The sequence below is a fragment of the Nothoprocta perdicaria genome, unplaced genomic scaffold (assembly GCF_003342845.1).
Source record: "Nothoprocta perdicaria isolate Ctin4 unplaced genomic scaffold, notPer1 scaffold_203, whole genome shotgun sequence".
NCBI lineage: Eukaryota > Metazoa > Chordata > Aves > Tinamiformes > Tinamidae > Nothoprocta > Nothoprocta perdicaria.
Window position 1 is genome coordinate 1,100 of NW_020455239.1, and position 144,179 is coordinate 145,278.

General features: G+C 43.9%; 3 protein-coding genes and 1 long non-coding RNA gene across 6 annotated transcripts in view; 1 reads left to right on the top strand and 3 right to left on the bottom strand.

Moving 5' to 3' along the window:
* Positions 1 to 32,070: 32,070 nt before the first annotated feature.
* Positions 32,071 to 46,269, bottom strand: ARL5A (ADP ribosylation factor like GTPase 5A). Its single transcript, XM_026038147.1, has 6 exons — positions 46,189 to 46,269; positions 44,576 to 44,636; positions 41,505 to 41,652; positions 40,595 to 40,678; positions 36,552 to 36,703; positions 32,071 to 36,240 (listed from the first exon to the last, which is right to left on the bottom strand). The coding sequence occupies exons 1-6, from the start codon at positions 46,232 to 46,234 to the stop codon at positions 36,192 to 36,194; spliced, it is 540 nt and encodes a 179-aa protein (XP_025893932.1). The 5' UTR covers positions 46,235 to 46,269; the 3' UTR covers positions 32,071 to 36,191.
* A 736-nt stretch (positions 46,270 to 47,005) lies between these two features.
* Positions 47,006 to 50,419, top strand: LOC112946375. Its single transcript, XR_003249232.1, has 3 exons — positions 47,006 to 47,350; positions 48,321 to 48,453; positions 50,254 to 50,419. It is a non-coding gene; the product is annotated as an uncharacterized LOC112946375 (long non-coding RNA).
* A 4,828-nt stretch (positions 50,420 to 55,247) lies between these two features.
* Positions 55,248 to 111,205, bottom strand: CACNB4 (calcium voltage-gated channel auxiliary subunit beta 4). 3 transcript variants are annotated; one of them, XM_026038149.1, is made up of 14 exons: positions 111,003 to 111,205; positions 80,284 to 80,403; positions 79,397 to 79,519; positions 76,869 to 76,999; positions 74,722 to 74,798; positions 74,331 to 74,350; positions 74,129 to 74,209; positions 72,036 to 72,094; positions 68,810 to 68,919; positions 66,806 to 66,957; positions 64,114 to 64,209; positions 59,694 to 59,879; positions 58,449 to 58,501; positions 56,098 to 56,141 (listed from the first exon to the last, which is right to left on the bottom strand). In XM_026038149.1, exons 1-13 carry the CDS (start codon positions 111,045 to 111,047, stop codon positions 58,451 to 58,453), a joined length of 1,251 nt encoding a protein of 416 aa, XP_025893934.1. In that variant the 5' UTR covers positions 111,048 to 111,205; the 3' UTR covers positions 56,098 to 56,141; positions 58,449 to 58,450. The 3 variants fall into 3 exon arrangements, with proteins under 3 accessions (XP_025893933.1, XP_025893934.1, XP_025893935.1); XM_026038148.1 differs by lacking the exon at positions 58,449 to 58,501 and having other exon boundaries at positions 55,248 to 56,141; XM_026038150.1 differs by lacking the exons at positions 56,098 to 56,141; positions 58,449 to 58,501 and adding an exon at positions 59,076 to 59,194.
* A 30,034-nt stretch (positions 111,206 to 141,239) lies between these two features.
* Positions 141,240 to 144,179, bottom strand: part of STAM2 (signal transducing adaptor molecule 2) — a 22,624-nt gene continuing 19,684 nt past the window's right edge. The window contains exons 11-14 of the mRNA XM_026038159.1: positions 143,955 to 144,009; positions 143,364 to 143,517; positions 141,618 to 141,787; positions 141,240 to 141,447 (exon numbers count right to left, since the gene is read on the bottom strand). Coding sequence (XP_025893944.1) covers positions 141,240 to 141,447; positions 141,618 to 141,787; positions 143,364 to 143,517; positions 143,955 to 144,009 — 587 coding nt within the window. The remainder of the gene's footprint in view (positions 141,448 to 141,617; positions 141,788 to 143,363; positions 143,518 to 143,954; positions 144,010 to 144,179) is intronic.

Below are 144,179 nucleotides of genomic sequence, written 5' to 3' on the forward strand. Positions count from 1 at the left end.
AAAAGGGCAGTCCTAGATTACTTGCTCAAAGGTATTCATCAATTTATATTTTAATATATAAAAAAAAAATTAGGAATTGGGCCTAATCCCAAGAAAAACTCCAGGAAAGAGACAGGGTAGATATCCAGAACAAGCTACAAGTCCTGTAAATTACCTCACAACAGGACCTAGCATAGGAATTAAAGTCTTTAAGAAGCAATTGTTCACTCATATTTTTGTGTTTGACATGAAAAATTAGTCCCCAAAATGAAAAAAAAAAAAAAGATCATTTAGCTTTATGCATTAATTGCATGCACGTATAAACCACTAGCAACTTCACAGATACCTTTACCTCATATGGTTCACCTTCCTCAATAACTGTCTCCTCAATGTAGTACTTAAGAAAAAAAAAAAAGAAAAAAAAGAAAAACAGGAAAAAAAGGAAAAAAAACATTGTTAGGGAAGATCATACAAGGACAGCAGAATGTAATGTCTCCTCTTAGAAGTGTAAGATTTTTAAAAACACATTTCTGAAGAAAGAGGATCGTAGATCATAGGTGCTTATATTGTCTCATTTGCTTCTTCAATAATTTGAAGATCTGTTCATTTCTAAGATAATAATTTTGTAATCTTCCTCACAAGCAATTAATAAAGCGTCATCATCTATTTCTCCCCCTAGAACAAAGACAAGTGATGACTAATTTAGAAGAAAGATTCAGCCTCAAAAAAAAAAAAAAAAAAAAAAAAAAACAGGATTTCCAGCTTCTTGTAATATGCTGGGGCAGGTTTCTCTCTCTAAGGCTGCCAAGCCCCACACATCATCTAAACTCCTAAATTAGGTCAGTCATAGCCAGGAGGTGATAATAATTTGTTTCAATTATGTTTTTATTAAGTATACAATAATTTGGCATTTGTTTACATTTCCTTTTGGTGGAAACACTTCAGTATTTCTCATTTTTTCAGGATATATTATTTGATGTTACTGCAGATCTTCAAATGTTCAATAGGTAAATATGTAATCATGAGGATCAAAGTTTAACTTTTTTTTCTACATACAAATCTGTCTCTTATGTGAAGATCCAGGCTCATGCTTTTGTCTCTTAGCTAGAAATAACAAAAATGCAGCACTAAAATGATTTTCATGAGATCATCTAATTTAAATTTCTGCTCTGACACGATAAAATTTATCTAGTTTATTCACCCTGAGTTTAAATGGTCCTACTGTCTTAAAACCTTCCAGTCATTTGAAATTTTTACTCTTTAGGAACCAGCTGAAGCACTGAACCATTTTTATAAATGAAGATTTTCTTAATGCCAAAGTGACATTTGAAAATTATCAATATGATCTGATACAATATTTTTTTTCCAATCTAAACCCAAATCTTATAATCTTTCCTTACACCTTTCACTTCCTAGTTTTATCATGTCCTACACTTTCTTCCAAATTCTTCAAGTAACTAATCTATGGTCCCCCAAACTGGACTTGATACACCTAATGAGGACTCAATAGAAGAAAATATTCTTCCTGTGCCTTAACTGTAGTACTCCTGCATCTCAAAACAACATTAACCCTTTTGCGTTTTTATCAAAACATTCAATCATATTTCATTTTAGCCCATTATACTCTTCCTACATTTGAGCACACTCATGGTAGAAAAAAAAAAAAAAAAAAAAAAAAGTGCTTTTCTAACATCTAATTGTAGGAGCTAACCAGATTTGTAGTATCTGATTGACTCCATCTTCTCTCTTATACTCTGAGGAGGTAGTTGCAGACAGCAATAAAATCTCTCCTTAGCCTTCCTTTCTTCAGGATGGGCAATGCCAGTCCTCTAATCCTCTCTTCATATATCTTATTCCTTTCCATGCATTCATTTTTCTGCTGTCTGAGCTCAATCAGGAGCTCCATCCGTGCTGGCCTTCTGCTGTGCTTGCTTGGGCTCGCTTGCAAGCTCGTGCATTGCCCACACATGAGGCTGGACCAACCGCTCTGAGACTCTCGGATGTTTTCCTTGAAGATCACCTAGTTTTTCGGGGCAATCTCCCAGAGGATCTTGCTAAGCATGTCTTGAAGAGACCAAAATCTGCTCTTCTGAAGCCCAAGGTTGCAATTCTGGCGTTTTATCTTGCTTACTCTTCTCAGGACCTTCCACTCCATGGTCTTCTGGTCATTGCAGCCAAAGAAGCCTTATGCCTTCCACCAGCTCTTCCTTGCTTGTAAGCAGCAGGTCCAACAGAGCATCATCTGCTCATCGACCACTGCATGAAATGGTCTTCAACAAATTCTAGAATGTTTTCTTCCACTGCCTTAAAAAGTGCCCCTGCGGGCACCACAACTTCTCTGAAGCCGCAGATCTGCAAGTGGGGCAGGAACCTCCATCGACATCCTCAGAGACCCTGCTCCACCCCTCCCTCCATTGCCCTTGTATGGCTCAGACTTCCCACTTTCCCCCAGAGAGGAAATGTGACCATCTCTTCGTTTTCTCTGACGGGAAAAACGCTCAGACCTTCCCCCCAGACGCCCACCGACCGCCCCAACGCCTTGCCCAGAGCGCAACAAATGGCGGCCGCGCGGGGGCGCCGGCGCCCGCCATCTCGCGAGAGGCGCCACAGAGCCGCGCATCACGCGGAACGAATGGCGGTCATGAGGAGGCGCCCGCGGCGTGATGATCGCCCCAGCCGCCCCGCAACAAGCCTGGTCTGGCCGCGCGTGGAGGCGCCGTTCAAGGTGTCGAGACATTCGCCATACTCATACGCAGCTAGGGGAACCCCACGGCACCGTGAACGGCCGCGCTGGGTCTCAGGTGTCCCGCTGATCCCTCCCAGCCATGTGGCCTCCCCTCACGGCGACCGCGTTTCCCGCCCGCGCTGAGGTAACGGGTGGCATCTCAGCCTCGAGGCTTCCAGCCCTCCGCAGGCTGAGGAACCCTGGAAAGTTAAATTAGGAACGCAAGGTGGCTGCTGGAAAGCTTAAATTATCTGCACCAAAGTGGTTGGAACCTCTCCCTCCCGGCTCTGTGAAAGAAAAAGGAAGGAAAACAGAAAGAAAAAAAGTATGGGAAGCAGAAAGAAAAAAAGGATGGAAAGCCATGCATTTGGCCTCTCCAGAGTTTGTCTAGTGTGCTGGTGCACTGTCTTGTCCCTCCTGAGGCCAGAGAAGAAAAGAAAGAAAAAAAAAAAAAAAAAAAAAAAAAGGATGTTTTTAAAAGGTACTTATCTTCTATTGGCTTCCAGAAAGAAGAAAAAATAAAACAGTTGTCTTTGACATTCTCCTCTGCAATGATTTGCCGCAGGTCATACATGAAAACTGTGTAAAACAAAAGCCCTCCAAATCAAGCCTTAATAGAATTAAAACTCAGACTTCTCCCATCTCCCACCAGAAGCATTCTTCAGAGGTAGGTTCACATGAGGAGACTGCACTTTTTGAAGAACCTGATTTTAACTTTGTTCTCGGGCAGTTTTTGCTACCTGGCCCCATGGCCCATCCAGCCCCTCTCTCCCAAAATCTCAGGTTAGTTGGAAGGAAAGCATTCGTGTGAGTCATTCTACTACTTGCACATCAAACTGCTGCAATTTCAGTGCTGTCTTAATATCTCCAAAGAAAAAAAAGCATCTTCAACAAAACGGCATTTTCTCAGCCATTCAGTAATAGTTTTCTGTCCTTTCTGAAAATGATTTTCTGGCAAGTTAATTTATATATAATTATTCAAAATGTACAACTCAAAACTGGAATTTTAGTTAAAACAAGCCTGGAAAAGGGTAAGCTGCTTTAAAATTGCACCATAAGCTTTTGATCTTCTTTTAAAGTTTCACTATGAGTATCTAAGGAAAACCCGCTATAGCAGAAGCTTCTCAGTCAATCCTAGGAATTGGGTTGCAGAAAAGTATGCAATCAAAATTAAAAAAAAGAAAAAAAAACCAAGAATTAAAAAATGTAGCCAAAAAAATCCCAACATTATTCAAGCATCAATAAATATATATTGACAGCAAGTATAATAAATTATAAAATTAGATAAAACTTAATAATGGAAGTTGGTTTGAATGTAATAATGCATTTTGTTACACCATTAAGGCAAAAAATGTTCAGGAAGTATAATGACAATCACAAATGATATGATAATATAAAACTTAATGAAGAACTAGTGCTCTTATAGTTTTGTTGCATAATACCAATTAAAGTAGACTTTATATTTCCCCAAACACATTTAACTAACTCAGTATCAAGCCATTTGATTTTACTTCCTTGGTTAGTGAAATTCAGAGTCAATATTCATGGCCCAATGTTGTAATACTGCCTAAAATCCATAACCCATTTAATTTAGTATGGAGATAAGAGTTAGAAGATAATGTCAACATTTGCGCACTCTTTTTTCCTCGAACAAGCACCAAGCAATTCATTATAATCACTTATGTGTTTCATAATGTGTTATTTCATTTCAAAATAATCATAAGGTAACAAGGCTATACTGTCTATAAACCCAGTATACTCGTTTAATAGCAAAGTCATGCCAATGGCACTTGCTCATAACAATAAGTTCTATTTTCCCTGGTTCTTGGGGATTCATTTAATCAAATTGCAGAGACTACATAATTAGGCATAGAACTGTGAGCTTAAATGACCTGCACCCAAATTAATCCCTAATGAAACACTATTGACATCTACAGGTTTAAATCCAGCCCCATTTCAGCAATTTGTAAGGCTAAATACAATATTGCTTGACTGTCCATTGGTGGCACAAAACTGCTCTATTTCTGCATTGCAGTGGTCACAGAGGCTAGCCTGAAAAATGACATCCAAATTCCTGCTCTAGCATGGATTTGATGACAGAGGTCAAGCCAGAAGGGAAAAGAGATGGCCACTGCATAGCTATAATTAAGCAGAGACGTAACCACAAAACCTTGCACTGGGTTATGGAGCAGTCACCATCCTTATTTAAACAGAGAGACTGTGACAGACAGCAGAGGTTTTGCTCCTCTGATAGCAGCACTCTCTTTCTCTCTCTCTATATATATATATTATATATATATATTTTTAGTATATTTTTTAACTAATTAGACCAAATAATGAATACCTAAACATATCCTGAATTTCAGAAACCAAAGAGCAAGAAACCCTTTCTGTTCATTCACAACATCTCTTTAAAGTAATTAATTTATTCACAAGGCAGTAAGCAAATATTTCTACTCTCTGTTTTTCTTCTTACCTCCACAACTTCCTCATATTCTTCTTCCTCCATTTTCGGAGTATTCTGTCTCTCACCCACTCACTGGTCATGTAACAGAGAAAAGTGAATACATAGTATTAGCCCAAGACTGAAGGTATAACCAAAAGCAAGTAGTCAAGTTCACAGGTCACAGTTTGGGTCACAGTTAGTAATAGCAAAATTGATACATTATTTTATTAGCTAATAAGTAGCAGAGCTTGAACACCTGAGAGAACTACATTTGCAATCCAGCATTACTTTGTTTCTGATCATTACTAGAAACTGTTGGATTAAGTTTCCAGTTTTGGGCAAATATTTTCCTCTGCTAATTATAGTACCAAAACTGGAATTCAATGGTAACTAAAAAAAAAAAAAAAAAAAAGGAAATATGATTTGATTTCTTATCATTATAACAAAATTATTTGAAGAATTTTCCTTTTCTCTGGGACTATTCTATGCTACTTTTTTACATTTTAAAACTTCTGTTAGAGTGGAAACTTTGGCTGTATCTTCTACTCCATCTACTTGCATGTGAAAAACATAAGGTAGGGGGGAAATGTATTTTATTTTTCTTTTAAGTGACTTTAGGTTAATGAGGCAGTTCTTCTCTTTCCAGCATTAGCCTGTACAGGTGCTCTAGAGCTTTATTTTAGCTCATGTTGCTTTTTTATGTGTATTTCTTCAGACCTGGAAAATATGAAAAGCCATACGCTCTGGCTGAACTACAAAGGCCAGATTACTGTCAAAACCTTTAAACAAATTAATTATTTCAGCAATTTTGCTCTGAGGCAGAGTCATAATTTTCCACCAGAGAATACAGCCTGTTTCTAATGTTGGTAGGGGATGAGGTTTTGGAACAGCTGTTCCTGAGTCCAAAGATATTTGCCATGTAAGTTAATACTACCAAATGACTGGGTGGTTTTGTTTAGCTGGCTAAACTGCAATTCCATCTGAGGCAAGTGAAGTCTAGTAATGCAGGTTAAATATAGGAACATAAAATACTGTCCCTTTTTAGTGCCAACGTGCTGAGAAAAAATACAAGAAACTGGATTTGTTAAACCAGAATTACTTGTTTACAGAAAATATCTTAATAGTTTTATATATAATAAAAGAATAAATAAATAGTAACTCAAAAAACAGTGAAATTGGTGAAAAAGGAGGTCAGCATTTATGCACAAATCCCAGAAGTAGGGACTTGCACATAAGGAACTTTTCTATAGACTCTGTCATTATTAGAACCTGCAGCTGTACTTCTGAAATATACTTCCAGATCCCTTCCTTTTACTTACAACTAGTCAACTGTACAGTCAGAAGAACATCTGACCTCCAAGGACAAGGAGCAACTCATCCTTTCAAAAAACTACAGAATTAGGAAATAGCTGCAGATCCTATTCTGAAGAGAAAAAATAAAATAAAATAAAATAAAATAAAATAAAATAAAATAAAATAAAATAAAATAAAATAAAATAAAATAAAATAAAATAAAATAAAATAAAATAAAATAAAGCCAAATACAATTAAATAATCTTACCAGCAACATCTAGTAAATATCCTGAGGAGCAAAGCCTCTCCAGTCTGCCCTCCTGAGCAGTGCTGGGTGCGAGCGAGCCTGAAGCATCAGCTCCTAATTACGCATGAGGCCAGCGCAGCCAATCTGGCTCCAGTGTGCTCGGGTTTCAGCCCTAAATATACTTGGTGACCCTGGGGGATGCCACCTGTTCTCAGCACTATGAAGGAAAAAGGGAGCAGGGTACTTCTGTACTCCTGAGGAAATCCAAAATATATCATAGCCTGACTAAATTTCATCAGATCTCTACTGGAATGGATCCCTAAGCAAATAAAAGAGAAGGTTCAATGACATTGAATAGATAGAGTCTATTTCATTCCTAAATTGGAATTGGAATTCAAGAATTTCAGAGAAAGAGAAGTATCTGAACTTTGTACTGAACTTTTGGTCTAAATCTATCTTGAATCAGTGTAAGTGAATAGAAATCATGTGTCAATAGTTTTGTGATTTCTTTATGATTTCTTTATTCACCTCAGAATTTGAAATGTTACATTATTGAACATATTGACACACAAATATGTGAAAAAGGACTACTTGCAAAGAAAAACTAGAAACATACGCGTGAATGCATAAATATAATGTAAATCACCACCACAAAGTCCTCCTGTGGAGAAAGACTAAGGATACATGATAAGGAACATTAAGTAACAGTGGAGCAATTCTAATATATGCAGCATTTTGAAATGTCAAGAAAGAAATTATATGATGTATGCAGCTGAATCACAGAGATGATAACAGAAGAGACCTCTTAGGTCATCTGTCTACTCTCAGTAGAAGATTGCTTTAGTTCTTCAAGGAAACACATTTAAAAGTCAACACCAACAATGATCTGTCTATATTACTGTATCACACAATTCAATGGATGATTGTCAGGAGCCCTGGAGAGACACTTAACTTTTTTTCAGAGGTTAATATTTATATTCAGTTGAAATATCATGCATCATTCACTACTGTCAATGTTTTTATCCTCTTCACAGAGCTGTAGATGCTTCCTTTTCCCTTTAACCAAGCTGTATGCATTCAATTATTCAAGATTTTGCTTTACTAAGCAAGCCTTCCTTTTAATCTTATTTCTGCTTATTTGAGCTCCCTCACTTTCTTGATGTTTTTTGAAGATGTCCAGAAATGAATGGAGCATGTTGATGGAGAGCAATGTCAGCTTAATCTTCTGCTCTCCAATCCGATTCCTCTGTGTGTGCAACCTAAAAATAACTCATGGGGTCATTTTTCTCTCAAGTACTGCTTTTCAGTGGATTGGATGCATAATGTGAAATCTAGGTAAGCGATGACAAATATTTTTGTGGAGTGAAGGGGCAATTTTTTACTAAATATGTAATTCATTGTATTTATTTCCAGATCTCCCTCAATGCCAAAATTAGCGCCATGGCCAGTGACTCACCATTCCTCTGTTTGATTCCTTTCAGCAAGCTTGAGTTCATGGCCTCATTTTCAGACTTAACAGTCATATTTACTTTGCTGTTACAGTGAATGTTATTGCCCCATAGTCAGTGCTACAAGATTAGACATTATTGCCTCATTCCAATCACCTGATCTAAACAAAGTTTACCGGATCATCAGGAACTGGTATCCCTCTATCTGGCTTGTTATTTTGATGGTATTAGCAGGCATTTTTAAACAGGATGTCATTTTCTGCACCATTCTTTCTCAAGTTCCTTCAAATTATCTCTTAGTGATATAGTCTGCTATTCCTAGGCTGCTAGTACATTCACCTTCAGATGCTATTACTGTGCTATTTAACATAGCTTATTTAGGCAGATTACAGGGCCAAAATTGCATGCAAGCTGCAAGTAACGTCTATTCTGCCATTGAAACACAGCTGTCAGTGTTTAGGAGCAGAAAATTCAGGACATGAAAGGAAGCACAAAATAGTTGATCAAAATTACAGAAATAATTTAAGGAGGAAAAGTTATTACTAAAACTGAAAAGGACAGAACATAACATTGATTTTCTGACAGGCCTCTGAATGGCAAAAGAGCGCTCTCAATTTACCTAGAGCTGTGAGCAAATCCCTTATTTTGATTTTGTCCCTTTATGCACTCAGTTCCAAATCTCAAGGAACAACTGACAAAACTATCACTGTTGGCTTTGTTTCTAACTGAAAAAAACTTGTATTTTTTAATGATTTCAACCCAGGTCCGCAAATGTTTTGCTCTAAGGTTTTTTGGTTACGTGTTTTTTTTTTTTATCTACATGCAATAGACAAATAAGTGGATATTTACTCACACACACAGGCCTACATAGAGATAAATTATTTATATGTGTGTACATAAAACATGCAAAGAGGGACATATTTCTTTACATTAGTTTTCACTGTATAAATTAGCTATTTTGCTATCTGTACATCAAATGTCATTCACCACCTCTCAGGTCCATCAACCGTCAGTGATCTATATTCAAGCCAAAATATCAGCAAGCAGTGCATGCTAACGCAGAACATGCACAACGTAAATGGGGAATATTAACAGTATTCTGGATTTTTTATTGCTTCCAGTCATTGTGAAAATTTGTGTCTGTGACTAAGAGTAGTATTTTTTTTCAAATCTCTCTTAGCTGAGAATGCCAGTCTGATTTTGCAGGAGACAAATGTTTCAAATGGCACTGGGAAAATTTTGCTGCTAGACCTGCCTGGCAGTTCTGATACAGTTTAGCACACCAGACCAGAATGTTTTACCTACAGTACATAAATATGCATATGCTCAGCAATTTTGAAGCAAAAGATAGAATGGTACAAGATGACTATGTCAGAGAAAGATGTTTTGTATGTAAGTGTATGTAAGGTTTTGAAAGAGTTATATTAACTATATATGATATATAATTATATATATATAATATTACATATATTATATATAATTATATATTTTCTTTTACTCAACTTATTTAAATTATTCTTACATAGATTCTTAAAAATTAAGTTCAGTCAAGCTAACATATCAAATACTAACCTTCATGACAGGGTAAGAAAGAACGAACCGTGGCACCAGCTGGATTTTCCATAGGCTCATGTAATCATTTATCTGATGGGAAGACATCATAAAATATTTTCTGACTATGGTATTTTACTGTGACATCAAATAAGGAAAAGTGAGAGATTTATGATGGGATTCCGTTTCTTGATTTATTTAGTGGGTGTACAATGCAAGAACTATAAAACAAATCCCTGAATGCACTCACTCCTTGCTCCCTTTACTCACATACAAACCCCCTTTTTTTCAGAACCTCTTTTAGAGCTTTTGCAAATTCCTTTTGGGGAGGCAGTCTTCTACCTATAAAAAAATTGTAATCTAATCCCAGTTACTGGCCAATATAGAGGACAAAATACAGAGTATTAATGTAGAAGGACAGAAAGGTAATTGAACTGTAAGCTGCACCTTCTCCCTCTTTTAACCCTCAGATGGAACTCTAACAGAAATTCTGATTTTCTATATCCCTCCTCCACAGTCAGTGACCTTTGCATATTCTCTTGATTACTCATTTCTTTTTATTTCTTTTATAGCACATAACTCTTTGGATTCTAAGATGGGGTTTGGCATACTTTCAGGTAGCTAAGGTTAGATCCCAGATCCCACATCATGAAATACAGGCGGTACATGTAATTGACATGCAAGCCTGCAATTTCTCTTGAAGAGACAACTAGACTCAAGAGATGCTCTCTCTATCCTCCCATCTGTTTGATGGAAAACTACACAGGAAATCTCTAGTGCCAGAGATTACGCTGTGTTCTCTGACTCTTGCCTTTTGTCTGGATAGACTTACTGACTACTATTTTTAATTTTAACCTCCAGAGGAAGTCAGTGGACAACCCAGACCTAACAAATACCGTATCACTGTAAAAGCACATAGCTTAGTATATTTTTTTATTCCTTTACCCTTTTTTTTGTTATTATTATCATTATCATTATCATTATTTTAATTTTCTTTCTTTTCTTCCAACTAGATTTTGCACAGGATAGTTCAAAAAAAATCTTATACTTGGACAGTGAACTAGGAGCATCTCTAGTACCATTCAGGAGTCTGTCAATTAAGCTAATTATTATATGTCCAACATTTCCTTTAGAATTCAGTCTCTAATACAAAAAAGCACTAAAAAATACAAGATCATTAAAAGGTATCTTGCTTATGATATATACTCTGTATATTCAGAGTATATTGTAATATTCAAGCTTTTAAATCCTGTAACAGTCAGAAAGTCTTAAAAGTGAAAGCTAGGTAGTCTGGGAAGAAAACTTTTGCCAGAAAACACAACATAAGCACAGAGCCCTAAAAATAAAGTCATTCTTGTTAGATATTCTGACACCAGTCTCTAGAGGGAAGCCCAAATGTTATATTTGTATCTGCATTCCCAGGATACAAACAATAGAGGAAACCGGTGGAGAAAATGTGAGTCATAGAAACTCCACTAATGAAAAGGGGAGTGATCAAGCCTAGATTGAAAAATAAGGAAAAAATAGAAAGTAAAACTTTAAACACAAAGTACATAGAGAACCTGAAAGGAGTATCCAGAGTAATATATTCTCAAATGAGGCAAGAGGTCTAATTTGTCATCACACAAACAGAATTTCAGGCTGAGAAGTCATCTGAGAGCTAGATGATACTGTATTCATTGATTCCTCTGCTTTTGCCATTTTGGAAGACTACCCAGAAAAATATACAAGTTGGGAATACTGAAGTAGTTACGAAGGTATCTTCCTAAGTACATACACATTTTACTTTCTGGGTTTTTTGTTTGTTTGTTTGTCCATTTTGTTTTGTTTGTTTTTCCAACCTCCTCATTTCTAGAAGACTGACCTTAAGCCTTCTTAAATAAACATCCGTTGGGTTTTACTGTTAAGCTCATCTTGTTTGTCCTGGTGAAGGTAACAAATACAAAATACTGTCAAAGTTCAGAGGTTGTGAATTCAAAGCAAATACGCAGGCATCCCATATGGACGAGAGCCTAGGAGCTGCAGTACTTCCTGCCAAGGCACTATAAGTCAGTGTAGTAGAGGATATCACCTGGTCCCAATAACAGAAGAGGCAGCTACATTACCTGGGCATTAAATAGCAGGCAGCTGAGAGTCATGGTAAGGCTCCAGGTAAACCCTGATGTGAAACAGAGTATTCTAAGGAACAAAGACTAAAACATAACCCATTTGAAACACTTTTACAACTGTCACTGACTGCGAGCAGAAATCTCTGCTCTGAAGCCATAATAACATCAGTAATCAATAGACTAATAAGTCAAAGTTCTAATTTTATTTACAAATCATATCCCTAAACAAAAATACAATGCTCCAGACTTCAGTGCTCTTTGTACTTCTCCACTGGTTACAGGCACTTTTAGGCTCTAACTTAACATTTATAACTGGTGCTATAATTGCCTTGAAATGCACTACACTCATGTTTTATTGCTTAGATATAAGCCACAACAAAATGCATTGCAAGTAAGCCGTTATGACTCAGAGGTTGTTGTTCGTAAGCCAAAAATTTTAGACTAAAGCAACAGGAAAAAAAAACAGTTTTTAATTTAAAAATATCTTGGAAGATTTCTTCTTGACTTGCATAATTTATTTATGTATTCTATCAGTAAATAGTCTCTTATTTTCCACAAAAAGCACATGGGCAAACAAACAAGCAAAGCCTATGAGTCAAGCTCCAAAAGCATCCTGGAGCTGGTTAATATAGCAGCCCTGGGTCACAAAGCTTTTCTCCTTCAGTTCTTTGATACTGGCTCAGGCACATCTAAACTGCATGTAGATGCCAACACTCTGAGCAACCACGAAACCCACAAGTGCTGTTAAAATGAATCACTGAATCATAGAAGAATTTAGGTTCAAATAGATCTATAGAGGTCATTCAGTCCAACTGAGCCGTGTCAAAGCAAGGCCACATTCAAACTTAGGTAAGGAAAATAAGTGGCTATTTCCACGTACAATTCAGAATTTAAAATGTATAACTCAGTACCTTTACTTCTGAACCAACCACTAGAAAGGAAAACCTTGTTCTCCACCATCATTCAAAATGTTACCTGCTATCAATGAGTTATTCCATCTGTTCTATCCCGAAATGCATTTTATAAAAGAACACATGTATCTTTGAAAATCTATTGGATACAAAGCTTGAAAGTGCTGATTTGAGTTAGTTTAGGTAGCAAAGGAAGGGAGAAGAAGAATCATCAATAAATCATTCTGGGTTGATACCTCATTTAAATGACCAGCGCTGCTCAGCTATAAAAATCTGACTGAAAATCCTGTGCAATTTAATGTTTGTTTGTTGTTATTTATTCTTGATCTATGTGTGTCTGTTCTATTTCCAGTAGGATCACCCTCCTAAATTGTACATCTTTCTTCATCGTACTGGCTGTGTGTGTCCTCATCTTGCTTCTGTTTCTACATCAGCGAGTCCTAAGCTTCATTAGGGTTTTGTGTGTGTATGGAGTTCCCCAGATGCTACACCTTCAAAGAACAGAGCCTTAGCGTATAAACTTCACATAAGGTTTTTATACTCATCTGCTGGAAAAGCAACTAGCGCTGGAAATTATGAATACTGAAAAAGTATGAATACATGTGTGAAAACTGTTCTTAGTGCTAATTTGTTCCTTTTGAGAAAACCAGCAGATTTTTGGGGCCTTGAATCTATCTATCTAAAGCTATGACCTATTTCTACAATAGCTGGCAGATCTGTTTTCTTGGAAGACAGAATTGCTTTCATTAAAATATATGTGCATTGCATCCTGTAACCCTTCTGTAATGCATCAGTAAGTCTGGAGAGCCACAACTGTTTCTGCAAAAGCTCACAAAAATCTAGCTTCTATTCACTTAACTAGAATACCAGTTTAGATCTGGCAGAGTGCGGGGCTGTGATGTAAAACAATTTTTTCCTAGGACTTATTCTCTGGATCGACCACTACAATTTTCCTGACTCTGACTCATTTTGCACTTGGGCTGAATGGACAGTCTTAAAATTCAGCTGTCTTGACTGAGCCATCCAAAGGATATTGTGCCCACCAAAACACTGCTCAGTGACAGAATTCAGTTTGTATCACTCTTTAGGAGAGTGCATCCACAGGATTCGGTTTGTTGGCTTCTGCATGACAATTAATCTCTGTACTTTATAGCACAGAACTCACAAAAGTGCATATAAATCTATTTGTTTAAAATTATTTAAGTCTTTGTTTTAAATTATTAATAATCCTGATAGGACTATAAGCATAGAAAATCTCAGTTTATATATCACAGTCTAAATGCCTGTATTTAATCATAAATCTGTCTCCTTTAAACAAGGTCTTAAAATTTACTCAAATCAGGGGAAACATCACTAGAAAGTCATAGGTGTTACTAACTTTGAGCAAATGTAAGAATATGTAGCAAATCTAAATACCAAATAAGAAGCACATCTGCAAAGAGTACAAATCTCCATTACTATAAATGCAATGTTTGTTTTATTTCATTTTGCAAGCTGTTTCATTTTGCAAGCTGTTTCATTTTGCAAACTCTCTGCAGAATTAATGCAATTGCTCAGCTGAACATGCAACACAGACTTATATACTAAAACACAAGACGATGAGGTAGATCTATCTACACAGTAGAACTGCTAAGAAATTTAGTTGATATCTACAAAGGAGGTGGGTAGAAGCAGGGAAATTGCAAGAATTACTGTAAATCATCTCTATCTGATAACTTTAAGCAAACAAAATAATATAATAGGTGGCAAGGTTCACCATGGTTTGACTGGAGACAGAGCTGGGAGAACGGAGACGAGGCAGAAGAATCTACTCTTCTGCTCCCAGATAAGCACCGTGTTGTCTCTCTTTCATTTTCTCCTTTCACAGTACAAACCTTGCAATCAGTATTAAAAATGACACTGCACCTTTTCTATGTCTCTCTTCCCTTGCCATGCTTGCCTTTTTAACGAAGAGTGTATGATTCACTGGATGAAAGAGAAAAGCCGTAAGAGAAAGGAGGGCTAGAAGGGACTAAAATCTAAAAAAAATTATTTCCCAATGAATATTCTTGCAAGGGCTTATTGGTATGCAGTATTTACTGCAGCTTTGTAGGAGGTGGGAAAGAGTCCTCCTAGATAGATGTGGAATGAATATGAGCTGTTACAACCTCAGCAAGTGCCCTGCTCATGTGCACTACTGTACATGTGCTACCAGGCTAGCACAGTTTAAAAATAGACTAATGCCTGCATCAGCATTGTGGTAGACCATTATCTTTTATGTGTTCTCAGAGAACATTTAGGAGATTCAGACTATACACAGACTGTACATAATTTCTAGATCCCAAGTGGACTTAATGAAGAAATCAGGTGTTGATCAATACCAGGGCCGAAAAAGCTAAGGGAGCATTCTCTGTAATTAGGGAACCTCAGTGGATTTGGGTTGTCTCCAGTATTAGAAGCATCTGAGCAAGGGCTTTTAGGGTCTCAGTACTGAATCTAAATGTCACTTAAGTTGGCAGCATAGTGTTGGTTGAGCAAAGAAATAGCTGCACTTCAAATATATGCCATATATATCCGCAGTTTCAGTAACTCTAACATTCTCTCATAGCCTAATAACTAAGACTTAGATTTAAGTATAAATTCAAACAAATGACATGGTCCTCTAGGACTACACATCATTATTTCCTCAGCATTTGCATTATTTTTCATCCTACTGTTTGTGAAGTGCCAAAAGTAATATGTATCATTTTATTTTGCAAAAGCCATATCACAGGAATTTAAGCTATATTCAAGGAATTAAGAGCTTACAAAGGTAAATTGAACTTGTGACTCTTTCATGGCTGTCTCTGTTAACTGCAGATGCAAAATTAATATGGTGATGTGAAATCAATGAGTTTCCCTTTAAAAAAAAAAAAAAAAAAAGATGCAATCTACTGCAGAGAAACATCTCTGTTTTGTAATTGTTCTGAAACTGCTGGGAAAATTTATGAGCATATGAAGCATCAAGGCATGTGAGGAATGAGTGGAAGGCTTTAACTTTTACCACATGATAAATGCCTCCAAAAACAATAGCAATGCTCACATTTTTATGTGTTTTTGACAAAGGTGGTTATGAAAAGAAAGGCTGTCCTAGCAGGACTTTATTTAGTACAGAGCTGGCATCCACAATAGCAATCAGTCAGGTTGACCTTTTAGAACAGTTTATCCATGGGATTGCCTAGCTGCAAGGATCCACCCTCCAGAAACTCTGCAGCAGAGCTAGAAAGATTTTAGTCTGAAGTTTCGAAAAATTGTGGCAAGTGGGGGAAAAAATTTTACCAAAAAAAGAGAGATGAACACGTTGGCAAGAAAACCGAAGTGCTTGTCTGAGAATGAGATACGTTTCTGTGTGTTTCTCAGGAAGTTCCTTTGCACTGTGACAGCTGGCAGCAGATTAAGTCAACATTTTTTACTTATGTATTAAAATGGGCCAGGTGCACATGCATTGTTACTGCCTCTTGGCTAAGAATGAGAATTTGCATCTGACAGGGAATTTTTTAACTGTTTAAACTACAGCTAGTTCTAGGAACTGACAAGATATAAAGCACAACCTTTGCAGGATAGATGTCTAGCCACCAGATAATGAACTGTTAGCACTGAGTCACTGCCCACAGGCTGTAAATCCATCTACAGCCACAATGGCCAGACAGGCTTGAACTGCAATGTCCATGTCCCACTGTCTCAGACTTCGAGGCATTTGAGAATCCGAACACGAAAACGTCATGGAATCACTATTTTGTGGTGATTCCTGAATACAGGAATCAGCTAATATCTAATAATTTAATGATTAATGCTTTCCTAACTCATTAACTGCTGATTAGTTAAGTCCTTGGAAAGTTCAAAAAAAGTAGCAGATTGGGGAGAAAAAAAAAAAAAAAACACCTTTTCTTGCTCCTGTTCACTGCAATCAGAATTTTTCATTGCCTATAAATTTGTAAAAATAATGTCATTAAAAAAAAAAATCGTGTTAGTTTATCCAACCAAACATAGCATATATTTGCAAACACTTTTTTTAAAATAGAAGTCCTCTACAAGGTTACAGGTCTTTTTGTTGATTTTTTTTTTTTCAGGAAAGAGATGACAGAATGAAAAACAAGATGAACTACACTTCTACTCCTGTGCTGCTGATCATTTTTCTTAAGGTAATAATAGAAATATTAGATCATAACACAATATATACTTAGAAGCAATGCAATCAAAATGTAATGATTAAAGCATCTACAGTGCCTTATTTTCCTGTTTATTTTTGATACTGACAGGTTTATACATGACAAATAGCACCGCAGCTACTAGCTTTATGATACATAAACTAACCACTTAGCATATTGCCACGAGTCAGAAAGACTGCCAGAAGACATAGGAGGAAAGGAATATTGGTATGAAACCAAAATGCATTATATGCTTCCTATGTTTTTGACAGAAAAGGAATTGTCATCTTACTGATGAAATTGCTTGGTTAGGAAATCTATCTACATGTCAAGCTTCTGTTTAGCCTCCAAAATAACATATTAGTGAAATTGCAATCTTTCTTTCTTTTTTTTTTTTTTTTTTCCCCTGGACATGTCCAAGCCACAAATTGAAATCCAAATAAGAGTTACCTAAGGGCTTGATGGTCTTTCAGTATAGAACTTGAGTTTTTAGTAAAACAATATTAGAGAAAAAATCACCAAAGTGGTTCACATCCTTCATCTTACATCTAGGTAACATATAGTTGAGTAGTATTCAAAATCAGCACCCTATACTTCTTGAGCTAAAATCAGTTTATTCGAAGTCACAGGGAAAGTCGCATATATATATCAATGTATCATTTGTTTGCAGATATATATGCTAAAAAATTATTCTTACTTACATAGAGTATTTGCTTTCCTTGCACATCCACGTTAACCACTATTTCTGGGAGTCTCCAATTGGGATATTTCAAACATGGAATCAAGAGCTGATTCAAAACACAGAAGAATATGACCTGGTTGCCAAATATTTGTGAACATTTTTCCAGACGGGATTTCTGGACAGAAAGAGAAATCATATGAATAACTTCATCTCCACCTTGCTCAGTAACTTGTAGAAACTTCAAAAATTAGGATAAAAGACAAATTAAGAAAACACAGAAGATACCAAAGCACAATGCAACAGATACCATATATTGCTGTGAGCCATTTACTCATAATTAACAGGAGCAACCTGGTTTTGGTTTGGTCTTTTTTCTAACTGAATCTGGTCGTTTGCACTAAGGGCAGTTTTCCTCACTCAGCACCATCTATTGTAGTCTCCACTGTTCTTTACTTAAATTGAGAGTCTTAAAATAAAAGATTAATCAAAGAGATAATGTCAAACAGCCTGATTTATCCTTTCTGCTAATGTTCAGAAGACAGCAACAGGCATGGAGCAGAAAAACTGCACTGAGGAAAGACTTCCTCAAGAATACGAAGCCAACTCTGATTATATTGATTAGATTTCCCACCATGAGCTTTATAGGGTAAACTTTTATATTTTTAGAATAGAGACACAAGTGTCAACTGTAAATGCCAGGTAAAGCCATATGGCAAATGGCATTCAGAATTTCAGGTGGCCTCATCCTGTCTCCAACATGTGTAGCTTCAGGCAAGCCTCTGTCTTTTTATTCCTGTTTATACAGTAAAGGTAACAGAGATCTTTTATCCTTCAGCAAACCTTTTAGTCATTACCATTGTTGCAAATTCTTAGCTTACAGCAATGGCTGTAAGAGCTGTAGATGATATCGTATAAGCATATTAATATATATTTTAGTGCCACAGATACCCAGAAAACAATTACAGAGGGAAAGTTTTGCTTTTGCAAACAACAGGTATGCTCCGAGTCCAAGGGTAAAACCTCTGGCATAACATTCGGAGTTTTATCAGTAGATCATTGCTATTCCCATTTAAGCACTCGTTATGAAAATAGTGGGATGAGTACTACACAAAATCACATGTCCTTTTTGGTGCATACTGCTTCTTGGAATGGATCGTATGTCCTTCTTTTCTTCCACTCTCTACAGTTGCTGATGCTTTCACTCATGCTGCAGAAAGAAACATAATTTCTTCTTGTTACGCCACCTCGGACACAGGCAAAATTGCACCACCTGATCAGTCAAAAGCTGTTGGCCACAAACAACATGGTCCAGTTCACTCACAATCTGTCAATTTTGCCTGGGTTTTTTAAACCAGCTACTTTCCATATACATGTATTCTTCTCAGAATCACAGAATCACAGAATATTTAAGGTTGAAAGGGACCTCTAGAGATCATCTAGTCCAACCTTCCTGCTCAAGCAGGCACACCCAGAGCATGTGGCACAGGGTGGCATCCAGGTGGGTTTTGAAGACCTCCAGAATTCTTCTGCCTCCTTCTCTCCTCCTCTCCTCCTTCTCCTACCAGCTTCTTGCTGAACTGAGCAAAGTCTTGCAGTGAATTTAAACATGTGACTGTTGCAATTGAAACCATTTCTTGAGAAAATGCAAGATAATCTAGATTGATTTATAATTCAGTCCACATTTAGTTCATTTATTAAGCTTCAGATTAAGTCTACTGTTTGTAACAAAGCTTGGCAGCAGAATAGCTGCCAAGTAGGTTTGGATAGCTTTGGATCCAGTAGCTTTGGATAGCTTTGTCAACTTTTCATATCACCTGGGCAGCAACAGGTAAATGCACGGATAAACACAGCAATATTTAAAAAAAAAAGTCTTTTTTTTTTGCCATTAATCAGATGGGAGGAAGAAGCAGAGCTGAGCACATATTTTGCCCCCTGAAAAAGAAAAATCCCTTATGATTCTGAAGTCTTCCCTGCTGCCTTTTTAAGATCAAAAACAATTGCATCAATATTATGGGAAGATACCCATGCCCTCTATAAGAAAAAGAGGAAATAACCAATTGTATAGTTCTTAAGCTACAGTATCTTTTTTCACCAAGAACAAGTTTTCTTCCAAAATGAGAACAAACCATGAAAAGAGAGGTATGATTTAGAGAACAGTCCTTCTAGCATTTTTTTCTTCTTATGAAAAGAACTTCTGTCAATCAGTCTTCCTTATGACAACTAGCTATTCCAAGGAATTTTGCAAGTCATGCAGGGTTCATTAATAAGGCTTCTAATAGGTCATACACTGCTACTTGATCATTTGTCGTCTTAACTCCTCTTTCCTGTACTGCAAACTAGTTCCCAGAGTAGTTAGAAACTGGCAAACACACATTTTAGAAGCTTCAGTGTTACAGACTTTTGTCAACTACTCTGAGTAAAGTAATTGAGAGCAGTTTTGAGAAGTTTCTTGCTTTAATCCTGCTCTTTAAAATGAAAGACACATTTATAAAGTGATACTGACATCTCCAACTATAAAATGAAGAGGGAAGATTGCTACATACTTCATATTCCTAAATTACTTTGTTGAAATGATATCTCATATCCTGAAATGCAATCTGCAGTAGTAAATAAAATTTTAGGACTACTAGTCAGTTGTGGTCAGTAGTATTTTGCAGAAGCAGTTCCCAGTAGCAGAACGCTCCTTGAAAGGTTATTAACACAGCACCCATCATGAGAAATTGTTCTCTGCACTGTTAATAACAGCACTAATCAACCATAAACAAAATTCCGTTCCTCTTACTGCTTCTTTCCATAATGGCACTAGATAATAAGATAATCATTTAATTGCTAAAAATCAGTAAATCCACATTTCATTGCAATAATAAACTATATTGTCATAAATACTCTAACTCTTATGCTATTATGTCATTTGGAATTAAGATCATTATCCTCAATGATATAATTTGCAGTAGTTCATAACCTAACATTAACTTCTGCAAACTTAAGCAGAAGTTACCTGCAAACTTAACTTTCATTGATGCCCTCGCCATGATGTCAACAGGAATTTTATCTGAAAAACTCGCAGTAAAGAATATAAATGCATAAAAAATATAAAGGCGAAACAAAAAAAAACCCCACACAGACATCTATTCTAATCTCATTTGTTCAAAGCCACTTATATTGATCTTTTTGTGTTGTCGCATTTATCTGTCAAAAATGGCTCAGATTTGCTGACATTTTTCCTCTGTAATAAGGGAGCAAGGGGGAGGGAAACTCTTTGTTGCATAGTTCTCATTTCAATGAGTCTGGCAACCTCTCAGCTCATTTCCTTGAAAAACACTACATGGAAGCCTAAACTACCGATTACTTCATGGATCTTTTTATAAAAGAACATTATGATAGCGGATGGACAGAAGCAGCTGCAGAATTACCCTGTCTATGGAAAAGATACCCTGGGTGCTGCGGCCTTCAGTAAAGCAGCCTCCACCGTGTCTGGCTGCCTGCTGCCTTGTAAACAACAGCAGGGATATGTGTGGTTGCTTATTGTTGCAGGATACAGAAAAGTTTGTGCCCACACGCCATAGCAAATGCCGATTTTCAATAAAGCAGCCCACTGAAGATCTGAAGTTCTCCTGTGGTAGCTCTTCTTACACTTCATCAGATTTTCAATTTATAATCATTAAAGATGAGAATATACTGAGAGATCATATAACAAAGTCATTCACTTTGCAATTTGAAAATTAAGTGCAATGGAACCTCAGGAATGAGGTGACATGAAATACAAACAGATTTCTCTGCAGTGCATTATCTTTGGTTTTATTTGTGCACATTAAAGCACTCATCTTTCTTCTGATTACAAAGTGAATAGAAGCCTGAATTTCAAGTCACTGGAAGATCAAGTAGCTATATGATAATAAATGCTATTAAATTAATTACAGAGCAGATATGCCATAATCTGAAATCAAAACTAAGAGTAAGTCTAGCAGGTGAGTTTTCCAAGGGCAAATCTGAAAGCTTTGGTTTACCCTGGGCCGGGGTAAAAGCATCCTGAAACAAACGGTGGGGGCTGCTGTCTCCGGGGCGCTGCTGCACGGTGCCAGGAGCTCATCCCGTGCCGAGCAGAGCGGCAGCCCTCCTCTGCACACTGCCCACCTTGCCTCAGCCTTGCAGCAAGTCTGCACCGCCATCTGCGCCAGATTAGGCCCGTGTGAGCTGAGAAGCGTTAGAAATACACAGTAAATAGTATCTTGCTAACACGTACAGGAACTATTCAAAACCTGCCAGGGTTTACTCAGCAGAACTAGATATTTTTTTCTTCTGCTTATTTTGTTCCATTCTTGTTCCATTTCTTAGCTTTGACACTAAAAATTGAGCACAGCATTTTCAAGTTTGAATGGAGTTGTTCATACAATGGAAATACTTAAAACTGTCAAAGAACTATGTGTTTAGAAACAGTTTATTTCCTTCACCATTTAAGAATACAGGCAAATATATTGATTTCATATTTGCTAAGGAACCAAAAAGAGAGTTAAAGCATAAAATTTTCACAGACTAAGTGTTTACATCTCACTCTCAAAAGCCACATACATTTGTCAGTGGCACTTACATTATTAATCCTAGGTTCAAAAGGTAGCTAAGTATCCAATCATCAGTGAAATCCATTGGAGTTAAGCAGCTACTTGTCTTTAGGGAACTGGGACCTAAATTCCTGGCTCACACGTTGACAACTTTTTTTAGAGTTATAATCTTTACCTCTCTGCTGTGACACTGGTTTGAGATGTTTCTATCTCTGGCTGCTTATTCTGGATACCGAACCACAGTTTGCTGCTTCCTCAGTGTGCTAATGAATACGCAACCACGTGTGAGACTTGGTCACTGAAATGGCACAGATGTAAAAATAATACAGATTTTGAGGTTTAGTCACAAACAATTGGGTCCACACGGGAGAGAACAACAGAGAGAGACAACTGCTGCACAGAGGAAAAACAACAGCTTGGCAGCAGAATTTTCTTAAACAGGCCCCAGTAACAAATCCCATGCGTGGGGCGAGCACCGAGGCCAAAGCTCAGATCCAAACCAGAGTGTCTGTTGAGGTTGCAGCTGCCACCTTTTCTTGCTGCGTAAATTCACTAATTAATGCTCAAGTAAACAGCAAGAGGCAAAGGAGTTTCTAGCTGATAGGTGAGGAGCAGCCTCACAGGCATGGGAGGAGCAGGCAACTAGCAATATTGCCCAGACAGAGCTGTATGACTGTTTTTCAAAAATTTACCCTTAGATACAGAAACCAAACTGAGAAAGGAGTTACTTACTTCCTTCTTCAAAACAGATCACCTTCCTGGCTTCAACAGATCACATTTATTTAGGCTAAGAGGAGACTAAGCTTTCAGCAGCGTATTCAGCTGAGGGAGGGAATGTGATAGTCAACAAAAACACAGCACATGAGAGACCAGATAGGGCTGTTTTTTAATATAGAGCTATAAAGGCTAGGGAGTGAAGAGGGAGAACAAAAGGAAACCATCGGGAACTCACCACAGAGCAAACATGCTCCTAGCACAGCACAGAACAGACTGGCTATTCAAGGACACTGTGCATGGTAGGGTTGTATGGCATTTCAAAATTAATCCTGGCTAAGCACACAGATGAGAGATTTTCGGAAGAACCATAAAGCAGAAAGGGATATGATCTGCAACTTGGAGCCGTGGGCACAAAGGAAATGGATTACCTGGATCGTTAGGGAAGTTGCTGAAGATGAACACGGTCTCTCCTAATGCTCCCATGAACCCCAACAGCAAAGGACAGGAGGCACACAGGGCTGAGAGGAAGCAGCAGGACCAGCTCAGAGGGTCCACTTCAGCCATGCACTTGAAACCCACTTCAGAATTACCCGGTAAACTGGGTAAGATGACTGTGGAGATGTCAAATAATTGCAAGAGGTGGAAGAAAGTTACAAGAATAGTGTCATGGATAATATGTGCTTGTATGAACTGGCTGAGTACAGCAGACTTGCACAGAAGTACAAGTTGGCTTTCCTGAGGAAAATAAGTGACATTTTTCTCAACACTGCCTGAAGTCTATTAAGACCTAAGTTGTAGAGTGAAACCCAGAGTCTTACAAAATCAATGGCAAAAAAATCCAACATGATGAGGATTTCCACTACAAATACACATCCAAGCACCACCTCCAGTGCTGGGCTCTCCAGTAAAAGATGTTGAGAAACAGGAGCGAGTCCACAGCAGGCCACCAAGCCGAGCCACATTGCAGGACACACCACCGGGGCTGGAAGAGCTGGGTTTGCTCAAGGCTATGGAGCAAAGGCCAAGAGGTGAGGAAGGATCTTATTGCTCCCTGCACTTATCTGCTGGGAGAGTGCAGAAGAGGGAGACACTCTCCACAGAGGTGCACAGGCAGCAGCCACAAGTTGCAACAAGGAAAAATGTCTAACTAGGCAATAGAAAATTATTTTGACCATGACAGGGGATTAAATACTGAACTAAGTGGCCCGGCGTATTGTTAATTTGATTCAAGAATGAGAACCAACCTGATAGCAGTTGCTACAGCAAAGATCTAGATATATAAAATTATTACATGGTGTATAGTTAGCCCGACTTTTCAAATGCAGATTCTAAGCATGTCTAGCTAGTAACTTTTTAAAATTTAAACATTTTAAAAAATCTTAAATCTTTGCTTCTTATTTGTTTCTTCCCCTGCGTTGCCTAGTGGGAGTATTCGAGGCAAGTGCCCGGCAGCCCATGCCGCGCTGTCTGTCACCACGGGCTTCCCCGCTGCTGCCAGCGCCGCGGCAGCAGCTGCACTCGCCGTGACACAGCGCAGTTTTTACCTCGTGAGCTCATTTCACGTTTAATGGGGAACATGACCTCTGACTCCCGCTCCTGAGCTGTCAGCTCCTGCTTGTGCTTTGCGTAAAAAAAAGATCCAGCACTATGCAATAAAACCAGAAGTGACACTCATTTCATTCACTTTTTAGCCTCTACCTAATTGCAGTTTGTGACAAACAAGAGGAGTTTGCCAAAGCCTGCACTGGGTTTGCAGTCCTGCAAAGCAGGGGAACAGACCAGGCAGTCCAGGAGAACATGACCCTCATGAACCTCGTGCAAGAGAAACCTCAGGAGATTTCTCCTCCAAGCATCACTGGCTTCCACCTGGAGGGAGCAGATGTTACTGACTTACTGCCAGTAAAACCGCGTTTGGCAAAACATGGTGATATTGCTCACAACACACCACTGTCACTTGAGACATGTTCTGCTTTTCTCTTTGAAGTGCCTCGTTACTAAGGAAACGGACAGCGTTTGCCCAGGCAAGGCTTAGTAACAGTTAAGTGCAGAGGAAAGTAACTTTATGTATGCCACAGTTTGGGAAATGAGGCAGTTTATGTGACACATCCTACCCACACAGACGGGATGACTCAAAATTGCATCTCTGTTAATGTGATCCTATTATTTTCCATTCACTTCTGCTCAAGAGGGAATCTGTTCAGACAGGTTTACCTGTGAGGACAGCAGAGACAAAGCTCAGCGCTTTGGGCATTCATGGCTCACTGAGACATTGGGGTACCGCTTGCTGCAGACATGCTGGAATGCTGGAGCATCCTTCCCCAAACGCAGCACCACTGCAGGACCTGCTCTTCCTGTGCTTGGGAGACCATCCCTGCCCAAGTGTTCGGGGCTGTTCCCCACCACAGCACACCGTGGCTCTACACAAGATTGGAAATACTACAGCAATACATAATTCTGCTTCATTTCCATGGTTTCATCTTTCCCTCATGCCCACCCTCAAAGCCATCACATAAAAGCTCACCCAACACTGAGGGCTTTGTCCCAAGATTCTACCCTTAATTCTACCAAATTTACATTAATAGATTAATAGTTTATTACAACCAGAAGTCTGAAATGGTTGCAGCTATTTTGGTAGACAAAGGTAAACCTACCTCAACCCTTCAATTAACCAGCCAGATTTGAAATTTCTCAGACTTAAACAGGATTTCCTTCCCCTGCGAACCTGCTATGCAGCTGCAGACCTTAGGTTCCCAACTAGCAGTTCTGCATTAACACACAGATACCATCTCTGTTGCAGTTGGGGACAATCTAATATGCCAACAGTTTTGGCCTGTTTTAAGCAGGGGCCTCCCTACCTCCGTGAAAGCCTCTGTGCCTTCTGAAGTTGTACTGCATACAAAAGCTGGGATCCACTTTTCTGAAGGAAGACTCAAGTGCTGCCAGCCCTTCTGCAACGAAGGTAACACGTGGCCCTCCCAACATCTTGTAGCCTCCTTCTGCTCGTGCCCATCTCTCTCTGACTACTGCTGTTCTCTGCCCTCTGCCTTCGCTTCAGTACTGGAAAAGCTGCTGGTGTCAACACAGCAAGAACCATACTAAGAAGTTGAGCAAGTGCAAAGGTATTGAAAAAGTGACAAACAAAAGCAGTTTCAGCACATTTCAGGTGCATAGTCCAGACTGAGGCATCATCACAGAAGCATCTTTGGCACCGCAGGGACAGAGCAGCATGGAGAAAGGAGGAGGAGGAAGGAAGGCACCAGCTTCTGGGACCAGTAGAGACTTAAGGAGTTCAGTCGGTTAGCATGTAGTTCAATTGCTTTAGGAAAAATGTTCTTATCTTACAGTTGAAATATTTGCCATTAAAAAGGAAGATTCTGCCCTCAGCTGGCCTCCCCAGAAGGAAGCTGCCCAAGTCAGCGTACCCACAATTGCAAAATTCCTTCACCAGGGATTAGGTACTGGACTGCCAAGCGGGATACGAACACCCTCTTCCCAGCTGCTGTGGGCACCCACAGACATACTGTAACGCAGGTTTTGGTTCAAGGTTGGACTGACAGAAAAATTGAGGTAATTATAATTGCTCTGGAGCAGGTCCATTCAGGCCTTCATTTGTTTGTGGGGTGCAAATGGATCCAACCATGCCATGTGGATGGGACATGGAAAACCTTACCAGATGGTGCTGCTGTGGGACAGGAACCAGAGTCTCTTTGCTACTGCAGTAAATCTGTGCCCATCACCGAAAAAAAAAAAAAAAAAGAAAAGAAAAAACAATTAGTTTTTGGAGTTATTTTGAAACATTATCTCTGAAAGAACTATAGGCCTTATGTACTATGGACAAGAAAATCTACTTTTAGGCTGCTAAATATCATAACTGCTGCTAAAAAAGAAACAAATCTCATGTAAGAAGCAAGTACAACACCTTATCTCAGTTAAGAGCTAACTTACCAACGTGTATTTTTTTTTACATTAGCTCAACAGTGTCCTAAAGGCTCTAGGGCAGGTAAGAATCAATAGGGCAAACACATGGAGGGGAAAAAAAATCCATCAGGCCTCTCTTACTCAGAATGACAACAAGAAAAGAGCAGGGGGTGGATAAGGTGAGGGCTGTTTCTGTCTTCAGTAGCTCAGAGGAGTGGTAGACATGACTTACAAACCATGTTTGCCTGCAGCAGTTTATCAGTGCCCGGGTTATTGCAGGGAGGGTTGTTTGCACAAGCACTTGCTAAGAGCCACTTTTTGCCAGCACAGCTCTATTCACCACCCATGAGGGGCTTGGTTTGCTGCTACCAAAACCTAAAAACCCCAACCCGGCCTCTCACATGCACATACCTGAACACACTTGGAAGCCACTTACTTAGGAACAAAAAAGAAATAACTTCAAAATCACACTTATTCAAAAGCTTTGCATTTATAATGTAAGCTTTAAGGCTGCAGCAGGTGAAATGCGTCACAATTATTGTATAAGGAACTTGTGTAAAACCCACTGGTCTAAGCAGCCACTCTGTCTAATCGAGCGGATTCCTTCCTGCCTCCCGCTCTGGTTTGGAAGCGAGCAGAGAGCTCAAGAGCCCAAATGGGAGGAAGGCAGCACACAGACCCTGCAACCCTGAAGCAGCGGCCGGCGGCTGCAGAGGCAGCAGCCACCCTGTACAGACTCAACAGCACGAGCCTTGCAGCCCTGCTCAAACACCACAGAAACTTCATTTTATGTCACATCGGTAAAAAAGAACAATTCAGCTCATAAATCCGAATTTTCATGAGCTAAATTATTACAGTACTTGTGATTAACTTAAACACACACACACACCAGGAATGAGTTACCAAAAGGAAAACTCAAGATAAAAACTTACTGCGTGTAGAATTTTGAGACATGGATTAAACCAGAGTGAACAGATTCTGCTCTAAACCGAGCTAGAAATCGCCCTTGTTCTGGTGAGTAAATATTGCCTCAAGAGCTTCACTGCAATAAGAAGATTTCATGAGTTTTTATGAAGGACTAAATCTAAAAGCATACATCTTAAAAAAGCAAAATAGGGCATCTGGGAAATTCAGAAGACAAATGTATATGTTTTCTTCTATTATTCTGAAAAACTATTGAAGACAGAACAGAAAAACCATTCTGCCTTGTCTTCCCTAAGCCAGAAAATTACCAATGAAACTAAAAGGAATGTGATGGAAACCTGCAACAGGAAAAGAGCTTTTTTTGAGCAAAAACTCATCCCAATCACATGTGGATGACCCTGCAGCACACAGCTGCTCCTGCCTCCTAAACCTGCTGGGTCAAGGAGAACTGGCCAAAAAAAAAAAAAAAAAAAAAAAAAGAGAGAGAGAGAGACTCAGGCAAGTTCTTTTTCTCCAAGTATAATTATCATTGAGAAGGCTCTCCTCGTGCAATTTCATGACATATACTGCTTAGTCCACTAGCAGTGCCTTGTTTGGACCTTTTGAACAAGTGAGAAAGGATTCCGGTGAGGACGCAATACCCTCCAACTCCAGCGAGAGAGTTTCTCCCAAATTACATATGTAATCTCTGTGCTATTTTGTGCGGATCCACTTTAAGCAGAGCAGGATGATGCTCTGCAGGGGAGAAGCGTGCAAAAATCCAGCATCATAGATATCGTGGAAGGGTCCTGCAAACCACTCACAGGAGCAGGCACAGGCATGACCAGGGGATCAGGGACAGCTTATTTCTTTCACTATTTCCTCACCTCAGCTTTGATCTCTCTCCAGGGTGAGTGCATACAGAAGGGGCTCTGCAGAGAGACAAAACTGAAAGTCCAGCTGTGGAAAGTAGCCTCCTCCTACTTCTGTAAAACTAAACACGCTCCTCATGCTCCTGAGGCTTGTGTTAAGGAAAAGGGGAGGAGGCAGGGAGATACGGATAATGTTCGTGTATCAAGTAAAGTTCAAGGCTTCCCTTCATTTTTCAGCCAGCTTATTCACTACACCATACATTTTACAAAATTTTCAGCATCTTGGAATAGAAAGCCTCTGCAGGGATCCCATTACCGACTGATATATATACACTGCTGACAATAGCACCCCGCAAGCAAAACCATGCGTACTCACATGTTGTCCAATATATTATTTAAAGCCCTTCAAGAAAACAAATACTCAGTTGACAGAGCATTGAGACAATGAGCCAGTTAGTGCCTGTTACATTGGGATTTTCCAAGAGCCCATGGAAATCCACATCACGAGGGCTCAGGAAGACTCGCTGTCCAAGGTGGGCCTGCCCCCATGGAGCAGCCGACAGTTTGGTGGGATAAAACCCACCAGGTGCCCAAAACGTACATGGTGGGATAAAACCCTACCACGTAACCAAAACAGTATGGGCGGTTTAAAAAAAATCAAGAGGTAAAGCATTGTGCCAACTTAGTACAAATAATGTTTATTAGTTGCTCACACAGCTCAAATACGCAGCCGTTATCTCCGGTTTTAAAGGTATACATAGAGGTAATATAGGATGCAACAGTACAAGGACCTCAGAAGCAAGTCTTCAACAGTACCAGTATTTATACGGTATCTTTATGTACAAAGTATTTAGACAATTTTCTGGAGGAAAATGGAAGGGGGAGAACCTTTCCAGTTGTGAAGGATCATGGCAAAAATCAAGACAGGCCAAAAGAGTTAAAAACAGCTCTTAATCTTCCTGTTGTTAATGACTGTCTGGTATCTGAATCTGCAACCTACTCAAGAGCTCTGTGTCACATATGGAAAGAAAGTTAGAGACCGTAGAAAGTAGAGACCAACAAAACAATGGTGTGACCTGTACTTTTCAAAAACTTATGTAAAAGGTGTTATATTTAATTAAAAAAAAGCAGAACAATTAAATAGAATACAACAGTCTTTAGTTTTCAAATGGTCAAGTGGAAAAAAAGGCAAAAAGCAACACAGTATTTTCATTTTAAAAAGTCTATTTACAGTTTCACATAATGGATACTAATGACTAGCCCAAGGATCACTTCAGCAAATCCAGTCCCCACAGAACATTCAGCTGTGGGATGCAGGAGGAAAGTGGTTGGGGTTTAGCAGCAGCAAACAATTTCTTGTGCACAGATGGAAAGAATGAAGGTATTTAGCTCTAAAATCATGCTGGAATAAAAGCTTTCAGAAATATTTCACATATATATATGTCTGTATTTTTCATGTCCTCAAACACAGAGGGGCTCTACACACTAAGATCAGACAGCACCATGCAAGGCAACCACCTGATACAGGGCCTGAGAAATATTTCAGAGAAATCTTGTATTAAACAGACAAAAAGCATCTGACAAGGATTTTTTTTTTAAATAAAATCAGCTGATGTGGAATTGGATTCCAATACAGTGCCAGAATAAAGGGGCCCAGCCGCACTTACTGCGTTCCTCAAACCTCGACAACAGCAGCGTCTGCCCAGGGGCTGCTTGGTTTCCTCCGAGTTGCTGCTGCAGCAGGGTCACCGTGCAGAGCTGCTGCAGCTGGAAATAAAGCAAGGTGCAGGACACACGTGGACCAGGCGACAGCCCTCCGTGCCCGCACACGCTGCTGGGTTTCGAAACAGCTTCGGTTCCCTTTTTTTTCCTTTGCGGGACTCACCTGCAGTCCCTCAGCTGAGAGGCTCACTTCACACAGTACAATAGCAAGTGCTTTCATCTTTCAACAATAAATGTGTTTTTCAGGAATTAGCACTTCTGAAGTTTCATAGAACTGTGCACACAACTGGATACAGTTCCTCCAGTTCTCCCTGGCAACTCTTGATAAACTGGTGTTTGCTTCACCTCTTTGAACGGGAATTAGAAAAACTAGACTGAGTAAAATTCTAAGTTCAGCTTTCTTTGAAGAGAACTTTTACTAAATGAACAATATTTTCTTAATATAATCATAGTTTAACTTTATTATAATAGATAGCTTTATAAAGATTTAGCTACATTAATAAACATAATTAAAATTTAATTCTCAGAAGTGCCCAAGCCAGGACAAGTTAGCCTTCACAAGTCTTAGTATTGATTTTAAGCAAAATTTTGGAAGTTATGGAAAGAAATTTTATTGCAGCAACAGTGTTAGCCATATTTTTTCTTTTTCTTTCAAGACGATGACAAGCTTTATAGAAAGTGGCATATAAAATACAAAAGATCAAAATAAATATCACCTTGGTCATATGTTTAACATACACAAAAGGACATGACTTTGCATTTATAAAAAAAGCAGCTGGATAATATACAATAATGCAGCTAACTTACTGTACTGATCTGGAGATCTTTACTTTATGCTCCCAAAATCCCAGGGCGAGTGCTGTGGATTAGTATCGTAATCCAGAATTGGGTAGAGCCTAAGGACAGAGCTCCCCCAGACCCGCTCACTTCTCCCCCTTGGAGAAGGGGATCTGCAAACTCCCAGTGGAGCAGTGAACACCCCTTAGGAATGGACTGGAGACTGGCACGTTCACAGCTTTGAAAAGGCTGTGGTAGGAACAGCTGAGGACATGCTGAAGACATTCAAAACAAGCACTATCCAAACGGACAGCTTTAACAGGCTCAGTTGCTATTCCTCCATCACACAGTACCAATCTTGGATTTATCAGCCATAAAAAGGCTTCTGCTTTTGCATTTTGGGTTCTGTTTTTTATTCCTTGAATCTATCTGCAGGAGAACAAAGCCTTTCCTTGGCCTCCTCCCTTCTCCCCTTCACAGTGTTGGATACAAGAAGCATTCATATGAAAGTAACATTGAGCTCATATTTTACAGAGGATGATTTATAACCTTCTAGGTAAAGCAACATTTTAGGTTAATTCAGCATCAGCCAAGTCCTCCAAATTTACAGATTGGAAAAGCTTAAGAAAAGATATGCCTACTCGTAAGAAAGAGGACCCAAAGGGCCCAGCTGGCACACATGAACAGTCCTGCTGCCAGGAACGGCCAGTCCCTGATGAGAAGAAAGTTTCCAAAAATTGCTTCTGTATAACAGCATTTATAAAACTTAACTGATAAACCCTAGTAAGGCAAGAACACTATTTCTGCTTGTGATTCTACAGAACACTGTAAAAAAGTTACAATGGCAACCACCGGTAATTTCTTACGTATTTATGTTTAATATAGTCACTGCAACAATTATATTCAAGTCACATTTGTATTTATAACACATATCACAATATGCAAAGACGTTTTTTCTTCCTTAGTGCCATTCTTTGTAACATCACACCACTCTCATCCTATCATGCTCAATAACACATCATTTAAAGGCTTAATATTACATTCATTTCAATGAGCTGAAATAAAAATATTTTGCAGACAGAATTTGCCTGCGAGTAGCAAAGTTCATGTTTTGTTAGCCAATTGGAAAGGAACTGCTTATATGAGGCAGCTTACAAGGCCAAGTATTCTTGGACTGAGTTATTCAAATATAGCTTCCTGAAAAGATTTCTGGTTAACCCATCTGTTATAAGGATAAATTTAGCATTTCCTTTCACAAAGGAAGCTAGCTATATAATGCTGGATAAATGGTAAAGTGCTTGGAATGTAGACAGTAGAAAGCTTAAAGAACTGTAAAAAATAAATTTATCATAAATCAGGTAAAACTGGTAGTAGTGAAGGGAAAGAATACTCATTTAAACACAGCTAGATGCTTCTATACAAATATATCTATTTTTAAACAAAATGGAAACTGTACTATACAAAGGGCATAGTGATGACTGGGTCACTGTTAGGCACTTGGGCTGCATAGACTGTACCGGGTGCCTGCCAGGCACTCACATGCGCCCTCGGGTGCGAGTTGAAATACATGATTTGCTGCTCTATTTCTGCCTGTAAAACGGCACCCTGCAGCATCAACTTCAGTTTTTAGGAAGCTATCTCTTTGCCATGTAATACCCTAAAGGTGAATTATCTGAAGAGCAAGGCAGTAAGAGATCTTCAGTTTTAGCTGAAAGCTGAGACATCACGACACACAGAGGATGAAAACACCAAAGCAACACAAATTAACAACTCATGGGTTATTGTTAAGACAGTGGCATTTAAACTGTTAGTGAATGAGTTGAAAATAGCACTGATATAACATTAAATTTCCTTTACTATTCACAGTGTTAAGCAAAAGAGAGTGACTTGTCCTAAGGGGAAAAGAAAGGGCTGTAAAGGAGAACAACATAAACCAAGGGCTTGTCTGTTCACAAGTTTCTCTACTCTTCCCCAGGTCTCCCAAGTGCCTCAGTTAAAAAAAATAAAAACAAAAATTCAGCTAACCAAAGGCAAGGTGTATAGAAAATGACCTCTCAGCTACAATACCACCTGTGGCGACATATTTATAAATTCTGCTAATGATCATCTCTTTAGCATTTGGAGTAAATACCTTTGTTTTCATGAATATCTTCAGGCAGAGTTTTTGTAGAAATTTCTCTGGGCAAAATAAGGAAGCAAATACTTTGCTTTTACTCTCTTTTGAGAGAATCCCTGCACATACCTTCAAGCAGAGTCAGTCCTGCAAGGTGAGAATTTGGATTGTCACCCGTTTACCAAGAGGGAGGACAAAGCATCACCACCCAGATACCACAGACAAAATCCATCATTCTCTGGAACAGCAGAATAGCACTTAACAGAAAAATAATGATAATAATAATAATAATAAAACTAAGAGATTTCTTCCATCGATTACTGCAGCCCAAACAGGAATACCACAGGCATGTGATGCTGCGGTCGGAATTGGTGCTACAGAACTCTAGCTACAAAACAGGACATCTTCCCTCCAACCTCCTTGGTGCTGCCAAGGAGAGAGGCAGCCCCAGCATCACCTGCGATAGGACATGTGCCCATCCAGGCAGCTCATCGGGGCTCTAACATTTTCTGCTCAGATCTCCTATCTTCTAACTGCTTTTTGGATTATAAGCACTACAAGGCATAAAAAGCACGGCTTTAGCAGCAGCCTTCCACGCACACTGCTGCTCCCATCTCCCATTAGGGTCTTGCCACTTGTGAAACAAAAATTAAATGGACTGTGCAGTATTGCAGAGGTCATAGAAAGCAGAATAGCCAGAATACTGAGAGGGAAAAGCAGGTGAGAGTAAGCAGTGAATACCTTATTGCAACATAGCCATACCTGGAAAAAAAAAACATGAATTTTTCATGATATGAACAAACCAACTCCTAAAAATTTAATCAAGGGAGCAAGCAACAAATTCCAGCAGAAAGCAGGTTTCAGAACACTGCTCCATGATTTTTGTTCCATTAACAACTCGTTGCTTAACACACAGGCACAAAACCTGCACACACTCCGGCAAAATACAGATTTTAAAAATACTACAGAAGTATTTTAAAGGGACGGAAGACATAAGACTCAAAACTCAACACTTAGGTTAATAAGCCAATCTCATTTAAGACTATAAAACGTACAATGTGGTCTTATATGCAGGTGTGCACAGAACTTGTTTCTTGAAGATACCATCAGGTAAAGTGAAAAAGTCTTTGCATTAATTACTTCTTCAAACATACATTTTGCAACACATGAGTTAAACACCAACATCTATGTGCATGCTCTATAAATATATGCATGTACACATTAAAATGTTTTAGCAAAGAGACCAGATCCCCTAACCCGTTAACATAATAGATACCAAAAATATATTAAAAAGTTGAATTCTTTACCTGCCTTTATTAAATATAGACTTTTTAAATTGTCTTCCCTGTTGCCCCTCCACAAATTCACAACATGATCCCCAGAAAAGCAAGTAGACCAATGACATTAGCACGTAACCAACAACAAGCTGTCAGTAAGCACTTTAAAGTTCAAACTAAGCTTTTTCTTTAAAATGTCTTTTCCATCCTTATCAAATTCACGAGTTAAGAAAGGGAAGGACATTTTAAACAAAGTTTTATTTCATTTTACGATACTCCTCAAACACATCTCAAGCGTAGAAGTCTGCAATTAAGGCTTTATACACTTTCACAACACTGATAATTCAAATCATCCAACTTTCATCCTACCAAAAAACCATTATCCTTTAAAATGATCATTTCAAACTTATTCCATATGGTCACCCATCCCACTAAATAAGATGGTGAGAAAAGATAATCACATAGTGTTGTGACACTTTAATAACTCACCTGGGGATCATGCAAGGAGTTATTTCAAGAAGTACCACCAGGACCTTCTGTGGAACCATCACTTTTCCAGTAGTGTAAACTATGTGTGCTCCCTGCCCATCCCAGCTCAAGCCACTGCACACAGATATATATACACACACATTTTGGAATATCAGAGAGAGAAGAGTGCTTCTTCCTCTGAAAAATACTTAATACAGAGCAAGACTAGTTTGGTAAGATTTCAGTGGGCCTTTTACATATATTTTCATGTCTCTTCTTTGGTTGAGAGAGAAAAAAACAAAAACAAAAAAAAACATTTTTCCCTTACTGAAAGCTGAAATCTAAAAGAAATTCTACCAGGCTTCAATCATAAGCAAGCACCTACTGCAGAAAATAAAAAGCAGTAGCACAGAATAGGATGACAAGCACTTTTTGAAGTCATCCCATCCAATGACAATTATAATAAAATGTTTTTGCTTTAAACTGGCAAATTTTCCACTGTTGCTTGCCGATACTATAGTTTAAAATTCAATCCATATTTCCCAATCCTTTATGGCATCTTTCCTAATGAGAAAAAAAATCATGGGAGAAACAAGCAATTGTCTTAAGACAGAGTTTGCTTTATAAAGTTGTAGTGAGTCAACTGTCTGATGGACATTACAGCTATACAGATAACAAAGGAAAAGAAGCTGTGACATGTTGGAAATGTCAAATATTAGTACTATTGTCAACATACTGATTCAGTTTTACATACTGGTCTGAACAGATTGCAATTAACCTAAAACTGAGGTATAAATATACACAAATATGTACAGTACACATACAGGAAAATATTTTTGCGTTTGTAACATCAGTAACTTTAAAAATACTGAAAAGTTGATATCTATGCCATTGATTTGCTTACTAATTTACTGGAATAATGAAGCCAACATCTTCAACTAGAGAGGACTACAATGGAATAATAAAACTCAAAATTAAAAGCTCCTTCCTCTCACTTCGTCTTCACCACGCTCAGCATCAGACTGTTCCCAGTGGTTGTATCTTGAATGAAGGTTGATCACAGCTCTTACATGCACACCAGAGAAGGAAAAAAAAGGGGAAACGAAACCGGAGCCATCAACTGCGTTCGTCTTTTTGCAAAATGGTCTTAATTTATATAACTGTTTGTATCTATGTAGAAAATGAAGTTGAAATCAGTTCATTATAAATACATCTAACCCATTAATTCTGCCATCGTCAAGGTAATCATGGGTACAGCTTTTTTTCTTTTTCTTTTAAAGCAGCGTCCGTGCAAACAAGTCATTAAAAATCATCTGATCTTAAGTCTTGACATCATCCACTCGAGTCCTTGGCACAGTCTGTCAACAAACAAAGATAAGTATAATTACAATTTTTAAGGAATACATACACTCCTCAGGATAATTTTAAAGGGTCTTATATGAACAACTTATATGAACAAGAACAATAACTAAACTTTTCCTAAGATCTCCGTAATTCTGACTTTTGGAAATGATTCCTTCATCAACTAACTCCTACCACTGCTAGATCTCATTATGCGATCTATAGGCAGAGTTTCAGGTGCCGGTGTTTAACAAAAGTGAAGTTATCTCCAGTTATGATCAGGTAATCTACCAGACCAGTGAATCTCCCTCCAGCAGTAAATCCTTACCCCTCTCCAGTTAGAGCACAGCATGCCTGAATGTGCCACTGGTGATCTTTAATTGAAGTTAGTTTCAGGAACTGAGAGATTTCAGCTACTGTCATACACTCTTTAACATCTTGCTTGTTAGCAAAGATCAGCAAACCTGCTTTCTTCAAGTCCTAGTGAAAGAGGAGAGGAAAAAAAAAAAAGATAAGATCTCAAGGCTCAAGTTAAGCATATTTTTCAGTAGAACTCTAACTAGGCCAAAACTCTGGCTTAGGAGCGTTGGGGAACACTGCCATTCTCATGCTTAGAGGTGCCAGTAACTTGAATATGAAGTTCATATTCTGACTTTGCAACCTGGAGGCCTCAAGGCCCAAACCTATTTCATTTCCAAAATAAAACTACTCGCCTCCAACAGCATCTGTTTGCCCCAGTGCCTTGGACATTTAATCCTGAATGCTCCCCACAGGCAGTTGTGACTCCTTAAGCATTTTTAACAGTATATTCACCATAAGCACCCTGTCCGTTGTGGAAGGACCAAAGAGGGCAAGACAGAGCCCAGGTCAGTGACAACTACAGCGGCACGAGGTAACCGAATCAAAGGGACAAGCAGGAGGGCTTCTGGACCCTAGCTCACCTAGCCCATTTAGCTTCTAGAACTGGACCAATTCCAAAACATCCATCTACCTCTGATAAGGTCTCAGTGCAAGGTGATCATCATGCAAAAAATCAGCATCTTGCAAATAGCTGCAGGAGCCAAGACGATACTTCCCCTGCCCTGGTCAACGTCGTCTCTCCAATCAAGTCTGCTGCCTTTCTCACGCTTCGAAAGGCAACTGGCAGAGAGCTGCTTCAGGCCTGCCGATGGTCCCGAGAACCAAGGTCCACTGCAGCTGGGTGGCTGTGAACCAGCCCTTGGAGACAAAGGACATTAAAGTGAACTAGGCAATGCCCAGCCTTAGCACTATAAAAAAGGCAGCATGTAGGACATGTCTAATCTCAGAAAATCTTCTGATCCAGCAGACCAAAACATCCACCACGTGCATTATTCTGTTGCCTTCAGGAGGAGCAGAGGTACCCTACAGCTCTGCAGGGACCAGCGACCGGGAACGCAACTACAGTAACTCCATACATTGCATAACAGCTGAGGTCTTCTGGCTAGCCCTGACCTGGCACGACATTCCCACCTTTGGATCCCAAAGAGCCAAGCTGCGGCGTTTTGCCGTGTCTGGCTTTTATCAAGAACACCACATTACAAGACACAAAGACGTCTTCACCAGACTGACCGTAGGACCAGGGCACTTCGTTGTGGGGCAGTTCTCACCGCGCAGGGCACTGCAAACGCCGGGAACGCCTGGCCAAGCCCTCCCGCACTTCCTACACAGCAGCTGCGGCGAGGGAGATTCCACCAGGTAGGACGCACCACGGCTCCCCAGGGCACAGCGCAAGGCCAGCCATAGCAGCGGCTTATGTACTGGATGCACCAATTTTTAAAAAAATCATCATAGTGATTTTGGAATCAAAACATGGAGTTTTGGAATCAAAACATGAACAATCCCATGACAGAGAAATGCCTCTTTATGGACTAAGCAATACTTCAAACAGCAGTACTAGCAGAATTCAGAGAATGGCAGTTCTAGGGGAAATTTATTTCATCTCAAGCTGCTTTGAACTACACTAGAACAGACACTCATTGCTGGCAATCAGTCCCTCTTAAAAAAAAAAGTCTTCCCCTTCAGTTAAATACACCTATACTGAATTTTTAATTTTTAGCAACACTAAAACTAATTCCCAGCGATCCACAGAATAGTTGAAACTGACCCGAGGAACTCGCCATAAAAAGCACTGTAATTCAGTTGGTTCGTAGAAATCAAAGATTTCATGGAAAAGCTGTTCTAAAAACATATTGAACTTTCACTTTCATTTTAGACGTACCAAAGTTCTTTTCAAATGCCACCACAGCCCCTAAGTTAGCAGAACATTCAACACATCCTGACTGTGGAGAACAGGCACAGTTACTGTTAGAGTGCTGCTTTTTGGGCACTGAAATAACTTCCCACAACAAAGCAAGGACAATCAACCTGTCTGCAGTTCCGAACCCACCTCATTTAAAGGTAAGCCCAAGAACCATCCACATTTCATTTTTATATGGTGAAAAAGAACATGCAGATTTTGTTTAACACTTTTAATAGGTCAAGTAGAACAGCTCAGAAATTTGAGGAATGACAGCAACAGGCTCTATGACAGTAACCCCCTGATGCCACTTGTAATTCTCCATCACAACCAAGGAAGCCCTTATAGGTCTAGGGCTTCTTCTCCCCTGTGCTTTCACGGCTGCTTTTACACCAGCTCTCCTGCTCAGAGGGCTGCAGAGCAGTAGCACTAACACAAGGAAGGGTTCTAAACAAAGAAAAACAAGAACAAGACAACACAATAAGGAGCCCTCAGCAGCCCTGCTAATGCAAGGCAGTGCAAGTTAACCACAAGAACACAGCACAAGATAGGCTGCCTGCCCTCCTCATTTCCACATTTCCTGTGAACAGCCTGTCTTAAAATTGTGTTTACTTTATTGAAATTTATCCACTTATGAGCACCATGTGAAAATGCAAAGTAAAAAGGCTACAGGCTACCAAATTTCAGCAAAGTTTTAATAAGATAAAGCTCAAAGGAAATGCATGCAGAGCTTATGCCCTTCCTATAGACTTCTACTAAAGAATGACTACAGTTTAAATATAGATGTAGTATTCTGGGATATAACACCATGCATTTCATGCACACCTGTGTATTCTGACACTTCTAAGTTTGGAGGCTTAATGCCCTTAGTACCATTTCGTAAAAATGGATCCAGTTCACATTAAACTTGTTTGCCTTGCAAGTCCCAACAGTAGTCAAGCTTATATAAACTTGTACTTGCAAGTTTATATAACATTGCTCCTTGTAAAAAAATAAAATAAATAAAATCAAGACTCTAGTCCTGCTGCACTTCACGAGTAGATTACTAACAATAAGGTCTCATGAAGGAGTCCAATGTCATGCAATAGCTGCTCCTTGACTTACACACTGAAGAAGTGCAGTAGTTATGAATCAGGATCAGAGCTAGCTCAATTTTAGATCTGACACAGAGCTCAAATTTAAAGGCAGTGTTTACAAGCTTGCAGGTTATACTTTCATTTTGTAATTCCAAAAATATTTATGGCTACTACAACTGAACTGTCTCATTCAGTTTTAAGAATTTCTCTTTTGCCTTTTTCTTTTCTGCAATTAATGCATTTATTACCTGGCCATTACTGCATAAGTTTATTTAGCTTTCCAGGAAAATCTGCTCAGTTCACTCCTGCTGCTGCTACCAGTAAATAGCTATGCATACAAGGAAAGGGCAGAGGGGGAACTGAAGCATATTTGGTGCTATCTTTCAAAAACCCAAATGCCAACTCTTGTCAGTTGCTCTATGACTTCAGTAGAACAGTTTTTTTTAATTCTCTAATATGTTGTTTAGAATTCAAAAGCATGACTGCTTTCGAGTACACTACATCCCCTGATACAGTGCATTGCACTAGGGCTTGAACAGTTCACTCTCGCCATGAGAGCCTCTGTTCCGCAGACACAGGACAACCTAAGCTCTCAGGCACATCAGGACCAAAGGTGAAGCCCCGTAACCTGTCTTTAACAACACAAGCTGAAGGACCAAAGGCACAGAAGTCATTTCTAGCTCCTAATTCCTACTTCTTTGAAGCACTCAGAAGGTAAAAAGCTACTTTTGTAGGAACTCACTTCAGTAGCTCCATATTAATTTACGAGTTTACTGGGAGCTTTATAAAAGACAGAGCCTCTGGCAGGAAAAGGATGGCTCTGATGCAACCTGCACCTGGGAATGCAACCGGTTACATTTGCCTTGGACTTCACTAGGGAGGCATTCCCTCCATCCTGCTCTGTCTTTACTTTCAGCTGGCAGGCCTAAGTCTGAACTTTTGCAAATAATGGGTAAATGCTTCCTTCAATATGTACTAATAACCAAATCTTATCCACAATAAATATATATCTATAATAAAAATAATGTATCTACTCACCTCATGTGCTAACATTTTATATAGTTCTTCTTTAGTTACCGAAATTCTCTCTCTGTCTGTGCTGTCCACAACAACTATCACAAACTATAAAAAGTCAGAAGTTATTAGTGAGCATTTCAGATAATTACATATTCCTTATCACACATCCTTACAGAAAGGAAAATATTAACCCCAACATGATATCTGAAGATTCAACCACAAAAACATAAGCTACATACTTTAAGTGCAGATACATATATGCAGATATAGGCATAGCATCTCATAGTGAAGCACAGAAAAACAAGATTTCGTACGATAAAAATTAACCTTTTTAAAACCACAGTTCATATTAACTGAGAAACTCTGACTTAAATTATTATTTTAAGCAAGTTCTGTACTTGTGCTACAAAGTTCTTGCTAACATCGGTTCTCAAAACTCTTAGAGTGTTTACGTAAATCGATGGTGGGATTCTGCAGGACAGAGCTCCCAGAATTCTGAAGAACTTCTGGGGCTTGCTGTCTGTCCTGTGATGGGTTACTCAGGTTTTCAGAGTCTTTGTGCAGAGATACTGCACTCATGGTCCACAAGAGGGAACCTGTAAACACAGGGATCTGCAACACCAGGAGACACTGAGCACCTGCCCTAAGGCAACAGATCCCGAGACATAGATCCCCTACAAACAAGGTGTTTTTAACTGCAATCCATATTATGCATCTTACATGCATAACACACAGTGGTTTTGCACAACATCTTGTTATGTTATGACTCAGAAATCAAAATACAAGTATCTGGTATATCTGCAGAAGTTACAGCAATAATCAAGACATAGTTAACACAATCTTCTGGAACTGTGCCTGGGGCAAATCTCAGATATAATAAATTTCCTTTGACAGAAGAAAATAAATCTTACAAGAAGGTATTTGTTCTTACCTCAGTGTTTGTATAGTAGGTGTTCCATGAAGATCGGAGAGACTCCTGCCCTCCGATATCCCACATGAGGAAACGGGTGTTATTAACCACGATCTCTTCCACGTTGCTGCCTATCGTAGGTGAGGTATGTACCACTTCATTCATAGAGCTGCGAGAGGAAGAGACCCACTCCATGAGAAACCAGCCGAGTTAGCTGCACCACCAGCCACATTAGAACTCCACATTGACCTGTTTCTCTAAGAACGCAGGCAGACAGCTATTTGGAGGTAGAAAGCTCACACAGGGAATCCCACAAACTTTATGCAGCAAATAGATACGAGGGGTGTGTGTGTGTGTGTGTGTGTGTGTGTTTAGGGGAAAAAACAGTAAGAAAGGACTTGGTGAACAAAACTATTTTAAACAATCAAATTATAAATCAAAATTAAATTTTAAATTTTTGAACAAAACTATATTAAAATTAAATTGCAAAGCTGAGAGAGCACGTGCTTCAGAAACTATTTAAGCAGTCACTTATTTTTCCAAGCTGATATTGGCATGCAGTGCAGGATGGGAGAGTGCAGTTGTTTTTCTTTAAGAATGCAGTTTAAGTCACAGGATTTCCAAGGTTTCAGAAAAACAACTCATCATCCAACTCCTCCAAACACACTACATATTTCTCCCTTAGCGTACTTTCTTCACCACTCAGAAGCCCTTCAGTTGCGCCATTTCCAAACTTTCTTCTCTTTTCTGTTCTATATAGTCCAATTACACTGCTTTTCAGCAATGAACACAGACAATGCACTGTTTTAGAGAGGCTTGGTGTAACTTTTTCATCGAGACAACCAGTTTCACATCAACAACAACCACCAAATGCGTCTTTTCCCTAAGGATACTCCGTAAGTTAAAGTTATTAAAATCTACTAGACATACAAAAACATTAAAAGCAGCTTCAAGAAAAAAATCAACCATTTTCAAGTAACTTTTTTTTTCTTTTTTTTTTTTTTCTTTTTTTCTTTCCCTCAATAACCTTGATACAGTCATCTTTTTATATGGAAAGCTTCTGGAGTTTTAGCAGAGCTTTTGGTTACAGTGACAGCAACTTGAGACTTGGAATCCTGCCAGAAAATTACCTGAAGAAGATGCAAAGAACTGAAGCCATGAAGAGATACAAGGACAGTCTAGTATTCTGAAAAGCAATCCTAGCTGCCCAGTGCCTCAACAGCATGCAGGATACCTTCTCACAGCATGCATTTTAAGGAAGCCCTTGGTGGACTTCAGATTTTTAAAAAACAAAAACAATCAAAAAACAGTTTTCAGCAGAGTTCTCTTGATATCAGAAAAGGCAAATCGTGAATCCCCTTTCCTTGGCTGAACTTGCAGTCTTTCACACTCAAAGTGTTGGCATCTCTCAGCTTGCAATATGACAGGGTTTTTTTTCCCTTCACTGAAACAAGATAAATGCGAAGCACGATGGCATTTCTAGTCACCGGAGAGCAAAATCACACGGCTACCAGGGAGGGACAAGATGTGAATGTGAGAAGTTCAGGAAATGAAGCATCTGCAGAGCTGCCAGTATCTGTTAGAAGAATTACCACGCCAGTGTCTGCTCTAGCTGTCCACATCACTAAAGTGGTGGCCAGGACATTAACCAAATTATTCCTGCTCATTATCTCTGCCCATCTCATACAGAAACAGTTAAACGCACTCCTGCTCACAACATATATCTTCCATGAAGAAACAGTAGAAAAGCCGAAAATAAAAAAGGGATTTATGAGATGCAAGTAAGGCTTTAGGAAGGGCCTGTAGGAAGAACTGAGGAACAGAGCTAGGGAAGGGCAACATAAGAAGACAGAATGGGCAAGTCCCGCAGGACTAAAAAGCAAGCAAGGAAGACAAGACACACAGGCATGAGCTGCATGAAAGCGAAAAGAGAACGCTGAGACCGCAGAAATTGAAGAGGAGGAGGAGGATCATGAGACTTTCACAGAGGAAGTGGAAAGCCAGGCGGCATTAAAATACAGTAATGACAACGCTCAGCAGCAGCACTTACTAGTTTGAAAATGTGTACTTTTCCTATTTATTTTTTAGTCTCTCCCTCCCAATCCGAATAGCCACCTTCACTTCTTCAACTCTTTTTGCACTGTGTGCTAGAATGTAAGTGTCTGGAAAATACCACACGAAGTTCGCTTTGCTTGAGAAAAGCAAAGGCAGACCATAATTTGACTAAAAGAACCTATAATTTAAGTTTAGGATTGGACAAGAATGAGTTCTCTCTCCTACTGAACCAAAATACTTTATACTACCAGACTACTTAATGTGAGAAACTGGAAACCTGTTTCTTTTTGAACAGACCTTGAGCTGCCTGTCCCAACCAGATGTTTCTGAGTGTGTAGACAAATGTCTGCTCCTTTATCGCAGTGCAGTAGAGGACTCAGAGATATGAACTTCATTCAAGTTCTACATAAACGAGAAGCAAGGTTCACATAGAATAAAATGAGTCAATGCCACTATAAGGCCAGAAGCTGCACAACAAGGTGACAGCTACCAGGGACCTGGAGTCCACTGGTGGTGCAAAACACAGCCCGGACCAGGCAGCACAGGCTGCTCTGCACCATCCTGTGCCCAGCTGCAGATCTCCATCCTGCACCACTAGTTGCATCAAGTAAGTCTTGTATGTAGGACACAAATCACAGGCAGAGGAGGGTCAGGCCTCATGGAACAATTTGTTAATATTTACATGTTGTGGCAAGGAGTAGTTTAACACTGTTGACCTGTGGCTAATCCTCAATACAATCATATTCTATATAGCTGGCAAACAGCCGACACTAACTGCACTTAGGCAGTAGCAGCAATGTAATCCAAGAAATAAAAGCTCTCAACAAAATCTTATTCATACATGCAGCCTAAGCACAGACCTCTCCATACTCTGTGCACAGACACAGAGGATCCATCAGCACCTATGCTGTTCAGCCAACTTCAGCAGAATGTTCTCCAAGCAAAAAAAAGCAGGGAAAAAAGCTAAAACAAGTCACTGCAATATGCACAAAATACACCTTGAAATACATTAAACATCATCTGAAGTTTATACTTACAATTGATAAAGAATGGTTGTTTTTCCTGCATTATCCAGACCAACAATGATTACTTTGTGCTCTGAAATAAAAATATTACTTGTAAGTCACCTAGTTAGCATTGGTATGAAAGTAACAGACATGTTATGAAACAAGGTTAATGTTACATTTTTAGACCGGTTTCCTAAGTAAAAGCTGTCATATTTCAAGGGCCATATCACACCTAAAATGGAGTTCATACCCGAGTAGATAAGTAACTGTCATCACCCCTGTCTGCACATCTACAGGAATAACTTCTAATAGATTCTGTTTTTTCCTTCTCTAAACTGCTAGAGCAATTTCCTAATGGAATCACTGCTGGAGTTTCTAAACATTTTTGAAGCACAACTCAGACATAATAGATGCCATTCCCTATTCCTCCCTGCAGCTAAGCTACTCCTGCAAACACATGCTCTTACACACATTACATGTTCATTCCCAAGGCCATACTTTCATTATGGCCAACAACCTCTGAACCTCATTCCAAGTAGTTAAAAATGAAGAAAGGAGGAAGAGGAGAGCTGATTTGCACCATAACTAGGGTGATCCGCCTGTCTCCCACAGCATCCCCTGCTCCCTACATCAAGTTGGGACTGGAGGGCTCATTTGCCCAGTAACATTTCACAGTGCTCACTCCCACTGCAGATAATCCAAGAGGTGCTGCACAAAAGCACCCCGATGCACACGGGAATGGGTTCTGGAGCTCCATGCCAGGCATCAGTTATTGCTTCCATTTCCCACCTTCCCCCTGCATCTCACAGGCTGCAGGGCTCTGATTCCTAGAGCGGGTGCTGTCGGGCACGTTCCCATTCGCAGATCCCAGGACGAGCGAGCGCTGCCTGCTCCCAGCTCCATTACACAAGTTTTGCTTGCAGAGACGGCCTCAATAGGGCCATTCATGCAAGCAAATGCTTTGTGAGAGGGGGTTTTCTCACACACCCCGAGCAGCCCACGAGGGCCACAAAAAGCCATTATACGTCTGCCCAAGCTACAGACCACCCGAGCAAAGCAACTCGCATCGATTTATTACCGAGCAAAGAGGACAGGAGCCAGGTAAGCGGGACCTCTTTGTGTGTGATTTTACCGATACCACGTGTTTTTGCAGAGCTGTCTCCAAACATCGTCAGCTATGAACCCAAGTTTTAAATAACTTTCCGTAAGTGCTCCATGTTGTAAAAGCACCTGCTGCTCTGAGCCCCACATAATGAGGCACTTCTGTTTCAGGCAGCACCTCGGGGGTGAAAAACTGGCTGGACCAGGAGGCCCGAAGCGGGGCTGGATACCATGAGAGCAACACCCACCAGGCTGATCCCCCAGCCCCGGCCGCCGCTCACGCAGGGCAGCGAGCAGGGGGAGCCGGCAAACGCCGACAAGGACGGAAGGTACCGGGGCTCAGGGGCTTTTTCTAGTGCGTGGGTTTCCCGGTTATTTCCTTTCTCGCGGGGACTCGGGCAGGTCCCTCACACCGCGCGGCCGCGGCGCCGCTTCTCCCCCGGGCGGCGGCGGCGCCGGCCGTTGGAGCGACCGTTGGAGCGACCGTTGCGGGAGGGGGCAGCGCGCGCGGTCCCCAGCGTCCCCGCGTCCCGCGCCCTCACCCTGGTGGTTGAACAGCCTCCAGATCCTGGTGAAGAGGATCCCCATCCTCGGCCGCCGGCTCCGCGCGCTGCTCGGCACCTGCTCCCGCGCCTGCTGGCTCAAGGCCCGGCCCGGGGCCCGGCCTGCCGGCGCTGAGGCGGGCTGGGGCCGCGCCGCCGGGCCTGCTCGCGCTGCGCACTGCGGCCCGGGCGCCCCCCGCGCACGGACATCGCCGCTCCGCTCCGCTCCGCGCCCGCCGGCCTCGCGCCGCTCCTCCCCGCCGGGCCCGGCCGCCGAGCCGAGAGGGAGGCAGCGCGCGCCGCCCCGCAGACCGCGCCGGCCACCGTACGGCGCGGGGGCGGGAGCGGGGGCGGGAGCGGCCGCGCGGCCGGCCCCGCCCCCGCGTAACGTGTGCCCGTGACGCGAGGGGCGGGGCTCCCGCGGGGGGCGGCCGTTGGGGTGGCCGTTGAGGGCGGCCGTTGGGGGCCGGCCGTTGGGCGGCGGCCGTTGGGGGGCGGCCGTTGAGGGGCGGCCGTTGAGGGGCGGCCGTTGGGGGGCGGCCGTTGGGGGGCGGCCGTTGGGGGGCGGCCGTTGGGCGGCGGCCGTTGGGGGCGGCCGTTGAGGGGCGGCCGTTGGGGGCCGGCCGTTGGGCGGCGGCCGTTGGGGCGGCCGTTGAGGGGCGGCCGTTGGGCGGCGGCCGTTGCGGCGGCCGTTGCGCGCCGCCCCGCCATGAGGGCAGCGTGACGCTGCTGCGAGCGGCGGCCGCTCGGGCAGCGTGTTTTAACACAATCGGTGCTTTCTGGGGACCCCGGTGTCAATCCGATCGCTCCCTCAGGAGCTGTGCCCTAAGGAACAGGGATCGGCTGTGGGAAGGCTCCAAACCGCGCGCGTTGTTGGCGCCGAGGGAAGGGCTGCCCGCTGACAGGGCCGGTCACCTTTGCTCTTTGGCGTGGCTGGTGACCGGCCTTTGCGGCGTGCGAGCTCGCACCTCCGAACGTTTTCTCGCCGAGCTTCAGGGAGATCCCGCAGCTTTCGGATGCCGGCAGCTGCGTTTAAACTGTGCTGGTCGGCGGCGTCAAGAAGGAGCAGACCTGCGGTGCTCTGAGGAAGCGGAACCTGCCGCTTCCCAGCAGGGCAAAGGGATGTGGAGAGGGAAACGCATGGAGAGTTGGTGTTTCGGCTGTATGCACATCCTCCCAGTCCTTCCCTGAACTTGAAATGTTAAGGCTTTTGTTATCACCGTGCTGATCAGATTGTGTTCCTCTAGTTTTTCGGTTTTTGTCAGATGCCACTTCAACCAAGGGTGAAGATGTACTTTATCCCTGTTTATTTGGAATAGAATGCTATGGATGTGCTTCTTTTTATGATTTACGGTATTATGCAGTATATATACTCAAGAAAAAGATGCCACTTTTAAAATACATGTTATTGGCCTTGATACCTCCTTCCATACTGCCCTCTCACCTGCAATCATGGCCTCTTTTTCCCCTGCCCACACACACTTACCTCCTGCCTCTGCTTTTCACCTATTCCTTTGTGGCCTGGTGCAGCTCCTTGCTGAGTTCCACCTCTACCTTGTTTTCTGGTATCTTTTGGAAAAATAGAAATGTCTTTATGTATGTAAATGCGATGCACAAATATATTTCATAGCATTCTGTTATTTATATTCCCCCAAATATTTTCTCCCCTTAAGGACAAGCAGGGAAGGATAACAGCTGCGTGGGCACGATGGCTTCGCAGGAGTCCCCAGGGCTGTGCAAGAGGGAACTGAGCTCCCAGCAAGGGTGTCATTGCTCCTGCCAGGGCTCCTCGCGCTGGGCGGGATGGGAAAGGCAAAGGGAAGGAATCCCCCGCTTCCTGCTGGCTCAGCATGCAGCCAGAAACAGAGTTACTCCGCAGCCCTCGTTGCCTCTCTTTCTGCCATGCTTCCGCTGAAATTTTCACATGCTAATGATACATTTCTGGTCCCCGTGCCCCTAGTGTAAACACAGAGTAATTTGCTGAAGTCTGTGGGCTCGTTGCGGATCTATGTAGGCGTGAGAGATCTTGCCCAGCTAAGGAGAGGGTAGTAAACATTCAGTTAAACCATTTATTTCAAATTTTTAAATAAAAGAGCACTGATTCTTTTTTCCCCCTGTATTTTTCCTCTCAGCTGTGTGCCTTACCGAAGCAACTCAGCAGGCTGCAGCCAGCACTCAGAGCGCAGTCACACTGCTCGGGACTGTGTATCGTCTGCGGCCACGCGCTAGCCAAGGTTGGCAGGGACACAACGGCTGTACAAGCAGGTGTGCGTTTTACAAGACGAATACACGGTGTGTTTTGGGACTAGGAGACTATTGCTTTCATCTATGGCATCCTACCACTAGTTACATGATGGTTTGAAGGCATTTGTATTATGGCCTCATTCAACATTTACTGGGCCTTTCTTAATGCCATGTTTGCCATTGCTGGTGGTTGCTAAGAAAATAGTCAAATCAGTGGAGTCTGGAGGAAATTTAGTGACACACTTTCCTCATGGAAGGCCCCACATCCCAGTTGCAAGTGCCTGTGAAGCAGGAAGCTGTTTCAGGTGTTGCTCTGCAGCAGGATTACGCAGCCCCCCGGGATGCAATGTCACCAGTGCAGGGGAAATAACTCTGCATAGAGAAACCTGAATATGTGAGAGGAGATTAAGAGGATGGACAACAGAGCTGGCTTAATAAACTTTTAGCTTCTAGGAAGTTACAAAAACAGACAAAAGAACTCTTTTTTTCAGTTTGGAACATCTTAAGGAGTTTATTAACAGCTTAGATTAAAACTCACATGCTTTATATCTCGTTTTGAGCGCCTAGCCAGGCTAGTTCAATGGGATGAGTTTTAGTTGCTGCCCCGGTAGTGGCTGCTTGCCTGCAGGAGCGTCGTGTGCTCACAGGCTCTGCGTTCGGCCACGGCCTCTGTGCATCCTGTGCCAAACCCCACGTGGGAGCTGCCCGGGGTCTCGCTCCAGCACTGCCAATGTGCTGCCTTCCAGCCCTTGCCTGCTTGCAAGAGATTGTAGAGAGCGCTTGCTTTACCTGTTCCCTCGTTCCTTAATACTGCATGCTATTTTTATGCTTGTTTCTCTCTAGGAGCAGGTTTTAAATTAATAAGAGACCCAGCTGAGGATCAGAGCCAAAAGCCATTAACATCCATGAGAATCTTCCCATTGATTTGGTTGGCTGAAAGGCTTTTACTTATTGATGGAAGAGTGAATTATAATATGTATTTCTGTACTTCTGATTTGCAACAATTTAGAGCAGATAGCTCTAAAAATAAATCATTCATTCCACAGACCAGATGCATCTCTTTCTTCACAACCTCATTAATTTTTACTAAAAAATGTTAGCGCATTAAGCTGCTGCCAAAAGCTATCTGCAAACAACAAACAGCTCTGCAACATTTTGTTCTTAATTGACTCTTCCAAGGATTTTTCCAGTCTTTTGAGTCCAAAATACAAAAAGAGACTTTAAAAAGACTTTTAAACACTGTTTGTATAGTTTTTGATTTATTGTAGAAAAGTTATTGTAATGCAGTTCATTTTTGTACATCTAAATTCCATAAAACAAACCCATAGAAATGGGGATACTACAAGCATGCAGTCTGCATTTTCCATTTTTAAATGGTTCTGTTCACAAAAATAACAACTTGTTTTTTTCTTTGAAAGCCACTAAAGCAGAGGGAGAGCAAAGCATGCAACACTGTATACATTTGCATAGTATAGTTTACCCAGCATGCCTTGTAGAATGCTACACATACAGTATCTATAGAAGCAAGAACAGAACGGGGGCAAATCAGCAAGGAAGAAAACGCAGGTTCTTTTCTTTTGGTAAAGGCCGTAATGTCTTTACCAGCGTGAGTCTGAACTGGCTCCAAGCGGTGGCGCGTTCAGGCCATCACTAGGAACTAGTTTGACTGAGAAACGGATTGTCTTGGAACTGAGAAGCCCAAGGTCCATGGCTCGGAGCTTGAGTGACTGCTTTCCTCTCATTATTTTACCATCTTGTACATCCTGTGCATACATAAAAGTGCATTTCACTTGATTCCCTTCCTGTGCTGCTCTTGGACAGATTCCTCGCCCGCAGGTGCAGCATCTGGAGGAGAATCAGGCCTGATTCCACGGGCAGCGCAGCCGGGCGCCTGCGAGCTGCTCCCTGCTGCTTCCGCAGCGCCGGTGCATTTGGGGAGGACTCCCAGCGCTCGCGTGACAGAGGTAACGTCCGCCCGTCCCCGCTCCTTGCTGCACAACAGCAAGCAGCATTTCAGCCTCGCAGAGCCGGGGCCACGAACGCTACTGCAGTCATTGGGCACATGCCAAATCTGTACATTGGCCAGAATTAGAAATTTGTTTCTACGCAATTTCAGTTTTGAGGAGGAAATCACTACAAGTGAACGCAGGGACTTCCTAATTGTGTTTTTTGATTGTTTGTTTTCCTGTTATCATAGAAGGAATACCACTCATTGAAAAAGCAAATCATATATGCAAAATGGAAGTATCAGGCAACAATTCAAAGTGATGGAAAATGCAGCAAATTCATTGACATTGTTTCAGAAAATCTACCTATTTTTTAAAAAACACAATGCCAAATGTAACAGTGGAAGTCTTGTAAATTTGTGCTATTAGAAATGTGCTTTTTTTTTTCCCTTGTTTTGCTCATGTCATTGGCAAAAAATATCATCTTACACTGTTCGATATATTTCCTTACCATACTGGTTTTCTACTGCTGATAAAGAGCAGTAGTATCAAAGGGGAGTGTCGGTCAGGTTCCAGGGGATGTGGACGGCGCCCGCGCAGCCGTGTGTGACATTTGGGTCACACCTGGTGCCGACCAGAGAAGCCAGCGGCAGAGTCCGTGTCCGGCAGCAGCCGCCTGCAGGAGCAGTGCCAGAGGCCAGTGCTGAGACCCCAGGAGGGGAGAGGCAGGACAAGCGAGCGCCCTGGGAGCACCTGGGAGCGCCCGCGTCGCTGCCGGCGTGCGGGAGCAGCGGGACAGGTTCTAGCGTTCCCACGTTACCTCCCTTTCTCCAGCACTTTCCATAGAGTCAGTTAAGGGTATTTCTCTTTGCTTGTAAAAAGGATTCCACAACTTGGGGAAAAGATTTCTTTTCCAAACTAGCAAAAACTTGGATACTAAGGAGCATTTGCAGCTCTTTTATCCAAGTCAAGTCCTTATATATAGTTTTTCTACAACATTATTAAAATGTATCTTAAAGACATACTTTTTTCACTATAAAATAAAGGACTTGAATAACAATATGCATAAAGGTTATCCAAATGACTGTTCTTAAAATAATACTCTCTTTTGGCATCATTGTAAAGATAGTGGGAATTTCATTTCCCCAAAGTTTGAGCTGGCTACATTACATTATCTTGGAGTCCAGGTACACCTTGTAGAACTATTTGAAGGAATGAGGTAGCTGCAGCAGAATACATGTATCCAGACTGGCACTAACGCCAGCTGGGGCAACGTGACCCAATTTTAAAATGAGGATTTTTAGGAGAGAAGACAGATTTATCTATGTTATGCACAATATGCAGCTGATTGTTTCATAAATGGTCACTAATTGTTTTTGCTTTAAAAAATGAAGACTATGGAATGAAGGACAGATTTCATTAGGGACGAATTAACGTATCCTTAAAGAAAGTAATGGAGGGTGAAAGCCCTAATTCTCGCCAATCAGTAGGCTATAAAATACCAGGTAAGCATTAGCAGTATTGTTTGGGGATGGCAACGCCTGCACAGACACGACATTCCGGGAAGGCCAGAGGAGTCGGCGGAGCTGAGGCCGCCCCGGGCTCGGGGGGCTGGGCCCAAGTGCCCCCAGCTCCTGCCTGCGCGCGGCTCCGCGCGCCTGCAGCCACCACCTCCTCTCCTACCTGCCCTCCAAGGCCCTCAGGAAGCGGTGCTTTAGAAACAGGGAGCACAGAGCCCAGCCCCCAGATCCTCTGCAGAAGCACCCAAACCTGGGGAGAAGAAAACCCTGAAGGATTTTACGGTTGGCTATCGGAGCAAAGGGAATTTCTGTGAGCGAGTGCAAGGCGCCGGCTCAGGGCACCGAGCCCGCGATGCCGCCCGCTCCCATGCTGCGCCGATCCGCGAGGGACAGAGCCGCGGCGCGCGGCAGCTCTCCAGCACAGCAGCCGGCCTCCTCAATCCAACCTGCTTCCAACATCAGCATGTAATCTGTCCCACTGTTAAACCCAAATTTGTTAGGTTCCTTTAAGTGCAAATTCCTTAATATGCTTGGGCAGAAAACGTAATCATTTTGGAGTTGCATGTCCCATGGGATAAATGTTCCTTTATGTAATTAAGAGAACCTGTATATCCGCCAAATATGACTTGCCAAAAAAATTACTTATAAATTGAAAGGTTGAGACAATGAATCGTCCTTCAAGCGGCTTCAAGATTTTTAAAATTCTTTGCTAATTCATTTACAAACATATGAATGCACTGAAGTATATTGTGTTCAGATATTAAGATTGTCATGTCACCTTTATTGACTAAATTACCATTAATCCCAAAGTGTCCTAATGAAAAACTCTGGTAACAAAAGCTCATTGACATTTTATAAACATTTCTAAAATCCTCTGTAGAAGCCAGAGCTTAGGAACGGAACTCTGCTCTTTGCTCTAATAATATCGTAACAACGAGAGGAAGTGGCATGAGGAATAGAAAAGGCGTCTTATTCGTCTTCATTCAGGAGTACAGGAACTTCACAATTTGATATAGCGCCATGGCATAAGAAATCACAACACAGCTGGCTAGCACTGCTGAAGTCCTAATACAAACACTATGAGTTTACATGTCTTGATCAACATCGCAACTTTTATTGATTACTGTGTTTCCTAAAAATAATTTATTTTTAAAATGAAAGAGTTCCAGTAGCTTGTATCTAGAATAAAATAATAATAATCTATTAGCACATTCGGTATATTTATACTTAAAGATATAACTATCTTCAAAGAATAAAAAAACACCAAGCAAGGAGTTCTGCTGGATCCTTTATAAGTCATTGCTTCTATTAAAATGGAATGGGTGTGGGGGAGAGGGGGTAACCAATTACATACAATAGTAAACCAAAACCCACACAGTAAAGAACTCGGCACGTTCTTTGCAGACAGTCCTGGATTTCCCTTGGAAGCTGCTTTTGCTCGGAACAGGGCAGTTTTGGCACTTGAGACGCGGCTGTTGATGGAGCTTGTGCACGTGTGTTGTGCAGGTCTTTCCCTTCACTAGCATGACATGGAAGACTTCAAAACAAGGCTCCGAAAGGCTCTAGGAATAAATGACATTTTTTTGTCGAGGAAATGATAAAGCAGTAACCTCGTTTACTAGAAAATACAGGCAGGTGCTTTGCAGCTCCCTGCCGTTAAAATGCAAGTATCTTCAAGCAGTTAATGATCTGATCCCTAATGCTACTACAGAATAAAGATAAACAGCTGTCTAATCTAGGTTTATACATCTCAGTGCATCCTTTGCAATTAATACTTTAATGCACACAAACAAGAAACTTATTAAAGCTTATAGAAAAAAATGTTTTGCCTAATGTCTTCTTTTTCATGCAGGTATGTGTGCTGTACATGTAACAAATATTGGTAAAAATCACTGGAGAATGCTCCACTGTGCTATAGCAGAAAGTATTAGAGAAGACAGCTTAAGCTTCCATTCCCAGACCAGCTCGTGCCGGGCCTTCTCAAGCTAAATGCTCTCTGGAATCAGCGAGAGCTCAGCCTGAGAAAACCCGACAGGACCAGGTCTCTCCTAGCCCCTCGTAACTCTGGCCCTGCAGCGGATGCAGACGTGGAACGTTTTCGTTCCTGGCACCTGGCTCGTTTGAACCACCTAGTGATGTTTAAGGCCCTTCTTTTAGGCAGTAAAGTTGTTCCAAAAACTAATCGTGCATCCGCTATCTTCTAATGCTGCTAGAGATGTTCAGTATTTTTGGTTTTACCAGATATGAGATGAAATTACTTTTCTAGTTATTAACATCAAGAAGATAACCAGGCTCAATGGTGGTGGAAAATATCAGTGATCTTGGCAAATGGGTCCAGAAAGTAGGAGACCTCCTAATACTCAGGAAATGCATTTACTGCTACATGCTTCTAGAGCCTACCCGGGCAGGCTTTGGGAAGAAAACAAGCAAATATAAAAATCAATAATCCTCATTTCCAAAAAAATAGTTTTGCCACGAACCTGCATAAAAAACGCACGTTCCGCAGAGTCGGTCGGTTTTAGAAAACACATGCAGGGCGGCGTGGCAGGTGTCGCTGCTCTAGGACCGACGTGGGTTCTATAAAATGGTCGGTTATGGTAATCATTTCAATCACGTTGGATCTAAGGCTTCACTGATAATGTAAGACATAAGGGCTAATTACATGAATTTATCCATTTAAAAAACCCAAGACTCAGCAGGTGAAAAGTTTTGTTAGGAAGTAAGGCAGCAGTGTCTCGTAAGAGTTACCATAGTTCTCTGAATCAAAAAGGTCAGCTCTGCAACGTTACTGCGAGCAGGGGTATTTTTTGATACTTGTATTTTTATTGCAAGCTCATTCTGACCAACACGTTACTCTGGATTTTCATCATTTCCAAATGTTTAAGAACCACCCCCTGGATTTCACCCCGCAATTTGACCTGATGTTCGGGGGAATTCTTGTGCGGTGCTGGACTCTGCAGACATTCAGAGAGGGATTTGGGGAGACGCACCATAGGGGTGCTCGATGTACAGCAACGTGGGAACTCTGCACACTAGGCATGGAGAGTGTACTCTTCCATTTAAAAAGGCAGAATATTAAAAATGGGAGAAAAATACCACATATCTATACACTGATGCTCCATTTTGGGACTACTAGCTGTATTCTGGTAAACAAGAGAAATAAACGACTTTTCTCCAACTTCAACCATGCCAACTGTTCTTGAGTTTGTTCATTCTCCTGTTTCTGTTTCCCCTTATCCCATCCTAGATCATCACTGCTGACCACAACAGAAATGGCAGATCTGTCTTGACTAAAAAAAAAAATCACCCTGCTGCAACATCCATGCCAGATTTAAAAATAATTTCAAACTGGAAAGTATTTTCTAACTGCTGCATCAATTTATGACACTTGGCACTACAGTCAGTTTACATTAGGTTTGTCTGAAAAAGCCATTCTGGAAATACGTGGTTAGAAAAAAATGCCTGTATTCTATCTTGAAGTATAAATTTAGCTTCCAGCAAACAAACACTGTAGCTGATTTTCTGACTTCTAGTGGTCTATAATTTTCTGATTTTTCATTGGCATTTTTTGAATCGATTGCAACATGCTCAAGTCGACTTTCCAGTCAATTCACCCAAATTCCAACAGGAATTGGTTTATAAATTGGTTCCAACTGGAACTGGTCATTTGGAATTTCCAGCACAGGAAATTATTTTTTAAGTGTCTTGATAAGTACCCTAAAATTACAAACCGATGAGTCTAATATCTAATGATGAGAAAAAGGTTCAGCTATAAATGCACATGTACTAAAAACAAAAAACAACCTATAGGGTCGGGTGTGAACATAAGGGCACGGAATCTTTTTTTGCTCCCTACGTGACATCCAGTGGTGGCAGAGCGCGACGTCGGCGCGCCCGCGCTGCCCGCCACGGGAAGCTGATGCCTTTTCCTAGCTACGTCATGGCAAGTTAGCAACCCGCGCGCTGCTTTCTCCCCAGGGCCTCAAAGCCTGTGGCGCGAGTCGTGGCTGTAGCCGCCGGGGGATCCTCGGGTCCGATGGGGTTTGTACGTGTCCTGGTATGAGTCAGAGTATTCTTCTTCCACTAGAGGATAGTGATCTCGGCTGTGCTGGGAACTGGAAGACAAGCGGTTCCTGCTCTTCCGAGCCCTTTCGTTGTGGTAATTTTCATCTGAGGTCATTAGGCTTCGGCGTTCGATGGGCGAGTTCTCTGCAGAATGGTTGCTGTGTCTCATACGCTGGCTCTATGAGTGTCAGAGAATCCACGTGTTAATACAGGTCAGAAAGCAGCCCCCTGACTTTAACCTAGTTTTGAGACTTATTCTGAGGTCTTTCAGAATCCATCCACTTTTGTGTAATTCACTTTATATTAAAATTTGCTTGCTATGGGAAGGGGTTATAGCAATAGTCTGGTTCCTAGAGCTGAAAGGAGACCAAACACAGTATTACAGTGCGTATCTTAGAGCATTCACCATGTGAAGTAGTACAGGTCATTCTGCATGAAAAGTGAGCTGATATATTCAGCATTTATCACTCTTCTCTGATCATGAACATAATATTCATGTTTTTGTTCTGTTTAGAAACTTTTTATCATTGACTTAGGTGGGTTTAGAAAACATCTGAAGAGGCTTTTTGTGTGACTGTTTTTGTCTTTTTCTAAGGTGCAGCACTCTGAGCCCACTGGACATGACTAGGAGATCATGGGCAGCTAACCGGGCAACTGAGGGATGGTTATAGTTGCTATTTATTAACCCAGTCTTGTTACTAAAACGTAATATCTCAAATAAATAGATCTTTCCTAAGTTAATTTATTAAACAGAAGTAGAGATTTACGAAGCCTTTGCTCTCCTCACATTCCCATACTGATCTGTGTTAACTTTGGTCACAGGCACAAACTGAGCTCCTCTTTTCTCCCGTGAACGGGTGCAATGCAGCCCTGTGCCTGCGCGGGAGAACCAACTTTCTGCCTCTCGCTGTTGCAGTAACTAAACCCCTCCGTGCGCTCCGAGCGAGCGCCCAGCTCTCTCCTCCTCGGGGCCCTTGCCCAGTGCTGTTCTCGCCCAGGGACCGGCAGCAGAAGCTGCTCCACGGGCGCGTGTTGTGGCCTCGGGTGCCCGTCCAGGCGGACGGGTCAGCTGGGGCTCCAGCCCTGCCCGCGCGGCCCCTCTGCAGCCCCCGTGCAGCTGCGCAGGGGCCAGCGCCGCCGCGGCCCTGCGCCGAGCAGGGCTCCCGCCACCAGGCTGCGGAGGGACCGTGCGGCCGGGCCCGTCTGCCTGTGCCCGCCCGCGGCCGCGCGGCTCCTCTCACCCCTCTCTCCCTCGGGCACCACGCTCGGCACGGGCTGCACGCCAGGATTCCTTCCTACGGCCAAGGGCCCCGCGTCTGCCTCACAAACAGCTGCCCTCGGCACTGAGTTGTGGTCACCCTGCGGCTCGTTGGGGTTTCTGGGCGCAGAGGCGCTGCCGCCCCGCGACGCAGCTCGCCAAGCGCAACCCGCGGCTCTCCCGCGCTGCCTCCAGCCCGCAGCCCTGCTCTCTCGCTGCTCCCGCCTGCACAACGGCTGCGGCCTCAGCCCGCTGCCAGGCACAGAACAACCTCCGAGCTCTCAGCACCCTCTGTGCCATAAAACACAGCCCTTCCTCCCAGAAAAAACCCTCAGGGGGGTAAGGAACACATAGCCCAGCACTCCTATGGGGAATTCATGTCTAGTTCCTGGAATTAGACTAAACTTTGCGGGTTTAGGCCTAGCCAGGGACCAGCCACAAGGACTGACCGATAGTCCCAAGGTGCCAGAGAGAAAATGCATCCTCTGGAGACCTGTGAGACACCGTGTCCTTCCAGGGGAGGCCGTGGCCAAATGCGCGCGACGGGAGGCAGCTGGGACTCTGTCTGCACCACTAAACTTCACCCTGATGACCATCGTGACGGCCAAAGATTCAAGTTAAACCATGTTCAATTCCCAGGAAACAGAATTCCAAGCCACAAGCATTTAAAAAAAGAAAGCTCTTCCCAAGTCCCGACGAATATACGAATATATACGTCATATATGAATCGATCGTCCCAGTACATCTGCATCTTTCTCAGATATCATTGTTTCAAGGCTCTTGATATCCAGTTTCCCAAGGACTGAACCAAATTCTTCCTCAAAGGTGAAGAAGAGTCATAAGGTCATGAGCAGCCTAAGTTCTTACTACATAATAAGCACCCAAAATAGTTTAATTCTTAGGATTTGCATGAGTGCTTTAATCACCATATCACAACATTACGCTTAAAACTGATGCAAATCCTTCCAAAGGCTTGAATTTGTGTAAACCCTTTAGGTGGGAAAGCTCTTCAGATGATGGAAGTCTTAACTGCAAGATCACCACGTAAAGGCTGGGCCCCCTCGCGTGGCCGCGAGCACTCGAGCGGCTCCGAGCGCCAAGTCCTGCTGCCTGGCGTTGGGCATCGGTCACTCAGGGTGAAATTTACCCCTCTGCAGAGAACTAGCACCACTCAAGTCCCATCTAAGTCTTCACAAGTCGGGTGAAGCGGGGTTACGTGCCGCATACCTTCAGCCAGCCCACTGCACAGGGGTGATTTTCATCTTCAGTGTGAGTTTTCCCTAAGTAAATGGAGCAACATTTGACAGTCATTGCTGGTGTCCATTGATCAGAGATAAATAAATGCCTGAAAAAAATTCTGTGGATACACCCAGTTTTTACAATGGAACTGAAGAGGTGAAAGGTCTACAGATGGGATTTTATTGTCATGACGGGATGGAAAACTGAAATTTCAAAGGCAAGTGAAAATGGAAACAACATTTTACACGTGCACGTTATCGGTAACAGAACAGTGCTTGTGCGTTCAGCCAGTCAGGACACCGTGACTCACTGATCCTACTAAAATCGAGCACATCATTAGAAACATGAGTATCAAGTGTCACGCACCTCCCGCGAAGCGCAATTCGCTCGCAAAAGAACAGCTTCATATTAATTGCAAACACTGAAACATTTCCTCCAAGATCATTACCTGCTTCCAGATTGTCTATAATCAGAACAGAGGTTAAGCTGTCAGGTGAATCATTCATTAAAAGCACCTGCTCCACTCTGCTGGCGCGCACCCCAGAGGCGCACGCTCCTCCAGAGCCCCCCCGCTGCACGGATTGCTCTGCGCGAGCCTGAGCTCTGCAAACATCCCCAAGTGCAGCTTCCAGAGCATTTTCTGTTTTCAAACTTAGTAAAGCACGTACTTCTCATTAAGGGCTATTTACATGCCACGTTTGAAGTTTCAAAGTTCAGCCGTTTTTGAGCTATCCCTGTGGAAAAAAATGGTCAGAATTTTTTTCAATGGATAAAAAAATGTATTTCATTCACACTCAACGAACTGAAAACAGTGAAGGCGTTTTGCCGAGACAACACACAAACACTGAACTTTTCACCCAAAAGTGAATGTTTTGTGGAGTTATGAGGGCAAAAACGGGATTATTACAGAAACTGTCCCACGACCTTAACTGCAGTAGCTGTTAGCTCGACTGCTGTGACGTTTTGCACATGCTTATTCTCAAACCGAACGGTTTCAGTTTCTAACGACGCTATTTCCAGAGTAGAAAACGCGCTGTCTCCTAGCACGGCTGCAACACCCTTTGGCAGCGCGTCGTTCTCCTGGCCACGGCGGGTTACTCGCCACGAGGGCCGGAGCGGGAGCGCGGGGCTCCACGCGGCGCTGCGCCCCGCAGCGCGCGCCCACGGGGGCTCTGCAAAGCCCCCGCGCTGCCCGCCCGCCACCAAGCACCCAGGGGCTGGAAGGGCTCCTACCTGCAGCCCGGAGATGGCGGCGGGGTAGGGCGAGAGCGCGGCGGAGCCCAGGCTGCGGCCCAGCAGCGGCGTCATGGGCGTGCTGCTCGTGGTGTGCGTGGCGCGCCAGTACGCCTCCAGGTACTCGGCCAGGTGCTCGCACGCGTCCTCCAGCTGGTTCTCGTCCAGAATCACGTCAAACATCTCCTGAGCACAACAGCAAGGGCGGGGGTCATTGCACGGTTGCAGGGGAGAGGGATTGTGCACAGGTCTCACCACGCGAATCCCTTCTAGTGAAACAAATAATGATTAGAGCTTCAGGACTGCAGAGAAATGAGCTGAGTGGGTCTCAAAAGGGATCAAAGGCGCCCTGCTGATCCCTCTGCAGGAGCCAGGAGGCCCCCGCAAGGGGAAGGGCTCGGGATCCCGGGGCTGCTCTGCTCCGTGATGGATGCCAGCACAACAGGGCTCTGCGGGTGCCCGGCAGTGTCACCTTCCACGCACACACTAACGAAACTCCCGCTAAAAGGAATTCTCCCCCCTTTTTTCTTTTTCTTTTTTTTCCTCCAAATTAATTACTTCTAAATTTGGTCCCACTGAGAAAAACAAAAACATATTTTCAGCAGCGAAGCTCTGCACCTCATCTTCAGTCTTAACTCTCATCTTGGTGGAAAAAAATCTATTGTGAAAACTTCACAGGAAATGTGCAGTGCAGGTGCTGCAGGTGCGAGAGCAGCTGGTGCCAACCACACAACCACACACTGGTTTTCCCCCCGTGCACAGTTACAAATCTGCTCAGTATACACAGAACTGAGGGTTCCAGGATAAGATGTTCCTAAGATGAGATATAAAACCACACAACGGACTTATCATAAACCTGAATCTCGCATCTCCCTTTTCCCAAAGCCCAGCCTACCCCTTCCCTTCCCTCTCCCCCACCAGCCGGCCCCAAGACGTCCCCTTCTCTGCACCCGGGCTCTCGTCCCTTCCTTCACCCTCAGCACCACCGAGAATCCTCCCACCACCACCCGCAACAGAACTAGAGGAGCCCTGCGCTGGCTCTTACCTGCTCTCTGCGTAAAAGATCGCTTTGTTTTGTACTAAGAAGAGTCATATCCCAGTTTTAAAAGCTGTTTGTGTCTATTTCTAGTTATAAGGGACCCCAAAAATAACAGAATCAGGACATAGTCACATTAAAACCTTTTTTTTTTTTCTTCTTTTTTAACTGAGTCCTACTACTGAACTATCATCCAGCAACACAGGATCAGTGGGTTGAATAAACCCATAACCCTCTCTAAGTCAGTCCTAAGACTGTTCTCTTCACCTGAGTAATACTGGTTGAGTTCCATGTTTACTGCTCCTATCTCTGTGCTTCACACATTGGTTTTGCTCTTTAAATCCATGTTGATAAAGCTACACATTCCGTTACACAGCTGCATCACACACATCACCGTTTGATAGAGAAACAGGTGGAAGATAGTTAAAAAAGTTACAGTTGTGAACTGAGAGGTAAGTACATTGCAATTACTTTGCTTTGGAGACTCCTGAACGCAGCGCACGTCCATGCAGCTCACACGAGGGGCGCGTGGGCAGAGACCTCAGCTGCACCGAGAGTATTAACAACCTTAACAGCAACAGAGCTGCCTTCTTTTTAAAAGATACTTAGATTATATATAAAAATCTACCAGGCACAGTAACTGAGCTCTTCAGACTCCCATTTGAAGGTCACTTGGAAGAGCTGCAGACTGTCAGGATTTTGATTCCAGGGCTCTGCATGTTTTGCTACTGTTTTTACAAGAAAATAAAGAATTACGGAGAAGCGATGTATTTTTTCCCTTGCATTAAAGAGTTCTGCTCCTAGCGAAACTGCATTTGTTACACTTTGCTAGTTGATTTGAACCATAGTTGGAAAAGCTGCAGGTTGGTTGAGGACCAGCTACGTTCCCAAGGACAGGAGAGGTGAGGCTGCTGCCCTGCTCCCAAGCTCTGTAGATACCACCAGGCCTGTGTGGAAGAAGACCCAACACCGCACAGGCCAGAATAGGAAGAATCAAGACTAGTAAGAACATGGGCTCATACAAATGGGCCAGACTGTCACCTCCTGGCAGCACCAAGCTCAGCAACGACTTCCTTGAACCGCAGCACCAGGGGGAACCGCTTGATTTCTGCAGAAACCTGCTGCGAGTTGGAGAGCAGAAACTGCTCTCTGATGGAGTTTGGTTAAATGTCTGAAATTGAGACGCTGAGATTTGGGGTTCAAGTTCCTATCCACGTTGGCCTCGCTTTGTCTTAGGCAACAAAGCACAAGAGCAGATCGGGTAGCAAAGAGGGCTTCACCAGACACCAGGGTGGACGACGCCTGTGCTGTGATGCCACCGAGAAGCAAGAGCTCCTTGGCACCCGCTGCTCACCTCAACCACCACCAGCACCGGCCTCGTTTCAACCTAGGCGAGCCAACTGGCTGGGATAACAGGAAAGCACTATACACAAGGGCAAATAAGGTGGTAGAATGTACATTGGCTTCTTCACGTGGGTGAAAAAAGAATACACCTTGGGAATACGAGGAACAGGAGGCAGGCCACTCTCCAGGTAAGCCTGCAATGACCACGACAAGTAAATACCACAAGCCCAGGTCAAGGTGCAGACAAGACTCCTTTTAACTCGCCTCATGCCCATTACAAGCCAGAAAGGACTACGGAATATATGGAATATACAGGAATTACTTCACACTAGAGAAACATTCCATACTGCTCCAGTTAACGGGACCTGAATGGCTCACGGGAATTCTCTGCTCCGCTTTAAGAGATACAATCCAGTGGAAAAAATACGTGCCAGTAACATAATACAGCGAGCTCGAGCAGAACTCGAGACGGGCAGGAACCTGTCGGTGCTGCTCGCAGGGACGGGCAGGGGCCGCCAGCGACGCCGTCTACGGTTACCGTAACCAGACGCTGCCCTCAGAAGCGAGGGGAGAAACTGCTCTGCAGGACAGATACTACCCGAATCCAGTAGCTGTTTCAGGCAGCTTGAAAGTTTTTTTAGAAAGCAGATGCACTAATCTGAAATTATCCCGCTCCATAGCCAAATCCCAGAATTAAGGCTCCAGAGGGAGGCCGAGCTGCTCTCGGCAGGCAGGAGGCAACGCTGCTGAGGAAGGGAGGGCACCCACGAGGCAGCAAGTCCAGTCCTGGTGAGAGGCCAGGCGAGAGCCACCTGATGGCAGGAAATAACCTAAGAGCTGCTGATTTTGACTCAGCTAGACCGGGGGACAAGAGGGCCATTTAAATGAAGGATGAGCCAAAGATTAAGGTTTCTCCAGGTATTTTCCATAGGATGGAGCACCACCACTTTAACCAGCACTGGCTCTGGGTGTCTCAGGGACTGCAGAGCGCTCCAGCAGATGCAGCTCGGCCTTAACTCCCACCAGGCAGAGCAGGTAGAGAAGAAAACCTTCCATTGCTATACACGGCCCAGAAACGCCTCAGTTAGCTCGCTGTCAGTGGGGACAGGAGAGGAGGAGGCTGCGCAGTTTTTGGTGTCTAACAAGTACACAAAAAGCAGTCAGTCTCTTGGAAATAAATCCTTGTGGGTAGTTATTCCAGAACAGCTGTTAAAAACAAAAGCTATTGCAGAATAAAAAGAATTAAAGAGCTTTCATTTGAAACATCAGTGTTATCTTTAAGGTCTTTATAATGGAAAACAAAGTCTGCTTCTAAGCATTATCTGACCATTAAGGGTTGGGCATCTGTTTTGCTGATCTCACCTCTCGAACTCATTCCTGGAGCCCTCCAAGCCATTCCTTCTGACAGCACTTTTTAATCAGACAGAATCAGCCCGGGATCCTACTTGGCGTCCTGAAATTCTGCAAACTACTCTGTGCTTGCCTTTCAAAGATAAAAGCAACTTTGTGCTGCCTTCTCCAAACACCCGCATGTTTTTCCACACAGCACCTGAGGGCTCAGCCACCTGGCCAGGCCCTTGCTCCTTAGGCAGCTGCTCACCTGGAGCGGCGGCTGGAGGAGGCGGGGGCTGCCACGAGCTGCTCCAAGGAGCTGCCAGGAGGCCAGGAGAGAGGCTCCAAGGAGCCGTTGGAGCAGAGCTCAGCTCCAAAGCACTGCCGGGGCAGAGCTGGGCCCCTTTGCAGCAGCAGCCCCAGGCTCTGTGCAGCCCTGCTCCCAGCGTGGGCCGCGGCCCCTCTGCCACCAGCGGTACCCGCCACGCTGGAGCTGACGCTTTGCTCAGCTGGCCGATTATCAGCGCAAAGGTTTCAAACGTCTTTTCCTTTCTTAGCAATAAAAGCTGATCTAGGGTTGCAGGGCAGGCTGAATCACCACAGAGTGAAGTGATAACATGTGAACTCAGCTGCAATCACGGACCAACACAGCAGGTATCTTGAACACTCCACGTACTCCAAGCTCTTTAGCCTTTCTTCTGTACTTACTGGTGGGCACTGCGCAAGTTTATCAGCTGCCACCAACTGCACATTCAGGTGTTTACTTTGGGACTTCCCTCTGGATTTAATCAGTCGCTGCAAAACCTGAGAGAGGAACACAGGAAAATGTAAGTCCAAGGATCACACATCTCCAGAAAGTTTTCAGAGATAGACATGCTACTGGAGCCAAGACTATTACATTTAATAAAATGGTATAAGCAAAAATGTATTTCTGGTAAATACATACCCCGAAAGCTGTGCACATTTCTCTCTGCAACAGATTCAAATGCAATACAACGAGTGACTCTGCTTGATTTCACTTTAAGTAATAGGTTATTTTTGACAAATGTAATCTTCTAGAGGACTGTGAAAATCAGAGAATTACACTGTATTGACTGCAGCACAACAGTAAGAGCACGTTATGCTGCGTAGCAATAATGCAGTGACTCAATCTGTTCACAGGTATGTACTGAGTAGAGAAATCATTTTAACACACACAGGTCATATTACCTCAGTATTTTTTCTTCCCTTATGTTGATTTCTCAAATTTAAGAGGTGGGAAAAAACAGGATTTCAGCCTTATTTCTACGTAAGCTCTCTAAATTTACAGGATCACAGAACAACCAAGTACTTTTAACCTGGAGGGACCTCTAGAGGTCCCAACTCTCCTGAGCTTCCTGGCTGTCCTGAACAGACCCCTAAGGGATCCTGCCGAACAACTCCCTGGAGAAGCCTGTGTGGGAGCCCTGGGCTGCAGAGCAGTTACTTGTTTTGCTCACTTCTCTCAGGATCTTCAACTCCACGAGCTCCAGGCTGCTGCAGCCAAGGCTGCCCTGGACCTTCCCAGCCCCAGGGAGCTCTCGCTCCTCCAACAGCTGCCTCTCCAGCGCCTGCTGGACACTGCACCACGACCTGGCTGGGGGTCCCCCCTGTCACCTGCTGGGCTGTGGCTGCTCCCGCAGGCTCTGCAGGGCAGCAAGGTTTTGCTCCCGAGGAATTTTTCATCCATGGAAATGCTGGCTGCCCTGCCTAAAGCTCAGCCTAGGGCCAAGCTGAGGGTTGGGGTAGAGAAGGGAGCGTGTGGAGCTTCCTGCAGCCGAGGCTCAGCCCTAGCACATCCATCCTCTTCTCTCTCAGTGCCCTGCTCACTACCACACTGCCCACCCAAGCACCAGCTGAATCCACAAACTATCGGGTGAATCTAGACTAGATGTTATATATTCAATAAAGGCCCTTATAGGGCAGAGGTTCTTTAACAAAATGTAAGCCAAATCTCTAGCAGCAGACAAGATCATGGGGCAACTCACTGTAATATTCATTTTTGAGAAGCTGGCCTTTATTCTTATTCTTAAAAAATAAGCAAATCCCTTTACTTCTTGCCTTCCTGGAAAGATGAAAAAAACAGTGAAAGATCTGAGGCAAATTATTCTGTAAAAAAATACATCCATAGCCATCATTTTTTTATATATATATACATATATATATATAAAAATATATATATAAATTAGTGCAAAACCTTTTTTTTGAGCATTAGTGCTCAAATTTGAACATAAAAAAAAAAAAAAAAAAAGAAAGGTTTTGCAATAATTTGCAATATAGCAAAGTTCTTTCCTAACATGAACTCCGTGGGAATTTCATCAAATCATTTTGCCAGACAGATATTGTTTGGAAAACAGGCAGATACCTTTGCACCAGTGAACACTGTTAAGACTTCTTAGCCCTACTGGATTTCCTTTGGCTAGTAAGAGACTTGTAATACATTAATGTAACCTCAGCTTTAAAGGATCTTAAGATGTATTTATGTATTATGTTAAAGATGAAACTTTTAATACAGAAAAGGGCAAGGTACATCCACATATTGTGGTGAGAAAGCACCCATGTCCCAGGGCAGGCAAGATACTCCCTTTCGGCATGTGCTTTTTGGTGGCTGCTGCCCAGGCAGCAAGCAGAGCAGCGGTGACCCTGGTGCTAGGGTGGCCAAGTGAAGCTCTGGCCAGCTAGGCTAGTGGACATCTGCAACCAGCGGGACACCGCGCTGTGACCAGGGAGCACTGGGAAGAAACCCCTCGCCCTTGGCAAGGTGCATTAGTTTCCAGATGCTTTTGCTGCTGCAGTTCAGTTTGTGCTGGATCCTCCCCTGGGGAGGCAAGAATCTTAAGGAAATAAAAATGACTTAATTGGTTTTCATGTCTTTCGAGAAGTAGGTTTCCTCCATTAAAGGACTGACAAGGGCTCTGAAACATTCGGTGTAATGGCTAGTAGTGTGAACTAACCACGATGGCCTGGACTGAACTCCTCCTTTTGAAGTTGTCTCTCCATATGAGAAAGCGAGCTCACAAAGAGGATAAAGTGAGGAAACTCAACACCCACTTCAAGGAAAGGTAGGGACTGCCAAGTGTTGATTAGCATCTTCCCTGGGCTTAATGCAGTATTAGTTAAGAACTCAAAAGCAGCTTTGAAGAACAACAGTTACATGACTAACTCCTCCTTCCTCTCCAGAGGAGAAAACGGGAGGAAAGAAATGAACTACACATGACAGATCTAGCTCATCAGTAAATGCACTGCTGGAGGTCTAAAGCAGTAGTGATAAAGCTGCAGAAGGCTCTGAGCTTCAAGCTTCTTGTATTGCAGCTATTGCTGGAAAGGAAAAAGAACCAATTCTGCCTCTGGGATGCACATATTCAAGGGTGAGATGCTTTACCTTTGGAGAAGACACTTTAACATGGACAATAATTGGTGCTAGAGATGTCTTGATTAGTTGTGCAGGGTGGTTGATCGTGTCTGCGTCCAGCACAACCAGCTGTAGGGACCTGGCCAGCTCAAAGATTCTTTCGATTTCGCTCTGTACTTCAGCTAGTGAGAGAGAAAAAACGTGTCCAAGTCATTCAAATTGAGCATTATTTAGACAAAAATAAAGTCATCCATTTACGCTGTGTATGTTCAGTTTATGAACTCCATTTATGAATTACTGTAACTTCCACAAAACAATCTATTACTCAATGCTATTATCTTGGAGAACATTCTGCTACCTGAAAATATGTAGTTATATACTGACTTATAAGATAAATGTCACCAAGCCATTTGGTACAATTAAATATATGTTTCAAGTAAAACAAAATATACCCAAGTGTATTTTCCAAATCTTCTAAATAACTTACAATAAAAACTGGTAGAATATTATTTAAAAAGACACTAATGGCTATGCTCACATCTAAACGTTTTTATACAAAGAAAAGAAAGAAACTTACTCCCACGTAAGTGCCATTTCTGATATTCATTGTTCTGATCCTTCTTAATCATGCACATCAATGTGAGGAATTTTAAAAGGATAAAGTCAGCACAAATTAAAGCCACTAAGTTTTACCAACAACATTCAAGAAAGCTGCATGTCAACAGTTCAGATGCGCTTCATTTGCCTGAGTGCTGTTCCAAAAAGATCTCAAGCACATGACTACTTATTAAAATTTCCCTTAAGTCTTTGGCTAAGACCTAACACCTTAGTGTTTTGAAGTCCCCCCTAACAGGTCCCTATAAGGATTATTTCTAAGCTTAAATTTGTCCTCTTGGCAGTATTAGTGATTTAACAGAAACACCACTCTAAGTCTATCCCTACGCAGATTTCCCACAGAGGTGCATATGTCCAAAGGGACAAGGTCTAGTGGATACTGCTCTCACCTTTGCACCACCTAATTTTGGGGTGGCTGATTCCCATGATTCCCATTCATAGCATGACAGCTATGAGTGGCACATCCAACCTCCTATCCCATATAGAGAGGGAGGGAATACGGCATTCCCACAGGGCACAGAAGAGGGAATTTGCCTTCCAGCTGAGCCAGCAGCGCTGGAACCTCTCTCCTATCACTTCTTGGAGGACAGTCACTCGGGCAGCATTCGGGGCCCCGGTTGCAGCTAAACTGCTGGGCTCCTTCTCCTAAAAGCTGAGCCAGGTCCACGTTTCCATAGCCTAAAAAGGTATCTAGTTCCACCACTCAAACACTCCCTGAGAACGTCAAAGGCTGGGTTTAAGTGTCTTTCCTTCCTGAGGAGATTCAAATCCAACTCCTTTTACCTCCTATGACATTTGTCCCATGTGCAAATACATGACACAGATTCCACCTCTACTGGAAAAAAAAATAAAGCAAGTGAAATTCATCAGGCCAGCGCAGCCCAGCCATCATGGCAGTGAGGAGGGAGCGGGAAGACCAACACCCCAGTTTCTCCTCCCTCAGTGAGACTGGAATTTTAAGCAGTTACTCAGTGTGAACTAGAAAACCAGACCCTGGCTCAGAAACAGAAATGTTTCCTTCCCAGATTGGCAGGGTGAGGGCTCTGCAGCAGCTGCTGGTGCAAAGTCCAGAGCCTCAGTCAGAGAACAAGCAGCTGTGAGACCACATCACCCTAGCAGAAAGCACTGAACTCCCTATTTCCCTCTCCTGACTACAGGCGCTAACTCACCTTTTGCAGGTAACAGCTACAAAACTGCTTGTTCTAGTCCTTGTAATTGCTTAACATGAGCGTGAGGCTAACAGGCCATTACACAGATAAATTTTGTCTCCCAACAGTGTACATGAAATGCAGCATTATAAAAATCCTGTAAGATGCATTTAGAATTGAAGAACTGATATGTCATCTTTAAGGCTGACATCCTGCCACTCTCTCCCAGTATGGAACTGTATTCAGAATTGTACCTGTGTCAATGTCTTACCTAAACTGGATCTTGTATTTGACCGTTCAATTATTGCCCTCTTGCTTGGATTATTTAGAACAGACCTCTTAGCAAGAGAAATGTCAGCTGTCACTCTAGTTATTGATATCCTATGAGTAAGAACACAGGACAGAACAAAACACAGTAGTCACATTTCCATGGCACTGTGCATCCCACTCCGGAATGCAGATACAGCACAGTACTGCTCAGGCATGCTTCAGGGCTCGGTTACAGCAGCATTAAAGTACAACCAAAGAGAATGCCACGGAGCTGGGCCACATTTGCTATCCCACTTCTATGGTCTATGTTATTGTAGACTCTTGCACAGTTACTGCTATCTTAGTTAATATTGTGAGTTAATTTTACCCGTCCCCAACAGGAATTTACAAAGTACCATAAATATCACAGGTTAAAGTGAGTCTCAGAGTTTACCGAACAACAGGAGTCACAAGGGTTATCACTCCCCTTCTCCCAAACGGTTTATGAGCTGCATTCTGACAGGCAAGGAAGGAGCATTTGGGCATCTGAGTAGCCCGTGTCTCATTTCTGAGCGCCCAGGAGTCACTCAAGGTTGGCGAGGAGAGAAGCACGCTGAGCTACAACTCTTTGTACTGCTGCAGCTTCCTCTTTAGCTTGGGGCAGGTAGTGTTTTCCAGTCTGTCAGGGCGCTGACAAGAGACCCAAGGTAAGCACCTTCCTAGACCTTGTGCATCAGGATCAGGGCTGGGAACAAAGCAATTCCAGGCCTCCATGCCTGAGTATTTCCCTTTAAATCGGATTATAAAACAAAGAATGCACATTCACTTCACATAAAATCCACTGAGGACTGCAATGGGATCCAGAGAGCCATGAATAATGAGGAGAAAGCCATGACTGGCAGCCATTCCTCACAATGCGAGGTTTTGGCAGCCCTAAATGATGTGAAGAAATTATCACATAGAGGGCTAAAAAGAGCAGACACATTTTTTCCACATAATACATAAGTTTGCTGCAGAGGATACAGTGGAGGCCAAAAATATGGGTTAAAAAGGACTTGGGAGTCAAAGTACAAGAGAGGAACGATAATAAATCCAGCCTGTGTCTTCTTATATTCTTCCTGCAGATGGCAAAGGAGGAGTTCACAGAGATCAAGCACACTGAGAGATGGGAAGGGGTCCTGTGAGCTTAAGTCCTGCTGAAGAGGTCTTTTGAGAAGCTCATCCCTGGGCACTCATTGCCCTTAATAGAAATGTGCATGTTACAAAACTGCAGCGGAAAGGGGAGAAAAACAAATACAAAGAAAGAAAGAGGGGGAAAAACCTGCAAAGCCATAAAAACTGGCAGGAAGATCAAGAAGCAGCTGAAGTTCCTAGAACGGAACTGAACTCATTTTTCTGAAGTCATTCAGATTTAAAACCAATTGTATCAGCTTGCTTGCGGCATTTAACTCTTCCGTGGCTAAATCCATGCTTCTGCCTGATCTAGTTATCAGCAGCTGCACGGCCACAGGGCTGTGCCAGCCCCCTTGGCAGCCCCTCTTGTCCCCTGGGGGACGCCAGGCTGCTGGGGAGCAGGGGAGGAGCCTGTACCCACAGGATGCAGGGACAGCCTGGAGAAAGGGCAAACTGAGCTGCACATACAGTGCAGACTTCACCCGTCTGCTCTTGAATCAGTCACTGCTTTTGTAGAGCTGGCCAAAATCACCTCAACTGGGCAACTACAGATTGGGGAAGGGACGAGATATCTTGCAATGCTGCCCGTTATTGGCGGTTTTGTTAGTTCATGGGTTATTTCAGTATTTCTTTATTGCACCCAAAAGCTACTTTACCTGCAAGTCCTACTCCAGCTCTTCTGGACAACAGACAATATTATTTCATTGTCTGAGGACCAATGTTTTAGATACAACATTCCAGATGTAGATACAGATTCATGCCTGATTTACTCGCATGTATCAGCAGTACAAGCTTCTCTACGCAGTTGCAATGCACTGAACAAACCAGGATGAAAAGGCAGCAAAACCCAAGATGCAGCCGATGCCTACAATGGTCAACAAGTTCCCGTGGAAAGGGAGAGAAAATGAGGACCAAGCACGTGTTCTTCATGAAGACATCCAAACATTTATCCCTTCTTGCACTTCCTTGAGATTTTTTTTTGCTTTGTTCCAGCTTAACAGATTGATTTCTCCTTACTGCTTCTTACAGTCTGACATATTTCACCTACATTTTAGTTTTTAGCGTTTCCTTCAAAGTTGCCTTTTAAAATATTTTTGACTAGCAAGAACTTATGAATTAAAAGCTGATTTTCTTACGAATTGGTCTGAGGTATCATTTCTGCACAGCGCTGAAACCTGCTCCGCTTCTGACACTTATTTCAGGATTGGAGTGTGATTAGCTTTATTTAGAGAACAGCCTGTAGCAGAGCCTGGAACTTGACAAAAGGTACTGGGGTGACCTTCGCCCAGTCAGAGCAGCTTGAGAATAAAATCAGAAGACATTTATTATTTGGTATCTGTAGGCTGCAGCAGTTCACCGAGATAGTGCAGCAACACACAACTGAATCAATGCTTAAGGTTTTTTTTTTTTTTTTTTTTTTTTTTTTTTTTTTTATGTCCATAGAGCTGCAAATAAAGCTGCAGCTGTATTTGCAATTAGTCATGCTTTACTTTCTCAGCTGGTCCATGACATCCCCAGAAGGAACTGGGAAGCTCTTGGAAAGTTTATCCATTTGTGAAGTTAACCCTGTGCAATCAGCTCTGGTGCACTGCAGAGACCTGAGAACTCTGCAGGTACGGGGGCCAGGAACAGGCCAGGACCTAGGAGGCACCGTTGCTCTGAGTCCCAGCTGGACACAAGAGTCCTGCCAAGGGGCACCCAATGCTCCGGATGCTGTCGGGCAGCATGAAAAGCCTGAGCCTCCCAATGCCACCCTTAAAGACAGGATGGTCCTTTCCTGGTGTTCTAATCACATCTCATCTGGATATCTTCTATACTTTCAGTCTGATAAAGATACTGAGGTAAAATTATTCAGACAAACCTAAAAATCCTTCTACAGCCAGAGCAGATATGAAGATATGTGCACTTTTTAAAATACATACATTGTGTTTTACCCCAGAATTGGCTGCATTTCAGTGTTGATACAAAGCTGATGAATCAGTTTTAAGCATGCATCAATCTTCTTGCGTTAAAGAATTCTAAAAAATGTTATTAATACATGGGGGAAAAGGCATGAAAAGGACAGTAGTTCTCACCTCCCATCAAACCTGTGCTTCAGGAAGTCAAAGAGAGCTTTCTGCATCATGTCTGTCACCTTTGCAGAGGTGAGGGAGATTGAACAGGAAGAATTGACAGGAAGAAAAAGAAGCCAAAAGTAAGAAAAGAGGTAAAAGATAAGGATTCTGCCAACAAGCAATACCTTCTATAGGCAGCAGTCATTCAGTTTCCATGATCTTAGCAGCATGCTTTTTAATAAATACTTGCAAATTTTCTGACTCATTCTCTAAAATGCTGAACAGAGGATGTGAGGGTTGTCACTCCTGATACTCTTCTTCATTTGCACTGAGATATTAGAACACTCCTCATAATTTTCCATCACAGCATCATATCCATCAGCTTGAGTACATGCCAGAAATTTAGGGGAATATTCAGGTAGAGGAGATCATTTGTTTTTCCCCTCCAGTTACATTATTAGAACTGGCTTAGAACTTCAGATACAAAATCCATCTTGTTTGATATTGTTCTAACAACAGCAGAAATAATCTCAGTGAGGCCCACAAGCAAAGAAAAAAGGATGTTTTTATTCCTATACAAGGGGAAACACCTGAGAGATGCTTGGCACCAAGAGCTGTAATCTACTTTCCTGAGTGAACTCTTTGTCCCTTTTGGTACAACTCAGGGTGACATCTATTATCCACCAGTCTAGACAGGAACTCAGTCAAAGCCCAGAGGCTTCTGGCAGCTTATTTCTCCTGTGCATTTTTTTTAAAGTGCTTCTTACAGAATTTAGTCAGAAAAAAAAAAAGACAAAAGAAATTTCCCATGTATGTTGCAAAGCAAGATCAGGTCTCTGCTACACAGATCACTATTTAAAATTAAAATTAATATACCAAATCCATTACCATTTAAAAGGGTACTTTATGCACTACTGTATGTCCAAAATGGCATATTTAGTGTGTTTTCTTATGCAGGGGGTATTTGTAGACATATACATGTAGGGCATGTATTAACAAAGAGCCCCTTTTCCCCCAAATTTGAAAATCCCTAGGGTAACTTAATCCACGGTGCAGCACTATGAAAATCAATGGATGGAATTTGCTTCTTTCGAGACACATCACCATAAAAGGCAGATAGTAGAAAATGAAATTTGCAATTCCTGCTTTGCTAAACTACACATTTAATCACTCTTGACAAAAAATCTGATGCAAGAACACCGCATTACTCTAATAATAGTACCATTCTGCAATCTTCCTAGGACTCATTACCTTAAAAACCATTCCAACACATTTAACTATATCCTATAAAGCACAGATAAAATTAATTAAACTAAATGAACTGTGTCTTTGATTTTATGTTAATTTAGTTTTAATGTTATTTTAGATTCTAATTCAGCAAAGCACTTAATAGGTGGTTAAATGCAGGTATTCACCAAAATGTCCTGCATAAAGCCTAAGTTCATGTTTAGCAAGTATTAAATGATCTTTGGACTGAAGGCTTCCTTGTCTGTACATTCTGATATAGTAATACTATTTAGAAAAAAGACAAGAAAAAATGCTGAAGTGATAACAAGCAGTTCCAAAATATTGATACTGGGGAATAAAAGTGACTATCCTGGAACTGTCTAGGTACTTGATATACCAAGTTTTATAGGGAGATGTAAAACTTTCATAAATGATATAATGAGAGAACAATGAGCTTTTAAACATTCAATGCATGGGCTAGTTTAACTACCACTGTATTTATATATGGGAGTCTAGTTAATTTGACTCTTGTAGCTTTTTTCTTTTTTTTTCCCCCCTGTAATGGACCTCGATTCTCTTTTCTTACTGATTTAACCAGGACCAAATGCCCAGGACTGAAAATCACAGAAGCCCATCGTGTTACAAGAATTGCAACTGCAGAGAGAGTCCTGGTGTTACCTACTGTTCAGCTTGGGCATCACAAACAAGGGGCTGATTCTGTTCTGCTGTGCTCCTAGCTATGCTCCTAGGCCTTGTATATAATATTCTGATTATTACATTAGCTCAAATCAATTAAAACTGCTATAAATCAATACCACAAATTAAACAGAGTATGACTAACCATGGATAAAATATGTTAATTAATTGCAAATACTTGGAATACATACCTCATATCCTTTCAGTGACGGACCCACTAAAACAACAGGCCTCATTGATGGTACTACATCATATGGGGGAACATGTTCTGTCTAGAAGAAAACATTCTATTAGATCCCATTATTTTTTCTTCCAACTTGAGATGAAAATCCTAGAAACTATGTACTACAATTAATAAAAAGAAATAATTAAAATGAAAACAAAAATACTTACCACTTTTTGTTTCTGCTTTGCTAAAAGATCAAATGAGAATTTGGTTACATATAATGTACATAATAAAAATTATTCTTGCAAAAAATCTTTTGGTTATGAACTGTCGACTTCTCTCACTGCCTCTCCCTTCTGACCAACTCTATTTTAATCAGTCACTTACTTGATTTTGGGTGAAGCTGCCACTTTTCTCCATTTTTTTCCCCAATCCCTTAGTAGTTACTACGCACTGAAAAATCAATGTCTTTTTCCTCCACCCCCCGACACAAGCACTTTTCAGTGGAATATTTTAATATGTCTGCAAAGGGGGGAAAGCCCACATTTTTCACACACAACTTTTAAAATAAAGTGCTTAGAAATAGCAAGAATTTCCTTAAATAACATCCTGCCTTACCAGTAGAAGTGGGTGTGGCTCGAAATGTGCCAGAAACCATTTCTCCGAGGCTCGAAGACGAATTCCCACTTGATTTCCTATGGCATCAGAAAGAGCCCCGTTAACTTGTGAGGTATCAGGCATCAGCCACTCACCCACCAGGCATTAAAAGAGTAAAGGTGGGGGTCTTCACCCCCATCTGGTTACGAGGAGGCTCTCCTGAGGTGAGAGATGAGGGGCACCACGCAGGGATGGATGGAACCCAAGGCACTGGGGACTAGATAGACCTGCACGTCTACAAGAGCTGCAAATGAAGGCTGTGAAGGGAGAGCAGGTTCTGCTACAGACTAAGCAAAGATTTCCGGCCACCTGCTCACAGGCTGGAAAAGGTGTCATTTCCAGTCACAGACATCTGCTAAACTCATCACACACAGGACACAATCCAGCTCTGCACAAGGCCACCCACGCATAATGCCAGTGACATATGGGGTCCTAGCAGCATATGTGACTAGGTCCCTTTGGAGGTTTGGGATATTAACTATTGTTCTAAATAATTCTTCCTGTGTAGCAATATCAGTGTAAATAGCTCCTTTTTCCTTCCTCCACCACTGTCCTCTGGCCACTCATCCAGCCCATTCCCTTCCCCACTCATCCAGCCCATTCCCTTCCCTCCTCGTCTTGTGCCTCGCACCCAAACAGAACTGCTTGGGCGGCCTGGAGCAGCGACCGGCTTGTGTGGGAAACCAAAGAAGGAAAAACGTTTGGATGAATCAGTGCCCTCATCCAGATCGTTCACAAACGTACAGACACAACTGTAACACACATGATATTGCAAATAACTAACAGTAGTTTCCAAATACCAAGACTCAGGAAACCCCCGTTAACAGAAAATGTTCACTGTTTTTGTCAGAGAAAGCTGGAATTCTTTGTGATCACGGACAGCCTGATTACTACAGCTACTCAAAGCCTTCAAAGAATTCTTAAGATACAGATCCTAAATGGTTTTATGTAACAAAAAATCCTATTCATGACTTATGAATTGCTTTCAGTGCTATCATACAGATGCAGGACTATTAGTATAAATTACAGAAAATCTTAATATATTTGTCTATTACATTATTCCTCTCCTCTCCTTCATACTTAATTTTATTCCCAATATACTCCACAGGTGAGATGCGCAATTATAAAATCTAGCCAGGATGTTGATACAGCAGAGGTTCACACAAGCAGAGAACTGTCTCCTAACATGCCATATCTGAAACAGTACCATAAATCCCCTCTAGTGCACATCTTTGAACGAGATGGCCCTCTTTCCATACAGTGGGATACACTGATTTCCTCTGAAGCCATTTCAAAAACTGTAAAAGCAATTTAGATAAAGCAGCGTTCAATCATTCTAAGAATACTTCCCCAGATGGTTTATCCTTATAACGATTCCTGACCTTGATTAGGTATATTAGTATGCCAATTCCCTGGCAGTACTAGACAGGCTAAATTATGCTCCTCTTCCTGCTAGCCAGTAGGGCAAAACATTTAAATTCTGTTTTCAACTAGCAGGGATAATATGCCAGTAGTAAAATGCATTGTGTGTGCTCGGCCTATGAAAGAGAGACTTCAAAATCCAAACTGAAATTAGGAGAAACTCTGTTTTGCACTCTAGACCTATGCCTGAGGTTATATTTATCAAGGGACTTGCAATTTCCACCTCTAGCGACGGGGTACAAAAAAAAGACAAGTTAGGAGATGAAGAGTAAGACAAGCAGAATCACTAAGCTTGCCTCTATGAAATCCAAAAGGTTTGGTTTTAGCCAAAATGGAAAAAAACCCCGCAACCTTAAGAACACACGAATCAGAGAAAGCACTAGCAGATTTTGAGCATCAACATGGCTAAACCCTGTAAGGACTTAAACTCTCAAGACTGTCAGGAACTTCTGTTGTTACTACTTACACTGTGTAATTCATCTTTCCTAAAGCCAACAGACATTTTTTTCTTGTTACTCATAGCCATTTGTGTGTCTGTGCTCTGCAAATATGTTTTTTCGTTTGGAATCCCAAATCAAACACTCATCCAAATACAATGCAATAAAAAAGAAGCAAGTGACCTTTGAAATTATTGACCAGTGTCAGAAATGATTTTAAATTACTTTAAAAGGTTACAGCATTCTTACCCTCCATGGAAACGTCCTCTCTTCTGCTCCTGCTGAATGCGGATATTCTCCAGTCTAAGTGGGCTCGGAATAAAGCCGATCTCGCAGCCCTCTTTAACCAGCCTTCCTATCCACCAGTCGTTATTGTATTTCTGGAACACAGAGAGGTTACTGGCTTCAGCTCAAAACATTCCATGTCCTAAGCTCCCTGATTTCATTAGGTACAATCTTTAACTCCACGCTAGTTCATGAAATCAGACTCTCACTGAAGGCTGAGAAGCCATCAATTTGTGTTAAACAAAGTTAAAAGGTGTCAGCCAGTATTAGAAAGGTTGATGCCTCCTTTACAACCAGAAAACAGTTTGATGGGCCTGACCAACTGCTTAACATGACGCTAGCACTAAATGGAGGGTTGTGCCACCCCTCTACACACAGTCTATTTCTTATGTTACTGCCCAGAAGCAGCTGAACTACTTGGATGCTACGTTTTTAGTCTATGAGTGTTGGCTTTTTAATATATCTTTCATGTTATTATAATCCTGATCCACATAATGTCAATGCAGAGAGCTTAATATTTAAAATATTGCTTTTGTAACATACTAAGCAGTACGTTCACACTCTTTAAATGCTTCACGTGCTTCATCACTTTACAGGATCTAGCACTCTGCTCTTGTAAACAACTGAAATCAGTGAATTTAAACAAGTGTAAAAACTGAGTCACACCAGAATTACCAGTTAAATTTTGTTTCTAAATGAAGGGCTTGAACACAAACCCTCCTTCTATTAGGAAGTCACGGACATCTGATTTACACTTCTGTACCTGAGCCCAGAATCAGGGTTATGCTGAGACTATCTGCACAACAAAACGAGAGAGATGCAGTAAGAGGAGCGGGAATGTTTCCATCGGGTCATCACCTCCCCTACATCATTCTTTGCATCCAGCGTGTGGGAGGACCACAGTTCACTCCTGCTGGTTGCCATGCCTCTGATTTCTAGGGCTTTGTCAGTAATTGTTGCCACTTCATCTTTTCAGGGAGTGCCTGATGTATAGCCTTGCAGGAGACACATGAGATGTACAGGACACACTCTGAATACAGAAACTCATCAGATACTGCCGATGCTTCATTTTGCCCCTGGGGTGACCTTACTTCCACCTAGTTTAGTGCTATTCTAGAATTGGGAATTTGCTCTAGTCCACAGAAGGCTGATGGATCACTCAAAAACTGCAAAGCCTCTTCCGTGCCCACAGAAACTCCAGCCCGGGGAGCCATTCCTGAAAACACACGGAGCTGGAGCCAGAGCCTCATGCAACTGAAAGTCTCAGTGTTAAGAGGGAAGCCCTTAGCACAGAGGAGTAACGCCGGCAAGTCGGAGATGGCACAAGAAATGGAAGTGCCCACGTGAGGGCCAGCAAAGGACCAGTATGGGAAGGGGGTTTAGAAGGAGGGCTACGACGAGCGCGACCAAGCTGTGGTGCTGGGAAGAACAGGGAATGTTCGTAGGGAACTAAGGGAGGAGAAAACCAAGCCTACACGCAGCTAAAGACAGCTTCCAGTTCCACAGTGCTCCGCTTCCTCAGCAGGGGTGCCAGCACCACTTCCCACAAACAGGAAAAATATTAAACTTTCACCTGTTTCTAGGAAAAAAAAAAGCAAACGTAATGAGGGAATCAACTGTCTCTCCTACATCCTTTTGGGGGAGAAAGCACGTAAATCAAAAGCTCCTGCTCTACCACCAGTCTCTGCCTCTAGTGATAAAGAGGCAAGTGATTTCTTCCAGTGCTTTGAAGAACAGTGTAAAAATGGTCAAAGAAAAAAACAAATTCGTATTGAACACTTGAAAATCTACATATAGAATGCAGAGTTGAAAAATGTTATTTTGCAAGCTGCAAGTCTATATATAAACCTGGAAAACAACAGAGGATTATGCAAATTTGGAGAGCTCACTTTAGACATTATAATTTTCTTCAATTACAGTTGAAGTAAATATGCTCAACATGCAATAAAACACGTATTTCTCTATCAACTCCTAGCCCCATGCTCAGCGCTCATTTATTCCTTTTCCTTAATTTTGTATCTTTTTTGTCCTAGGGCCTCTTCAATATTTTCTTTCCTTATGGTGTTATTCTCAGCCTCATTTTTTTCTCTCTTACAGGGCTACGTGGTGCTTTACGAAGACATGGTGTAAACTGGTGTTACGGCACATTCTGGTCAATCCCTTCCTCCTGCCTAGTTTCGGATCCATCACAACATGATTTAATGAAAAAATCTGCATCTACCATGGTGAATGGGATTTAAAATCTATCAAGATGGAATTCTCCTCCACAAAAATCCACCAAGAAATGGTAATATTCAATAACACGAGATAAAAGGCCCAGGGTGCTGGCACTCTAACAAGGATGACGTGACACCACAGCATTACTAATCAGGCAGATGTGCTCTGCTCCGCTGCCTCCACTCAGCTCTTCTTTATCTGGTATTCCTCAGATTTGACTGCTCAAATTGTAGCTCCTGGCAAGGGAAAAGGGAAAATCTACTTCCTGTTTTTACCTCCTTAATATGTAGAAAATCCTTGGCATCAAAAGAGATAGCAGTGCTTGGGACAGGAACATCTTCATCCAGGGCTCCGCAGTAACTTACATTAGTCTTAACAGCAAATGCTACTGGTTTGGACTATAAATAAAAACAGACATCACAAACATGGTAGAAAAGTGAAGTATTTTATTTTTCTGAAGGAAGAAATAATTTGTTGTATTAAGTTACTCAAAATCTAGGAGAGGCCACTTGCCAAACATGCCAACTGAGTTGTAACAACTTCATAGAAGCAGCAGAGCTTCTAAAAGCTTCAGCTTTTAGATGGTCTAAACTAAAGGACCGGTATCGCTACGTCTGACGCTACGGGAACAAAACTGGAAAACGTGCAGCCCAATTCCTCAGGGGGCTGAGGCAGCCCAGACATCCTGCTGAAACAAAAGCAAAGCACCAAAGGGTCCACCTTTCACTTGAGCAGATGGATGAGCAGCAGCACAGATGAAACATCCCTTCAGCACACAGCAGTGCTGCAAACACCACCCAGCCCCTTCACTGCCCGTTCACAGAGCAAGCACCTTGAGGGAATCCATGTTCACACCAGTCTAGTGATACTAATGTAGTAGAAACGTGTTCTTTTTCACTCCCTATCCCATGCAAGGGAACAGTTCTGCTCTCATTTATATAATGCGATCCTACTAGTTTCATCAGAGCTTCAGTTAACAGAATTTGTTTTAGACAGTGTCTTGTCCCTGGGAGTATTTCCACTACCCTCAAAGATTTGCTTGCAGAAAATTTCACCTGATTCCCAAACTATTTCATTATAAACCAGAAGTAAATTTTAACACCATGCAAGTGCTAAATGCTACGTAAATTGTTCATTGTTGCAGTGGAAAAGCAGCACACACCTTTGCTCTCTCAAGCTGTATAGCGGCTTGCTGTTCTCTCTCTTGGCGGATTGCTTCCCTGTCTTCTTCCAAAGAGACATCAGAATCCGAGGGCCTGCTTGTGTACGAATCTGCTGAGCCCTGAAAACAAATTCACAGCACTATAAACCACAATATAGCAAAGAGAATGTTCACCCCTGTCACAGTCACTGAATATCTTCAAAATATCCGTTTCCTAATTTCATCAAGTCTGTGTCTAGCAGAAAATTCTGCAGAATTTAGCAGAGAAATGATCTGACTTTTCAGATTAGATCCATTTAGTCAAAGCCAAAATTGTAAGGAAAAAAGGTCTCTCTCTGCTTTCAAAGAATCCCTTCATTTCCTTACAGGCACGGGCATACAAAGCCCAGCTGCAGGCACCGCACAGCAATCTCTTACAGTATTTAAATCCCGGCTGACAACCTTAGATCCAAGATCATCTCTTTGTCAAAGGCCAGGGCACATCACATTCACTCAGGGTATTACACAGCTTGCCCCGAATGGGCCCTCCTGGTAAATGGAGTGCAGTTGTGCAAGTACCTCCCTGCCAGCTGCAAACACAGCAGCCCAAGCCACGCTGCTAAAAGCTACTCAATAGGGCAACACAAAAACCACACGAGGAGGTGAAATGATAACAGCACGTACAAGCAGAAGGCAAATAAAGCAGGTTATCAGAGAGGAAATTAGATATTGTCATGGTGTGATGCCTTGTTCGGGCCCCTCACAGGCCATCAGCAGCACCCGAGTTTTGCGGTGCCTCCTCTCCTCTCACAGAGCACCTGATGCCACTGTCCTGCATGGCCGCTCTCAAATGAGTTCCAGTGGAGAGCCAGAATATTATTGCATGGCATGGCCAACTCCTGTACGGCAAGACTGGATTAGAAATGACATGATCAAAATAATACAACATAGGCCTTTTGTTTGCCTTCCTTCTGAGCTTTCTCTCAGCAGCACTCTGCCTCAATAGAGCAGGCTAGCAGCTTCCTTCAGAGGAACGAGCGCCAAGATTATTCCACCATTAGAGATTTAAGCAGATGGATAGAAAAAGAGAGAATTAAACAATCATACGTCTCGCAATAGAATGAGGGGAAGCTGGTAGTGTGAGCGTGAGGCCAGAACACAGTGCCAAAAGGACGAGGGAGGAACAGGGCGGCCAGGGCAGCGCGGGGTCCCGCCAGGCCCCGCTGCCGCAGCACCCCGGACACCTCCTCACGGGGCTCCGAGCCTGCCTGGCCTTTCTTCCCCACTCTAGTGCAATACTTAACTGTCAGCTACAAAATGAGGCGCTAGCAGAGACGCAACAGCAGCACTTCTTCCCTCACCAAAGGTGGGGAGCACCCAAACTCAGTGCCCTGATGTTAACAGGCAAAAGCAGACCAGAAAAGAAGTTCAGAAAAGGGAGATTTTTACTTATATGGTCAAATATTCTAGTCCTAAGGTTAAATATTCTAGTCCTAAGATTACAGTTTGTCCTCCAGTCCACTGGTTCAAGCAGTTGGAGGGGATAAAAGAAGCGACTGGGGGCTACAAAGACAGAGCAAGTGCTAAGCAAGCAGTTACAGCACCTTTAAGCACTTTGAAAAAGAAAAATGGAGCTGCTGATCATCACTTTTATTACTTTATGGACAACAACAGTTCAATTGCAGCAAAAAGTAATCAGGAAACAAGGAAGCACAGTCTCCAAATAATAAATTAAAAAGCAGGCTACGAAACACATGCAATATACAGCTGTGCGCAGGGGCTTCTCCCAGGATATGGTGCAAGAGGAGCAAACCATAACCTGGTGCTGGAAGCCTGGAGCCGAGCGGCTCTGCTGGCATCTGAAGGAGCAGACACTGCTCATCACCCATGTGCTCTCCCACCACATGCTTTTCCTCTTAGTTTTGTATGTCCTGGAAGGCGTCTGAGAACAAAATGCAGAGCCCATCACACCGCGGACAGATGCCAACGCCACACGTGGAGGCTGGCTGTGGAGATCATGAGTACAGGATGAAACAGAGCAAAAACCCCAAGTGCACAAGCTCCTATACACATATGCACATTTTCAAATCCTCTGGATCTGATGGCAGCTCCGTAAGGCAGCTTCACAGAAGCAGACCCCGCTGCTGGCAGCAGAGCCCTGGCTTGCAGGGGTGCCTGTTTGAACACTGACCTGTTTGGGGCTGCAAGGCAGTCTCAGCCACAGGAGGTGATTCTGCAAGGCCGCCCAGGCTGCTCCTCAATATGATATAATACGAGTCAATCCCAGCCTGCATGAGCCCTTCGCCTGCACGTCGCACCGAGCAGCGACTGCCTTGGCTGAAAGGAGAGCCCAAACACTGCCCACGTGCTGGCCGAGCAGCATAGCGGGCACTCTGTAAGGTAATTTTCTGATCCCTGCACAAGAAAAAGCACCACTTCTTATATTTTTTATCGCTTTAGTTTAAAATTTCTGATTGAAGATGGGAACACTGAGATGTTTATCTCAAACAAGTCAGTCTCAATACTGAAGCCTGTATAGCAGCAAGTACAACTCAGTTCTGGGCTGACAGCCCTTATTTGTAGGAATTGCAATAGATGTGATCATACTAAATATTAAGATATATCCATGCACTTTGCATAGCTGGAAAAACATATCTGACTGCCTGACCATAACACAAAAAGTGAACTATGATAGCAGTCTGTGAGCAAGTGAGAAGAGTAGGAATAAGAGATTTTTCTGTTCACCATAACTTCGTCTCAAAAACTCCTCTACTTTCTTTATTTTTATATGCCAGCTTGTATCAGCCATTTCACCTTGCATTGCTATGAACTCATCTTTGAAGACCTTTACCAATTTATTAAATACTCAATTTATTTCAAATGAAATTTCTTTCAGTGTACTTATATGAACTCAAGAAACTATTCAACTCCTTCCTTTCATCAGTTAGTAAAGAGCAGCATTGATAAAAACCCTGACGTTGCAGGCAATTGCAACAGTGGTAGGGAAAAACGTGTTTCAGCTAAAGCAGAGGCAAGAGGCCTGTGCCGATGTCCGAGGTGCTCCCAGGAGGCGGCAGGGACGCGGAGCTCCGTGTCCCAAGCAGGTGCTCGCAGTGGCCAGGCCAGTCCCGCTTGCTACAGGAAAGGCAGAATAAAATACCGGCCTCCAGCTGTGATGGTTTGAGAAGAAAAAAAAATAAAGATTTCAGTGAGGTTGCACATAAAACCTTTTCCAGCTGCCATAGATATACAGGTCTGGATTGCTCTCTGTGCGGCCACAACCTGTCATGCAGCTTGCGTGATTAAGGTTCAAATCCATTAGAAGCTCCAATAAAGCAGATGATGTGCCAGCTCTTTTGAAAAGATTTAAGGGGCTGCATTTAAGTCTATCATAAGACAGAAAGCACTTCCCAAGCCTAGCCCTGACCAGAGAGAAAGCTTCTGTCTGGTGCATTAAGCAGGACAACGGGGCAGCAGTGCCCGACTGGCGGCATCCCACTCCCGCGGACACGACAGCCAGGGGCATTTGGAGCACATCTCTCCACCCGGGAATACACAGACACTGAGCACACAGCACTCGCCCTGCTTAATAACGCACACGTGCCCCTGAAGAGGGATGCCCCAGTGTCTGTGCTCGTACAAACATATAACTGCCAGCTCAGGGCCTGAATGCGTCTCCACAATAACAGGCAGCGCAGCTCGGAAATCCGAGTGCTCCGAAACGCGGAAGGGCAGCCCCCTCAAGGCAGCCCATTAGTGAACGGTTTGCTGGGGTCTGAGAAACACTGGAGTCGGCAACAGCAAGGGACATTTCTTTGGGGTGAAGGGGTATGGAAATCACTCTAGTCCCACTGTATCCTCACCCCTGCTGCTGCTCTCCTGTCCTTCCTCCAAGTCCCTGCTTTAGCTTTTCAGCCTTCTCCACAAACTTTGGGTTTCCCAAGGCAGTTTTGTCTCCCGCAAGGCAAAGCGAAGGTCCCAAAGACCATACAGGTGCCACCTCGATGCCGAACGCAGCAGTTACGCAGCGCACCGAAAATCACCGCCAGAAGGGGAGGCCACAGTGACACTGCAGGAAATGTGTAAATAGCCCCGAGCTTAAAGTGCTGCCCCCGGTCAGGGCACAAAGTGCCCCTTGTTTCCCTGCACACCCCTATTCTGCTAAGCAAGAACGGACACCGACTGCAGCTAGCGATCAGAGGGCTCAAGTCATTTTTACAAATACCTTTACAACACTGCATTCTCTGTAACCAAAAATTATTAGCTCTTTACTGTATTCACACATTAAAAAATAGTTCTGCTCTGCCCTGTATTTCCTGTCTGCAGAGTGCAAGCAAATGTGACACAGCAGCTCCTTCTGCTTGCCTGGAATTCCTCAGCCAGGAACATTCACCCTTTTTGACCTGAGCAAGCCGAGCAAAAGTTGGATAATTGAGAAAATGAAGTATTTCCAAATGAAAAATGGTATATCTGTGTTTTAGAATAAAAAGTTATTGAGTATCCTTAACAATATCCCTTCTCATTTGTTTTTAAAAATAATCAAAAAGGAATATTGTGATACTCAGGTTGGTAGCACGTCCACAACAGTCCATGAGCTCATGGAAAAGGAGCATCGTTTGGTTTCAAAAGAAAAATCAAGAGACACCTTCAAAAGGGAAAACGCAGACACCTGATGAACAAAAAGGAGTGGAGAAGAATCTAACTGGCTACGACAGGCCAATGGAGACATGAAAGAAATCACACAAGATCCAAGGGCAAGGAAGAAGAAATGAGGCCTCCTTTTGTAGGAATGTCAGTGCTTTGGAGCATCAAAAGTGCTTCACAGAGACAGAAGAAACACCGTGTGGCGTCTCCTGCTCGGTACGAGCCCCAAGACCGATATGCAACAGGGACAACCAAGGAAACACTGCAATAGATTTGCATGTTTTTTGTTGTTTTCTCATACTTAAGAGAACTGTTCTGGAGTCTTTGTTTTGCCCATCAGGAGCACGTTGCCTGAAAATGAAGGCTTAACTCACACAATAAATAATGATTCGAGTATCACATAATGATGGGTATCACAGAATATAAGTTCTAATGTGTTTCTAGCTGAAAGCAGAAACTGGAACTTATGTGAAACATTTTAAACAACAGAGTGGTCACTGCTGTTGGCATCGCTCGCTCACCTGGCTTCAGCACTCAGGACAGGCAGCTAAATTTAACTGTTGGGCAGGTGATGTAACCAGGAGGCAAACACAAACCAGCAGGTACTGATGCACTGGGCATGAAATAGCTTCCACCCAGGGCCAGGAGAAATCTCCCTCCGTGCTACCAGGCTGTCCCAGGGAAGCACTGCAGAGTCCTCCCCGAGCAACCGGCAGAGACTCCTGCACAAATCCCCAAGCTGGAGCGGGGCCGGAGCAGCACGGGCGGACTGGAAAAGGCCTTGGTCTCCTTTACTCTTGTTCCCTTGGCACAAAAGCACCGACTCGCATGCTCTGCACCCCACAACCCTTCGCGCTGATCCAGAGGGATTATTCCTATGCCTTAGTGTTTTGCAGAATGAACCACAGATTATATAGGGGAAGCAGCTCCCATTTGTTTCTGATATTCTCTAGAATGACAAAACCTGCCAGAACCACCATAATGCTCCATAATCAAGCACAGCAGAGCTGCGGGGAGCACTGCAGAGGCACCTCTTCATGAGCACAAGCCTAAGGGGCAACGTGAACCTGCCCCTGACAGCACAGGCAGGAAAAGGGCAGCTCCCAGCCAAGCCAACACGCACAGCAGCTGCACAACCGAGCTTGGGTTTCAGAATTAAATGCTCAGTAATTAGCTCCTTCTGTGCGTTTGCTAATCTTATTTAAGACAATTCATTAGGTGTCTCAGCAATCTGGAAATTACTAGGTAGTTAGTACGTGGTTTTTTTCTTTGTGAATACTACTTATTAGGAAATAGAGCATTTGTTCTAACATTTCTTTTCACGATTTCTTTCACAGCCACATCCTTTTGCTCAAGCAGCCTTCAGTTCAGCACAGCCTGGCTTTTCATCTAAAAAATTTGGTTTTAAAAAAAAGTATTATGAATATATACATTTACTGCCGAAATATTGCATTTTTGCAGTGATGATTTGTATGAACATGTAAATGCACAAGATTTTGTGTCATAGGCATTGTGGGTATATATTTTCACTACTGTTGCACACAGAAAAGTTACAGGTTAAAGAGCTATGTAGACTAAAAAGGAAACTCAAGTAAGTAATCATTTCATATGTTGGTTATTCTAACTTCTTTCACATTTTGACAGAATTAATTTATAATCATTCTGAGTAACTATAAACTAATGATCTTTATCTCAGACATGCCAGCATCTCAAATGCTGGTCAAAACTAGACTTAGATTTTCTTAGCAACAGAAAAGACATCATAAACTGATGGCTTCAAATATAAAGCTGGACAAAAGTTTTTGCTAGTTAGTCCAGCAGTGTTTGCACTCCCTTGGCTGTAAAGATGCGTTTGCACATTCATGTTAGTAATAAAAATTACTCCAGTATGTCCTCCCTGGTGATAACAACCACACTGGGTGCACATGTGCACGCGCACAACGCAAGCCAAACTGTGTCAAACACCCTAACAGCCCGAAAAGGTCAGTGACGCTGGAGCTAATGCTGCCCGGCCCATTCTACGGGAGGAGTTTTTAGCTCTCGTTACCGTTTGGAGTTGCTGTTCAGCAAAGCCGCCAAGCACAGACTCAGCACGGCACGTGTTCCAGTTCCTCTCGCAATTTCCATGCCAAAAGAATTTTCCAATTTCCCTGTAAGCACCTGCAGAAAGACTTGGCTGAAAGCATGAAAATCTGCTTACTCTTTTTCTATCCCTCCCTCAGTTGAACTCTGGGGACAGGGAGCGAGGGGTGTCGGGAAAGGGGGCTAATTTACAACCATTCTGCACAGGAGCCCACTTCAGGGCTCTTTCTGCAGTGTTTAGGCAAAGAGAAAGCTCATGGTCAGAGCTATGCAGTCACCGAAAAGCTCAGCGTGTTCTTTTTTTTTTTCCCTAAACATGTATCTGAAGCACAAATTTTGATCCAGACCTTCCAAATCCTTCTTTTTTATTTTCATTCAAACTGTAGAAGAGCAACTCCTGGCCACATCATGATCTGTATTTTATCCCTATTCCTTACAGCCAGACACAAGATGGAACGACAGCTGAACACCTCTAGTGTAGATTTTAATGCAATCTTTACAGCTGGTCCATTTTTTTCATGGGATGTATTCAGAAGACCCAGGAGAGAAGAAAGCTGCTTTTTCAATTATAAAAGCAACCCCCAAACTAAATCTCAACAGTTTAAAGATGCTGCTTCATGTCTTCTAATTCCTTCGGCTCTTGGAGTGCAGAGTGATCTCACCAGGGCTCTGGGGGAGCCGCTTCGCCCGGGTTTGCTGACATCTGCGATAAAAGCGAGCGGCTCAGGAGGCACCACACGCCTGGAGCGGGAGCCCGCGGCAAACGTGCGCCAGGCCCGTCCCCTGCCCAAGAAGGCTCTGTCAGTCTTCAGAAAAAGGAGACAAATATTGTCCCCAAAGGAAACCTGCTCGAACCACGCTGCCAGCTGCACAAGCGTCCGTGTTTCCCAGAGGTGGCCGCCGCTGCGTTTCGCACACACAGCCCTGAGGCTGCAGCCAGGAGCCCGTTCCATGGCAGCTCCCCTACGCGCGCGGGTCTCCCAGGTGAGCAGAGAGGCCCTCCTTCTGCTCGCTGACACAGGGCCCAGCGGGGACATAAGCTGCGCCAGGCAGCACAAGGGGCATGAGCTGGTGCCCCTGCCGCAGCAGCGCGGACAGCGCTGCCACCGTCGAGCTGTCATTAATGGGAAATGGGGGAATCCACAGAATGTCTCAATCCGTTCTTGTGAGGCCCGTTTGTGTACAGACGAGGCCTGAACTCCTGCTTGCTGCCACATGAGGACCTAAGCATCAACAGGGGCACACAGAGACCTTCCTTGGATGTGATGCCAGACAGCTGACATGAGGGGACCACCTCTCTTCAAACCACATCTGTATTTAGTTCCCTCATACAACTTCCAGGACATTCAATCTAAACAGATCTGGAATAGCATCAGCTCTCATCCTTGCCATTGCCTCCTGTTCCACCTCACTTGCTTTCCCTTTCACAGGACCCCGGTGCACACATGTGTCTGCCTGCTCACACACTGCTCCATAGAATCATAGAATCATAGAATGCCCAAGGTTGGAAGGGACCTCAGAGGTCATCGAGTCCAACCCCCCTGCTCACGCAGGGTCACCTAGAGCACGTGGCACAGGGCTGCATCCAAGCGGGTTTTAAAGATCTCCAAAGAAGGAGACTCCACAACCTCTCTGGGCAGCCTGTTCCAGTGCTTTGTCACCCTCACAGTGAAGAAATGCTTCCTTAAGTTCCTGTGGAACTTCCAATGCTTCAGTTTGAAGCCATTTCCTCTAGTCCTATCACTGTCCACCACTGAAAAGAGGCCGCCCCCCTCCTCCTCACTGCCTCCCTTGAGGTATTTATACACACTGATCAGGTCCCCCCTCAGCCTCCTCTTCTCCAGGCTGAACAGACCCAGCTCTCTCAGCCTTTGCTCATAGGGCAGATGTTCCAGGCCTCTGATCATCCTCGTAGCCCTGCGCTGGACTCTCTCCAGCAGCTCCACATCCCTCTTGTACTGGGGAGCCCAGAACTGGACGCAGTACTCCAGATGTGGCCTCACCAGGGCTGAGTAGAGGGGGATGATCACCTCCCTTGACCTGCTGGAGACGCTTTTCTTAATGCACCCCAGGATCCCATTGGCCTTCTTGGCCACCAGGGCACACTGCTGCCTCATGGTCAACTTGTCGTCCACCATGACACCCAGGTCCCTCTCTGCGGGACTGCTCTCCAGCAGGTCCACCCCTAATCTGTACTGGTGTCCAGGGTTATTCCTCCCCAAGTCCATGCTTGCTCCAGGATAACTTTTTACTAAAGCCAACCACGCTAGCCACCGCTTTAAAGATACTCAGGCCAAGTCTGCTTAGTATTAGCAGTGCAGTACGAAATCTGGTTCAAGCACCCGGTATCTAACTGCAAAGGCAGCAACACCAGCACCTGGCACACAGGAGCGATGCCCAGCGCTGCGGGACACCTGCAGTAACCGGGCAGGAGCCTCCTCACTTGCTCACAAACAAGCGGGTATTTTTAAACCATCACTGCTGTTATGATCAGCGTTGATTATGGTGCGCAGCCCCCTCACGTTTGCCAAGTAGCCAGATTGAAAATAAAATCTAAAGAGAGTAACAGGCTTACGGGGCACTTATACCCAGTATTTCCCGTCAGACCATTAGGCTATTAGCCCAGCTTGAAACTTTCAGAAATACTGATATGCAAAGCGAAGCAGAGCCACAAATGGCATCTTACATTTACAAGCCAGGCTTCACTCTCACAGACAATTCCCCAGGGATTCCTCTTCCCCCTAGGCTGACCATTCTCTCATAGTTCAAAGGTCAATAACTAATTTGCTGCAAAAGCTGCAATTTTATCCTTTCTTCCTTGAAGCTCCCAGCCCTCTACTCACCTACTTGCTATTGGAAGGAATTTGCTCTATGCAGAAGGCAAGAACAAGCTCCCACAGCCCCTCAAACCACAGACCTGCTTGAGTTTTAAATGTGAATAAACTCTCCACCATTGTTGTGTTGAGGACAGCCTTCACTCAGCTAGTGGCACAAACCAAGCTGAGAGTCTGGGATTTCCGTCTAGGGCCTTCATCTAAGGCCACTGTTTAAGTGCACAAGGGAAAAAAGGGTCCAGATTGCCTTTATTTTTGTTCCCTGCAAGCGAGTCTGTGCAACACTCGGTGTGGAGCAGAATCAGTAACTGCACACGGCAAGAGCCAGATTTCTTTTCTACCTTTGCCGCCACATTTCCTAGGTTGGACAGACCCTGACCACTCCTGAGAAGGCGATGTGCAGGTGGAGACAGTGGTGACGGACCAGAAGCTGCTGTTTACGCTGTCCTCTGCACCAAGCATAGACTGTCAGGAAAAATACTGGCACTTTGGAAAATAATTTTCCAAATTTTTTTCACTAAAGAACAGAAATACAGTATAGGAGTCTAAGAATAGGTCACAGTTTGCACAAACTAAATGTGAAAATGCAGGGAGATGGTACAGAATAAAGCCAAAGCCCCTAAGATCACTTAATAAATCATTACTGACTTAGCCAAGAGGATTACAAAGTAACCTCCGCATCCATGGAAACACAGGCAAACCGTGTAAGAAAGAATATCAATTTTCCAATGCAAGTCATAGGGGACTCATCCTACAAATCCATCCATAACAGTGAGAGGATTTGCTGAAATGGAACCAAATTAGGCTGGGAATTTTACTCAACGCCCTATCTGCCACAGTTCAATATCTCGGACATCCAGGCTAACAAAATTAGCATTGAAAAGGTTGGGTGCATTAAATGTGGAGGGGAGAGCTAAGAACCAAAGTAACCGGGAGATCTACCTCACGTCAGTTCCCATTCTCTCCTATTTCTGACGATGCACCTTGCTCCACAACTTCAGAGAGTTCTTGGAAAGCTGTGGATTTCCCAACGCTAGTCACATCCAATACAGTGAAATAAGAACAGCCGTCATTTACCAGCATTAGACAGGTGAGACAGCTCTGCCTATAGCTCCCCCTCCCAGAGAAGGCTCTACACCCATTCTGTGCAGTGCCCGCTGCACCCCAGGCTGCTGCCACGTGCAGCCCGTGCCCAAGGGCCCCCGTTTGGCAAGCGGGGAGCTGACGGGGCAGGACGTGGCGGGTGAAGCCGCTTGTTGCTCTTTCCCGTCGCAGCTCCCGCAACGGGGCTGTGGGGAGCAGAGCTGCAGGCGGGCGGCTGAGAGGCATGAGAGTTGCCCTGCTCCACGTCCTCAGGCTCCCTCAGCATTCCTGGGAAGTGCGAGATGGGCAAGGAGGCGGCTCGCGGCTCTCTGCTTCACTGCCTTGAAATGGCTTTTCTTGGCTTTCCAGAAAAGTTCCTCTCTTCTTGGCTGGCAACAAGGCAAAAATGACTCCAGGCCCCCAAGCAGGATTTGTTCAAAACATTACTCATTTCAGAGAAGAGGTAATGTTCTTCCAGACCTCAGTGGCATAAGGACTGGAGCCACCTGCCTGTTTTCAGTGCATGTTTCTCCTAACTTTAACAGTTAAATGAAAGAACATTTACCTTTTTAAGGACTTGTAAGATTTCAGTGTCCCAATTTTCTGCTGGTGCTGTGTCACCACTTCCCACACCATCAGGTTTTATACAACTAAAATAACCCAGAATATTTTTTTTTTTTTAACAGAAGAGGTTTAGAACATGCTGAACTTCCTCACAACGTGACAGAAAGCTGATTTAATAAGACCAAACACTCATCAACAGTGCCCAAACAGATGACTCGCTGGCTTTGAAACTCACCCATTTTTCTGTAAGACACTTTCCGTACACAACTCTCTCCTTGTGGAGACAGGATCACAAACAGTATCTGCAATTTTGTACCATTGCTAGCATGTCATCTCTGTTCCAGGCCCCTGATTTAGAGAAGTCAGGTTCTAACTAGCTCATGCTTTGCAATCCTTCTCCCCTAAAACACTGTTGGGCAGCCAAATTTCATGTGTTACAAGTGGACTGCTGCTCTCTACAGTGACAAATTACATTCATGTAGCAATGGCTCACCCACCTTTCTGTGGTGCCTTTACCCACCTCTTTGGGATTTTTGCATCTTCAAGGCAATTACAGGAAAACTACAAGCAACAGACAGGGCCTGGACTAAGGTTAAGCTCATTGAACTACAGTGTTTCTAATTAGCTGTCTGCTTCCTTCCACAAGCTTCCGAAGTCAGAGGCTTAGAAATAGCTTTAAAAACTTAGAAATGAAGCTTACGAACTGAGCATTTCCTTTCCTCCCTCCTTTGCTTTATTTTCACATTTTCATTTTCTTTTTCCTGGGAATGTTCTTTTAGCTGCTGTGATCTGCACTTACTCTTCTCTTGCAGAACAGATCAAATTCCAAGTTCAGGCACAACTGCAGAATTTCCAACAAACCACTACATATTGCTAGAAATACCTTAGAAAAAGCCCTTATTTCTCAAGTACCATACATTCTGTGCATAGTCCCTCCTTTCCCCCAATACTTACATGCTAAAAACTGTACATGCTGAGAGTCAAACATACTTTAATACTGAGTTGGGACTTCAGAGTAAAGGGATAAAAATTCAGAAAACCCAATTACAGCCCACTCATACCTATTGAGGGGACAGCTCTGCAAGCTCTGCTGAGTAACTACGGAGAGCAGGTATCCCAAATCATGAAGCTTTTTCAGTTGCTATCGTAAGCAATAGAAAAATGAGAGCTAATGTGTGCTGAGTGTGCTCCATCTGCTCTGATTTGAGCAGCAGCTCACATTCAAATCGCACCAGCATCTTGGAAGGTGCTTGTTGCTTTCCTGCATTCTCAGACAATAGAGAATATCGGCTGAACAGAGCCAATTTATTGGGGATAAATTGGAAGCAACAACAAGCAATTCTTAAAGGTCTAGAATATCCTGGGATGCCACCGGCTAACAGATCGCTACGTTCATTACTGGATACATGGGAAGGTACTGACCTATCCAGGTAGAAATGCAAACCCAGGAAGAAGAAACAACCAAAATCCCATCAAAATGATGCAGTCTAATACCAGCTCCAGACATGATGACTTTTTCTGGCTTGTATCTTGGGCTGAACACATTTGCTGAAACTCTTATGATTACCATGGGCTTATGACAAACTATTTCTACTTTTTACAGTGCTACAGTATTTGGCTGTTACTTAAGAGAGCTTAGAAACTCCAAATTCAAGAACAATTTTTAGTAACTGCCACTAGTATTAAAAGGGGTCCTTAATTAACCAGTTTGGTAAAAATGGTAAGATACATTTAATTTTCCTTATTACTAGCATCCAGGAAGCATTCCAACAGAGAAAAATTTTCTTAAGGAATCACTGTCATACCTACAACCTCTCAAAGTGGCAAAAACAATACCAGGAAAAGGCACTGAAGATCTCGTTCTGTGCAAAAAGCTCCTTCTCGATCACTGCTCCACACAGACCAACAGTGACCCGCAGAAAGAGCAGGCAGGAGAACTTGAAACACTTGGATAATGTTCTTTGCTGAAACAAGAAAAAAAATCCTTGATAGGAATGGAATCTATCAGTGACTGGACAAGATTGGAAAGTCTTGCTTTAGGGCAAAGCTTTTGCCCCTATTTTGAGTGTTGTAGGTGTACATCTGCAAGGAAGAACATCAGCGCTCTCCTGCATCCTGCAAATACCTCACAAATCTGCCCTGAAATACAACCAAAAGGTATGGAAAGTATAGGATGCAAGCCTGGTAAAAGGTCTAAAAACATTCTGAAAAAAAAGAGGCGAAGGATTGGAATATTAAGAACACCAGAAGGCAACTTAAATCCAAGAGAAGAAACCTCATGAAGTAGAGAGATGGAAAAGAATACTATTTGTTTTTAAGATTTCAAGTGTGCACTTGGAAACAGGTGCTTTGACAAAAAAAATCAAATGAATCCATCAGGCAGTAACTGCCGCCCTTCCTACACACTTGTGAAACCCAGGCCTTTGCTCTGCTGTGGCCAGCAGAAAGCAGCAGGGAGGCAGCAGCTCCTACCAAGCACAGGAAGATCAAACCCACTGGTTCCCAGCTGGGTACAGAGCACAGCTTGATTCAGGGAGATGAGGAATTATTCAGAAAGAACAACTACCTTCCAGCATGTGGGGTTCAAAATCTTGACAAGAACTTGCAGTAAATCAGCTCACTATGGCGAGCAGGGGCTTTTCAGGTTTGCATCATCTTATCAAAATGACTGCATGTTTCCTTACACATGTTGAATTTAAACAAAGCCCATCTCCATCAGATGGATAAGCATCTCACGGAAGTCAAATGCAGAGCTACTCCTTGCATTTAAATCACTACTCAAAAAGAGTAAAGAATGAGGTGAGAGATGTAAACCCAGCAGCTGCCAGCCCAACCTGCAGCGAAAGCAGCGGCAGGAATCACACGGGGCTTCGTTCCCAGGTACAAAATGCCCTGCCTGGGCAGGCAGCCTTCAATTTACACCACAGCTGTTATGGGAAAACATTTCTAAGTTAGGACAACATGATTTTGATCTAAATATACAGGTATATAATATCCATATTTAGATCCTACAACAGCAGAGATTTGAGGAGGATGAACTCGGGCATAGCTTATATCAGTACTAATGCAAAGATTAGTAATTACTCCCCCTAGGCCCTTAACAACTGATGAATATACCTAATTACGTCAGCACTTACTCATGCCTTGTATTTCTTAAACCCAGTTCTTAGTAGCATCCCACTGAGCAAACATCTCGTCCAAAGCTCCCCCTACACTGCTGAGATGGCTCTGTTGCAGGGTGCACGCTAGCCCTCCAGGCTTGCCTGGGGAGAGAGGAACGTGCATTAAGGGGCAAAAGTTAAGACAGAGTTTTAATTAAGTTTTGAGGGGAATAAAAAAAAAATAACATGGATTTGTACACAATTGCTTCCTCCTTGCTGCTCACTCTTCCTCAGGGAATACATTGGGTCAAAGTTCCTCCTGCTGTTTGCATTGCAGCCTGTACACGTCAGGCCCACTGCAGCCCTCGAGGGCCTTGTGTCTGGTGCCTCTTCCAGGACACCAACCATCAAGCACCCTCTGTGCTCCAGCCTAACTCACCGAGAGTCCAAGTGTGCTGCAGCAGCTGGAACACAAGAGGCTTGTATTAAACATGCATTTTCTTTAAAGCATTTTGTCTTCAACTGAATGATTTTTCATTTTTATGTGCATCTGCAGCAAGCACTGCAGGCCAGGAGCTCACTGCCTGGTCTGAGAGTGTTGCTGAACGCCTCGGGCTTGCGCTCTCCTCTGGGACCAGCTCTGTGTTTAGCCGCAGTAGCTGCTGTGTGTATCTGACTTTCTGCAGCACAAAACCTGCAGGAGAATTCAATTACCAAAGCTTTCCCTCTCAGCGTGTTCTGTAAACCCTCATGGGTGCCATCAGCTCCAGGAGGAGGACACAGCAGCACTGCACTTCATTGCTGGAGCTGCATTCCTCACGAGCCCGGCGGGGGCAGTGAGCAGCTCGGGGAGAGCACAGCCCCACGTTGTGCCCCAGCACCCAGCACAAGGGCACAGCCTCAGATCCCATCGGCCTCACCAGGAGTGCAGCCTTGCACTGCGCTCCAGCCAAAGGGATGAGGTGGCTGTGAAACTGTGGGTGGCAAGGGCCACAAAAAGGGGGCTTGCTCTACAAGAAAGCCATACGAAGTTTAAAAAAAAACAAAAAAACACCTGTAGGATCCCTAAGGACTGCGGCCTGCTCCCAGCAGGCAGACAGGATCCATGGAAACTGCTCTGCTGATCTCCTTCCTCAAACAGTTCAATGAGGGGACATTCGGTACTGAAAAGCTGATTATCTCCTCCTCCTTGCAGCAAACACTTTGCAATGCAGCAATCGCAACTGGGCTAAGAGTTCTCACCAAAGGGAGAAATTAGTTAATGGCTGGAAGGAAGGAGCAGGAGCGGAGACTTCCCTGAAAAACATTAGTGCAGCTCCACTGCCACGGGAGTGCTCAGCTTGGTTTTAGCGCCGAGTTCAGCTCTGGCCCGGCTTTCAGAGCTAAGGGGCATATGTGATTTCTATTGAGGTCAGAGAGACTTGGAAACCCTCAGCAGAATCAGCACGAGAAGCACTCAGTAATGATTCAGGACATACCTTCCCACGCATCCGTTTTCGACAAAATAACACTGCAGCAGTTTAACTTATTTATTTCATTGTTGTTGTTGTTCAGAGGATATAGCCTAGGATCGCTCTTTTTTCCTTTTGTAAAATATCTGACCATCCAAAAGAAAGGCAGCCTAGCTCTACTCTTGTTTTTTTGCTGGGGAAATGGAATGCAAAATAGTCAGTTCTGATACCAAACTGATTGTACATATCCTTTATAAATTAAATCCTTTTTATGAGTGGAACACAAGATACCTGGACAAATTTACATTCCTCTGAATGCATTTTCTTCCACTTAGCAGAAGTCCCTGGCAGGTAGAGAAGCAGACTATAAAAGCCTGTAAGCAGACGCTTCCTCTGCGGGCAACAGCCAGGGTTTTAAAGTATGATATTTCTGGGTGTCGTAACCAAGCATTTTAGAAGCAGATTTTAGAATTGAGCACATCAAGCTTGCTGCCACTGGCAGCCTGCAGGTATCATAGATTGCAGGTAAATTATTGCTTTAAATTGGGTGAGCACCGGGACACACTTGGCCTGATGTGGTCTAAGACCTAAGGCGCTATGACCTTAAAGCCTCTAAAAGCAGCGATTATGGATCAACTCGGGTGTTGTGCACTTGTGAGTGTAGGCACATGGACACATCTACTGTAAGAGCCTTGTGCTGGACTATGCTCAGACAAGAACAATATGATTGTCAAACTCCTCATCCTGCAAATATTTTTTTCAGTAGTACACAAATTCAATTTATCTAACGTCCAAATTTATATACACTGACTATGAGGAGGTATAGTACCTTTTTTGAGAAGCACAGGGTTTTACAGTGAATCAAACTCAAATATCTACAACTCCAAAGACGGAAGCTGAATTCTCCACCCATGCTAGTGCAGTTAGCTCATGTGGAAGAGCACGTATAGCACTAGGCACTCTTGCTCTGCCTCAAAATGAGAGGCTCAGAAAAAAACAACAACAATAACCAAGCTCATTGAGAAAGGGTACCAAAATAATAAGGCAATAATATTTCTCTGAATACAGAGAGAAGGAAAAAAAAACCCACCACGACAAACAAGAAAAATAACAGTTCACACAATTCAAAACACCTGTGCGAGTTCTTTCACAATACAAGCCTATAGAGTAAATGAATGAGCCTAGAAATTTAGCACCTGACAGTACTTTGTTTTAAAGTTAACATGAAAAGGTTTTTCAACAAAATGGAAATGCAGATTTGATTCAAAGACAACAAAAGGAAACATTCATATACGATCTAATCAGGGCGTAGCACTTACTGCTACAGGAGTAGCTGAGCTAAAAATTTAACAAGGTTCTTGAATATTGCAGTAGATGGTATCTCCAACACAGTTACAAGTCATGGCAGCACCAAATCTGGAAGTGACACTTGATGGCACATTTCCAAGCTCACAGCAATCCCTTCCGTCACTTCAGCTGAGCAAACTCCACGTATCCCCTACCTCTCTATATGTTTGATATATGCATACACACAGCAGAAGAGACGTTCTAACACAGAAGTGTGTCCCTCTCCTTCGTTTCCACTCATACTGCATGTTTACATATAGCAGACCTAGCCTTTTAAAGGGAAAGGTTATTTAATGTATTACAAAAATGAATCCATTCCAGAGTGTAACACAGCAGCCATTCAGCAAAGCACTGCAACACTTCATACCTCTCCCTATGACAGTCAGTGAAGAGTAACAGGCAAATTAAACCAACTTGGAAAAACGTACGTAGGTAAAATACAGTTCATTTGCCTGCTTTTTCTTTTTCTTTTTTTTCTTTTTTTTTTTTTATATATTCATCTCTATCCTATTCATTTTCTAAAATATCTCTACAAACACTGTTAACTTCCAATATTCCTGTTTTCTTGCAAAAAAAGTCCAGGGAGTATTTTAAGTGAACTAAACACAGGCTATACTGTCATAGAGCTACTTATATCTTTTAGAAAATTTTGAAAACCAATATATTTAGAAATAATTCTGTTCACCCTTCTCTTCTGTGCGTGTGTGTGAGAGAGCACATGTTTTTTTAAATCAACAACAATAAAAACATACACCTCGGTAAGCCTATCTTCTTATAAATGCAAATAATGTTATTTCTATAAAACACTCTCTTCTTCTGAAAATGCCTCTCCCTACTCCTCAACATACTTGAAACCACAAATAATGCTTACTTACAAAACCAAAGCTCTCCTAAACAACAGCCCAGCCCAGAACCACCAGCAGGTAAAACAAGCAAAATGACACCAGGCCCCTTCTCTAATCAACTGTTCTTGTGGGGCCCTGCAAATGTACGTGTGTGTGTATATTATTTATATATATATATATATATATTTTTATATATATATATATATATATATATATTTAAAGTTGATCAAGACACCCAGAGGATAATAGCCTCTCTCTCTGACTTTCTTCAGTCTGATCTTGTCACCAGTGTCACAGCAGCTCGGGCTTACTTAATTTCTGCCAAGCTGAACAGTCCTGTATCAGCAGAGAAGGCAACCCCAGCTGGCCTTGGACTTGCAGGGGATGGCAGACACAGGTCATGTCCCATCTGCAGGTCCTGGCGGTTTTGTTTGGAGGTCCTTGGAACACTGGATAACCAACCTGTGATGGTTCCCGTGCCAAGGTTGCTCCTTCATTCAACAGCATAAAGGAGAGATCCTCAGTAGCAGGGGAAGTTGCACTTCCTCCAGGTTTGGCTTGTTCTTATAGTCAGACATGACAATAATGCTGATGCCTTTTTCTGAGTGTCAGAAACTGATTTTTCCGTACGCATGAAGACAGTTCCCGAAACTCTCAATTGGGCAACACTCAAGTACTCCCATTCCCCATGGAGGGGTTCAGAGCAGAGCACTTGCCATCTCAGACAGGTGAGGGAAGCCCTCGCACAAGCAGCAGGATCGGCTGCAGCTTTCTGTTCAACTGCAGGGAAAGGACAAGTCAGGAGAGAGCTGGAAGCAAAATTAAACCTGGTGCTGCTCCTAAAGGGGTAAGTGACACACAGTGCTGCAGTCCACACTCACACTGTAGCTCCTCTGTGTCCCTGCACTGGACAAACCTTTCATTCTTCTAGTCCAAGTCAACAGCAAGGACTGCCTTGGTGGCAGCAGGACGAGCACCAGCAAGGGCTGCCTCAGTCACAGCCGTTGCTTGTCCTATGTTGGAGTCCCTTGGTGACACATTTCTACGGTATCTGTCATTCTGGGAGCACACTGGGTTCATCCCAGAGCTTTCACCACAATGTTTAAAACAGGTCCTCTGGCACCAGGGAGAGCGGTACTTGGTGTCAGAGGCAGCTCCAGCTACAGCTGCCATGAGATTTTTCCTTGGTGAGGTTTTCTCTGCACTGGTCATAATTGAAACTTCTCTGCCTAACTATTCTGGGGCTTGTTTTGTCAGAACATGATGAGATTTCCACAGACTGTTCTGGAAAAAAAATGAAGTTTTATCATTGTATTTCACAACATACATATTCTAGCAGAGAATAACTGATGATTTGTCAGAATACATCACTTTCCCAGGCAACGGAGAGATGTACATTCTTCAGGGGATTCATTAATGACAGGAGGAGCATGGCTTAAAAATATCCTCAAGGAATCCTGTACTGAAGGAGGAGTTTGTGAAGAGAGAGAATAGGAGAACAACCATTAGAAACGATTTCATTCACAGTGTTCTCGCAATAACAGAGATGGAAAAAGATGGAAGGCTTTGAAGAAGCTTAATTTCAATTAACATGTCAGAGGCATTCAGGTTGTGCCATCTCCTGGGCAAGAAGGAGGACCTGGCTGAATATCTTGGTCACCTCATCCTGTAGCTCTTCCTCTGGGAATTAAGGGTGTAAAGGGCCCATGCATGGCCATAACAGATATGGCTACTCAAAAAAACATCCTCCAGTCTCAAACACACCAGGCCAGAAAGCATCCAAAAAAGAAAATTCAACATTTAAGATAACATAATCACTAACATGATGCCATTGTACTCAGAACAAATATCCCACAAGAAGCAGCAAAAAGTGCAAGTGCACTAATCTGCAGGAGAGTCAGTTTTTAGGGAAATGTCCTAGCATGGAAAAAAACAAGAGAGGATGCACAGAGGAAATATATTCAGTATAAGCAGAATTGTCTCAAAATAGAAAGGCTTGTGAAGTTTTATATGAAGTGTTAGCAGCTCTTTCAAACATGCATTTCACCACTTCAGTGCAGAGCCAGATGATAGAAGAACTCATGGGGAAAAAATATTCCCTGTGTTGCGGCAATAAATCAAATCACTGCCAAGCTGCATTTTCCATAATGGTGAAACAGCACAACCAAATAGCTCCAGTTCTAACTTTTATACAATCTCTGTATGATTTGATTTAAAATGAAAAAAAAAACAACAGACTTCATCAGCCTCTTGCCCCCTTCTCCCAGCACTTTCTGGCTCTCCTATGCCCTTACGGATTTTTTTTTAAAAAAGCTCATAGTCCTGAGCATCAGCGCATCCCCTGCAGCCCATCATTACTCCTTCTGAAACCATCATTTCCTAAAACACACTGGTTCTTTTAGGCTCTTTTGAGAAAGCAGGTATTTATACGCACATTGATAGGATCCTTCTCTTGTGGAGGCTGAACAACCCAATCTCTCTCAGCCTCTCCTCACATGTCAGGTGCTCCAGGCCCTTCATCATCCTCATGGCCCTTTGCTAGGCTTGTTTCAGTACATCCATGTTTCTCCTGCCTGGGGAAGTGCAGCATCAGTGCTGAACACAGTGAAAGAATCAGCTCCTTCAACCTGCTAGCAACTCTCGGCCTAATCCAACCCAGATGGGCTTCCACAAAAAGCTTCTTATACATTATTCATACACACATATAATAGATATATTGGGGCAGATCCTTAAGGATCTTTCTCCAGAGGAAACAGACCCAAACAATCACGCGCACAAAGCAAGTGTGTTGGGAATTAAGCCAAATTAAGAAAAGAAGGAAGCTTAGAGGTGGGCAAGGTGATAAAAGATGCAGGAGAATGAAGGAGGCCTGGAAGCTACTTGGCCCATACTAATCTAAGCTGCTCCTCTGCACCTGGCGCAATAGAGACAATAGAGACAATCCAATCTGACCCACTCAGCTCTCCAAATCTCTTTTTATTTTTGAGGAACTGTTCTCTCATATCATCTGTTCCCAGAGGAAAAATCCTTGCTGATGCCCACTTACACAAGGAAAGATGGACACAAATAGCTTGCTCTTAAGTCATTCCATATGTTTTATTGGGGCAAGCGAGCTCACCCAGACACATCCTTCTCCTTCGTTTATGAAACGCAAACAATGAAAAACTCCCTCTAACCCAATCTTAACCACATATGGATGATGTAACATCTGGAGTGACTGGCAAGAAGCTGACTTCATTTGACATACAGAGGTGCAGGATCTGAAGGATGGAGGCAGAAGAGGCACGATACCCAATAGCTACATACCATCCTTACCCGGGGGGGAATCACCTCAAAGACAAGGATCTTGTCCAATATTAGGTTGTTAATACATGCTGAACTGCACCTGAGTATAAGCAAGTGTTGAACACATGGACAGACAGACCAGACAGTGCAAAATAAGGCACTGAAGCTGAAAACAGGTCACTCTTGGCATAAAAACGAGCAACAAAGCACTGTGGAAAAATACAAACTGGGATCTGACGAAAGTTCACAAGCAAATCTTGACACACCTGCGATCCCCACAGAACTCGACGTTCAGCCAGCTAAGTGAGATTTTAAAATTAACTACTGGATTCTAAATGACCATGAGGGGCTGTCACACTTGTTCTATTTGCAAACTAATCTGCATTTGTCTAAGTTGCTGATTTTAGAAACCAGGCTGTATTACCTATTTAAATACATACTCAAAAGGAAAACATCTAATAGCTCAATATCTTGCAAGCAGAACATGCTTTAGTGAAATAAGGTAGCAAATCATAGCACCAACAAGACCTTAGGTTAAGCTTTTCCCCTTGCTGTTGTCTGTTATTCCAGTGAGGCGTCCCTTCAGGATCCAGGGCCACATTCCACCCTCAGGTGCCCTTGAGCTCAGTAAAGGCTGTTTGTGCTTTCTAGAAGAAGATTTTTTTTTTTTTTTTAAGATCTGGGATTTTTCCATAATCCATAAGCCAGGATCGTCATATTCATGAGAAGTCTTTTGTCCTTCCATTTCCACTTTGCAGTGATTCAAGAGCTCCTCAAAGCAAGATTAAAGCCATACTTACACAGTTTAGTCCCTCACATGAGCAAACAAGATATCTAAATAATCCCATAAACTATCCTCATCGAGTTCTTACATGCAATTTAAACTTAAAAAAATCAATAAAACATTAGCTATTCCTCATTATGTTTTTATTTTGTTTCCTTTTTTTTTTTTTTTTTTTTTTTCATTTTAAGCCTTTTTTGCAATCAAAAAGGTATCTCAGTGGAAGGAGTAGACAATAATTTATAAAAATATTCATGATTTTACTGAAAGTTTTGTTATGACTGTCATACTATCAAATCAACAACACTATACAAGGAATCGAGATCTGAATCAGATAGAAAGCATTTGAAATGTGAGCAAAACATTACTAAAAACATTGCTAAAATAGCTCAAATTGCAACAGCACTAGGAGCTTGGAAATTTTAGTAGTGAATAAGAAGCAAAAAATTCCAAAACAGAACATAGTTTAACCTTCCAATCTGTCAGACAGCCCTATAAACGCAAGAAAAATGTTAGATGATGATAGCAGTCACGGGAATCTACTAAGAACTACCGGGAAAAGGAACAGGTTCAAAACTGTCAAGAAATGCAAAATGTTTCAGTTGCTTGCAAGGCAAATCTAAGTGAGAATTCAGAAGATTTAGCAGATGGAAGATGGATAGTATTTCTTATTAACAGAAATCATCAGAGGTGTTCCCAGGGAAAACAGATTTTAGTGTATACTTCAAGCTAGAAAAACCTAACATGAACAAACAGCAAGTAGATAACTTTCAGGAATTAGTTGTTCAGGATCTTTACCTATGTCCTGACATTGTTCATCCTTTTTGGATTAGACATTAGAAAATGCAGAGTATGTAGGTTTGAAGAGAAACACAATGTCACCAGTGACTGAGTGGCCCCACAAACCAGGCTGCCTCGGTTCACAAACACATTTTCATGCACGCACCTCTGCAAGACAGAGCAGAGCATTTAAACACCTCATGCAGATACAGAGCCCCGCAACTCCAAGGCTTCCAAAATCACCCTCTGCTTTGTGAATGAGACTCCTCCAGGCAGACCACGTCAGGCTTCACCTCACACACCCTTTCATGTCACCCACCATAAGTAGCATTCAGCAACTCACAGACTGTCTGTAATGCTGGAAACTCAACCATATTTTTCCTATCCAGTCCAACACCACAATTAATTGTACTTACAAATCAAGTAAAGGGTCTACAGCCTCGAAGGCTCTTCCGTACACTGTAAAGACAGTGCGTTTCACCAGGCTTTTCACTACCACAGAATCCTAATGGCAAACGTACTGTAAAAAGAAAAATCTATTCAATCTCACCATCAGCCTTCATCCCTTCCTGCTGAATCCATCAAAACGGTGATCAGGCCTAGACTACCAAGTTTCAACCTTTGGCTTGAAAATTTCATCAGAGACCAATGGAAACCATGCACCCAAATACCACTGAAGTCCTCCAACCCCTTTGAACATGGGCTGAACATGGGTCATACAGATCCCCATACAGACTTTCTGGCAGCTGTATGAAGCCTTCTGCTGAATCTCAGCGGGATGCTGTAGAAAGATGCTCTACAAAATTTGGCATGGTAAAACTCACTCCATTAACTGGTTCTCAGATAACAGAAAAATGACTTTACGGGTATGGAGAGTGAATTTCAGAAAAGTGTGCAAGAGAACTCCTATCTGATGGGGGCTGCAGTAACCTGCTCCTCAAACATCACTCCCCTTCCCAGGATCATCAATCCAGCACCCCTCCTGTGAGAGAAAAGAAATCAGGGCTGATCAGCTGCCAGCTTAGACATATGCACTGTGCAAACACAGGACTGCTATTTTATGCTGTAACTTCTACATGAATCTATACTTACTGCAAGCACTACTGTAGAACAGTTTAAGTAGAATGCAAAGCATAAATCTTTAAAATTGCACTCAAAGAGTTTTGTAGTATCATCACTGAAGATACAGAATGAAGAATGTTTCCATGTGAACATTTTGTTTCTTTTTGCACTCTCCATCTCTTACAACTGAGAAAACGCAGGGTGCAAGAAAAGACAATTTTTTCTTCTCCTTTAGAGATCAGAAAGGTACCGCACAGAAATCTAAGCAGTATTTAAACACAAGCTCTCCTGCCAAGGTTTGTGGTTCTGTAACGTTGCTTTAGTATTTAAGAATCACCCAGGAAATCCTCCTGTCTTATTTGCCATGAGAAAAATCTTCATTGGCATCAGAAGAAATGATTAACTGGCAAGAGGACTAATGTCGCTGAACTGAAGACAGGGAGTGAAACACTGTCCTCAAAACACTGACTATTTATGTGGGACTGTCAAAAACAGGGAAAATAAACAGCTTTTTCATACTAATCCCACCACCTCTTTTCGCAAGGTTTCTCGGCAACATCTCTCATGATAGATTATACACAGTAACAGGAGAAAAAATTACAGATAAGTGTGTGCTTTAAATGGATGTCACAACAAACTTATCTAGTGGAATGAATGCTCAGTGCTACTGCTCTGCATCACGGCGTCTCCTTTCTGGCTCCTAGCAGTCACACGATGTCTGCCAGCTGTGGTGGTACCTTTTCATTATCAAATTTTCAGGTAGTTTATAACACAACCAAATGACATGAGTGGAGCTTTCTAACCTGATGCATGCTGTAAAGTCAGTAACAATTTGGACGCAATCCACACCAATCAACACATACTGCTAGCATTAAAATGATATGATACATTTTGAACTGCCAGGCACAATTTGCCAGGTCCCTGCTCACGCCCAGAAGTGCTAGGACTTAAGAAAACTACTAAAGTCCATGCAGGATTCTATATGCAGACTCTTTTGCACTGTCTTTTTTTAATTGCAAGCTTGTAAGATCAGTAACTAAAAATTTGCTAAAAGCACCAAAACACTTTCAATATTTAGATACTTTTGTGGACTGGGACATGAATTACACTGAAGGTTTATCTAACTCTTTGCAGTATAGAGCTTGAACTCACCTAGCACCTTTGCTATGAGCACATCACAAACCAGCTGACAAACCAGCAAACAATAGGTGCTGATTCTTTGTTGTACTCAGAGCCCCTTCCAGCACTAGCTGTAGGAGGCTGTGGAAGCAGGGCTACAAAAATACTGAGGGAAACCAGAGAAAGGTTGGATGTGGGTCAAACTGCTAATAAAAATCAAAAATCAAAAAAATAAAAAGGCACATGCAAGACACAGAAAAGGAGACAACGTTGGCAAAAGAGTGAATAGGAAAAGGTGTGAAATGGCAAGACACAAGGCATATAAAGATATAAACAAATATCATCCTAAGTAACTTGAGGAGGAAGAAAATGACCTGAATGGGAAACACTGGCATTATTAAGCAGAAAGGCATGTGGAGAGTCCTGTGGGCTGTCACCAGCCCCAGTTGGGCCAAGACGCTGTGCAGCTCCCCACGTCATTCAGGTGATAATGACAGCTACGGAACCGCAGCTTCTCACCCAAGCTGGCACCCCAGCCCTGCCGTCCGTGGCTCGCTGCCAGCCCTATGCCAGGCCTCTCCTTGCTCTCTGGCCCTCTCTTGTTTTGGTAAATGCATCTCTGTCCTTTACTCTTCTTTCCCCCCACTGTTTTCCCTCCTAACTAGGCTGCAGCACAAAAAAATTGTGTCTCTCCTCCAGCCGCTGCAAAACAAAGTTCAACTTCTAGGCAGGACCTATGCAAAAGCACCTCTCTCCCCCAGCCTCAACAGCTGACTCAAGCACCCAAGATAAAGCTGCTTGCATGTTGACAAATGTTCATCTTACACCTTGTGAGAAGTGAGGAAAGTCATTTCACATGCTCAGGTGTTGCCCTGAAATGAGTACTCTGGACACATACACATAAAGGGTCTGGTCTGAGGGCTCCACACATACAGAAAGGGCTGACACTCCTATTTACAGTGGATGCCATTTCCAGTCTTGCTTGAGCTGGGAAGGTATTGCTTTCAGAAGGCTACAAGAGTTTTTCAATGAAATAATTGTTTCAATGGAAAAATAAAACTAAACAGAAAATGTAATTTCTTACAAGAAAGTCTTATTAATGCTGGTATCTGAAAAAACAAGGATCGCTGGAAAGTTCTGGACCACCACACCAAACATTAAGATTTTTTTTTCCACTATAAATAGACTGTATCAATTAGATCACAATGATGAAAGTAAAACAATATGATTTTCTTACTCAGTGGACCTCTCTAAAACATCTATGCTACTGGGTTTTTATATTCTGTTCTCTCATTGTCAGTAACACAAGATGTAGGGCTCCCTTGAAGGCAAACAAGTTTTCACTCCAAAAAGGTTTTGGAGTGAAAGGTTTGGAGACCATTTTTAGTACTACTTGAAGTATTAAGGGGGGGGGGGGGGGGGGAAAGAGCCCATTAAAACCTCCAAATCATGCAGGGCAGAAACAAAGGTGGCAAAAACTGGCAAGCTGCCTTTGAGTCAAACAGCATGAGCATCAGCAGCACCGACCAAGTTCTAACTCAACACTTTACCCTAATGCACAGCAAAAGGACAGAAACCACCCTGGGAGCTCCTTGAAATGGTAAATAGGCCCCCAAACCACCTATCCCTGATGCTTTCTGCCACCTTCTCTCTTTGTGCAAGATTTAAATCAAAATTTCTCATTCATTAGAAAGACGGTTCCCCCTTCAGTGGTGTATCCTAATTTCCATGGCATGAAAAGCTGCACGCCACCTCCTTCTCTCCATGTCTGCTACAGGGACACATGTGTACGTGAGAGCTGCACGTTTCCATCTCTCTGTAGCTTTGTTCTTCAACGTGGCAACTGCCTTTTTTTTTTTTTTTTTGCCGATAGTCACCGGTAGATTTTTTTCAGCATCAACATCATAATTTTCCTCCCCCAAAAAGCTTCATACTAGCTAGTGCATCACCCACCTCGCATTAATCATCACAGCTGGCAATATATCCTAATACCCATGCACACACTCAACCCATTTTATATATACATACACATTCTAAAAGCTTTTTTTACTGTTGTTAAACTTATTGTAACAATGAACAGATAACTGGATAATAAAAAGTCATCTTTGCTCCTGGTTTTAACAGAAGAATTTACTTTCACTTTTTCCATACTTCTCCTAGAGTGCTCTTTAATCAGTTAACCTGTATGCTAACAGAAGCAGTTAGGGACAAATTTAGTACAAATATCAGCGCTATCTTTAAATGACGTAATTTTATAGTAAGTTTCCAAGAGGAAGCATGCTTACTCTGTTTAAGCGCCATAAACTCATCCTTTACCTTCTCCTCCAATGCTAGTTAAAAACTGGAATGCACATACAGAACTTCAAGATGTGTATAATTTCATTAGTGAGAAACCTCATGATGGGTATTGGTGGTCACTGTGCCATTCAGCTGATCTCCAACTGTCACACTGCTAGGCCAGCCTGAAGCCCTTCTGAATGTGGAGGCAGTCAACAACACACATCAATTTCAGTCCAGTGAAAATCTAGAAAGATTAACCCCTGATCACAACTGCCTTGCCAGCTCTTCTCTCCGACTTCATTTCTAAAGCCCATTATGCATCGATAAGCTCATCTGCCCAAATCAGCTTTGAAGTAGATATGAGACCATGGAGCGGTTTAGTCACTGAAAACCATTCTCAGCCAGGTTTGTTAGGAGTCCTCCAGCCACAGAAAGCAGTACTTCGTGGGGAAAGGAATCACAAGATGAGACAGCTCCAGGGAGGGGTAAAGAAAAATCTCTGGCTATAAATTCTAGAAAGCTGATTGCAGAGCACTAGAGAGGGCCTTTGAGGGCAGACATACTAGAGTGGAGTAAACACACTAGGCAGTTCATTTACCACAATGTATGTGATGATAAGGAAAAATCCAGAGGAACAGATCTGCTCTAACAAGCCCAGCACATGAGCCAGGCTCCTGATGTTCCATAAACTCTAATGTAGGCTTATATATATGGGGGTGAGTAGCACTTCATTTTGCTCCTTCCATATGAGCTGCACATACCTTTGACTCCTATGACATCTACGGGAAACTCTGCTTGGGAGAGGTCCTGAAACAGCTGCTTCAGCTGTGCTCATTCCTGATCAGCTGCCTGCAAGCTCTAGGTAGAAACAGACCTTCTGGGTGAAAGTGCCAGTCCACTGGCTGCCCGCAGCTTTCTGCTGTGTGGGACATGCACCAGGGTCTCATTATTTTCAACAATGAAAACTGGAGTAAAAAAAAAAACAATGTAGTTTTCTTAGTTTGTACTTCCTGCTATGAATAAGAACTCCTTTTTTTTCCTAGAAAAGCATAGAGGTAGAGACTGTTGACTTTCTTACACTAGACCACTACCACAGAAAACTGCATCATAAATTTTTTAAGGGCAAATATCTACTTTAAGAAAATGTTAACTGTACTAGAGTGACTCACAGCGATACAATTTATGTTGTGCTAGAAACATTGCAAGCAGCACAAGTACTTGATCACGTCTCCCTTTCCCTCAGAGAAAGGAACAGCAAATACAGTATAAGAGCTCATACTTCCCCAAATGCATTCGCTGAACAATGCTTGGGCAAAGCCTTCCAAGTCCTAAAATCCAGAACGATACATTGAGTCCTTTCCTATAATCCTTGCACATTCATAGTACATTTTCTCTGAAAATAACTGCATGGAAGCCAGTATTCTACCCTTGATTAATATTTTAGTATATTAACTCTATTACATTGTCCCTCTTTGGCTCCAAAGTAATGCTGATATGATCCAGCCTGCTACCTGCTTGGCCACAGTATTGCCACTGCAGGCTTTCTCAGCTCATGAGTCAGAGTCCAAAATAATAATCAGGTACAATGTTTTAAGCAAGTTGTTTGGGAAAATAAGGCTAACAAGCATTTGGAGAATTTTACCTGCCTTGTGTCTGAGACTTTGGGGTTCAGAATCTCTAGCTTTTCTATGAAAAATCTGGATTGTGTATAGGTTTGGTTTTGTTTTTAATGAAAGCCAACATTCTCACAAGATTCTCACGTATTCCCACGATTCCAGAAGTTGAGTCTATCAAAAAAATTGCCAAGTGCTGAGAGACTGCAGAATTACAAAAGCTGTCAACACCATTAGCATGAACTAGTTATAGGTGCATTAAGGAATCTAGAAATGACTTCTCCACCCGAATCCCCAAAGCCAACAGTTAAAAGACCTACTTCCAATGTTTGCTGCTACGACGACTCGTACAGTGGCATGGATGTTTGTACAGCAGGCAGGTCCCTGGGCTGCTGCCATCATAAAACCTGCTTTTCCAAAATAATGCTCTTGGAAGAAACTGGTGGAGCCTGATTGAAATGAGGTGGCATTAAGCATATCAGAAGCACCTGAGAATCCTACTAAATCATTATCTGAGAGCTAGAGACTTTAGAATTTGGCTTTTTTAGACGAATCGAATCTTCTATAGCAACCACCATCTAGCAAGTTAGCCTCATTAGCCACACTACTATGCATTTTAAATCATCTTCTTACAGCACATCTGCACTCTGATGAAAGACACGATGCCATTACAGGCATGATAACAGTTCCCAAGAATTTACAGTTTGCCTTATAAAGCCCTGGTTTACAGAAACACCCAGCTGGATCCTAACACACAGCTCTAAAGGAAGCAACAAATTGGTACGCATTTGGCATAGCAAATTCTAAGCAGCAATGAGAAAACACACACACAAAACAGCATACGCACACTGAAAAGGAGAAAAACTACAGAAATCAGCTAGTTTTTAGTGCAATCCAAAGAAGGATAGTTTTAAAGGATTCAAATACTCTAGGCTTCCTCTCAGCATAGCGTACTGCATTATTTAATTTCAAATTCTGCCCAGATCTGATTCCTCTGAAATAAGCTGATGCTAAAATAAGTTGCTCGTATGCGAGGCAACACGCAGCCAGGTTACGCTGTGCAGTCCTAGGCTGGTAAGACCTCCTCGCCAGGCAGTTATAAAGCCTCATCTCAAGAGATACATGATCTTATCTGCTCTCCTGGGGGTACCCCCTCATACGACATACACGCCTGCATTGACGCATACCCTATTTTATGTTATAAGCTGTGTATTTGATGAGCTGGCCACAAAACCTTATGTAACACGCTCCTGCTTAATATGGAGCAGCATGCTCATCGCCGCGGCGATCCGGGCAGTTGGCTTTGCCCCGAGTGATTTTCCTCCGTGAGGTCTTCCACGGAGCCGCTGCTAGAAAAGAATTGACATTGGTGGGAAAATAAAAAATTAAAAAAAAAATCAGGAAACATCATTAACGCTGCTTGTTTCAGGCTTGGTGCCACAGCCACGACGCCACCAGAGCTCCATTCTGTTCGGGTGGCCACAGGTTTCCTCGCAGGACGGCGGTGGGGCAGGACGAGCCCCTCGCAGCGAACGGCAGCTCCGGGCTCCCTGCCGGATGGCAGCGCTGCCCCTGGCCGTGCGGGACCCGGCAGCGCTGCCTCCCCGGGGAACGGGAAGAGCCGGCGCATCCATCCGCCTGCCCGGGAAGCGGCGCGGGACCCGGGCTGCTGCTCGGCCGAGGAAACCGTTACATAAGCAGCAACGGGCGGCGCGCTCCCCACGCGCGGCCGGGCGCCCCAAACGCGTTTGTGGGGCGCGAGCGTCGCCGAAGCCCCCCGGCGGCCAGCGGGTTTATGTAAGGGCACGTTATGGCGGGGGGCTCAGCCTGGAGACAGCACCGCGTGCGTGTCCGTGTGCCGCCACTCACCGCCTCCGAGTCCTCAAAGCCGTGCAGGTACAAATTGTCGTACATGGAGCTCCGCGGGGCGGCGGGCGCCTCTCTCGCTGCGGACGGCGCCGCGGCGGGGGCTGGCGGGCGGACGAGGCCTGTGCGGCGGGGCCGAGCGTGCCCTGTGAGCGCTGCGGACGGCCGAGCCGAGCCGAGCCGAGCCGCGCGGCGCCGCCTCCCCGCGCCCACCGCCGCCGCCGCAGGTGCCCCCGGCGGCGCCGCGCACCCCCTTCGCCGCCCGCCCGCCCTCCCGCCGCAGCCCGCGCCGCGCCCCCATTGGCCGCGCCGCTGCCGCCGCCGCCCCCCGCCGGCCGCCTCACGGAGTCGCCTCAGGGGCTCGGGCTGAGGCGGCCGCGGAAACCGCCGAGCAAGCCGCGTTCCCGGCCCCAAACGGGGGCCTCTCACGGGGCTCCTTCCGCTCGCCCTTCCCCACCGCATTTATTATTATGTGCTTTCTAAGCAAGCAACGCGGTGTTTTTCTCTGGAGTCGCCTCCAGTGAGCAGGTTTGCCGGAACACTGTGGGGCAGGGGCTCCATCACGGGTCTCCCCCGCACCTGGCCCGGCTCTCCTCGTGCTACCACTTTGCCACTTCACCCTAAGAATTTAATTATTTTTTTAAGTTTTGGGCTTATCTATAACAGCCACATGGTGAGGAGGTAGCAAAGCCTGCCCTGCATCTGGCAGGTCCCCCAATTCCCATCTCCTACCTCAGCAGACCAGTCTTCCTTCCCAGATCGTGTAGGGATAAACTAAGGAAGAGCATTACACGGTCAAAAAAAATCCAAAACAAAACCAGGGAAGTAATGTACTTATACACTCATTAAAATGATCACTTTAAATCCCATCTGTAGTACAATCTGACCAAACATGTCTGTGTTTATAAACACGTCCTGTCTTTCTTCCCCATTCACTTCATCTGCTGTTCCTTCCACGTAGTTATTAAGCTCTGAAAAGTTGTCACTAATCACTCTGGTAGCTATCCAGTAGACTTTCAAAGCAGATCAGAGGGATTATTCTCCCTACACTTGCAGTCTCTTACAATTTGCTTCAGATTTCCCTCAAATTATGACAAATCTTATTCCCAACTTATCCTTCCCCTATGCTCCAGTGAGACGGAGGAGAGAACATCTATGAGAACTTCCAGAGAGTGGTTTGGGGGCACTTCCTAAGGGTTTGGGCTAAGCTGTTCGGGTGAAGGAGGATTTTAAAAGCCTATTTGCAAAATGCTCATTGAGCGCCCTATACGGGCATTAATGGTACAATTTTAAAGTCTGTGCTATTTATCAATAAAATAAAGGGTTCTCACACAACCTGGGAGGCAGGCGAGACACAAAGTGCCCTGTCCGCTACCGCACGGGCTTCAGGCAGCCCAAACGCTCTGTAAAGCTGCATGCTGGAGCTGTTTGAGTTGGAAAACTGTTACAAGAGCCAGATTCCCCCTGCCTTTCCGTCTGGAAGTCTGACCCTGCTCCACTAAGTCTACCTGATGTGCTGGTGTGTTAGATTCTCCTCCAGCCCAGTGAAGTTTCTGAATTCTACACATAAATGAATTAATGTGCTATCCATATACAAATAACTCCTATATTCATGTTTTGTTTCGTTTTTTTTTCCGGGCATGAGACTAAAATGCAAGAACAATACCTGAAATGCACAGAAGCTCTACATCAAAGGTTTGATTTTGAATAGTATGAGGTAATTTATCAAAGAGACAATTCTGGCCTTGAGGGTAGTTAAATACAAAGCAAGTACCAGAGCCCTGCAGCCCCAGAAAAGCTGCCTCACCGCCTGACACAGAACAGCGCGCTGGGTACCACGATTCACAAGCGAGAGTGGCTGCCGTGCGACTGTTGTGCGACTGACACTCAGCCCGCGGTGCTGGAGCCCAAGCACGGTACATTCTCACTGCAGCTCATGCTGGGCAAACCACTGACCACAGCTCCAGGTGGGGACATCCGCTGTGGACTAAGGCAGGAACCACCGCCACTCATCTGCTCGAGTCAGTTTGGTGTGTGCAGCTGCATCGCAGACCAGCGCCGCTGAACCCAGGCTCCTGCGTGACAGAGGGCGTTTATCTTTCTAGCTTTGTGCCTTAAAACGATTTCCCTGTTCTGCATATGCAGGTGATTGTATTCGTTACTGTTAGAGTACTGGACATTAGTTCAGTAAAAGCACATTATGTTTTCATATTGACACCGTCACAGTGGATACACTTGTGGTCACCTCTGTCAGCTTCCAGAAAGACAAATCCCTTTGGTTTGAACATGCCTGCGCCAAGCCACCCAGTAACATGCAACATGTGCAAAAGAAAAGATAGTCACAAGTTGAATCTCTCTTAAAAGACCTTCTCACAAGATTGCTCAAACAAACAAAAACACACAAAAAAGACCACTCTAAAAGGTGAGAGTCACGCACTAACCAACAGTTTTCAAAGATCAGTCATCTTTGGCCTGTTTGTGAAAGAGAACACAGATGATCCAAAAATATTAGGTGGAAAATGCCATTGCCTCAAGCCACAGGGAAAGACTCTGGTACCTGTCACCTTCAGTCTGCACTTGGATAACACTAAAGGAACCTGCATCCAAGGAAACCATAAGCACGTGTGTGTCCATATGTGGCTCCAAGAGACGTGATGAAAATGTCTAATGGACAAATGCGCTGAACTGAGTCTGTACAGTCTAACACTTTAAAACAATAACACTAGTTTTGTTAAATGGCATCAGCTGCTGTATTATTATTGTTCATTTTGTTTGCATTTTTTTTTTATATTAATCTTCAAAGACTGGTAATCAGGTATATTCACAAGCATTCCAGTCTCTGTTTTTAATGGGATTTAACCATGGTGCAGTCACTGCAGCTGTGTGTGAGGATGTAGCCCCTCTCAGACAGGGTCTGCAGGAGTGCTGTGGAGCAGGTTTCACACTCATTTCTTGCAATATGGTATGCAGGGAATGTATATCTCCTGTAATTGCAGCCCACAAGTCCATATGTTCCCATAGGGACAGGGGATTCAGAAGGAGATGTAAACAAAACGCCACAAAACAATCAGTGCAGTTTCTGTAGGATCCATCCAGTTTCTCCATGAAAACCTAGACTGTGCCCTGGCCAAAGGTGCATAACTTGAGCCCATGGAGCTTCCTCCAAATACACAGATTCCATTAGAGATTGTTCATATTCTCTTTTCGGAATAGAACAAACCTTTTTCGAAGTTCAAATGACAAACAAATAATTCCCCTTTGAACACCAGTTATTTAGTCATTACTGAGCTATGTGAAAGCAGGAATAGTACTTTTTCCCAGAGCATGAATTTTGCCCAGAACCCTATGAAATTTTATCTGAATCCCTCTGCACCAACCACCCAGCGCAACAGCTGCACTCGCAGCACGCGCCCCCGGCCGGCAGAGCCGCTCAGCTGGGTGCCTGGACACACACAAGGGCCATCTCAGAAGAGTGCAGGTAACCAGACTCCCCAGCCAAGCAGCCACCTCAGCACTGCAGTGCGCAAAACCGGGAGGTAAGTCAGCAAGTTCTCCCTTTTTCTTACTTTAACACATTTCCCTTTCCCTGGGGCTTCGCCGCTACTAACTCACTGTGACCGTGCGGCAGGACTGCAGCCCTGCTCTGCCTCCTCATCCCGCTCCCCAGGAGGAGGGAGGGATTGGCAGGAATATTAACCCTCAGGCAACAAGAATAACCGTGTTCACGGACATCAGGGAAGCGGGGCAAAAGTTCTTCCCACCCTCTTCCTTCTCCAGCAGTAAAATTCTGACCCTGGAATCATATTTTTTAGTAAGGAGGCAGCATCCCACCCAGAGTCAGAGCACACTAACAAAAAGCTTTAGGATTTACATTAATAGCATATTTGGATTGGAGCTCACTTGTTCTCGCAGTTTTAGGCACACAGGATACTCCTTAAACTACAATATTTATCAGTATATTATATATGAAATATAAAGCTCTGTTTGGAGCTTCAGTAGCCTTAATTTGGGGACTGATGGGGAAAAATTGCTCTCCCCCATAAAAAGTTGCTTTTGTTGAAATCAGCAAAAGAGCCCAAGCGCCGTGTGACGGGCGCAAAGGAAAAGGCCCGTCAGCACTCTCTGCAAGCCGCCGAGGGCACAAGCTGCTTCCACAGTTGGAGAGAGACCAATTTTTCACTAAGTGTTTGGCAGAGCCCTATTTCTGCCCTTCCTCTGTTTAAAGTTTTTTCCCCCCCTTTCTTCTGTTGTATAATACAGATTAGATAAGCATCTGGCTTAGTGGCTACAGCTCCTGCCTTGGGCAGAGGTATGAGTAAGAGAACCTCCTGAGATCCCCACTAACCCTATTTTCTTGCATCTTATGAGCAATGAGAATTAGATGACATTTGTGGCATTTGGGAGACCCTGGAAGCAATTCTGTAAATAACTCTGTATTTATAATTCAAAAGAAAAGTATCGTGTTTGGGATGTGCCTCGGCACAGAGGATTCTGTGCATTTAAAGGTTTCACTCAAAGACAGTACTGGGTGCTACATCTAATTCTTTCAATTTCAAGTAATAAATTAGGCTGGTAGCATCTAATTTGACAGTTCCTCTAGAGGAAGTGAGGTGCCACCTATCCTGAAACACATTTATCTGACACTGTTACATAAAGGCTGCTATAATTAAAGAGAGTGTGAAGACTTCACCATCACTTCCTCTTGCTCTAAGCACCTACAGCTGGGCTACATTCGTAGGTATCCTCTATATTTAATCAGTTGTGAGGTTTCTTTCTCCCATAAGCACCACCCAGGCTGGTGGGAACCCAGGGCCGTGGCTGCATCCTCACAGGCTGATTTTGCAGAGCAGAGTGTTGCCCTCTCCTCCGAGGCTCCCCTGTGCTCTGCCCTCTTGGCCGCCCAAGCCCATCCTGCTCCAGGTACCCAGCAAGTTCCAAAATAGACTCACACGAGCGGCATCAGCTTCAAAAAACAGCTTTTTGTGCTTGAATTGCGTCTTATGCCTTTGTTGGAAGGAAGGCAGAGGAGTTTTGCTGGTAGAGAGGCTATACGTTTTTAGCTTCTACGCCAAATCCCATATGGGCCAGAGGATTAAGTGTTTCTTACTTTAACTTTAAACTCCTCTTTGTGTCTTACGAGTGCTAATCAAGCTTCTAACTGCTCGAAGCGCTGACGTGGAGCACTGCCGTATACCATTCAGAGCGCAGCACATGAGATTACGGGGAAACTTGCTAGAAGCCAATTCCCAAGTTTCCAGGAAGCTGGTGCTGCAGCCTGCAAAGCCTCGGCAGTAGCAGGGAGCCAGGAACACCTGAGAACAGTGAGTCAGCTGGCCCAGGAGTCCCCACGTGGAGCAGGTCCGGCCGCAGCTGCTTACTAAAGTCTCACCTTCAATTGGCAGCGTCAGCCCGTGCTCATTACAACACCATACTAGCTGGCTGCAGCAAGAAGCTGCAGTTCTGAGAGAATTCATCAAAACCCCACGTTTGAGAGATGGACGATGCCATGGAGGCTACAGAGCAGTTTGCAGAAAGATTGTCAGATCCCATAAAAAACATATTTCACAGGAAGCTCCTGGTCACTGCTCACTTCTCAAAGCAACAACCTAATATTTTGCTAGAAGTCATGCATGGGGCTGTTATTTAAAATACACTTTCGATACACTACAAATATCAAAGATGAGCTCATTAGAGAAAACAATATCTAGACTGAACCGTTGGGGCTTGGCAGAGGTGACCCTGCTGCCTAGAATGACAAGCCAGCTTCTTTAGAAAGCATCATCTCGTGGGAAACGTTTCTTAGGAGAACTTCAAATACAGGTATTGGCTGTTGCTGCAGAGCTTCTGGGACAGCTATCCACTCCGTTCCACATGGAAAACTAAAGCACACAGCTTAAAAAAGGGAATTCAAATCCAAATGGATAAACTAGCTACCTAAAGAAAACATTATGCCTCAAAATTAAACCAGCTAAGAACATTAAATAAAGTAGGTAGGAACTGAAAAGGTGGGTAGAAGAATCAAGACAAACCATTTAGTACTAGGCGCAGCCTGCAACAGAACCATCTTTACAATAGCACTGTTTTCACATTCAAATTTGGGAACAAGCACAGAAAAAAGCCAGCTTTGATACCACAGACTGTTGGGCACCGAGCAGCCAGGGCATGAGGATCAGCCGGCTCGCGGGGCTCCGCGACGCAGCAACAACATCAGCAAAGGGGGACATCTACCCAAGCTGCAGCAGACTCCTAGAATCTGTTAAAATAAATCATGATGGAGCCAAAAAAACCCTCAACAACCTATCCTTAAAATATTTATGTATATGAATACTCATGATTACTGTAGCTCCATGTGTTCTGGTGATCAAAATGTTGAGCTGGACAAACTCGCTTTCAGGCCTAATGCCTCGCCAGGGATGGGCTTAGGAGAAAATCTAATATTGACATCTTATCCCGTATGTGTCTCCCAGGCATTTTACGCACCTCCTCCCGAAGCACCTGGCATTGGCCACTGCATTGGACAGGCCCAGGCTGGACTCAGTCAGCCCTTCCAACAGGGAGGCAGCCAGGGGACAAAACTGCTCTGATGCAGAAAGGAAATTGTGGCTTGGATGCTCCTTACTGCTGTTTCACATCCCAGCCCAGTCGCACATACACGCTCTTCAAGTGATGAATATTGCTGCCACCTCTTGGTTCAGCAGAACAGAAACAGGAAAGGAAGATGACTGAGGTGTTTTGCTGATGGAGGTGCTTTTTGTAGGCACAAATATATAAGATATATAAATATACACACACGAAACCCAACTTAATCCCCTGGGGTGTGCGCATTTGTATGACTAGGTTTCCTTAACCTCCAACACAACTTGCCCAGTCACAAGTTTGGCCCTGGGGAATTGGTGCCTTCAGAATCGCTTTCAAAGAGCACATGGCAGTGGGATGAGGTGGGTGCCTCTGAAACCACTGCTCTGAAGCTGGCTGAGGCAGAATTAGGTGCATGCAAAGCAAACCCAACAAAGCAAAAGAAACCCAGGGGCACTTTGGGGTCAGTGCTTTATCATTCAGACCCTCCTCGGAGCTGCTCAAAGGCAGCTCCTGCGCGTTCAGAGCACGGATCTGGAGACAGTGCCCTGCTGAGCCCTCTGGATGGGCTGCCCTGCGGCGGCCTCCAACACTCCTCGGTGCAGCGAGCGGCGCCTGTCGCGGACAGAGGGACACGCAAACCCCTTCATCACGCCTGCGGTGACACGGGGACCACGAAACCTCCTCCCGAGCTGCATGGGCTTTGCTCTCCCCCCGGCAAGGGGCTCACGCAGCAGCATCTTGCACGTGGCCACGATACAGACTAACCTGGCCATTTTGGGAAGCGCTGCACACGGGAAGAAGCCGCTTCTCAGAGGAGTGCTTGTTATGACAAAAGGTGCAGGCCTGGTTATGGTAAACACGGGGATCCCTTCAAGCGACTCCTGTGGGTCGTATCTATGGAAGAAACATGCGGATCCTTCCTGCAGATCTGCTTCATAAAGGACCCTGTCCCCAGGTACCCTCCCCTTGCAGCACCCTGGCAAAGGGCTCCTGGAAAACAGGTCAGATTCTATCCCAACCATGAGCAAACCACCAGCCGCGCTTTACAGGGTGGGAAAGTCTTCCAGGTTTACTGTTTTGACACCTAATGCTTTCCTTAACACTCAAATTTATGGAAAGAGAACAACATACAAAAGAAAACAAACCCCAGCTTTCAAATTTAAAGCTTCTGGCCCACAAGATGACAGAAAAAAAATAGGAAGAAGATGAGAGCCCTTGGCGCCTTCCCAGGAACACTCACACACTGCAACAGGCCTGCAACCAAAACGGGATGTGCCTCCATTTTAAGGATTACATTATCCAAATCCATAGTATGCATCGCTTAATAAAGGATGAAACCCTGTTTTTCTTATGCTAAGTAGCCTTTCATCCTGCTATTTTGCATGCGGGTTACTATGGCAATCAGCAGAATCAGGAATTAATTTGTTTTGTCATAATTGCTGCATAATTTCATGCAAACAGCTCAATACTATCTTACTATTCCTACCAGACATGCGCAGTAGCCGGGGCTCTCATGAAACTCATGATTTAGTAAGCAGGCCAGCACAAAACAAGACAATTAAAGCAGTTGTAACTCTTCAGAGGAACCGAGCGAGCTTTACAGCACGTAGGTGCATTTACTCCTGATTCACAACTTGAAACGATTCCATCTCCAAAGCATCCTGGAGCTTCTCCCTGCGCTACACAAGGTCCAGAGGGATGGAGATATTTACCTACCAGCCCATCGTGTCTGCGGCTTCAAAGGCCGCTCAGCAAAGGCCCTGCTGATGTCCAGGGACATGTGGCCACGTTTTCCCATGGGAAGGTCCAAGTGTCCGGGGAGGACGGAGTGCCGGGGCGGTGGTATCCAGTTCTCAGCCAGTTTGTGCCAAGCAAAGAGCAAGTGCTGGCAGCAGCCCCCCTTGCAGTGCAAACACAGAATCCCAGACTGGTTGAGGTTGGCAGGAACCTCTAGGGATCCCCCAGTGCAGCCCCTGCTCCAGCAGGGACACCCAGAGCACAGGGCACCCAGTCACATCCAGGCGGGTTGGGGAGATCTGCAGAGCAGGAGCCTCCGCAGCCTCCCTGGGCAGCCTGGGCCAGGGCTCGSGCACCCTCACASYRMAGMAGYTCTTCCTCACATGSAGRTGGAACYTCCYGYGTTTCAACTTGTCCCCATTGCCCCTTGTCCTGTCACTGGCCACCAACGAGAAGAGCTTGGCCCTTCCTCCCTACATCGTCCCCTCAGGTACTTACACACATTGACCAGATCCCCTCTCAGCCTTGTCTTCTCCAGGCTGAACAGGCCCCGCTCGCTCAGTCTCTCCTCATACGAGGGATGCTCCAGTCTCTTCCTCATCTTGGTTGCCCACTGGACCCTCTCTAGAAGCTCCACAACTGCACAGCAGCTGATTCTTTTCCCGAGGAGACCCAGGCATGCAGCAATCACTGAACCTGGCACTTTTACAAAACAAATATCCACAAAATTTGGGCAGTGGCTTTCCAGGACACGGGCTTCCATGCCCATGGGAAGAGCTGGTTTTACCACTTCAGCAGGCACTTCAAGGAAAGGGGCAGCAGGAACATCCAGTACGCGATGAAACAGCCAAGAGCTTCTCGATCTCCCTTGTTCTGAGCATGGTAAAATCTGCTTCTTAATACGATGGTTGACAAAATCGTCCCTAGTGACTGCATTCACATTTACCCACCCAAAACTGGAGTCGACAAGAATTTACCAGATTAATCATGTCTGTAGCACACAGGAGGATTTCTAGCCTAGAGACCTGCAGCACACAGCAAGCAGAGCAGTTCCTGACTTTCTGTGTAGACCAATAGAGGGCTCTGAGACCCAAGCATCTTCTTTGGAACTCTGCTGCTATTTTTGCAGAACCCTATATTTCACTTTCAAGAAATTCAACCATGTTCATCTTTCCAAAATCGCCATACTGAGCCAACTCTGTCTCGGGGTCCTTAGAAGCTGCAACCGCTCTTTGCCTAAACACAAAGGGAAAAGAAGCAATTGTGCTTAAAGATAACATAAAGTAGGGGGAAAAATATAGAAAAAAAAATCAGGGAAGCACACAGGAGATACACCACATACACCCTAGGAAAGTTCCTAATACCTGACAACAAAATATATTAAGTATCACTCATGAGCATCTTGAAATTCCCTTTTTTCCCACACGCATGCTGACATTAAAACCATCATCCATGGTGATCACTGCCTCCCTGCATAGCTAAAGCACTCGCTCACTCACATTTCTGTTCCTCACTCTCAGGAATGCCCACACGGGTCTACCCACGTCGGCATTACAACAAAGATGACACTTCTTTTGCTTGTTCTCTCCATAACCTAACGTATCCTTCTAGCAAGCTGATTTTAGGTCCCAAGCTGTTTCATCTTCCCATGTTCCAGAGAACCACCCCTCACCTTTTGTGCCTCTCCTCAAAAGGCATTTCTTCAACAAGGCCCTTGTCGTTGGTCCTTGCTCTTACAGCTGCTGCCTCATAGAGGGAGCTCCTGTTTTGCCAGTTGCTTCTTTGGTGAAAGAAGAAATTGAGACCAGGGCCCTGCTGCTGCCCCCAAGGTATTATCCATAGCTCAGTGAGGAAGCTGTATTCCGTGTTCTCCAGTCATCCTCAGATGTCGTGGACAGTGATACCAAGCCAGGATTATGGTACGGACAAGATCGTACCTTGCTTTCACAGAGATTGTTGTAATTTCTTTATTTCTGTGCTCAGAATTAAAGGTTTCACATTCCCCACGACCAGGCGTGAAGGCTGCAGCTCTAAAAGAGTCTAGAGCCCTGGTCTGTGGGGAGCTAGCTATAAACAAGGCTATGCTGCATCTTGCTAAGCACATGTTTATTCATGGACATTCTTACTACAACAGCCAAGGGATCTCTTCCGAGATCTATCCAGCAGAAGATGCAAACTCTCACGTGGGAGTGTTTTGGGAGAAGTAGTAAATTTAGAAGCCCCTTTTCAAAACAGGGTCCTCACAGAACAGGTCTATTGAAAGGAAAATAAAGAAACATCTAGAACTGCATGTTCAGCAAAAGTTCATAGATAAGCCAAAAATAACGGTGGGGCAAAAGGGAGACATTTGAGTCAATGTATGTACTGTAGAAATTTAGGGCATGATTCATTAGCCAAAAAAATCCAAACACCCTCTGCAGCTATTTTCAAGGCGATGCATGCATAATTTATGTGGAACAGGAGTGGGCTGCAATTTCCCCCACACTGCTTCTGCATAAATTACACCGGCTTGTAATTCATCACACTCCTGTTTTTCCTCCATGTAAGTGGTAACCTCTCATTTATGGAGCACGAAACACCATCAGCTGCAAGAAAAGAAGATAAAGTATTTACACATAAAACAGTCGCAGGTCTCACGCTGTGGTCCGAGGCAGCTGGAAAAAGTAGTATTTGCCTGGGAAGAGGTTCAGTATTTGGTGGATTTTCATTTCTTTCCCATTTTTAATGGTCATGGTTCTAAGTTTTTCTACATCTCCAGCACCAACCTCAGAGAGGACCCAAAGGACAAGACTATACACAAGTTTTAAAGGCCAGGAGATTTGTCACGGAGGGATGTAAGCTGCTCAATTACTTGCTAATGGTCCAAAGAAGAAAAAAAAATAAAGTGCATGAAGTGAATAAATAAAACACCTTTGCTTTTAATAAGCGTGAAACCCACACGAATCTGACACATGGAATAAAATCTCTGCGATGAGCAATTACCCTCTTTGGAGCATGATGTAGAGCTACTTGGCTGAGCATGGGTCTGCGCCCCGGAAAAGCAGCCCGGGGGCCTCAGAGGCCAAACCCAAGCGATGGCGAAGGGGGCAGCGTTTCCACCAGCAGAAACCCGGCTCCAGGTGCACAGCAGAGCCCCCCAAACTTGCAACGTACCCAGGAACGTGCGACGAAGAGGATGGCCTCTGCCAAAGGCATGAGTCTTTGCTCCAAGCAAAGAGGAAAAGAACGGAAAAAATCAGTTGTTAAGCAAGAAACCAGGCAGAAAAAAAGAAAAAGCACTAACAAGAAGAATAAAGGTTGCACAGAGATGTGCAGTGGGGAGTCAATAACAACCTGCAACGCCACTCGTGCCAAGGAGAAGCCGCGCGCTCAGGCCGAGCTGCGAGGCAGGTGAGGGCCGCTCGCAGCCTTCCTCGGAAGGCGAAGGCAGCCCGTGCGACAGCTACTGCAGCAGCCCACACCAGAAGCAAGGGCTTTATTATAAAAATCACACCAAGGAGGGCTGGATATTCAAACAGATGGGTGTGCTCTGCTCAGCAACGCGCATATTGTTCTGGGTTTTTTTTTTTTTAATGCACTCCAACTCTGAAAATCGTCCCTTTGACAGTGAACAGAGCCTACCTCCCATCTACTGAATATGGCTAAGAATAAAGCACCTTTTTCTGTCTCCTCTCCTGAATCAGCCACTTGAGACTGGCTTTTGGGGCTCAGCACTGAGATACGTGATTCAGGCTTTTTGTGTTTTTCAGGGGGGAAAACACAATAAGAGAGCACACAGCACCACGAGGGGTGACACGCTCAGCACTGCTCTGCTTCTCACCTCCTTTTGCACCTCGTTATCACAAGCACCCAACTCGGAGCGAACTGCGGTTCCGGGAAAGGTCCTGGGGCAGACACGGCCCTGGGCACACAACGCTTCCAAGATCACTGCCGCAGCTTTGGGAACATCATTCCCTCTTCATTTCACCATTGCAATGTATCTTTATGGGGTGGATACCCACTCAGCGGTGCCTTCCCTGGGGATCATTCCTGCCATTCCTTGGCACTGGAACAGCAATTGCACTTAACCTTTCGCAGTGCCGCCCTCTGAGAAAATTACTGCTCTTAGCTGTACCTCGAACAAGAGCTGCATGGCAATGAAAGGAGCCCGGAACAAACCAAACCCACCACCTTCGCTGGGGAAGAGGGGAGACTTGCACCTTGAGCACCAGCTAAAGCAGCAGGAATTGGCAGAGGACAGACCATATATAGGGGCGCAGGGTATTTTAGTGAAACCATAAAAGCCTTGCGTGACATTTGGATGAGGGCCTGGCGAGCTAGACATGCAATAAAGGGATATATTACTTGGAAGAGGTTTTTTTGTAAGGCTTTTGGGCTGAGCATCCTCTGCTTTCTGAGGACTTGGTCAGAGGAACCTAGTCCTTTCCACTGAGGAGGTGGTGCCACGTGTGCTGGACCACAGTCAAGACCAGTGGGGAAAACAGCAGCAGCAGGAACAACAGTGCAGTGCAAAAGCCTCACAGATTGGATCCTAGGCCAGGAGAAATGTCCCGGAAAAAGAGAAAGGCAGAGCCTGGACACCCTCAGGACAACCACCATGCACCAGAGCGGCAGCAGATCCTCTGGCCCTCCTGCTGACTCTTTTATGCCAATATTTCTACCAATCCTCTTTCCACCTCCACAGGGAGCAAGTTAGGACACATTCAGTTGCAACCAGTCCTCAAAAGGGGAAAACAAACACAGGAATTTCCATTCCAGGACCCTACAAACAAGAGTGAAAAAAACTCAGGGCCACAGAAGGCCACGATGGTGTAAAAGTTGCCTATTCTGGCAAGCCTTTATTCACCTTCTTAGTTCATGTCTGTTTTGCTGTGCAAGCTTCATTACATTCAACTTAGGACACATTCAGCCTCTTCCTTCCCAATCTCTCCTTTGCTTTCTCCATTTCTTATCTCATTTTTCTCTGTTCCCGTTGTTTTTCTCCCTTCTCACCGCGCTGCTTGGCTGGTGCAGCTCCCCACGTAGCAGGCAGCTCTCGCTCGCCAGCGAGTGTCACAACATGCCAAGTCCTCTGTCAGTTTGAAGGGAGAAACACAAGGTTCAACATGCAAAATGCGAGAGGGAGACACTGCAAACACACAGCGCCTGTGGTCAAATTCAAGTAGTTATTTGAACCAAAATTTGTGATTTCCTCTTTTCCTGCTCTGCCCTGCCTAATTGTGCAATCGCAGTTGGACGCTGGCAAACGCCGGCGGATTATTGGGAGGCCGGATGGTTGCCACCCTGGAGCAGCTGCACTCGACCCGTGCTTTCCCAAGGAAAGCTCCCATCTCCGTGCAAGGCGCCGGGAAAGGCACAGACAAACCCAGGCGATGCAAAGGGTGTGGAATGGGGAGGAGAGGGATGAGCAGCGGATGGGAAGAAGAGGCAGATGGGAAAACCAAGGTCAGGGACGGGAGGGAGTTCTGGGAAGCAGGGCTGCTGACGGCAGACGGTGCACAGGAACGCGCCCAGACGCCCTCCCCGTCGCTTGCCCTGAGCTCCAGCAGCCGCCCCGTCTCCTGTCCCCTTCTTCCTTTCTCCGTCTCTGGCTTGACCTTTTTCTCTGCTAGAAATAGGTTGATGCAGGAGCCCTAGATTCCCTTGCTGATGGCTCCGGAGCGGCAGGCAGGCTCAGCACCGCCGGCATCACCACTCCGTCGGACACTCCGGCCCCACGAGTGCTCTTGGAAAACCAGCCCACACGTTACCTCCTCGTGGGCCAGCATCACTGCCTGTGTGTGCTCGGGCACACCAGGAGGGGCTGAAGCTCCTCCTAACAGCCCAAGATGATAAAATACATATATATATATATTTATATACAAACAGGATACTTAAGCCATAACTGCCACAGGACACTTTGAAGATTAATGACTAGCTGGAAGTTTAATATAACTCGGGCCATTAACCCCAACTGGTCATTAATCCCTATGAAGTGCGCCTTGAGCCAAGGTCATTTTTATCATTTTAATATGAATAAAGGAAGAAAGAAGCCCCAGGCTTATAGGATTTCTCTTCGGGACAGATTTGGCTTCCACTGCCGAGAGCAGATCGTGCAGAGAGAGAACAAAGCGCGACAGAATGAGCCGCCCCATCAGAACCAAGGTTTGAGTTCGGTTCCCTTCGCCTCCTCTACAGCTCTTGCATTTAAGAGCAAAGCCGCGCAGACAAGCGCTCTGCAGAGCTGGATGCACCGGGCTGTGGGAGCGCTGCCCTGAGCTGGGGAGACAGGGCAGGGAATGGCCAGTCCTCAGGAAAACCTCCTTTTTCCCCCTCCAACTAGATGCATGTGCTTCAAGCACCACCACACAACCGACAGTAACAGAGCTGACCGCTTTGGCGGGCTGCACAGCCAGGCTGCGGCGTTGCCCTTCCAGCTGATCCCTCACACGGATCCAGCCGTGCTCTTTCACCTAAAACGCATCTTTGCCACAGAAAGCTCTAGGGCACCAAGACGCACCGTGTCCCTGAAGGTAAGGGGTGCACCGAGGCAGGCAGAGCTCGCACATGTAGCAAACTGAAGGAAAAAACCTAAAATACTGACCTATGAGATGTGTTTACATTATTTGAGTCATATATCAAGCTTTGCAAGGGACATCGGAACGCATTAAGTGCACTAGCCTAAAGAAATATTTAGACGTAGGAGAGTCCCTGCTGTCAGGGTGTATAAATGAAACAACGATGCATTACACAAGCTGAGAGAAAAGAGCTGAGAGGCAAGAACCAAAACCATCACCCCAGCGAAGAGCAGGCGTAAAAATACAGAGTGCGGAGACAACACAGATAGGATACAGGGAAAAATCAGAAGCAGATTATAGCAGAATAGTGCTTATGCTGTGCAACAAAACATGGCATAAACTAGACCCAAGTAACAAAGCAGAATTCAGTACACATATTTAAATGCTCATTTAGAGGAGAAAGAGAGGTTTATTAACTCCAGGAAAGTGATGCTCATCCTAAAAAGCGTCAAGGAGACGGTTCAGAGAGGGCTTATCGTTAATGGACGTAACTGGGCTGTAACTACTAACACGCATTTCTGCACCCGTGTGTTAAGGCGCGAGCTCCAGCGCTCTCGAGGGGAGCCGGGGCCCCAGGAGCAGCAGGAGGTGCCGGGGAGCCAGTGCACGGTCCCAGGAGGCTTGCGATGCGGGCAGGGCCACACAGCCACACGGGGCAGCAATGGGGCACAAAGAGAGCCGGAGCAGATGGCATCCTTCCTCCACACGTTTTCCAAAGCTTCGGGCTCTCCATACAGCCTTGCTACCCGTGCAGGGGGACGGCACAGGAACCCATCCCAAGCCGCTGTCCTGCTTTCCCCAGGACACCGCAGGGAGCTGCCGAGCTCCTCACAAGCAGCCGAAGCCTTAATGCAGCTGACAAGAACACACTGCTATCCAGGCTCTAAAAATGGTTTTGATACCTTTTCTCCATTATCAAATTATCCCGTATCTGTCATCGGTGTCATCTTCTGAGAGCTTCTGGCTCTCAGCCAGGGCAAGACCCTCGCAGCGTGTGAAGCAGCTGAAGTTCCAGTCGGAATGCAGCAAGCCAAAGCAGAGCTCCAGCAAAATGGAATTACGAGTTGTTTAAAAGCCGAGTTTTGAAGATAATACATTGCAGGCTTTCCCGTACAGCCTCGCAACAAAGGAAGCAGGGAGCTATTTTTTTACCCTGCAGGTCATCCGAAGCCCAAGACTTTCAGGAAAAAAATCTATTTCTGTCTCTACCATGTTCTTTTCAAAGCAACAGAACATATTTTAACAAATACATGTTTGGAGTCCCATGTAATCATCTCTGCTTCCTCTATATTCAGCATAGACAATCACATCAAGATTGTGTTTGACACAAACTATTGGTGTCCATAGAAACTGCATGACAGCAGGCGCAGGCAAAGCCTTTTCAGGGCTTTCATTCCCCAAATCTGTTAGAATGGCTCCAGTTCTTGCTGTTGCACTATAATCATACAAGTGGAGTTTCGCACATTCTGTTACCATACAGCAAAAATACAGCAAAAAGAAAGTATGAACTAGAGTGTCACACGGACCCAGAGCCAGGACAGCACTGTAAAAGGCAGTTCAGGCCCAGGGATCTCTCGGGTCACAGGGAGCTTGTGCCTCCAGCTTACCCATTCCTGGAATGGGAATAGCAGCAGCAATGTACACTGACACCATTGTATGTAGTCCACATGTGCCAAGACCTTTTTAAATGATTACACATTAACTACTGTGTGTTTTGCATTAAGCTTAGTGTTCTAAGTGTTGTTGTAAGCATGCAACTATTGCATTGTAATAACACTGTGTGAATAAAGGGAATTAATTTTATAGGTCACACTAGAAAACACATTTAAACACACACCCACGCTATGCACAGAGAGACAGACAACTCCAAAAAGAAGAAATTTTGGGTGAGGAATAGCCAAATCCTGCTGCTTCATCAGTACCTCGGCCGGTTCCGCTATTAGCATCCGACTTCTCTTTTGTGACTTTCGGCTATTTTAAAAACGAAACCTTGTTGCCATGGAGACCATAAGCCGGCCAGTAGCACATCTGCTGAAGAAGGGGATATAAATTTTTAAAGCGAGAATTTTAAAGGCTTCGGTTTCAACGAATCCACGCCAAGGAGCCCAAACACGTGTGTGGGGCACGCTAGTGGGCTGGCTGTCACCTACAAGATTTCAGACCGTGTCATTAGCTGCTACTCTGCAGCGGGAGCCATGGGGATGCGGCTCGCGCCGCGCCGGCCACACTCACCGAGCAGGACGGACAACGGTTGGTTAGGGACGTAAGGGTGAACCCCCTGAAAAGACGCTAAAGAGCTGCTCGACGTGGCCTCCTCTGTTATTCCCAATTTGTGAAGCTTGCCCCGCTCTTGTCTGCTCAACCATGGGAGGAAAAACCCAGGGAAGGCACAACTGGGAACGCCTGGGATTGACAGCAGCACCACAGTGGGAAGGGGACAGCAGCAAGTGCCCAACACGGCCCCTGTGCCTGGTTTGGCTGGCAAAGGGAAGGTGACACAGCCCACAGCCACCAGCCTCCCGAACCAAGCAGCAGCTCTGGAAAAGGCTCCTGCTGCCAGTATCCAGGAGAGGAGTCATCTCCAAGCACGCAGCCCCCACGAGCGCGATGCTTAAGCGCTGCTGAGACACGACGTGCTCGGCACGCAGAGCCCCGCGCAGCGCGATGCCATCTGACAGCCCCTGTCACATCAGCATCTCCTAGAGACGGTTTCACCGCTGCCTCACCAAGGGGCACGGCACATCTTCTCTTCCAAACCTAGCTGCCTGCAGAAGGTTATTCAGGGTATTTTAACCCACTGCATTGGTACCGTCATAAACCGGTCTTAAACCTATGGTTTAACTTAAAAGATTTAACTGTTGTATTAGTTAAGCTACACTGTTAAGTAGCTAGGAACAAATGTGAGCTAAAACAATGTCACAAGGCTTACATTCTGTGGAGAAAGGACTGAATCTTTTATTCACCTGTCAAATGCTTTAACAGTTTCTAAACGCTGTATAGAGAGGAATAATGATCCAGCCCTGTGTCTGAGGAACAGGCATATTCTGTGACAGTAAGTTATATTTTAGAAATTAATGACTCACAGCAGAGTTGAGCTCATCCTGGTAAGTTGCTGAAAATCTAATCTGCTCTTTTGCAGATATTTACATAGCTAACCTCATTGGCATTTGATTTTGAGAAAGGTCCCTGAGGTCGGGACAGACAACAGTCCTCACTCCCCATCTTGCTCCTCCTGCATCCTGCAAACCCATATTACAGGAGAGCAAAGGCTTCACTCTTAGGAAAATCATTTTAAAACAAAAATTGGAGGATCAGAGGAAGAAATCAAACACCTGTAAGAAGCTGGGTAAGAACTGGTCACATCCAAGTTGCCCACGTGCATCACTGACAAGCCAAGCCTGCAGTTTGATTCCTCTCTGGCGGTACCAGGAACGTGTGTTTTCTGCTAGTTTGACAACAGAATCCAGTATGGCCACCCTTCCCCTAAATAACATCATGACTTTAGGGTACAGACTGCAAATACTACTGGGAAAAATATCAAAAATGTAATTCATTGTCACTCAATCTTTAATTGAATATCCCGTTATTATCAGTCTTTATCAGACAGGTAAGCGAGCCAGGCAACATCACCTCCGAGAAGACACACGTGAGACTGCAGACTTGGGATGCAACAACCCAAGGCCAAACGAAAGGGTTTCAGATTTACTATCAACAAGAAACAAAACTCTAACCCCTTTAAGACTTCCCAAAACCAATATCCAAACATATTTTTCAGGGCTACAAGATGATATTTCAATTTGGAGGCCAGCAACCAACTAGAGCCCAACTGGTCCTGCAGTATCATGATCCCAAGCCCACACGCTCAATGGAGCTGATCCCCAAAACAACAAAAGCCTTTTGAATTATTACTACTTTGCCTTTTTTTTTGTCAGAATGTGATTACTCTTTTTTTAAATGATGAAGTTAAACCATGTTTTTCTTTTCTTTCACTCTTACATGTGAAGGAAGCACAAGTGCTGCGAGACCCTACATCATATTGCTCTATTTTAAAGGAAACCGACCTCACTTGAGCTATCTTTAAACAAAAGTAGACAAAAAATGCCAGAAATAAACTGCACATTTAAATATAGTCTTATGTAAAGTCAAGATGTACCCAAACGAACAGGTACACTCAGTACCTCCACTTGACGTTTCTGACACTAGCTCAGAAGCATTTCCACTAACTACTATGAGGTTTTCAGCAAGAACTTATTACAGACCCTGCTACTACCGACGAGCAGGTAGCTGGGTACTTCTCGTGCAGCACGTCATCTATTGCAAGGCTTGTGCAGCAAAGCGCTGGGCTCGCGAGCAGACAGGCAACAGCTCTGCAGAGCAGGCACCAAGACACAGGCCCACCTGTGGCTTCAATTCCAGCTAATTCTTCAGAAACAGAACCACTCCAGTGCAGTTTCTTTTTTTAAACAAAGATCTAGCCGTTCACTGCCCTATGAAACTTAGTGCAGCTAAATTTTCTGTCAAAGAAAAGGGCACCCGAACAGAGAGCTAGAGTGAGGAAGACAGGGATGCGGTGGGGAGGGACAGGACGTGAAACTTCCTGGTGCTGGTCGCTGCGCGCCGCGCTGCGAGGAGGCGACCGAAGGAGGAATGGGAGGTTGAGGTTTCACCTTCACAGCTGCAGGCCAATCCTAATAGATTTTTCAACCTATCCCCAAGTATGAAAGTCTCTTTTTCAGATGTGAACTTTCCCCCAGGGAGTTGTAATCCAGGTTTTACTGCTAGAGCCATTGAGCATCTTTCAGGAGAACTTCCACGGGAGGTTCTCTATGGCTTTCTCCCCACAAAATCCTGCCAAGGTGCCTAACATGGTGCCTTTAATGACCTCCGTGACACACACCTAAGAAGAAATAGGCAGCATCCCAGCATAGCTCGCTCCAGGGGAATCAGACTGCAGAATTTCTGCAATAAAGCAGACGTCGTGTCTCACTTTCCTTTGACAAAACGCGGTGCTGGCACATAACCTTCAGGGGACCATTCACAGGTAACGTGGCTTTTCAAGGAAAAATACCATTAAAAGTCAATGTTAGAATTATGGTACCAGAAGAAGACATAGCCACATATCCTACAACTCCCACAGTGTCCAGGTAAGAAGCAGAAGCATAAAATCAGAAAAAAAAACCCACAACTATTGTAACAGCACTTGCAAAATTATAAGCATATGTTTTCAGCTGACCCACTTACTCTCTTACGTCACTGTGCCGGTAATTGACTTTGTCCCTTAAGGGGATTCTTAAATATAACCGAGCAGCACCTGCCACACAAGAAGAACAATTTTACACACCAGTTCCTCGCCCAAAATATCCCACTTAACGGCTTCAGCGCCAGGTTTACTCGCGGCCTCGGCTGCGCCTCTGGAGTATCACAACTTGGAATTTGGAGGCAGTTTTCGCAGCCTTAGGGATTTGGATGCTCCGGGAGAGGAGGCAGCAAACTTTCTGCTGCTGGAATGAAGAACAGCCGCAAACATTCTCACAAATTAGCTCTTTAATTGATAGTTAGTTACTGACATTAAATGAAATAAACACCTATCCCTGTGGATCCTGAAGCAATTTAGCCCTGAACTGCATCCAAATGGAATGAAGGAGAAAATACTGCTGCTTTCAATGGATTTAGGCTAGAAAATTACATGAATTTAAGTGTTTTCCAAACTCCATCCACAGAACATATGTCATTGCCCACTACGGGCAGGCAATCCTTAAGGTATCAAACCCAAGGGCCAATTTAATGTGATACCACCTTCTACAACAACACAGGGGGAAAAAAGAATACAGAAATCCCCTTTCCATAGAAATTCACATAGAGGAATTCAGGAACGTGTGGCCAGGGCACCAGCCTCCTCTCCCCTTTTCTGTACAGCAACAAAAAGCCTCTTTAATCACTCCTTTAGTGATTAACCCCACACAGCCCCATCAAGCAACTGCTCTGCACAGGGCACTTCTTGCAAGGTCTGTAGGGTGTTGCAGGCAACGGGTACAAGCTGCCCCTTCATTCACACACTTAAATGCTGCAAAACTTTTCTAAGCAGAAGCCAGGGCCATGCATCTCGCTGCTTCTCCCTGTGGGCCAGTTATTTGCCCTCAGATGAGGTTGTGGCCCAGGCTACAGCAGGTCAGTCAAGGACAGGAATGACTCTACTCACCGGGTAAGTGTTTTCTACACGAGTGCCTGATTTCAGCTCGTTCCCACTTGCACAGCATCCAATCCGCTTCCTTCAGTGCAGCTTTTCTGATGCTGAGATGCAATTCTGGGCACGGGCTGCTTTCTGCACCCAGAACTACTGAAATTAGTAGTTCTGCCATTTTACTGACACACATGCAAGACAACTCAAACTGACTGCCTGCTTTTCCTTATCACCATGTGACGTTGATAAAAGCACATATTTAAATGTTTCTCCACAGAGTATTCAGTGATTAAAGTCTTCTTTAAACTGACCAACAAATTTAAACCAAAAATTAAATGCAATATAATGAGAAGTGAAGAATTCAATTTTGTGGGGTCTGGGTGTCCCCTTACTGAAAGGAAGGCAATAAAAAATGTCTGTTATGATGTGGATTTAGTCAAGACACCAAGCAGGGTTTATAACAAGACCCACAACAGATTTATACTCCGAGACTTGTATTGCAAACCTTAGTGACGTAATTTCAAATTAAAAAGCAAATACACATATAACCACAGCAACGCTATCTGAAGTTAAATTCTGTTATTAGGACAGCTTTTACTTGTGCTTCAAAAGCCTGCTTATTGCTTATCATGAGAGAAAATCTCACAACTGAAAGAGCCCAGCAATGCTGTGCAGCTGGAACTGCTCTGTGTGGTCACCCCGCGAGCTCAAAGTCTCAATTCCCATCCTCAAGGGAAAATTACTAATCAAAGATTGAGGAAAAAAAGCCTTTTCCAGCACTAAGGAAACAGCAGAAACATCGCTGTGTTAAGGAAATATTGTCTTGAAGAACCGAGTTTCCAGCCAGGCAGGAGTTTTGTACCAAACTCAAAGGCAAAATTAAGGTGACCCTTTCCCAAGGGTGTCACCCCGGCTGCATCCTGTGCCTGGGCAGGGCAGGGTGAGGGGCCATCCAAGAGCTGTTCCTGCTGCCCAGCTCACACAGTTCAAGCACAATCCTATGATGACCCACAGAAAAGCACAAACCACCGCCCCAGGCTCCGGAAAGAAAGTTGTTTTGGGGAAAAGAGCGGAATTGATATATATGGAATGATGCTACAAGAAAAAAAAAAAGCCACACAGAAAACAGTAATAAGCATTTGGCCACCTGATTTTTCTGAAAGCATCAATGAGGTCTGATGAGGTGTTTCGGCAGGGAGCTGCCCTTAGTCTCATTTAAATGTGCATTTTTACATTGAGACGCCCCGTGATGCACGCTTGCAAGTGGTGCAGTTAAGACATGCAAGTTAAGAGCACGGTAAGAGGCGCCCCCCATTCCCACGGGTGTTTGGGGTTGGCAAAGCAGCTCCTTGGAAGCCACAGGGCTTCCAAGTGAAGTCAACGTCAGTGAAGCGCAACTAAATAATCCTCACACACTTCAATTTCCCTTTGAATTGTATAAACCGCAGGATGCAAGAATTGCAAACTGTTATTTTCAATTCAGTTAGATCAACATAGATATTTGGTAGTGCCCCTTTAACATATTAGAAATTTAGGCAATTTCAAGGAAAGTAGAACTAGGTATTTGAGAAAACAGGGGCCTAAATTTCTAATAAAGGCACTAAGTGCTTGGGCAGAGGTCCACGGAAATTTTTGGTATGTTAAAAGTAATAATCGTCAGAAACATTCAATCTCATTTACTTTTAAAGCAAATTAATGGAGTGTCTCCAGCAAGCATCATTCACAGAGAATGCAAAGCCTCGGGGAGACCACAGATGTTAAGGTTTTGCCTCTGAAGACGGGAAACAGAAAAAGCAAAGGTAACTGTTAGCAGGAGGTTGCACCTAAATTGCTACCGTTGCTGCTGTAATGCCAGGGGAAGCAGCACTACTGTGTCATTAGCACCAAGGAGCCTGAGCTTTTCCAAAGCCCTCAGCTTCTCTAAAACCTCAGCTTCAAGAAAAGTGCATTTCCAGCCCTGCGTCCTCAGGAATAACCAGGAAATCTGCCCCAAGTACAAGCCGCAGCTCGGAACCTGCTGGGCAAATGCAATCAAGTTGTATTTTTAAAAGCAAGGGTAACTTCAGCCAGCTCTGGGGCCTGTCTCCCGAGCCCGGAGCGCTCCGGGTCTGCGGTTTTCGCTCTGCTCCGTGTCCAGCCTTTCCGAGGGGGACAGGCTGCTCCAGCACGCAGGGATGTCCGGAACGACAACTGTGCGTGGACGGCGAGGTCCAAAACCCGCACCCGGAGCCGCACAGCCCGCGCGGTAACACATCACGTCAAATCCCTGCTGAACACGGTGCCACTCCAGCCGTGGCAGAGGGAGAAGCGGGTCAAAAACCCCCAAACTTTGCTAATTTTGCTAACTTTGCTCCTGCGTGGCAGCAGCTCCCACCCGTGATTTACACCTGGGGAAAGGCCCCCAAATCTCCCCTGCAGGTGCCGTGGGATGAGCCCGGTGCCCACCGGGGCCGCGTTGGCACCAGGGGCCCGCTTTCCGGAGCGGGGCGCTCCTTGGGAGTGCAGCGGGAAGGAGGGGGTGAATGGCAGCCCCGCGGCAGCGCGAGCCTGGGGAGCGACAAACCACGGGGCTCTCGCAAGCACGAGGCGGAAAAAAAAAAAAAAAAAAAAAAAAAAAAAAAGATAGATAATAAAAATTAAAAATGTATGATCTTGGCAGGCAGAGTTGCGCACGCTGGCCTGACACCGGCTCCGGAGAGAAGTTTGGGTTTTGTGCGTTTCAAGAGAAAATGATAAGAAACGGAGGGGCAGGGGGTGAGGGCAGGAGGCCGGCGGGGGCGGAGGGTGCGTGGAGCCGAATGGGAGCGGAGCCCGAGAGCGGAGCCCGGAGCGGAGCCCCGCGGCCGCGCCCCGTCCTCACCTGCCGCAGGATGAAGCTGGTGGAGGTGGTGCTGCCGTCGGAGCGCTTCAGGCGGCTGCGGCGGGTCGCCGTGCCCCTCGTCACCTGCGCCGGGCGAGAGCGAAGGCGTCAGGGCCGCGCCGCCATCCCCCCCCGGCTCCCCGCCGCCCCCGGCTCCCCCGCGCCGCAGCACCCACCGCGGCCATGACAGCGAGGACGGGCGCGGAGCGGAGCGGCGCGGGCCGGGCTGCCTGCCGCGCCGCCGGCTGCCTGTGGCGGAGGGGCCGGGCGAGCGGCGGGGAGGAGGCAGCAGAGAAGCTACCTGGGAGACGGGGCGGCCCCTCCGGCCGCGGCGCCGCCCCGACACGGGCACCGCGGCGGGCGGGGGCGGCGCCGGGCGGCAGCGCCCGGGGCGGGAGCGCGTGAGGCGGGAACGCGTGAGGCGGGAGCGCGTGAGGCGGCCCCTGAGGCGGGAACGCGTGAGGCGGCGCCCGCGGCCCCTGAGGCAGCGGCTCCGCGGCGGGCGCAGCGCCCCTAAACCCCGCTCCCCGCCGTTGTTCGGGACCAGCGTCGCTACGTTTTGAGCCTTCTCCTTTTTCGAGACTTTCATGGGCTGCTTTTGCCTTGCAGGGGAGCCGCGAGCAGCTCCCTGGTCAAAGGGGAGGCGCTGAGGAGATGTGTCCCTGGTGGAAGTGGACCAGGTTGCACCCCTTTCCTGTGGACAGGAGTTGAATAAAAATAATAAGTTTGAGTAAATGCTGGGTTAGAAAGAGTAGTTTAAGTGAAACCTTTAGGTTCATTCCAGTGTGCGTCAGCCACTGCACCCAGTGCTCTCCCCTGAGCCCATTCCAGGCCCCAGAAGCCATGAGAGCAGCACAGGTACCTGATTTCCAGGAGCAAGTTGACAATACTTTTCACTTGAATACATCTGTGCTGTTGCAAACAGAAACAATCATAAACAGACAATAATTGCCCGAGCTAACGCTGCGACGCCGGCTTTCTGCGCACATGGCACTTGTCCGTGCGCTGGAGAGGCTGCCGCGCCGCGTCCCACACCCGAGATCTTGGCAGGCTCAAGCTGCCGGCACAAATGCTACAGGCGAGGCCTGGACTATGAGCCCAATTGAACCTCTTCTGCCCAAAATTGGGCTGGAAGCCCCTGAAATGGAGCCCTTGGGCCCTGCGGTGCCATGCAGCACGCCAAGCATCGCTCCCTGGGGTGGTGTCAATGGCCACTCAGCAAGAGCGCTGTCATTCCCAGTGCACAGCGGAATAAAAATAAACTGAGATTAAGTGATTAATTTGAAGTTTTAAAAGGAAAGCTGGGGAAGAGCTGGGAACAGGACCTGGATTTCCTGCTTCCCACTCCTGTGCTTTAGCTACAAGTACTTTACACCTCCCACTGGAATGAACCCAGCCCACTGCTAAACCAGCCTTCATGTGGCCGTGGCCCTAACCAAAAATACATGTTTTTTTTTTTCCCCCACTAAGTAGGAAACATATAGAGAAGGAAAACTCATAGAAGTATCAAAGCACCCCCATTTCTATAATGTAGCGGGCTACAACTTTACATTTGCAGGTTACCCTTTTCATGTGCTTCCTGATGCCTTTAAGTGCTCAGCAAGTGCAGGGAGGTGAAATCAAGGCAGATGTCCCGCGAGGGGACCAAGTCAGGCTCCAAAGGGTCATCTCCTCTGGCCTCCTATGCAGCATTTGCCCCTCTGGCAAAGCCCCCGGCACAGCAAACACCCAACTTCCTCATCTGCTATAGACACAAGCTGTGGCTTGCTTTAATTCCTCGGATGAAATTAAGTCAGCCTGGTTTATTTTATCCAAGAGGAATGTGGGTCATGAATGCTGTAGTCTAAATTAGATTATTTTTAAACTCCATTTAATCATTATAATGATACAGGGAAGGATACTTCTCTTTAAGCATTAATCCTAACATGACCGAGTACATGGCTGGCTTCCCGAATCAAGGCTCTGTACAGAAAATTAAGCATGTCCTCTTCTCACTTTAGCAAGAGGCAACAAAGTCTGGGTTGAGAGTGGAAATGAAAACCAAGGTTACTTATTGCTTTGCCAATAACCTCGTATGGGTTTGCTTTGGTAAAATGTACATTTGAACTGGCATGGGACCTGAAATGAACCCATGGGGATCAGTAGCTGAGTAACTGGTAGAATGCAGTAACTTATATCTCAATAAGAAATTTAGACACAGAATTTATGTAAATAAGAAACAGAAGTTGTTACCAAGTATATTAGGCTTCCTGCACACACTGTTCTGGAGCCCATGCACAGCTTTAGCAGAGGGTTTCTGTAAAGCACAAGGATTTATTCATACTTTGTGTGGGCTAGAAACATCTCTTTTGGATAAACTGTTTAGAGTCTCCTTGAAAACCCATAATCAACCAAGGCTCTTAGGATGTGCAATACAATCAGATCTTAAAAGCGGTGTATTTGTTTTCTATATAAACACATCATTTGTGGAGAAGCCTATCATCACCGCTACTGAAGACCAGCAGTTCCCACAATCCACCCCCTGGCTGCAGCAGTCTCGTTTCCCAGCGTATTAAGCCTGGCTTAAAGGCAATTAAAGGTAGTTGTCCCCAGCGAGAGCAGCTCACAAGCAGAGGGAGCAGAACCTCGTTTGGAGTAGTGAGTGTCTTGTGGAGCCCTGGCTTTGCCAAGGCCCCGCAGGAAGCTGATCCCTGCCCAGCAGGAGAAGGCTGCAGCAGCGGCACTTGCAGCGGCGACGTGCGCCACTTCTGCCTCTTCTTTCTGTCAAAGACTTAACACAGAAAACTCTTCACCTGTGTTGTTAAACAAACGCATTTTATTCACACAAGGCAATGCACACACATCGTAGACAAGAGGCCAAATGGATATTGTAATAAAACAGATCCCTTACTCTTACGGCTGCAAACTCTTTTGGATGATTTTCCATAAGAAACACCTGCGACACACCTATTAGCCAACATCTTTCCAGCTCAAACGTCAGACAAAACCGGAGTGGGATATTAGTCTGAATTTAAAATTAGGCACAGGGTATGTTGGGGGCGAGATCCAGCCATTCCAGCGAGACTGGCGGCGCCGTGACAATTCAGAGGAGCCCCCGGCTCACCCCACTTCCCTTCACACCAGTCTAGTTTGCACCCTGTAAAATCTACCTGGCAAGCGCCACCAATTCTAAAAGCCACCCATTCAACAGATACATCACAGTGCTCGGTTTAAGCACGAGTAGTGCCTATTATTTCTTAGAAAAGACGAATATATAAAAACAAGACAAAATTCTTCCTATCAGAAAACAGTGCCTGGAAGAGGCTGCAGGGCAGTGGTGCCGCGCTGGGCGCTGCTTTCCAACGACAGCCTGCCGGGGATCGCCCTGTTCCACAAGCCAACACTCACGAGGAAAAGCTGAACTAACACCCACACAGAACATCGTTAAGGTTTACCTGTTACAGAACCCACCTTCTTTTTCTTTAATATTGTAATTTCTACAACAAATTAAATAGACAATGCAAATGTCACATCTAGGCTATATGAAATATTAAGATTTTCCAAAACACATCTCTGCATGGTGATATTAAAGACAAATTAAGCTGTTGCTTTCAGTTGACTATAACTTAGACATAATAGGTTGCAAACTCATACTAGAAGAAAATTTATCTAGTATTGATATTTTCAACATCCATGAAACAAATATATTACAGTAAAGTTCGCATTATAAAGTTGCACAAATTTCTATGTTAAACAATAAGAGTTTATATGAAAAAGCAGAAGTTATCTACCATTGATTCCTGATATAAAACAATAGGTATAAACCTAGTGTAGAAATCTGAAGTTAGATAAATCCTTTGGCAGCATGTTCAGTTACAATCAGGCCTTAAAAATAAATATGATAATGTATAGAAGTATGAAGAGAAAAAAGTTCTATTAACACCAAAACCCTCTAAATACACAATTTTAATAATAATTAAATTATTTTACACTATCTACAAGTTACATATCACAGAATAAGGAATATAAGAGATGACAGAATGGCAAATCCTGCTTTATAAAATTTCAGGCTTTAACAGTATGCTTTTATGTAGCTGTGTAGAAAATCTCACACAAATGAGTATATACATTATTTATATTTCATAAAATAATTAAGTAAACGTAATCAAATCACATCTGCCTAGCTATCTCAATTTAAGGTACTGTTCAATATTTCTGCTGGATCAAATATAGGAATCCAATAAGAATACCTACCTTAATCTCCTTTACTAGCTAAACATGGGCACTCCACTCTAAAAGATAGCAAGATTTAGGTTGATTACATACCAACTTGGAACAAAGCAAACCCTTGCAAAAAAAAAAAAAATCCCAAACAATAAGAATTTTGAACAGCAGCATTGAAATTAATTCTTCTTCTAAAGAGCACAAGAAATAAGTTATCAAAACACTTCAGTATTGCAACATGTGTTATTTATACTAAGCTACGTCGGGGGAAGGATGAAGACAAATTAAAGTCATGTCAAAAAGAAAGACAAAAGCTCCCTTCCAATTGCACTATTTAAATACAAAATGATTCAACAAGCAGGTACCTTACTGCATAAGCATAAAGCTACAAATGAATAAGGTCATGATACTAAATAATTTAATAAAATGTGAAAGAAATGGAGGTGGTACTGAGTGAAGGGTAATTTTTATTACTCAGTCTACAATACAATTGTTCTCATCTGCTAGAAAAATTATACACCAAACTCTTATTTAGAGAATTTTGGAGTTTCATACATTTAATCAAGTTTCTTTTATATATATATATATATATAGCAGTGATTTTCTCCCATATCTTTCCAGTCTAAAGATTATTATTCATCAAAACAGTTAAAATATGTATAAATAAGACTACGCTAAAGTGAGCAGGTAAATTGGAGGAGAATTAAGTGATTTTTCTAGAGGCTGAAAGAGCCAGAGAAATCTCATATCCCTGAAGACTTCAAGCTCATCTACTCCTCTTTCCTCTCTGCCCCAAAACAACAAAACTCACCAAAACAACCCAATGAGCCCTCCCCACCCCCCATTACAAAAGTGCATCAGCAACGAGTCTTTGATTTCTTTTCTTATCCACCAAATGCTATAGCTTCATTTCCAAGGCAGTTCCTTTTTAAAAGACATATTTGTCATTTCAAACCCGCACCCATCCCCTACATTAAGCGAGGAACACAGTCCCATTGGCCAAGCACTTACTCTGTGTTTACACATGGCAAGTTAAGGACTCCTTTTTCAAGGGGTTTGAGAGCTTTTCCTCCGACTGTAGGCAGCATTCAGCCATGGAAATGGTGGTGAAGAAAGGAAATCCCAAAGAGGCAAGAAAACCCTGGTCCTGTAAATGTGATTTCTGTCCCACTTTGCTCCCCATTTCGAGGGGATCAAGGCAGATCCTCACAGTGCCACGTTTCAAACATTCTTGAGCCCCCCCTTCCCACAAGGAACTAGGATACTCCTTCACTTCCACACACATCAGAAAAGGAAAAGTGTCTCTGTGCGGGTTTCTGGAGCAGCGTTCTTTGCCCACAGAGCTGGCAGCTTCAACCCTGCCTGTTCTTGCAAAGGAAACCTGTACTTGCAGCCCCACCTCTGCTGGCCAAGAAAGGGAGGCTTTGAGCCAGACTTCTCATTTCTTTCAAGAGAAACACAACAGTTGCCTACAGTTTCCCCCCAGATTTAATAGGTAGCAACGTAAAAATCACTTTTCCTCTGTCTGTAGGTACACGGTGCTCACTGTCACCGTATCAGATCCTTTTCTCTTGCAGGTCTTGTGTGCTCGCTTGTACTGCTGCCCCAGTTCCATAGCGCGTATGTGTCGTAACTTCACTACCGGAGGCGAGAGGGAAGAAAGGAAGGGGTCTGAACCTGCAGAGATTCTCTAGAGCACTGGGAGTAATAAGATTATAGTGAGATAGCAGAGGAAGAGATGCTTAACTGGAGCAGCACATAACAAGCATCCTCACGTTTCCAGAAATACATTTAAAATTAAGTTATTTGAGTTTTGGACTAGTTAAATCTGGATTTGCATGTGGTGTTTCATGAAACTTTGTGTGCTAGTTAACAGACACCATTAAAACAGGGGTTAAAGTCACCTGAAATCATTTTTAAACCATCAGCTAATCTAATTCAAGCTGTCTTTAGCCAACGCTCAACAATCAAATCTGACGTACGTTTTCACTCTGCACCATGCTAACACTCTCAGCTGAGTTATTTAGAAGGTGTATGCATTTCCCATCAGCAGCAGGTGTTCCCAAGAATCACGACACGCGGCCACCCTACGTGTTTGTGCAGGCAGAGCAGCTCCGCTGCCTTTAGAGCAGGGGCTGCTGCGGGTAGCTCGCTTGCTGCGGGCGGCTGGCGGCAGCGGGATAGGCGGCCGCCTGGGGCAGGGCGGCCGTGCTGCCCTGGTAGGCGGCCACGTCGGCGGGCAGCGGCGCGGGGAAGGCGGCAGCGGCGCCGGGCGGCAGCGCGGGGCTCGGCGGCACGAACGCCTGGCTCAGCGCGGAGTCCGCGGCGGGGCTGCAACACAACAACACAGGTCACCTGCTGAAGAGCGCCCATCTAGGCTGCCCGCCAGCAGATTTGCAAAGAGGATTTTTGCTTAGCCCAAAAGTGATCTCTATGGTCTCAGAATGGTAAAACAATGTAGTAAATAGTAGCGGGAAGTTACTAGTTTGTTAAGGTGTTACCTTAAATATGTAGCTTGGGCAGGCTGGGTTGCTCCCGAAGAATTTATGTTTTGAGGCAGAGACCTCAGCTGCCCCATCTGATCAGGTCCTAGGCTATAACCCTGGGAAACAGTGACTTGGTGCACACCTTGTATCAGGTAGTTTCCACTAGGTGGCTGCACAGGATATGACTGTAAATAAGAAGAAACATCAGATACCTTTTATTGTCAACTAAACAACAGCAAGCGTGGCATGGAATACAGTTACAATGCACAAGCAAGCACGGGTTCAAGGGCAGTGCTACTGTAGTCTGAGGCTAGCACAAGTTTGTTTTTCCAACAAGCTTCTAAATATGTAGCTTCTCATACACAAAAAATATGTAACTCCTCATAACACGTGTGTAGGTTTTAAACCAACACGCATTATTCTAACAAGTTGTCTTCCCCTCCAATATGCACTGCTTAATGGCTGCAACTCTAAGCTGCAAGAACAGCCTTTTGTATCACATACAACCCAGCTAAATCTTTGATCCTCCTGGAAACCTTATTTCTTTTCCTCTCATTTGCCTTTCCTTTAACATTTCCAGCTCACATATTTTGATGCACAAACACAAGACCATTAAGCAGGAAGATGTACATCCCTAGAGATTTGTAACTGAGTAACATTTTGAAAATCAGAACATGAGAATATTCTAAGACTACAATGAAAGAAAAACAGCAGGAACTTCTGTTTCTCGCATTTCTGGGTAAACTAATATTTCTTTCAAGTCCTTTTCCACTAAAGGAGAGGAGAGGCTGGGAAAACCTGCTTATAGCAGTCAAATGCAAGAGCATGGCTCATGTTCTGTGATTTTGATGCTGCATGGCCACGGCAGAAGGACGTAACGTCACACCAAATAACTCTGCCAGGGCTCAGCGTGACCAGCATCACCTTGTGATGCCAAAGTGGGTATCTTAGGAGAAATACTAAACGTCTCTTGTTTTTCGGTTTAAATTACTTTTTCACTCCCAAATATAATTCAAATCTCAAGTTAAGGGCACAGAATTACTACTAACTGACATTTCTGGATCTAGCTGTTACTATGGCAACTATTCTTCTCTCACTGAACAATTAACATTAAGGTAAAACTCACCTAAAACACTCATCCTTCATTTGCTCTAAAACAGATCCTTAAAATCCCCTTTCTCTTCCAGTTTTGTTTTCTTAAAATACCAATATGCCATATTAGAGCTACTGTAAATCAGCGCTGAGCTCCTACACCCACTAACACAACATGCTTATTTCTCAAGGAAAAAAGAGCTAAATCTAGAGCAGGGTTCCTATATTTAGAAAAAGCGCACTGTGCTCATGATTAATGCACTAATATTAAAGTTCTGTCACCTCCCTACTATTAGATAATTAAGTAACATTTTGCTGGAAGATTGAGAACATGACTCACAGCAAGCAGATCCACCAAGCTGCCGAAACGCACGATTCTAACTTCAAAGAAAAGTTAACCACGGAAAGAATCTTTTAGACTTGTCAATAACCATATCTTTGCATTAACTTTTTTAACCGTATGTTTAATTATACACAAACACAATTGCAAGTGAAAGTACTTTGGTCAACTGCGTAAATGGTGCTTTATTCTAAAGGCTATAAAAAGTCCCAAGGTGATGTCAGCTTGTTCGTAGGCTAGCAAGAAAGCCCACACTTCATTTTTGCTGTCATCTTTTTAAATAGAAAACTATATTTGGAAAGTCGCTATTTCCAGAAAGGGGTACTGACCTGCACAGAAACACCAGCAGACGTAGGTGGATATTGTGCAGGATGGTGGAGTTTTGAGTAGGCTGAATATATCGGCGCTTCATTCATCAGTTTGTTATAGAGCTCCAGGGCTTCTAGAACTTTCACATTCAATTCAGATAATTCTGAATGTTTTCTGTTACAAAACAAATATATATATGAACACTAAGCTTCTTTTAACAGCTAGTGATGCTTTCAAGAACAACAAAAAGTAGGTTGTTAAACTATTTGAGTGTTTAAGAAAAAAAAAATCTTAAGAGGTAGATGATCAACTTCTATGCAATTATATCACAAAAATTCCAGAATCCATTCTGTTTCCTCATATCAATGGGACTGCCTAGCTGTAATAAAATTAAAAAAAAAAATAAATAAAAACGGTTCCTCCACAGGTGTGGTAAATGTGGAGGTAAAGGTGTCAGCTGCCACTTTACCTCTCACACCTTTATCATCAAACATCCCTGAGGGCCCAGAGGGAGAAGATTTAGTTGAACACATTTTCCTGCCACTGTGGACAGTCAGCAGCAGACTGAAAATTAATAAATAATGCAGAAGATCACTAAGATTAAGGCTCACCTGTCTATCTCCTCTAGTTTTTCATCTATCATTGGACCCATCTGTTGACAAATATCTGTGGAGACAAAAAGTATCAAGACAGTTCATGCATTGCACAGTTAGAATTTTAAATCTAATCCAGAACAAAAAAATGCTCCATCCAATGACACTAAGATAGCATATGAAATTGGAGAGTGTATCATCTCTGTTTCATTAAAATCATTTTTAATCAATACTCATAATCAT

What these genes read in the sequence shown, in the direction of transcription:
- ARL5A (XM_026038147.1), bottom strand. Translation starts at nt 46,234, where the DNA reads ATGGGGATCCTCTTCACCAGGATCTGGAGGCTGTTCAACCACCAGG. An exon ending in GAGGCTGTTCAACCACCAGG is followed by an intron (nt 44,637 to 46,188) that starts GTGAGGGCGCGG and finishes TTTTTATTTCAG; the next exon opens with AGCACAAAGTAATCATTGTT. An exon ending in ACAACCATTCTTTATCAATT is followed by an intron (nt 41,653 to 44,575) that starts GTAAGTATAAAC and finishes TTCCTCTCGCAG; the next exon opens with CTCTATGAATGAAGTGGTAC.
- CACNB4 (XM_026038148.1), bottom strand. Translation starts at nt 111,047, where the DNA reads ATGTACGACAATTTGTACCTGCACGGCTTTGAGGACTCGGAGGCG. An exon ending in TACAGCTTGAGAGAGCAAAG is followed by an intron (nt 79,520 to 80,283) that starts GTGTGTGCTGCT and finishes TTTTATTTATAG; the next exon opens with TCCAAACCAGTAGCATTTGC. An exon ending in AAGCACAGGTTTGATGGGAG is followed by an intron (nt 68,920 to 72,035) that starts GTGAGAACTACT and finishes TCTTACTCATAG; the next exon opens with GATATCAATAACTAGAGTGA.